Source organism: Furipterus horrens, unplaced genomic scaffold (genome assembly GCF_987537825.1).
Source record: "Furipterus horrens unplaced genomic scaffold, mFurHor1.1.pri manual_scaffold_3, whole genome shotgun sequence".
Taxonomy (NCBI): domain Eukaryota; kingdom Metazoa; phylum Chordata; class Mammalia; order Chiroptera; family Furipteridae; genus Furipterus; species Furipterus horrens.
In genome coordinates this window covers 186,306,455-186,436,811 of record NW_028327173.1, presented here as the reverse complement: position 1 = coordinate 186,436,811, position 130,357 = coordinate 186,306,455, and the positions used below count along the sequence as shown (strand labels likewise).

Genomic DNA, 130,357 nt, shown 5'->3' with positions numbered 1-130,357 from the left:
AATCCTCACAAATGCAATATGGGACATTAATTGTCATTACTAATTAACTTTAGTAGTGTTTCTCTACTATATTAATTTACTTAACTGTAAAATAATGAAAGCAAATAAGAGCCACTTTTTACAAATTTTTATTTATTGATTTTAGAGAGATGGCGAGATGAGAGACAAAGATTTATTGTTCCATTTATTTATGCATTCATTGGTGGTTTCTTGTATATGCCTTGATGGGGGATTGAACCCACAACTTTGATGTATTCAAGAGGATGTTCTAACCAACTGAGCTACCCTGCCAGGGCTCAGGAGAGACACTTCTTTAAATAATGTATTAATCATTAGCAGTGCATTTTGTACTATAGCCATTATAATAATTTACACCATCTTTTATAATAATCACAATACCTTCCATTTATATTTAAAGTCGTTTATTCAACCAGTCTTTTTCAGCAGTTATTATATGCGAGGCAGCTGTATGCTGTGTGCTTTGCAACAGAATGTGTAAATCAGAAGGAGAAATGAGATTTGCATAAACAATGTAAGGTATAGCCCTGACCAGGTTGCACAGTTGGTTAGAGTACTGTCCCACATGCCAAGATTGCAAGTTTGATCCCCAGTCAGGGCACATACAAAAATCAACCAAAACCAAAAATCAATCAATGCATGCACAAGTAAGTGGAACAACAAATTGTTGTCTCTCTCTCTCTCCCCCTTCTTCTCTAAAATCAGTAAATAAAAATTAAAACAATAACAGCTATTATAATAGCTGTCATTATTTGAGTATGTAATCACAGTGTGTAAGGAACTTTGCAAAGCATCTTACATATTTTATCTCATATAATTTTCATAATCTAGTAAGGCAGTACTATTTTTAGTGCCATTTTACATAAAATTGAGAAGGTTAAATACATTTCTCAAGGTAACAAAGCAAGTAAGCACTGTAGCTGGGAATCAAACCTCAATATGTTGGACAGCAAAGCTTGTTGCCCTCATCCTCTATATTATATTCCCTCCTCCAGTACAGGAAGACGGTTCTAAGTTCCATTAGGTAAGTACCCACAAAGGAAATTTCTGGCAGATGTAGAGGATTAACCCCCTTCATTTTAATCTGCTCCATCCTGAAATACATTTTTTAAAAAAAGAGGTAAAGAGTAAATGCAAATAATTAAAACAACAATGGGATACCATTACATACCCATCAGAAAACCTAAAATGAAAATAATAAATAAATAAACAGAAAAGACCAAGTATTGGCAAGATTGTGGAGCAAGTGATACTCTAATAAACTGCTGAAGGAAACATAAATATAACAATTACTTTGTTGAACTGTTTGGCACTATCAGCTAAAGCTGAATATATGCAAAGCCTTTGTCCCAAAAACTTCACTCCTCGGTGTATACCCAACAGAAATGGGTCCGTATATTCACTAAAAGGACATGTATAAAAAAGTTCATACCCAAACCCTGGCTGCTGTGGCTCAGTGGATTGAGCGTTAACCTGCGAACCAAGTGTCCCTGGTTTGATTCCCAGTCAGGGCACATGACTAGGTTGCCCGTCAGGTCCCCAGTTGGGGGCGCAAGTGAGAGGCAACCACACAGTGATGTTTTGCTCCTCTTTCTCCTTTCCCTCTCTCTCTCTAAAAATAAATAAATAAACAAATAAATAAATTATTATTTTTTAAAAACGTTTATACCCATACATGCTACTAGCACTAAACTGGAAACTATCCAAAAATCCCTGCTGTTAGAAGTCAATGTAACCTTGGCTGGTGTGGCTCACTGGATTGAGCACTGGCCTGTGAACTGAAACGTGGCAGTTCGATTCCTGGTCATGGCCCGTGCCTTGGTTTCAGGCTAGGTCCCCTGTTGGGAGTGTGCGATAGACAACTGATCAATGCTTTTCTCCTTCTCCTTCTCCCTTCCCCTCTCTCAAAAATAAATAAAATCTTTTTAAAAAGTTAACTATAAAAAACATAAATGGGTCATGTCACTTCTACCACACTGTGAATAAAACCAAACTCTGCACCCCTGCCTGCTGCACCTGCTTGATCTGCTGCCTGATCCCCCTCACTGTCTCCATCTCCAAGTTCCCTCTACCTCACTCATTCTAGCCTTCCTCTGTTCCTCCAACCTTCTCCACCCCTTGCCATAAAACCTAGCAATTAAGGAATAGAAGAAGAAAAAAAAAAGTCAATGTAGTCATTGCTCTCGCTGACTAGAGGAGAACATGGGGAAATTCACAAAGTGCTGATAATGTTCAATTTCTTAATATGAGTACTGGTTTACATGTGTGTCCAGATGACATATTTGTGGTCACTTCTCTGAATGCATAATACTTCAATGAAAAAAGTTTAATGAAAAGTAAAGGAATGAAAAGTTCCCAAGAAAAAAAGGAACAGGAGAGGAGATAATAGCAGACAAACACTGTCAATATAACTTTAGAAGATAAATTAGATAAGAATGGCAGAATAATGACACTTGAAGGATCCCATAATGAACTGTCTAGGTCCATAAGCAATCAATCACTCTACACTGAAAGCCCAGTCAACAAGCCCCATCGGTGCATAAAAAATTTCCAGTCAGCTTTTTAGTACTTCACTCTTTTTCTTAGTTCATTCAGGCTTTTACAACAAAATACCATAGGCTAAGTGGCTTATAAGCAACAGAAGTTTATTTCTTGTAGTTCTGGAGGCTGGGAAGTCTGATTAAGGTGCCGACAGATTTACTGTCTGGTAAGTGGCTACCTCCTACTTTATAGACATCTATCTGTCTTTTCACTGTATCCTTGCTCGGCCAAGAAGGTAGGGGGCTCTCTTTGGGCCTCTTTTATAAGGCATTAATTCCATTCATAAGGACTCACTCTCATGACCTAATCACCTCCCAAAGTTCCCACCTCCTGATACCATTATACTGGAATTAGTTTACAACACATGAATTTTGAGAGGACATATAACATTCAGTGTACAGAACTCTTAAATATGAAAAGACATCCAAGAATCACCAGTCATTGCAGGAATGTCTTCAATCCTATTAACATTGTCTAAGGAACATGTATAGAACTCTGCACCCAGCATTTAGAGAACATGCATATTTTTCATATATACAAAGATTTAAGAAAATTAATCATGGACTTCTCGTCAAGACAGAGGTATAGGTAAACATAATTTTGCCTCCTTGAGCAACTACAGAAAAAATTACAACTAGACTACAAAACAAATATCACCCAGAACCATCAAAAAATCGAGCTGTGTATGGAAGTACAACAGCCAAGGATTTGAAGAAGCCACATTCATCCAGATGGGCAGGAGGGGCAGAGACATGAGAGAGGTGAGAGGTGTGGAGAGATGGTGGAACCAGCGGTCCCACATTCACATGTTGTGGATAAAAATTAGAGGGATACCTTGGGAGCGAGGGATCCTGCCCCAAACCAGACCACCCAGCAGCCCAGGGTCCAGCACCAGGAAAATAAATCCCCAAAACTTCTAGCTGTATAAACCAGTGAGAGTCGGGACAGCAGAAGAAACTTCTGGATTATCAGGAGACCCTTACTGAAAGGCCTGCATGGACTCAGGACTGACACAGACCCACACCCTCTGGGATTCAGCACCAGGGCAACAACTGGATGGGCACAAGTGGCATATGGGGAGAAAATGAAGTGATTGGAAATTGGGCAAGTGCTGTGAGACAGCTTCGTCCTAGGCAAACCTCCAGAAACCAAACAGTGGCATTGTTCCATGCAGAGCCAGAAAGTGGTGAAATGTGTTGCCTCACCCTGGAAATCACCTAAGGCTCTGCCCCACACAATATATAGGTGCCTTTGCTACACAGGCTAAGCTACTAAGACACAGAGTCAAAGCAGTTCTACCTAATACACAGAAACAACCACAGGGAGGCTGCAACATTGAGAAGGCAAAGAAATATGGCCCAATAGAAAGAACAGAACAAAACTCCAGGAAAAGAATTAAACAAAATGCAGATAACCAACCTATCAGGTGCAGAGTTCAAAACACTGGTTGTCAGAATGCTCAAGAACTCATTGAGTACAGCAACAGCATAAAAAAGACCCAGGCAGAAATGAAGGTTACATTAAGTGAAATAAAGAAAAATCTACAGGGAACCAACAATGGAAGGAATGAAGCTGAGATTCCAATCAATAATTTGGAATACAAGGAAGAAAAAAGCATTCAATCAGAACAAAAAGAAGAAACAAAAATTCAAAAATATGAGGATTCTTATAGGAAACCTCTGGGACATCTCCAGACATACCAACATCTGAATCATAGGGATGCCAGAAGGAGAAGAGTAAGAGCAAGAAATTGAAAACTTATGTGAAAAAATAATGAAGGAAAACTTCCCTAATTTGGTGAAGAAAATAGATATACAAGTCCAGGAAGCACAGAGTCCCAAGCAAGTTGGACTCAAAGAGGACCACACCAAGACATGTCATAATTAAAATGCCAAAGGTTAAAGATAAGAGAGAATCTTAAAAGCAGCAAGAGAAGAGCAGAGTTACCTATAAAGGAATTTCCATAAGACTATCAGCTGATTTCTCAAAAGAAACTTGGCAGGCAAGAAGGGACTGGCAAGAAGTATTCAAAGTGATGAAAAGCAAGGACCTATAACCAAGATTACTCTATCCAGCAAAGCTACCATTAGGATTGAAGGGCAGATAAAGTGCTTCCCAGACAAGGTAAAGCTAAAGGAGTTCATCATTACCAAGCCATTATTATAAATAAGGGACTTATTTAAGAAAATGAAGATCAAAAATATGAACATTTAAAAGGCAACACGCCCTGGTGGCTGTGGCTCAATGGATTGAGCGTTGGCCTGCAAACCAAGTGTCGCTGGTTCAATTCCCAGTCAGGACACATGACTAGGTTGCACATCAGATCCCCAGTTGGGGGCACCAGTGAGAGGCAACCACACAGTGATGTTTCTCTCTCTCTTTCTCCTTTCCCCTCTCTCTAAAAATAAATAAATAAACAAACAAATAAGTAAAAATAAATTATTTAAAAAAATAAAAATAAAAATAAAAGGCAACAAATTTACAACTATCAACAACTGAATCTAAAAAACAAAAACAAACTGAGCAAACAACCAGAACAAGAACAGATCATTTGGAGCTCATTTGGAGGGTTATCAGTTGGGAGGGGGAACGGGGAGAATGAGGGGAAAGGTGCAGGGATTAAGAAGTATAAATTGGTAGGTACAAAATAGACAGGGGATGTTAAGAATAGCATAGGAAATGTGAAGCCAAAGAACTTATTCACACGACCCATGGGCATGAACTAAGGGAGGGGACTGCTGGACAGAATGGGGGTACCTGGTGGAGGGGGGCAAAGGGGAAAAAGTTAGGATAACTGTGATAACATAATCAATAAAATATTTTTAAAAAGAAAATTAATTTTGATTTTGGCCATTGTGCAACTTACTGCAAATTGAAAAAAATAATGCTATTTATAGATCTCATTCTATGACCATATTGTAATTAAGTTAGAAATCAATAATAAAACGATTATTTTTATAACTTCATATACTTGGTGATTTAAAAACAACTGAAAGATCAAAGAAGAAATCCCAATGGAAATTTATAATATTCGATTTGAGAGGTAATAAAAATAGTATATATGAACATTTATAGTATACAGGTAAATTAATAACCTTATATGCTCTTACACTAGAAAGTAAAACTAAAAAATTAATTATATAAGTGATTGGCCTCATATATTGGGAAAGAACAAAAGAATAAATCCAAAATAGTAGAGGGAAGAATATAAAGATCAGAGAATAAATTAAAATAGAAATAAATGCAATACAGATGGTCAGCAAAACTAAGGTTAGATCCTTGAAAAGACTAATAAAACAAAGTCCTGTGAGACTGATCCAGACAAAGGAGAAATAGGAGCAAATAAGTTATATTTGGACTATAAAGGGGGGGGGCATCACAAAATATATCAGAGATTTAAGAAACAAGAAAATATGAACAACTTTATGCCAAAAAAAAAATATTAGACAAGAGAATGTAAACATAAGCCACAGATTAGGAGGAAATATCTGCAAAATTTATATTTAATAAAGATTTCTTATCCAGAATATACAAAGAACTTTTGAAACTTAACAACCCAATTAAAAAGTGAACAAAAGCTTTAAACAGACACCTCATGAAAAAGAGAAGTATTATCCAAATAAGCACATGAAAAGATGTCCAACATTATATCTTATTAGGAAATTGCAAATTAGAACACCAATGAGATACTAATATTTTATTGAATAACTAAATCCTATTATTGAGTAGGGCAAAAACTCCATTACATTTTTTCTGTATGACATCTCTAGTAATGCTTAGTTGTCTTGAACTCCATTTGAAACAATTTTATTAGATTGTATTGTGATAACTATCATATCAGTGTGCATTTAAATAAACATCAAAATTGGTGAATTTTTGTGTAGCCATTTTAATATCAAAGATGAAAGAAAATATGAAACTTTTCAGTGTATTATGTTTTATTACTTCAAGAAAGGTAAAAACAACTGAAACGCAAAAAAAGATTTGCTCAATGTATGGAGAAGGTGCTGTGACTGATCAAATGTGTCAAAGGTGGTTTGCGAAGTTTCTTGGTACCATTGATATTCTGGCCAAATAATTCTTTGCTGTGGGGCTGTCTTATGCATTGGAAGATGTTTAGCAGCACCCCTGACCCCTACCCACTAGAGGCCAATAGTGAAAGATAGCCGAAATACTCAGAATATCCAAACCAATAAAGTTACTGGTATAAATGAAAAATGTGTCTTTTTATTTTACAGAAAAAGCCATACGGACTTTTTGGCCAACCCAACAGAATGGCTAAAATCCAAACATGGACAACAAATGTGAGGAGGATATGGAGCAACAGGAACTGTCATTCAGTGCTGGCGGGAATGTAAAGCAGCAGTCACTTCTGAATATATTTTGTCAGTTTCATACAAAGCTAAACATAGTTTTACCATACAACCCATCAATCATGCTCCTAGGTATTTACCCAAATGAGTTGAAAACTTAAGTCCATGCAAAAACCTGTACACAAATGTTCAAAGCAGCTTTAGTCATAAATTGAAAGCAACCAAGGTGTCCTTCAATATGTGAAAGGATAACCAAACTCTGCTACATTCATACAATGGAATATTACTCAGTGATAAAAGGAATGAGCTATCATGCCACGAAAAGACATGGAGGAAACTTAAATGCATATTGCTCAGTAAGAGAAACCAGTCTGACCCTGACTAGTGTGGTTCAGTTGGTTGGGCGTCATTTCACAAAGTGAAAGCTCACTGGTTTGATTCCCAGTCAGGGCACATGCCTGGGGTATGGTCCCTGGGTCTGGGCACATGTGAGAGGCAATCAATCAACATTTCTCTCTCACATTGATGTTTCTCTCCCTCTCTCCCTCCCTTCCCCTCTCTCTACAAATAAATAAATAAAATATTTAGAAAGGAAGGAAGGAAGGAAGGAAGGAAGGAAGGAAGGAAAAGAAAAGAAAGAAAGAAAAGAAAAGAAAAAAAGAGGAAAAGGAAAAAAGAGGAAAAGGAAAAGGGAAAAAAGAAACCAGTCTGAGAAGGGTACATACTGTATGGTTCCAACTGTATGACATTCTGGAAAAGGCAAAACTATGGTGACAGTAAAAAGATCAGTGTCTGCCAGGGGTTCCTGGGAGGAAGGAAGGTGTGCATAGGCTGGGGGTTTAGGGCAATGAAACTATTCTGTGTGATATTGTAGTAAGGGACACATGATGCATGTGTCAAACGCCATAGAACCTTGCAACACGAGAAAACCCTAAAACAAAATGGACTTCAGGTAGTAATAATGTATGATTGTTGGTTCATCACCTGTAACAAAGACCACACCAGGGAAACTGTGTGGGGGTGGGGTGGGAGATATATGGGAACTCCCTGTACTTTCTGTTCAAATTTTCTGTAAGCCTGAAACTGCTCTAGATACAAAGTCAATTAATTTTTTAAAAAGATTATATTGTGAACTGCTTGGTTTATCTAAAAATGCTTTATACATTTATTCATTTATTCCAAGGACAACTTAATGCCAAGCTCTGGAACATCAGGTACAGCAAATTCAAGAGGAATGGTGGCAAGAAGTGCTACGTCCTACCCATATCCATTCTCCCCTGTGCTTAGTAACAGAGGTCAGGGGGCTTTTTAAAACTGCACTTAAAAGATACATTTTTGTCTCATTTGGGAATGGGTATGGCAACGTGACTTAAGTTCTAACCAATGAGGTGTAAACAAAAGTTTTTGCATTGGACTTTTGGTAAAGTTCCCTAAAAGTGCAGACAACTGCCACAGCACCCCTCCGCTACCACCCCCAATTTTGTCGTTGCTCTTCCACTTATTTCTTGCTATGACCAGGGCCTGATGGCTGGAGCTCCAACAGCTCTCTGACACTGCAGTGGCACCTTGAAGATGGAAGCCAGGTGCTTAGGAAGATAGAATGGAGAAGTAGAAAAAGCCTGGATCCTTTATGCCTCCAGTAGTTTCCCTACTAACCCTGCACTACCTACTTCTGGAATTCTTTTACATGAGAAAATAAACTTGTGTGTGTGTGTGTGTGTGAAGCTACTGCAGCCAAGTATTTATAACCAGGAACCCAATCCTTAACTGATGGAGGAAATAAAAGATATTAATAATTAATGCATGCCACACAGTTCAACTAAACCATGTTGACCAGAGTGCCCAGCACAGAAGATACACAATAAAGGTTTTTAATATGGTACCCTTTATTGTATTTGTTTAGTGTGTTGAAGATAAAGGTCAAAACTTAGAGGAACCACTGTTTAGGCACTTTCTGAAAAAATCTATTTCCTTCCACTGAAATTCTATCCATCCTTTCTGCCTAGGGATCTCTTTTATAAACTTTGTAATATTGCTAGGTACTCTACAGATTTTAAAAATGTATGGCTAGGCATTCAAGAAGCTTGCAAGCTAGTTGAAAACACAAAAAGACTGTTAGCTAGTGAGGAAATGTATCATTTTGGGGCAGTTTAAAGATATAGGGAACTTTCTTTTTTCCTCCTAAGGACTTGGAATGAAACTACCTCTATTCATTTAGAAGAAATTCATGAAGACCCCTTAGAATGAGGGTGAAACACATACATCCACAATGGGACAAGTTCACATAACAATAGGAATTGAAAGGCTGGTGAATCAGCATTCCTTTTATTCTGCATTAAGTGGTGTGATTGGGGCTGAGCTGAATTGCTTTGTAGGGTAAAGGGGGGAAGGGAATCAGTCAGAGATGGAGGAGTCAGAAAGGCTCCAAACTTGCTGGGAGAAAAAGAAAATTATCTCAGAGAAGAGACTCTGGGGGAGAAAGAAATGTTTCAGATGTTTGGGGAGTTGAGTTTAAGTTCTTTACTGTGATGTGCGTGTAACCTAATTTATGTCTCATAGGTAAGGTTCAGCAAAGTCTATATGATTCTCTGATGCTCTTGTTCCAATAGATTGTTTGGAGGAATATGAATAGGTGTTAAGTTTTGCATCCATGTTTGCAAGAGGAAAAGACAAAGGTTATTTCTGGGCTATCTGGAGCTGGAGGGGAAAGGGTGTACTGATCTGGTCACAGAAAAAAAAAAACACAGGAAGAGACCTCCAGTTAAAGATGATGGATTGAGCCACATCTAACTCCGTTTCCTCCTGAAATACCTCTAAAAATGGGAAAAACACAAAACTTCAATGTAAAAAATATAGAAAAAGATGAAGACCACCCAAATGAGAACAAACAGAAGCTATTTTTTTCAGAGCTTTCTATAGCAGGGAGTCAGCCACCATCACTTGTGTTTGGCAAAGACTCAAAAAACTCAGGCGGAGGAGTGGGAAAGCTTAGTTTTGTAGTGGGGGGAAAGAAAAAGGAAGGCTTCAAATATGCTCTGATTGGAGGTTATTGTCATGGGGAAGTCAGAGGTGGGATAACTAGAAGCCAGACTTCTTATGTAATTAGATTGGCTTTCCATGGTTGGTCCTGTGTTGGAAGTGGGAGCAAAATATAAGGAAGCTGACTCATTGTCAAGTTCAAACCATTCTGAGCTAATTGTCTCAGTGGTTGTGGTTTGAGTTCCCTGTCTGGTTGCTGCAGAGGTTACAGGTCAGAGTTCTACTGTCACATGGTCTATCTATTTGTCTGTCTCTCAGAGAACGGGCGAGGAGACAGACTTACTAACACTTTGGAAACTGGAATGCAGATGGATAGTGGGAACTGATTTAATAAATAAAGGACAGGCCAAGAGCAAACCTGATTTGCCCCACAGAACTACCAAAAGGCTCAAGAATGGGCAGCCCTGACCTGTGTGGCTCAGCTGGTTGGGTATCGTCCCACAAAGTGAAAGGTGGCTGGTTTGATTCCCCGGTCAGGGCACATGCCTGGGTTGTAGATTCCAGCCCTGGTCAGGGTGCATGAGAGAGGCAACTGGTTGATGTTTCTCTCTCATGTCAATGTTTCTCTTCCTCTCTTGCTCCCTCCCTTCCCCTCTCTCTAAATATAAATAGATAAAATCTTTTTAAAAAAGAAAAAAGAATGGGCAGCACCAGGTACTTCAAGAAGCAGGGGTAAAGTTGGGACTAAAAGCAGAATAATTGATTAAAAGTCTATTTCATAAGTAGTTAAACCACCAGATTATCCCCATAGGTCCCAAGTAACTGTCTCACTAGGGCCTCTGCCGAAGACTTAAGATTGATTTCCTTGAGAGAGTCAAGTAAAGGGTACCTAAAAATATGAGGATTCAGTTAAAATTATTTACTTTCAAGACTCCTGCCCTGGCTGGTGTGGCTCAATGGATTGAGTGCTGGCCTGTGAACCCAAGGGTCACTGGTTCAATTCCCAGTCAGGGCAATTCCCTGGGTTGGGGGTGCGTGAGAGGCAACCACACATCAATGTTTCTCTCCCTCTCTTTCTCTTTCCCTTCCACTCTCTCTAAGATAAATAAATTTTAAAAAAATTTATCAAAGACTCCTGACTTACTCTCTCACATCAACCAATGTTAGAAGCCAAATGTTAAACTTTTTTCAGATAATTTTGTTTTGAGCACATATCAAACTTTTGTTACTATCTTGCAGCAAGGGAGGTCTATTGTAGGATATAGGAGAAAGTTCGAGATACTTCTAAATGGACCAAAAGCTTTTTGGGAAATAGAAAGCTATGTATTGTTCTAATTGATTTTTTTTTTTTAGAGAGAGAGAAACATTGGTTTGTTGTTCCACTTATTTATGCATTCATTGGTTGATTCTTGTATGTGCCCTGACTGGGGATCAAACCCACAGCTTTGGTATACTTGAGTTACCTGGCCAGGGAAAGCTATGCATTGTTTCAAACATACCCTTCCCTCCTTTCAGATTCAATGGGATTTATGCATTTATTGTCTTTGACTCAATTTACCAACCCCAACAGATCTTTTTACACGCTACACTCTAGCTCCTCTCTACTCCCCACTCCACATATACTCTACTTCTTTCGCCACTATTCCTTTAGTTACTGACCCTAGAAACCTGTGAAATGTCCTAGACTCCTGCCTCTCCCTCATCCTTTAGGATGTACCCTTAACAATAATTGTCTAACTTTGCTGGTTATAAAGAAATTGTTCCTCAGTTTTGTGAGAAACACTCACAATAAAAACCGGGACACAGGACTTGAGCAGTAAAGCAAGGCCTTTATTCACGAGTCTGCAGAGCCGGGCGCACCCTCACAGCCAGGAGAATGTGCGCCCCAAATAGACAAAGGAAACTGGTTTTATAGTCTTGTCTTCCCCACCCTGAAATTGCCACCCTAAAGTGAGAGCGATTAGCTTCCCCGCCCTAACGCAACTAGTTTCCCCTCCCCTCTCCTTCTTCCCTGTTTCTCCATGACCTGATGCTCCAGAGTTACAATCTAACGAGTTCATCTAAATGCCCCTATTGTGATTTGTGAATATGCTGATGCTGTCTACTTCCTTCTCAGAGATCCTTTAATTACATTTGCCCTTAAGACCCTTTAATTACATATGCCCTTTGTTACCAATGACTTTCTATTGGTTTGGGAGTCACTATGTCCTTGCTTCCAACAGTTTCCAATGTTTCGTGGTGCTAAGGCTGGGTCTCTGAAATTGCCATTTTTCCTTTGCCAGGATTACTCTCTGTTAGGTTCTGCAAACAGTAGGAGATCAGAAGCCAAAGAATGGAGAAGGGACTTGCTTCTTCCTGTTTGCTTCCTGTATCTATCAGTGTCACCCAGGCAACAGTTCTTCCTGCTAGCAGCAGCAGTTGGTTCTAGCTTTGGAATCCTTTATATATTCCCAGAAGGAGCCTCATCACATTTTTCAGAGATACCAGTATCAGCTAGTCAGCATCCCTGGAGGTCAGAGTGTCTCCTCTGAGCTACTGAGATGTCAGTATTAAGTCAGTGACATGTTCTCCTCTAGGTCAAAGTTCCAGCTCTCTAGGGCCCCTCCAAGTGTTTGGTCCCAATAATCCCAACCTTGACCTTTTATTATCCCATCTACTCCTTGCACTTTCTACTTCTTTGTTCCACTTTCCCTTTTCAAATCTCCAATACTTGTGATGTCTCCAATAACTCTTTACATTAGTTTTCTCAGTTAAGATAACTGCTATAGTTTTTGTTTCTTTATCGAATCCTAATATAGAAAATGGTGCCAAGAGTGGTTCTAGGAAACACTTTCAGATACAGAATTTTGGGTTGATTTGGTCATATCCTTAAACTCAAATTCAACATTGAGCAACTTGTCAACGGAAAATGGGGTGTAGTGGCATCATAATTAACACCTTTAACAAGTGCTTTGGAGCCATAGTTGACAACTTGACAGGAATGGTGACTATAATAACTGTGGTTTGGGAGTGGCTGCATTTGACTGCACTGAAGAACTTACATGAAGAAATGGAAAGTTCAAGTCATTAAACATTCAGTTCAAGTCATACCAGAGAATGAAAGTTATGGCAGCCTTAAATGAAACCCTTATTTTTTGTACTTGCAGGCTAATTTTTCTTAAAATCAACATAAAATTTAATTGTGCAGTTTTCAGAATTACAACATAAGTTGATTCGTAGCCTTGCCACAACTCTTTAGTAAAATGTAGGGCATTGATTGGGAAGGGTGTGACACTGAAACTTGGAATGGGGACATTTGGGTTCATGCAAACAAAGTTAAGATTCTAGAATATCCAAATCTCTCTAAACCTTGAGTATCAGTGGAAGGTATCAGTATTGGTAGCAGCCCTCAATCCCTTGCTTAAAAGTCCTGTTAATAACATAATCTAAAGTCTATTTTTCTCAAGTTCCACTCTAACTACTCATTGTTACCCAGAGATCAGGGTTTCTTAGCATGTTAGGCTGTAGACAATTCTTTACCGTGAGGAAATGTCCTGTGCATTGTAAGACATTAAGCAGCATTTACAACCTATGAAATACACATTTTAAATAAATAAAATACAAAGACACATAGTTTGAAAATAAATAGAGGAAGACATGTAAATAGTAAGCATAAGAAACTGGAGTGACTATATTAATATTAGAAAAGACAGATTTCAAGACACAAAGTACTACAGGAGATAAAAAGGGGTATTTTATAGTAATAACAGTGTCAATATATCAGAAGACATAACAATTATAAGTATATAGAGAGCTTCTAAATATATAAAGAAAAAATTACAGAATTAAAAGGGAAATGGACAATTCCACAATCACAGCTAAAGATTTTAACATCCCTTTCTAGGCAATTGATAATTCAACCAGGTAGAAAATCATCAAAGGCACATGAGAACTGAACAATATCAACTCCTTTGTCCTAATTGATATTTATAGGACTATGCCCAACAAATGCAAAATACATATTATTTTCAAGTGTAAATGGTATGTTCACCAGGTAGACCGCATACGTTAAGCCATAAAACAAGTATTGACAAATTTTTAAACATTGACATTTTAAAAGTATTTCTCTGACAATGGAATTAAATGATAAATAACAATAAGACTCTAAGAAAATTCAAAATCTTACACACTTCTAAATAATCCACAGTCAAAAATTCAAGAGAAATTAGAAGATATTTTTCAATGAACCATAATGAAAACAAAGCATTTTTATATTTGTGGGATATAGGTAAGGGAAGCCTTAGAGGGAAATGTATAGCTTTAAACATTTATGTGAGAAGAGAAGGAAGACCTAAAATTAGAAAAACAAGCACAATAAGCAGCTGAAAGAAATAATTGAGAGAAGAAATCAACAAAGTAGAAACTGGGCAAAAATAGCAATAATCAATGAAAACAACTTATTTCTTTGAATTGATCAATAAAATCCACAAACCTCTAATCAATCAAGAAAGAAAAAGAGAGAAGACAAAAATTATTTCAGGAGTTGAAAGTTGTTTTAACATCTGAAAACCAACCACTGTAATTCATCTATATCATGCCTGATTTACAGATAATTCTGCACCAAACAGAAAACACTTTCGAGGAGAATCCTCGAAAGACAGTAGTGAAGTATGATCTCCAAGAAATATTATACATGTGGTTGTCCATTTTATCTGGACTGAGAAATAGCCAAAAGAATAGACCTACACTGATTTTTTTTTTAACTTGATTTATTATCAGAGAGGGGGAAGGTAGGGAGAAAGAGAGGGAGGGAAACATTGACGAACAAGGCTGCACCCTGACAACCAGGCATGTGCCCTGACTAGGAATCGAACCAGTGACCTTTTGGTTGCCAGGCTGGTGTTCAGTCCACTGAGCCACACCAACCAGGGCAGATTTATGCTGATTAACGGAAGGTTGCTAACAGTTTCACTGTATGCTTAGGACTTGGGAAGAACAGAAGCATTGGAAGATAAATAGAAAGAAGGTGTGGGGAAGAAGTATGTTGATGGACCTCTCAAATGGGCAGAATGTCATATGTAAATCCCATAAGAAAGTTCACAAAAGGGCATCCACTGTAGAGGAGGCTCTCAATTAGGTGGACAAGAAGACATGTAGCATAAACCTCACTTCACCTCTTTCTCCAGACACACTGGTGTTTGCTCAATGAGCTTAAGTACAATGTGGCCATCTTGCAAAGTTGAAGACTATGAATGGACTCAACATTAACTCCCCCTCAATAAGTCTGACCTGGCTAAGTAAGCCCCCCAGTAAACCTAACATACCTACAATGAAGACTTAGATTGGACCTTCAATATGACATTCCCTGGGGGAAGTAGTCAGCCAATTGGTAGTGCGTCGATTACACTGGACCCTTTATATCATAGAGGTAACAGCAATTTGTCCTTACTAGAAGAGACATATATTGTGGATACAGATTTCTCTTCCCTGCTCATATGCTACTTCTGCCAGCACCACCATCCATGGACTTATTTCCTGCAATGTTGCTACATACAGTATTGCTTGTAATTGAGAAGCTTTTTTCACTGTAAAAGATGTGTGGCAATGGCCTCATGTCTGTGGAATTCATTGATATTTCCACACACCTCATTATCCAGAAGCAGTTGGCTTGATGGAATGCTTGAATAGCCTACTGATGCCTTGGTTTTAGTGCCAAGGCCAGTAGGGAGAGAGCATCTTGAAAGATTGGGATTGTCTTACAAAATTCAATATGCAGGGTGGGGCAAATGTAGGTTTATAGTCATTCACATGGAAATAATAATAACACAATAATTAATAAGTAATACAAGAGTAAGAATAAACTGTTTCACATACTCATAACTGTAAACCTACGTTTGCCCCAAAGCCCTGGCTGGTTTGGCTCAGTGGATTGAGCGTCGGCCTGCGAGCTAAGTGTCGCTGGTTCGATCTTCCAGTCAGGGTACATCAGAGAAGGAAAACTCTGACTCCAAAAAACCTCCGCTGCCTTGCGGCATACCTCTTCAGGGGAAAGGCTAAGGGAGTAAACCCCGACAGAAAATCCGGAGCCGGAGTCCCTAAGGCGGTTTGACATTGTAGTCAACACCGGCAACTCCTGCGGGGCACCTGAAGCCAAGCTGTATTGACTCCGTCTTTCCCTTGGACCCTTCAGCTGTGAAGAGAGGGGGGGGGGTCTGCTGCATGGGCAACAGCAGACCCTCCATATCACCCTGCCCAGGCTCTGTAGCTTCAGCTTCACTGGAGAGGACACTCCAGCGTCATCGCAAGATGTCGATTCAACACGAGAGGAGACAGATACCGTGTCACTCCCGAGTCGGACTGCACAGCCATTCTCGGTGGTGCAGATAGACTCTTAAGAAGCTACACCATCGTCTCTCGAGACGGACGGCTGCCGACGACGACGTTTGCCCCATCTTGTATTCTTCAGTATATAGCATTGTTTCTTCTACACTCAGAATGCATGAATCCATGAATCAAGGGTTGAAAATGAAAGTGCCTTTTCTCATTCTTACACCTAATAATCTAATTGCAGAATTTTTACTTCCAATTCCTGGAACTTTGAGTTCTGATGGTTTGGAACGTAGGTCCCAGAAGAAAAATACTTCTACCATGAAGCATAATATTTACATTGGCTGGGTAGCTGAGATGTCACTTAGCCATTTTGCGTTCCTCATGCCACAGAACCAACAGCCAAGAAAGGGTTACTCACCCAGGTGAGGTGATTGGTCCTAACTACCAAGGGAATTGAGTCTCTGTTATACAATAGGGACAGGTACCCAAGAGTCTCTCTGGAAACCAAGAAATTCTTTGGGAAGCCTCTGAGTACTTCCATGTCTAATAAAATATTAATAAAAAATTAGAGCACCTAGAAAAAGGCAGGACCCTAAGAGGGATTTAGATCCTTCAGGAATGGAAGTCTGGTTCATCCCACCAGGTAAAAAACCCAGACCAGAAAAAGAGATTCTAGCAGAAGGCAAAAGCAATAATAAATGGATAGTGGAAGACAACAGTTATAAGTGTCAACTATGACCTTGTGACCACTTACAGAAATGAATACAGTTGTTCACATGGAACATAATACAATAATTAATAAATAATTATTAATAATAACAACTAGGCATATTTTCTTTTAGCTTTTTATGTGTGTACATAAAAAGAATCTCTCCCCTGATTCTCATTATTTTATATAAGGATTGCTGGTATTGATTAGTTTTATGATTTTGTATTTTCATTTCAATATATTCACATAGGACCTTGACTGGATATGAGTAGTAATTAACATGGCCCATATATGGCTATTGTAACTATAACTCAATGGCAAGCATTCTCCTGCCTCAGGGCATTTGCACTTGCTGTATTTCCTCTACTTGGAATGTTCTTCCTCTAGATATCCATGAGGGCTTCTCCTTCACCTCTTTTTAATCTTTACTTAAATGTCACTTTTCTTAGTGATGTTTCTCTGACCACCCTATTTAAAACTCAACATACTTATCACCATCTAACATATATTTTACTTGTTTACCTTATTGACATTCTCTGTTCCATTCCCTTTAGAAGGTAAGCTCCTTAACGGAAGGAAATATTATCCAGCTTGTTCATTGCTATATCATCAATGCATAGAACAATGTAGACACTCAAGAAATGTTTGCTAACTATGGAACACTATATTATACAGAAGTTTAAAATAATTAAGTATTAAACAAACTGTTATTTCCCCTCAGAAATTGGGGGAGAGTGTAAATACGAATTTTAACTTATTACTTAAAGTTAAAAAAATTTTTTTTCAATGTTGGGAGATACATGAACATACTTGCCAATTAAGGGGAAATACCAGTAGCATTGGAGTGGATTAATATATCGAAGAAGGGATAATTGATGGAACGAGGTCCATGAGAAGATAACATGAGATGGTTCTAGAGCACAGTAAAATCACTGTACTTAGAGGAGTTTTGCCATAGGGTGACCTGAAATTGAGGGAGTTCTAACTGATGGCCTCCATGATTCTTGTGAAGTAGATGGGGAGGTCAAGACTAAGGACAAGGGTTTGGGGAGTGTGCCCAATCTGTGAGTGTTTAGGAAAGGTAATATGGTTATATTAACAAAATTATTTTTGTTTAATCCTCACGTCAGTCCCATAGGGTGTTATTATCTCCATTTTATAATATTATTCCATTTTACAACAGAAACAGAAGCACAGAGATTATATAATTTGGACAAGACTGCACAGGCTGATAAATGATGGAGGAAATTATATCTAGCCCAGGCCTCTCTGGCTTCAATTTACTACACCTGTTGTTCCTCAGCAGTGAAGTGGAAATGGTCCCAAAGCTGCTCCATCCTCTAATGTAAAGGCCTGCCCAGTGCAGTAGGATGGGCACATCCAGGTTGTACATGATAGATAGTCCATTGGGATGTTAAAAGAAAATGTTAGATTTCTATTTATATATTTAATCTAAAACACATTAAAGAAACTGAGCTTGCCACCACTTAATAATATTCAGATGGACACTGGCATCCTTATATAGTCTGGATGCCAGCTAGTTATGAGTCCTTCTGGTATCTTGAGGGAGATATAGGAGTTCCACAGTGTAGATGAATTGATGGTGGTGCCTGCCAATATTATTGTTTTGTGCTTAAGGGATGATGTCAATGTGTTCATTTTTGTAGAAAAGAGATTTTTATGTAGCACAATCTTTATACGACAGTGGTCTGTGATGAAACATGGATTGAGAGATGACAAAGATATTTGGCTTCACTCAGAGACTTGCTGGTGTTTCCTGTCTGAGTATTCTTTTTTTCTTGTCTGAGTATTAAAATAGTTGTCAGGGCCTATAAATAACTTGCACTGTTCTGTTACAAAAAGATGAGAGCATTCAAATTTTGCTGACTGCTTTGATGATGATAAAGTAGCTATCAGTAGTACAGTATACTACTTTATAGATAATAGAAAACACTGTTTTAAACTGTTTCTTGAAGATAAAGTTATTAGTGTAACAAGTCAGAAAACTGTTTTTTTTAAGCTATTGCAAATGAATATTTTAAAACTTGTTATTTAAGTGTTCCAATTTTGTTGGGGTTCTTTTACCCCCCAAATAGAGAAGTATGTCACTTCTAAAAATGCTCATATTTGCACACACAAAATCTCAGGAATAGTTTTCCACTGTATTTAAGTATATTTCAAATAAAAGAGATTCAGTGTATTCTAAATGTATTTGTTAAAAGTATAGCATCTTCTGATTAATTTGCAAATGCAACTGATTGATATCTTGAAAAATAAAAATTAATCAGCTGAATTTCAATAAAATTGAATGGGACTGAAAATTAGTTTCATGTTTGAATAAGCCCAGCCAACAATATAATACTATATAATTCAGCCATGCCTGCTGTGGCTCAGTTGGTTGGAGCATTGCCCTGTAACTGATAAGTTGTGAGTTCAATTCCCAGTCAGGGCACATACCTAGGTTGAGGATTCGATCCCCGGTTCCAGGCACATATAGAAGGCACAACTGATGTGTCTCTCTCTCTCCTCTCTCCTCTCCCTCTCTCTCTAAAAGCAATGAAAATAATGTCCCTGGGTGAAGATTAAAAAAAAAAAAAGTAATGAGACTATTCAATAAATATAAACTTCTGAGCTTTGCATTATAAAAACATGAATGGTGAAGGGATTTGACCAGGTGATTTCTAAAATTTCATGGGCTTTAACATTTTATGGTTTTAATTATTATTTTCCAGCAAGCTCATAGATAGCAAGATATATCACTAGCTACAACTTAAATGAGATCTGTAGTCAATAATGCTGATTATGTTTACAACATGAGTTCATGTAGTTCATTCAGGAGAGAAACACATGCTGTGGTCAGTTCATTTTCTAGGAAGCTGTCTTTGATTACCATTGAACCTATAGAGACTATTTAAATTTGACCTCTTTAACAAAGAATCTTCTTGCTTCTCCTTGGGCATATTTTACTTTGGGGAAGGATTACTGCCCAGTATTATTTTCTAAAAGGTATTGAGTACACTGAAGATGCTTAATAAACATAGTATATCCATAGGATCATCTCTGGAAAAGAAATCTTGGCTCTGTAACTACATACCTGTTACACTAAACAATAACTGTTTTTATCAGTTTCTTGTGCCATTCACCAGGGGTTATTCATATGAAAGCCTAAAATTAAAATAAATAAAAACAGCTGGCTCATAATAATTTCTGCCAAGAAAACTTCAAATATAGAAAACCCAGGTGATTAGCATAGAATAGTACAAAAATATTACTGTGTAAGTATCACATGAATAATCCTGGCCATTGAGAATTTCTATCCATTTCCACTCCATAAAGGTTATTTCAAACTAGATTTCTTCATTCATTATGAAGAATTATGCATGGCAAACTTGAACCAAATGTCTAGAAAGTAAGTTGCAATGTAATTTGAAAATTCTAGTAACAAATAAGATTCTGAATGCCATTTAACTACTAAATTCAATTACTTCACAGCCTGGGTATTCACATCAATACCTGTGAAAAATGCCCCCTTTAAAAAATGAATAAGAGTTCTGGCAGGATGGCTCAGTTGGTTGGAGTGTCGGCCCATACACCAAAATGTTGTGGGTTCGATCCTGATAAGGGAACATACCTAGGCTGTGGGTTCAATCCTGGTAGGGGCGCATACAGAAGGCAATCAATCAATGTTTCTCTCCCACATCCATGTCGCTCTCTCTCTCCCTTTCTCTATCTCTAAAATCAGTGAACATATCCTTGGGTGAGGATTTAAAAAATGAATTAGAAATCAATAACAAAAGGAAACTTGGAAAATTCAAAAATATGTGGAAATTAAACAATATACTCTTAAATAATTAACTGGACATGGAAGAATTCACAAGAGAAATTAGAAAACACTTTGAGATGAATAGGTCTGAATAGACATTCTTCAAAGAAGATATACAAATGGCCAATAAGGACATGGAAAGATGCTCAATATCAATAGCCATCAGGGACCTGCAAATCAAAACCTTAATGAAAAAAAAAAAACATAGTAAGAAACCAGTCACTCACTTGTACAGTTGTAAGAAAAAAGATGGGTAATAACAGGAATTGGCAAGGATATGGAAAAATTGGAAACCTCTTACATTGCTGATGGGAATGTAAAATGGCCAGCTACTTTGGGAAAACATTTTGGAAGTTCCTCATGAAGCTAAACAGAGTTATCACAGTTACTAGATATTTACTGTATCCATACAATGGAATACAATTTGGTCTAGAAAAAATTGAGTACTAAAAACGTGCTAAATGAAAGAAGCCATATACAAAGGCCACATGATGCATAATTCCATTCATATGAAATATCCAAAATAAAGATAGTAAGTACCTAAGTGGTTGCTAGCAGCTAAAGGGAGGGAGGAATGAGGAGTGACTGCTAACATGAATGGGGGTTTCTCTTTGGGCTGATAAAAGTGTTCTAGAATAAGATAGTGGTGATGGTTGTACCGTTTTGTGAATATACTAAGCCACTGATTTCTGTACTTTAAAAATGTGAATTTTATGGTTATGTCAGTTATATCTAATAAAATTATAAAAAATGAAAGGACATATGTCCTTTAGATCTTATTGGAAAATTTGTGTTTAGATCTTTTTCCCCCCAAATTAAGATTGACTGCTATTTGAAATGACCAATAAGTAATTTATCCTTTAAAATTTAAATGACATTGCAATTAAATTGTATGTATAAAATATGTATTTGTCTGAATTAATGTCTTATTTATGAATAGCAGTTTATTTTTAAAATATTTTATTTATTTTTAGAGAGGGAAAGGGATGGAAGAAATGAGAAAGCAAAACATCAATGTTAGAGAGAAACATCAGTCGGCTGCCTCTTGTACATGACCTGACTGGGGACCAAACCTGCAACCCAGGCATGTACCCTGATGGGGAATCAAACCAGCGACCCTTTGCCTTGAGGAATGATGCTCGACCAACTGAGCCACACTGGTCAGAGCTAGCAGTTTAAAGTTCTAAATATCCTTAAGTGAAAAATTTCTGAGCACACTGGTATACATACATAGTTCCTAATATGCTAAGATTTAGTAAATGAAAAGAGGCTTAGTATTTTCTTATTTTTAAATTTATTCTTTTGTTTGTATTTTCTTAGCTTTTTAAAAAACAATTTCAAATTTTTGAGCTTTTTCTTAGCACTTTGTTAGTTTTTAAAAGTTCTTCACTCCTTCTCCAGTGATATCAGGGCCAAACAAAAAAGAAGTCTAAAAGTAAATGAATTTCTGGGAATTCTACATCTTGTCAGTATTTAGTCCTTGGTGGAACAATTAAGTAAGGGTTAAGTAATTTCAATATCTTGATTTTTCCAGAATGAATTTATAAAAGTGTTTTGAGGCTTCCTGAGTATGAATGTTAACTTACAGAAGTTTCTGGCCTAATTAAGAAAATTAGGAATTCTTCACTCTTCTCCCTCTTCCTCCACATAGTCTATGCAGTGGAGCGATTACTTAGGATCCCAATTTCATTTGCTATTTTTAAGCTAAGTACACTGGCCTTTTCACTATAAATGCCTATATCAGAAAGGCTGCGCTCATATGGTCATTGAAGTTGTTTAAATGCTTGTGTTATACACTTATGTACAATATTATTAGTTTGCAATAAATGACCCAAGGAGTATGTTAAGTTCTTAATGAAAGGAACTAGATACCATGGGACTTGATCTTCTAAAGTTGAGTTATATTGTAGGTAGGTTTGCCAGATTTAGCAAATAAAAATGAAGGATGTCCAATTTAATTTTTCAGATAGACGAGTAATTATTTTAGTATATTTGGGATATACTTCTACTAAAATAATAATTCATTGTTTATTTGAAATTCAAATTGAATTGGGCATCCTATATTTTATCTGGCAGCCTAATTATGGGAATAAGGAGAGAGAGATTTTATGTACTCTTATGAAAAGTTGTCCAGACTAGCTGTAGGATATAAACAGACTGAGAGGTCCTACATATCTGTCTTGGCTGTTCACGGAAAGCTAGGGAAATTTCCAGCAAAATCCTAGAATTGGGCTGGCAGGTAGCCAGGTCCTGAACTATTTTCAGGCTGAGGTAAATGGGGCAGAGACTGGGGAAAATCAAGTCTCTTACCAAGTTGTGGAGAAGAGATAAATGCTGAAAAGGCGAGAAGACAGTGTGTCTTACATATTTCCACAATGAAGGCCACTTTAACCACACCATTACTACGCCCATATCCCCCACCCCACGCAAATAAGACAGGTATCAACAACATCCTATTAATTGAAAGGAGACAGAGAGCTCTATTTTTTAATGTGTAGAATGAGTGTGTCAAGCAAAGAAACAGTGAGATGGGAAACAGGCCTTGAAATTGTCTCCACTGGAATGAAGCAGCACAGATACCTCAGCCTCAGCACATCCACACCTGAAGTCATTTACATTCCTTTCCAAATTCCTCCCCACTCCCTAAGTATATTCATGTACTTAGTGGCCACTAAATGCTGCCATGTGTTGGCTCTGGACATATATATATACCCACGAGCAGAACAGATATGGTCCCTGCTCTCAGAGAGCATATAGAGGAGTGGAGGACACTATGATATAATCACAAAATAAACTATTAATTACACATTATGATATTGATATGCAAAGATGTTGGCTGTTTTAAATCTTTAATCAAGTTGGTATACTACTACTGATTTTTATAAAGCCATTATAATGAAAAATATTATGAAGCATTCTGAGAATTAAAAAAATTATTTTAAAGCACTATACATTTTCCTATTTAGGAAAATAATATTACATTTAAACCATAATTTCTGGAGTTTGGTGAACTGCTGTTAACTTCAGCAATATTTGTGATATTAACTTTTAAATTAAACATTTACTTGCATATTTGTTATTAGTATATTAATAATCTTATCATGGTCATTGTCCAAAAAGTAGAAGTAGGTGATTTTTCTTGATGGGTGGACCTCTTCCATGTTTCGCTTATCTTTTATGGTGCCGTACTAGACCGACTATCCATACGCCATCCCTAGTTCAGAGGTCGTACCTGTGATCCCTGTGCAATTCAAAGGACAAAAGTGACACCTGCCTGTTCTACTAGCTTATTACCATTTAATGACAGAGGATAGCTTCTAGGAAAAGGACAATACACTGAAAATCGGACTTTTTACTGTTATCTGGTAGAATTCCAAAGCACTTGACACCCAGTCACTTCACTGGAGTCAAGGCCAAGGCTCCTTGCCTGCTGAAGTGCAGCTACTTCCGGCCTGGAGCCAGCTGCCCGTTAACAGCTGTGCAACCTCAGAGCCGCACACTTATGAAGAGGACCCCACCGCACCCAGTGAAATAACAAGCATATTCTTATTGCCGAATAATCCTTTTTGTATCTTGCAAATGTACTTGGAATTAATGGACAAAAGCACTTCCTGCTTCTCAGAGCTTTCTCAACTCGGTTTTAGAAATTTTTTTTTTTCATTTCTCTAAGAATCCCCCGCCCCCTTTTTTCCCATATACCGCTCTATTACCTATCTACCAGGGGTACAATTTAGTCTTTTTTACTGAACGGTTGGAGGGAGAATTAGAGCACAGAATTAAGGGGGGCAGTGTTAAAAATTTATTTGGTGGGGGTAGGAACGGATGCACCCACAAAATCCCCAAGCAGCCTTACCCCGAGTCCAGTCCTAACTCCTGGGTCCCTTTCCTTGGACAAGGTTCGAGGGACCGTAGGAGGAGACGAATTGAGGGCAAACGACTGGAGCCTCCGCCCGCAGTCCTCCCTCACCTCGTTGCCCCCTCGGGCTGCATTTTCCTGACCGGAAAAAAAAAAAAAAAAAAGAACGGGGAGCCGAACTTGTCTTGGCGCTGGGCCTCCAGGAGGCGATGGACCGCCGGCCGCCGGGAGAGGAAGGCAAGCCCGCAGCCCTGCGGCCACTTGGATTGTTACGCGGCTTCAACTTAACAGAGTGCAGCGATCAGGGGGCGCCGGAGGACCTCCGCCCAGCGCCACCTGGTCCTCGCGCGAGGTGGAGCTTGCGGCGGGAAAGCCAAGCCGCCGCCCGCGTTCTTCCGGCCGGCAGCCCGCGGCGGGGGAGGGGCAGCCGCCGCCCGCGTTCTCCCGGCGCCTGCGGCCCGCGGAAGCGCAGCCACAGCTGGGGATCAGCTGCTGCAGGAGGCGGAGAAGCAGAGGGAGGAGTCTGGCGGCGGGCGTTGGGGGGAGAGGAGGGAGGGGCCCATCAGGAAGTCGCGAACGCCGCCGAGTGTCTGCACACCTCGCTCCGTCTGCCATGGCTGGTTAAAGAACCATCCGGATCGCAGCGCGGGGGGAGGGTCGGGTGGGGGGAGCGCGGCGGCCGCGCGTGAGGCCGAGGGAGGGGCGGCGGCGCGAGCGGCGGCGGCGGTTCCAGGATGAAGAGGAGAGCTGGCCTGGGGGGCAGCATGAGGTCAGTGGTGGGCTTCTTGTCCCAGCGGGGCTTGCACGGGGACCCCCTGCTCACTCAGGACTTTCAGCGGAGACGCCTGCGAGGCTGCAGAAACCTCTACAAGAAGGACCTCCTCGGCCACTTCGGCTGTGTCAATGCCATTGAATTCTCCAACAATGGAGGCCAGTGGCTGGTCTCAGGTAAATCAACCCCCTTCCCCTCCCCGCGCCTCTCGGCCCCTTTCCAGTCTCCCCCTTTCGCTCTCTCGCCACCCTCCTCCTGCCCTCCGTCCCCACCTCCTCCTTCCTTCACCCCACCCCCCTTCCGCGGTGGGAATGTTTGGTGTCAAATGAAAACCATTGCTAGGGAGGGAGGGAGGGAGGGAGGGGAAGAAGAGGATGTCTTGGTAAAAAAGACCCAAAATGGTTGACAGGTCCTTAATTCTCTTCATCCCAAGTGTAAAGTGATCTCTCCTGCTGACTGCCCCGAAAGTGTGGGCTGGGAGGGGTCGCGGTTACCGCTTGACAAAGTTGGATGGGAAACTCTTCCTCCGCGTACTTGAAAAGGCGTGGGGGCATTTTGGGGATTGGACGGGGAGAGGCCGAGGCGCCCCTGGGGCGAGGGGAGCTCAAGCCCCGTCGCGGCGTCCTGGAGTGGGGGCCTTGGGGCCGAGGGCCGGGCGGTGACAGTCTGGCCGCTGGAGTGAGCAGGGGCCGGGGAGGTGACTGGCGGCGGGTCACTGTGGGCCGCCCCCCTCGGCGCCCTTCCGGCCCGGCTCCATCTCCTTTCGTCCTGTTTTTGTGATGGTTTCGGGAGCATGGAGGGCTGTGGAAGCGAAAAGGCGCCGGCCTGGACTGGAATGCGCAACTTGGGAAGCAGGGGATGGCGACTGGTCGACCCCGGGAGACTCGTTGGCGGGAGCCCCGCGCCCGCAGCCCCCTCCCCGCGGCTGCCGTCGCAGGTGGTCTCCGCTCCTCCTCCCTCACGCCCTGTTGGGCTGGGTTGCCCCTGGCTCCGCCGCCAGGGTGGGGAAAGTGGCGAAATCGAGGCCGGGGCTCCGGCCGGGCGGTGTAGGCCTCGCTCTCCCGGGGCTCCTAGCGACAGGCAGCTGAATCGATAGCCTATTGCTCCCGGGGAGGCCCGGACTGAGCGAGCCGCGGCGACAGCTGCCCCGGGGGCGGTGCGCCTGGGGCTCGAGGGGGCGCTCGCCGCCGCTGCCGCCCTCCTCCCGGGGATCTCGGACCCAAGGCGGGCTAGTGGGGATGGGGTACGCTCGGGGCGGCTCCCCGAAACCCGGCTATACGGAGGAGGGCGAAGATGGGTGATCTGGTGTTCCCGCTAGGAACTGCCCTCCTCGTCCCTTTTCCTGCATTGAGAGGAGCAGGCGGTCCGGCGCTGGACGTGGCGCTTCGCTTCACCCAGGCTGGTCCCCGAATGATTTTCTAATTTACGTCAGTGGGCAGCTCTCCAGAAACTTCTGGGATCATGGCAAAGCATCGGTCTTTCTTCGTGATTCTCAGTCGAAGTGACACGGGTGTGCAGTCCAATTTGGGGGTAGCAGAGATACGACGTGCGTGATCATTTCAGGATGAACCTTCTGGAGTTTCTCCAGGACTGACTTGATTTTTCGCCCCAGATCGTTTTCTCTTTGACTAGGTAGATTTGGGCCCTAGGTCATCCCCGGAAGAAACCAGATATACCACCTCAAGGCATACCCCAAACAAAAGCTTTCTTACCCCTCAAGGCCAACAATTCCAAAGGCAAAATGGGAGATGGTATCTATAAACTCTCCCGTTTTTTCCCCTTTACTGCTTTTCCTGTATTATTAATACTCCTGTCCCCTTTCCAGACAACTGTATTCCAACAGAGATGCTCCCACACACAAGTAAACTCACCCCTAGTGGGTTAGGGAATTTGGGGGCCACTTTTATAGACTGAAGCAATCATTTCAATTAAATCATAAGTACAGTGAGACATTGCCCAGTTTAACACACTTTTTAAAAAATAACAGATTTATTCAGATACTGTTCACGGGCTATACAATTCACCCATTTAAAGTTAACATTTTTTTAAAAGCACTAAAAAGTTTGCTTCCCAAGTTTCTCTACTAGTTATAGTTACCCTCATTCAGGACCTACCTCTGTGTCCTAAAGGAACTCCGTTTTCTCTAGTCTTGACCAGTTCATTTCCTTTATCTTGATTTTAGTCTGTAGAAGCTGAGGTCCTTTCTTCGGGGCAGGCCCTGACAAACCCGGTTGTAGGCATTTGTTGCCTTACTTGTCTAGGTCGGATTCCCCATATCCATCAGTGCCTTCTGGATTCCAGCCTTCTTTGCCCCTATTCCTCCTCCTTCCCCTGGCACTTCCTTTAACTCAGTTCTTCCTGTTTCCTTTTTATCTCCTGCTACCCTGTTTTTAGTCCTTCCAGCTGGCTTTTCCTCCCACCCCTCCAGTTGAGCTCAGATAGACTCCACTTTTCTTATTTGTTCACAGAACATAGAATTTTGCTTAAAAGCCTTTTTAGCTACTCAAATTCCATTGACTACAACTTGGGCTAACAGAATATTCCTCCTGTTTGCTTCAGATAAGGAAGCCTCCTCAGGGAATAGTAAATACAGCTTAACTTGTTAATGCTAATTAAGTTTTGTTCTGGGGAGTCTTTCAACAATCTTTCCTTGTTGAAAACCATTTATAGTGTCATGTTTACATTTTATCTCTGGTTGTCCTTCTTTAGCAGTTATCACCTGAGGAGAAAGGCACATAGTGTTTTGAGGTTAATGTTGTCTGTCCGTAATGCTTCATAATAAGGTAGTGGGAAGCCAGGTTCTAGGATGGTAATGAAGATTACTTTTATACATTTTGTTTTTCTTTTATCTTGTCTGGTTTGGTTAGAGCCCTCAGAAAGGGGTGATTAAAAAGATTGTTCATAATTCGTTCAGTGTTCTCATATCCTAACTGTTTGGTCAGGCTCCTATTTCTTGTAAGTGACACAAACTATTTGATAGAATTAAATTAGACCTAGGGCAAAAATAATATTTGCGTGATTCCTGTGGCTTTATCAAATGCTATTTGTAAAGGCTACATCATTGCCTGTTTTTGTTCTAACAGCTAGCCCTCTTTCCTGGGCACAGTGAAGCCAGGACATGTTAAGATTAAACCAGAGAAAATCAGGAAGGAGAGGGAACTCCTACGGGCCCCCGAAGAGGACTGGGAGTCCCTACTCCCCATTCCCCATTCCCCGGTTCCCCCTTTTGTTGCTCTTCATTCCCCTTACTCCTACGGGCCCTTGAGTTCTTCTGGGAGTTGCCTCTCCCCTCCACCCCCCTACCCCCCTTTTCCCTCAATAAACAAACAAACAAAGAAAATCAGGAAGGAGGAAAGGCGATCAACTGGGAAGTGAGATTGTGACAGCAACAAGTGGCGGGATTTTTTTTTTTTTTTTTGACACTTTAAAACCTTAAAATGTTTTAACCTAAATAGTATTTTTTGGTTATTGTTGATCAGAAAAGGACATTACTGTCATATCATGTAAGGCATTGTGGTATAGCATACACGTGGTTAAAACCACGGCTGTGTCATTTAATGTGTGACCTTAGTCGAGTTGCTGAGCCTCCCTGCGCCTGTTTCCTGAGCTGTGCAATGGGAGCATGAGCACTTAGTGAAGGGCTATGGGGTGAGAGCCACATTAGGCTATGTTTAGGGTGGGAGCTAAACAGAGTGCCAAGCCTCTCAGAGGAAACACTAGTTTGTTTTCTTTCCCCTTTATACTTATAACTTGTGGTGTCATTATTAGATGACATTTGTTCTTACAGTATTGGTAATGAACCTGTGCAAATGGGGCAGACAGGAGAGTTTTGTGACCTTTCGGTGTAGAATGAGGAGGTGCAATGTGGTGTGGAAGGAGCCTGGGATTTGGTGCTGCATGATAGGAGTTGGAGGCTCTACCGGTCACAAATGGTATGAAGGTAAATCTCTTCATTCCTCATCTGTGAAATGGGGAAAACAAATTGCTATCACTACCTAACAGGGCAGAAGTATTCAGTGAAATGTTATATGTAAAGTTACTTTGTGAACTACATGGGTTCCTTTTTATAAGGAACAGTTTATGCTTGATGTTTGCAGTCTCTTAGAATATTTGTACGTTATTTTTTTTTGAAGGATGAAGAACAATGTGTGTTGAAATGCTAGTTATAAGCGATCCCAACAACATCAAGTGTGTTATGTTAGTACACATATTTAGGGGATATCCTAGGTTTACCTTTTTAAGTTTTTAGTTGCATCAGGTACTTTCCATTGACTTCATTGCCTCCTCTTATGTTTCTCCTTTTCCCTAGAATGAAGTACTTTATGTGTTTCTTAAATTGTCTTTTTTCTTTGGGAAGAAGATGAACATCTTGGGATCTGATTGAGAGACCCAGTCAGAATGCTCTGCGTGTATCTGAGTTGGATTGTAACCTTACCTTCTATTTATAACTGGGATAGCTATTTAGTTTGATTTCTATTTCACATGGGTCTCTGACTTTATTCGTCGTCGGCAGCCGTCCGTCTCGAGAGACGATGGTGTAGCTTCTTAAGAGTCTATCTGCACCGCTGAGAATGGCTGTGCAGTCCGACTCGGGAGTGACACGGTATCTGTCTCCTCCCGTGTTGAATCGACATCTTACGATGACGCTGAAGTGTCCTCTCCAGTGAAGCTGAAGCTACAGAGCCTGGGCAGGGTGATATGGAGGGTCTGCTGTTGCCCATGCAGCAGACCCCCCCTCTCTTCGCAGCTGAAGGGTTCAAGGGAAAGACGGAGTCAATACAGCTTGGCTTCAGGTGCGCCGCAGGAGTTGCCGGTGTTGACTACAACGTCAAACCGCCTTAGGGACTCCGGCTCCGGATTTTCTGTCGGGGTTTACTCCCTTAGCCTTTCCCCTGAAGAGGTATGCCGCAAGGCAGCGGAGGTTTTTTGGAGTCAGAGTTTTCCTTCTCTGATGTGCCCTGACTGGAAGATCGAACCAGCGACACTTAGCTCGCAGGCCGACGCTCAATCCACTGAGCCAAACCAGCCAGGTCTGACTTTATTGATCAATAACTATTAGAGGGATTAAGAGCATGAACCCTGGAGTCAGGCAATGGGGTCAGGGTGTGTGTGAATATCAGCTTAACTGCTTGCTAACTGGGTTACCTTTGACAAGTCCCTTAACCTCTTGTTTCCTCATCCATATAATAAGGACAGTACTACCTTACAGGCTTGTGGTGAGAACTGAATGAGATAAGATTTGTGAAGTTTTTACTTAGCACAAGGGCCTAACCCATGCTGTTTCTCTGGTTGCTGCTGCTGCTGCAACTGTTGTTATTGTTGTTTATAACATGAAGCTCACAAAAAGCTTTTATGACAGTTTTTTTCAAATGGTGTCCCACAAGAATTTTTAAAACATGCAGTACCTGACTATTTAATCAGGAGCACTGACCTCTTTTCCCTTGGATTGTTAAATAGAAAAATGACAACAGTGAACACAACAACAGCCATTGGTATGAATGAATCAAAATTATACATTAGGAAATTAAAAGACTTTATTTATTTGTGTTTGCTTGTTTATTTTTAGAGGGAAAGGAAGGGAGAAAGACTTAAATTGGTTGCCTCTTGAGTGTACCCCAACCGAACCCACAGCCTTGGCATGTGCCCTGTTCAGGAGTCGATCAGCCACCTTTTGCTTTCTGGAGCAGTGCTCAAGCAACTGAGCCACACTGATGAGGGCAAAATTACAAGTATCTTTTAATTTGTCAGATTGGCAAAATATACACTTTTTAGTGTGCTGCAGAATTTTAGTAATTAGTTTATATGTGCCATGAGATGAAAACTGCTGTTTTAGGAAATTGACACCACTAACATCTAACATTTATTGGACGTGGCAGAGTACAATGTGAAAAATTGAGAAAGCTATCAATGAAGTGAACTGTTAAAAAATACTTTCTGAATAAGCTCAATCCCAGTATAGTCATCAAATCATATTTTTAAGCATCAAATAATAGCTACGATAATAACTACATGTTTAATTTGAACCCAGTAATTATCTTTTCCTATTGCTCAGTCATTAGTTATATCACATTTTATATTAAAGAATCAGTTTTTTTGTTAATAAATTTATGTAAGAGCATATTATCTGTAGGTAAAGTGTTTGGCTTTAGCTGGTTAAAGTTTGACTTGATTAAACTTCTCATGAGTTTAATTAGAATGAATATCTTGATCCAGTGATGAGTTAGTTATGGCTCTTGGTAGGGCAGATTTCTGACTCTGAAAAGTTCTCATAGTATTTAACATTTTGACAAGTTGACTAGGGAATCAATTCTTGGATTTTCTTCTGGGCTTTTCTATTTACTGGTAATCCAATGTTCTGAAGGTTTTAAATTTTAATCTATGTTAATTTATTAGTTCAACAAATAGTTTTTGAGTGCATACATTTATAAGACAGGAGCTTATGAGAAAAACAGAGATAATGAACCCGGTATAAATCGTGCTCTCAATAAGCTTGCATTTAGGAGCATTTACTTCTCATTTGTAACAGTGCATGACCCTTTTAAATTTTTCTTCTCTGCTTTATGATACTTTAATAGATGTTTGATTTTCCTCTGGTTTATGGTACTTAGCATAGCAAAATTCTCTTGCTTATGAGCTTCAGTGAGAAAGAAAGAAGGCTCATAGAGATGGCCTTGGAGAACATTGCTATGATAAGTTATAGAGATCATGTGGTAAGGATAAAGTAACATGGATATTTATAGATACACGTTATTTTCCCCACTTGTTCTTTAGTTAGCTAAGAGGTATCTATCAAAGATTGGCAAATTTAGAATTATGCCCTGGTTTGTCACTTCTGCTTAAAAATAATCTGGTAAGGTTTAACTGATGACCACCAGTCTCATTAGACACTATTAGCATATCAAAAAGTTGTCTTTGTGTTCAGTACTGTTCAAGGATTCGCCACTGACCTGACTTACACCAATGCATTTTTGATTATTAACAGTTTCTAAAAGTGACAGCCCTCAGTCACCTCATTGAAAGGAGGGAGTCAGCCAGGTGCAAGTGTGTGCTCATTCACTGGTACAGGTACAGTTGGAATCACCCAGATCAGGGAAACTTTATTGACTCATAAAATTGAGACACAAATGGATACTGCTTTCTGAATGCCAAGTTAACAAGTGGATGCATTTATTTTCTCATGCATTGAGCACTTTCATCGCTAATAAAGTGTTTGATTTTAATCTTTTTTTTTTTTTTCTTTTTCATGGTTTCAGGAAAGAAGTTGTTGCTTTTCTTATTGTTTTAGTCTGAATTTATACACTCAAGGGTGTAATTAAAGCCTTTTAAGGTTAAAGGAAGTAAAATCCTAATTCAAATAGAGATTTAAGAAGGAATCAATTCTGTTTTCAGTTTTGGTGCCCGACATTATATTGTTTCTTATAATCTTTTAGGAGTAACCCCTAGGTTATTGTGAGAATACAAAGTTACATTTTTTTTTTTAATTACATTTCTTATTTACTTAATTCTCTGTCCTTTAAAATTTTTCATTTTAAGTTATAGAAGTTAGGTACTACTTGCCAAAGTTTGGGTATGTAAGCTAATTTTAGGTGATCTTTGAATGGATAGTTAAATTTTAATAATTAGTACATTTAGCCCTGGCCAGGTGGCTAAGTTGGTAGGACCAAAAGGTTGTGAGTTCGATCCCCGGGCAGGGTACATAGCTAGGCCGCAGGTTCCATCCCCATTAGGCGCAAGTACAGGAGGCAGCCAGTCGATGTTTCTCTCTTCCTTTCTCTCTCTCAAATTAATAAACATATCTTCAAGTGAGGATTAAAAAAAATAGTATATTTATCTTTATACCTATTAGAAAAGTTAACTAGCATATATAAAATATTTTAAAGGATTTATTGCTTAAGGTGTGGTTAAATTTAAAAAAATCAATTTAAAGAAAAATATTGATGTATATGTTATGTGGATAAAGCAGAAATCAAAAGATGATCAAGATTGAAGCTTGGGAAATATTGCATTAGGTAATCTTTTTTTATATCTTCTCCCTCATCTAATCAGAGGGAAGGAAAGATCTTCATTTTATGGAAAAGGAGTGGAGCAATAGGAAAGTGACTTGCCCAGAGCTGCTCAGTTAATCTTTGGCAGTCAGGACCCTCACTAGAGGGTCCTTGGAGCTTAGGAGAGAGAAAGACAGAGAGAGGGAAGGTGCCTGGAGGGAAGAAGAGGGGGAAGTGAAAGGCACAGTACTGCTCAAGAGAGGAAGAGCAAGAGGGAGAGCTCCTGGGGGCTGTTTCTGAGCACCCCCCTTTTATTCTTACAGGGCAGCCAGTTTTTCTGGATCTTTTTTAAAGAATTAAAAGCTGAAGGCTAGCAATTTCTCAGCACATAGACAATTCTAGTTACTCCTCTTAGATGATAAATTGTATTGTTGTGTTTTGCTGTAAAGTTAACTTGTCCCACACAAGTATCTTATGTTTATAATAAAAATAGCTAATATTTGATCATGTTATTTATCAAATATTTGAGAGCATTTTATATGTCGGGTGCATTTACATAAATGATCACATCTAATACAAGAATCTTTCCTAAGGTAGGGTAGTACTATTATTCTTATTTTACATATGAAGAAACTTAGGCTTAGAGACGTTAAGTTTGGACTCTTCTGTAGTTTGCAGTGGAGCTGGATTTGCAGCCTGGGTCTACATGTACTCCAAGCCATGCTGTTATCGGCTCTGAAATTTTTAGGATGTTATGTACATTTTAAAAGGATTTGACTTTTTTCCTACATTCTCATCTCTTAATGCTGTCACTCTGGCATTGACTAACTGCTTTTCTCCCCTTCATGTGTAAAGAGAGGATGGAGTGGTGCTGAGGGGGTGGGTCCGTGGACAGGGAGCTAGGAAGCACTGCCGTGGTCACAGCTGCTGCATTCCCCCTTCCAGCAGGTTGCTCTTGGGGCTAGAATCACTACGTCTGGATTTGGGTCTTGGCAGTCATCTAAAGTCTCCCTTTCACTTTCTGTGATCCACACTTGCCTGTGTAAACCATGTGACTAACTTCACACTGAGTCAAACTCACCTGCTTTAGTTAATTAAGAGTAAGTATAGGATTCCCAGTCAGGGCACATGACTAGGTTGCACAGCAGGTCCCCAGTTGGGGGCGTGAGTGATAGGCAACCACACAGTGATATTTTTCTCCCTCTTCTCCTTTCCTCTCTCTCTAAAAATAAAATAAACAAATAAATTATTTTTTTTAAAAAAAGAGTAAGTATACTCTGGTTGCCAAGTTGGTTTCTCTTCTGCATTAGCCCAACTAAAAGAACAAACAATATATATGTATTTACTGAGCCTGTAATTTGAGTTTAATATCTGCTGAAAGTACGCTGATTTGAGTACATTTGGCTGAATTTCAGCCAACAGAAATATGTATCTTCCCTCATAATTATACGTGGAGAGAAAATATCTGTGCCTGAGGCACAGATGAATAATGTGGTTCAGCATAAAGCGCTTTTTAGAAGAAGGTTTAAGCAACATGGGATTATTTGCCTGGAGAGCACTGACCTGAAAAGTTACTTGGTAGCACTTTTCCACAGACACAGTATCATAAAAGGAGGTATAACTCCTAGCTCAGATGATAAGCCTGTTTAATCCTTAATGAACTAGAAGCATAGTGTTCTCTCAAGTAAAATTTACTTCTGTCACTAGCGACTTCATTCTTCTTCTGTGAAAAAGAAAGTGTTTTATTTCTAAGGCTATTCACTGATTAGGTGAATAAGGAAGGTTGCTCAGTAGTTCTGCTTTTAGGTTCCACTTGTTCTTCACAACAATTTTCCTAAGTCAGGGATTGAGGGAAAGATATGACAATAGTATGTTGTCACTTTAGCTGTCTTCTCTTCCCATACCTTCATGTTCACACTTTCCTTGCCACCTTCCTCACACCTTGCCCTTTGCGGTGTTGAATACCGAGATTCTATCATGTACCTCTCAGGATACAGAGTTGATAGGCCTTGGAGATCAAGTCCATGTGCTCTGAGTGTCCTTTTCCTAAGAGGGCCATTTTTAAAATGGACATAATATTCCAGGTCTGGGGCATGTAGGAATCAACCAGAAAACGGTATTTGAAGACACCAACAGGTTTAAAATAGATCCAAATAGCAGGGATGATGGTGGTGGAAAGGCAGATTCCCATCTTCTCTTTTGCCTCTGCTGAGCCTCCTGCTGGTTGATAAGGTGAGGTAAGATTACTTCATATGGTTGATAAGGTAACTCTGTAGGTCCCCTGCCTGCATTGCTGCCTGCTGGGATCCTCTATAACTAATATGACCATATATCCTGGTTCACGTGAGACCGTCCCAGTTTCCCTGTTGTCTTGGTACAATTATTAGTGCTCCTTTAATTCTTTAAAAGGCCCTAGTTTGGATGATAAGTTATATGGCCACTTACTCATAATATCCCAGCTGTCTGGTACTCAGGAAAAACCAAAGCTCAAGTCTCTTAACCCCTCCCGTTCACCACTGAATGTCACTGGTGAAAAAGCCTCCAAGCCTCCCTTCTCCCCATGTCCCGGCTTTCAGCTGTCATTTTTTTTCTTGGGCAGAGGCTCTGCTGATCTTCTGTATTGTTCCAATTTTAGTATATGTGCTGCTGAAGCAGGCACTTTCAGCTGCCGCTTTTAAGGTACAGTACTAGATTAAGCCTGAGAGGGAGTAAGGTTAGTTATCTGTCCCCTCCTTGTCTTATTAAGAGGTGGGGGCAGGGGCTAAAACTATTAAGAAAATGTTAAGTTCAAAGGCTAAGTTACTCTTTTTTTCTGTAGACCTCCTCTTATAGTTCTAATTCTATCTACCTGTACATTCTTTTTTCTTTTTCTTTTTCTTTTTTTAAGTCTTTACTATGGGTTGTTGATTTTGAGGAAAGGCGCTTTGAGGAATGATTCTCCACTGAGTTGGGAATTTTTTTCTTGAAGTGTTTTTAACTAAAAGTGGATATGCTATTGATATTAAAACCACAAGCTTAGGTTTGTGGATTATCTGTCCAGCACTTTAGTCTGGAGTAAAATTTGGCCCCCTCCAGTGTATAGATTGGCCCCGAGAAGGGTTTTCAGGAATTGTGGTTTTTCAGTTATATGGCCAGTTGGCTTTAGAATGTCTTTCATGTTCTGGAATGTCATCAATAAAGAAGTTTAAGCCCTGACCACTGTGACTCAGTTGCTTTGGGCATCATCCTGCAAAGTGAAGGTTCGCAGGTTTGACTCCCAGTCAGGGTGCATAGGAGAGGCAACCAATCAATGTTTCTCTTTCACATTGATGTTTCTCTCCCAATCGTTCTCACTCTCTTCCACCTGCTCTAAAAATAAATAAATAAATACTCTTAAAAAAAAGGTTTAAGAAATCTAGGTTAGAGTCCTGATTTCACTATTCTCACTTATTATCTTATGTTACTGATGTTTTGTCTCTGTAAAATCATAGCATTTTATTGCTGAAAAGGACTAATAAGGAATGAAGCCTTTAATTTTACATAAAAAGACACAGAGGAGCGAAGAGGTAAAGTGATTTGCCCAGTAGGTCACTACTAGTTAAGTAGCACAATCAGGATTAAAATGTGAGTCTTCTGACCTGGTCCCTCAGTAGGGAAAGTTAAGAGGTTCTGCATGTGTAGGGCACTTAAGTAACATGTTAAACTCTTTTAAGTGGCTTAGTCTGCAGGTACATTAGATATTAGGTTTCATTGTCCTTCAACATAATTGTTTGTCTTTTTAAATTTTATTTATTGATTTGAGCGAGAGAGAGCGAAGCATCAGTTTGTTGTTCCACCTATTTATGCATCATTGGTTGCTTCTTGTATGTGCCCTGATGGCGAACCGAACCTGCAACCTTGGTGGATTGGGACAATGCTCCAACCAACTGAGCAGGCCAGCCAGGGCAAACATGGTTGTTTTGATTAAGTTGGTGGTGTCCCAACATTGTTTTACAGATGATTAAGTAGAGATTTTCCAGGGCAGAGGCAGGTCTCCAGTTTTAATTCTTAGCCTACCTGTACTTCCTTACTCTGGAATGTCTGTTTCCTTCTAAGAACATTACTCAGGATCAGGAATTTTTTGCAAATCCAGATGCCTGTCAGATTTTGTTACACAATTTCCCTCATTCTGAATTTCCATTCAAGTCTTGTATTTAAATTCCAGCTGCATCTTTTTGTTTCTTTTTTAATCCTCACAGATATGTTTTATTGATTTTAGAGAGAGAAGAAACAGGGTAGGGAGAGAAGTGGGGAGAAAGGGAGAGGGGATTGAGAGAGAGAAACAACCATGTGAGAGAGAAACATAGATTAGTTGCCGCCCGTATGCACCCCAACCGAGGATTGAACCCATAACCTTGGTATGTTCCCTGACTAGGGATTGAACCCTGAACCTTTTGGGATGACACTCCAACGAACTGAGCCACCCTGCCAGTGATCCTGTTGTATCTTGTGTTACTACTTAAGGCCAAGTGACTAACTGGAGCCTCTGAGATTGTAATGTTTCTTTTTTTATAGATGCTGTAATGATGTTGGATGGCCTAGTGCACATATCATTTTCTGCCATAGATGTCTGAGGCACGTGTTTTGCCTTACATATTAGCAAGAAAAAACTGAAATTTACATGTTTGACAACCAGCTTCAAGCAGCCTTGATTTAGTTTCAGAGTTGACATCTCTGTTTATACATGCTTGAGAGTAGGTATTGTGTGCCTTCCTAGAAGGACTAAAAAGGCATTGGGTCCTGCACTGGTTCAATCTTTTTAGAATTGGCCAAGAAAAGAAAAGAAGGCTTTATGATGTTGTTAATGTTCTTTATGCAAGGAATTTTGTCAGGTAGACAGCGTTCTTATTGAAGAAAACCTAAAAAATCAGAACCTGCCCAGAATGAATGAAAAACAAATGTGATATAATCAGGGGGGGAGCATATTGTCCAGGTTAGTTGTCTAGGCAAAAGAAGAGGGACTGGACATGGAGACAATCTGTGGTCTAGGTACCACTACCTTAATAACAACCTCTCTAAGAATCCTTACTGTTGTTGAGGCCTTGAGAATTTGTTTTGTTTTATTCTGTGGTTTTTTTTTTATGATGCTCCTCTAGGCCTGTTTAAGCAGCTTTTGTTCTTTGATATTTCACTGATTCCATACTTTACTGTTGAGAATTTCCTGTTGAATCATACAAGTCATCAGAATTTGGCACTTATAAGACAGGCTTTTACTTATTTATAAGTTTTAAAAATATTGTGTATTAATTAAAAGAAATTTGGAAAATAAAGAGATATTTAAAGGAAGTGAGAAGTATTCCACCTACTCAAGATGACCATTTTTGATACATGGGGCATACTTTAGCCTTTTTATATGAATATGTACATATTTTAAAAATAAAATTGAAATTAGGCCATCTCTGCTGTTTTGTAACTTTTATCTTACATAATAACATTTTTTCATAGGCCATTGAATATTCTTGAAAAGTAGGGTTTCTCAGCCTCAACAGTATTTGTTTTTTTGGGCTAGGTAATTCTCTGTTATGGGGGCTGTCCTCCTGTGCATTGTGTGTGTGTGTGTGTGTGTGTGTGTGTGTGTGTGTGTGTGTGTGTGTGTTTAAAATATATTACTTATTTACTTTTAGAGAGAGGAGAAGGGAGGGGGAGAACCATCAATGTGTAGTTACCTCTCACGTGCCCCCAACTGGGGACCTGGTTCGCTACCCAGGCATGTGCCCTGACTGGGAATTGAACCGGTGATCCTTTGGTTTGTAGGCTGGTGCTCAATCCTCTGAGCCACACCAGCTAGGGCTCCTGTGCATTATAGGATGTCTAGTGGTATCCCTGGCCTGTAACCAGTATATGTCAATATCATCTCCTCAGTTGTGACATCCAGAAATTTGTCTGGACATTGCCAAATGCTCCTGGGGGTCAAAATTACTGTGGTTGAGAACTGCTGTTCTAAAGCAAAACTTCTCAAACTCTTTAGTCTCAGGTCCTCTTTACATTCTTAAAACTCATTGAAGACCTCAACGAACTTCAGTTTATTTTGGACATATTAATTTTTTTTTCCTTCCAGGTGACTTTGAGAGTGTTTATTAAAGCTGGGGACAGGGACACGAAAGGGCCTGGGACAGAAGAAGCAACAGGAGAGAGACTTGACAGGACTGCTTTGGCTCTTTAGAAATGTATAGAAAGGAAGTGACCCAAGGCAGGGCTGCTGTCAGCTCACTGGGGAGTCACAGGAAAGGGGGCCTTGGGGACAGGTTTAGAGGATTAGCCTGGGAGGAGCTGGGGGTGAGCTGTCGCTCTTCTTTGCTCCTCTGGTTGCAAATCTCTTAGGATTCCTTAGAGCAAGGGTCCCCAACCTCCAGGCTGTGGGCTGGTACCAGTACTGGTCCAGACCTGTTAGGAACTGGGCCACACAGCAGGAGGGAGGTGAGCTTGAAAAACCATCCCTCACACCCCCAGTCTGTGGAAAAATTGTCTTTCACAAAACCAGTTTATGATGCCAAAAAGGTTGGGGACCACTGCCATAGTTTAAGAGATGCGTGCCTGTCAGGGGGAGGAGAGAGGAGGAAGGGAAAGGGATGGGAGAGTATGCCTTACTGGTTTTTATTGTATTAGAATTTAAAGCTGAGAAAGTTTAAAGTTTACTTAAGAATAGCAATAATAAGCTTTATATTAACAATTTAATTAGCAATAACCTCTAAAATAAAAGTTAGAAGAGTAATATTGTTACATTTTCCCAAATCTCTTTAATGTCATAATAGACATTATGAAGACATTTGCTCTTATTGTGAAATACTGGTTTAGCTGATGTGTATGGAGAAAATTTAGCCTTATGCAGAAATGTAATTAGAAAAAGGGGAAGATTATTTTAATGCCTTATCAAATAACTGTATATTCTACTTCGTTACTCTATCAAAACTCAACAAGTGGAAGTTTCTTAAAGATTTGTTGCAATGTACGATTTTGAAATATTATCAGAGAACTTTTCATAGTCCATTACGTTAAAATCCTTTAGTTTGCTTTTAAGCCTTCCTTTCAGGTTGCTGGTTTCTCTTGAAAAATTGGAACATCAGGCAACTTGGAGCCTGCATTTCTCTATGGCAATAACTGGCTGGAGCTGAGTAGTGGCTTGTCCTTTAAAAAAGGTTGTGTATTCTCCAGTATGCAATTTAAGCTGACAGTTTTGCTACTGGGCCCCTGTTGTATTTGAGAGGCAGTGTCGTATCATAGTCGGGAGCAATCACTGGAGCCAGATTACCTGGTTTCAGATCCCAGCTCACACTCTTGGTTGCTTTCTACCTTTCAGTTGTTTAGCTTTTCTGTAGTTTCATCTGGATAAGAAGGATAACAATACCTGCTTCATAGGGTTATTAAAAGGATTAGAAGAGTGCTGGCTGGTGTGGGTCAGTGGATTGAGTGCCGGCCTGCAAACCAAAGGGTCACCAGTTTGATTCCCAGTCAGGGCACATGTCTGGGTTGAGGGCCAGGCCCCCAGTTGGGGATGTGTGAGAGGCAACCACACCTTGATGTTTCTCTCCCTCTCTTTCTCCTTCCCTTCCCCTCTCTAAAAATAAATAAATAAAATCTTTCTGAAAAAAAGGATTAAAAGAGCCCTATGCATTGTTTTATCACCATCACACATCGCTCATTTAAGATAGATTTGCTGAGTTATGTAGATTTTCGAAATCTTGACATGTTTCATTATATATCTTAAGAAATCTTATTTGTTAATATCACCACCGATCTCATCAGAAAAGTTAAGTAATGGGAGATGATTGCTCTCGCTGTTGTGAATACAGGTTTTCTGAATTTTATGTTTGGCTACAAATACTACCAGATGTTTTCCTTGAAATGACAGGTTCATCTTGTTTGTTTTTGAGAAAATGTCTGCCAAGTACTCAAGTCTGAATAACCATAGTTTGTCAGTTGTTTCAAGTAAAAATGGTATTCCATGAAAACAGCAGCCAACTTAGCTCGCTATATAAACTATCACATACATGCATTCCACAAAATAACTGTTGTTCTTCACTATTCGGTGGAATTGCTCCATGTGTATACTTCACATTTCATCATACAGAATATCAAGATGTGTACTCTGGTTGAAATATGATAAAATTAGTTTTACTGCTTCATCAAGGATACCCCTACATGAAACTGTCATTTGTTTTTTTAGTGCCAGCATGTGGAAGTTAAGGATACATTAATGACTAGTAGTTTGCTGAACTGCCTTGATTTAGCCCTAAGACATCAGTAGTTTTACAAACCACCATTGCTTTTGCACCATCAGTGCAATGTCAACACAGTGAAAAAGGCAAATCACATTTTAGTGTTATTAAGAAAATAATTTCAACTTTGCAGCCCTCCTCAGGTTCATGGAACACTCCTTGAACAACTATTCTAAAGCATGATATGACAGCATTTAACCAGTTCCCTCATATATCTCCGTCGTCGGCAGCCGTCCGTCTCGAGAGACGATGGTGTAGCTTCTTAAGAGTCTATCTGCACCGCCGAGAATGGCTGTGCAGTCCGACTCGGGAGTGACACGGTATCTGTCTCCTCCCGTGTTGAATCGACATCTTGCGATGACGCTGAAGCTACAGAGCCTGGGCAGGGTAATATGGAGGGTCTGCTGTTGCCCATGCAGTAGACCCCCCCTCTCTTCGCAGCTGAAGGGTCCAAGGGAAAGACGGAGTCAATACAGCTTGGCTTCAGGTGCGCCGCAGGAGTTGCCGGTGTTGACTACAACGTCAAACCGCCTTAGGGACTCCGGCTCCGGATTTTCTGTCGGGGTTTACTCCCTTAGCCTTTCCCCTGAAGAGGTATGCCGCAAGGCAGCGGAGGTTTTTTGGAGTCAGAGTTTTCCTTCTCTGATGTACCCTGACTGGAAGATCGAACCAGCGACACTTAGCTCGCAGGCCGACGCTCAATCCACTGAGCTAAACCAGCCAGGGCTCCCTCATATATATATATATATATATATATATATATATATTTTTTTTTTTTTTTTTGGCTTTCATCACAATTATTTTTCCTTTAGAATACTATCTTAGAAATGGGATTCTGGGTCGAAAATATTATTTTTTATATATTTATAAAATACATTTGATATATATTTGCCCTCCAAGATGGTTGAACTAATTAATACTTGTACCAGTTTATTATAAGACTGCTTTATGGCTATTGCTGAGCATCATTTAATCTTTGCCAATTCAATCAGTATGTGAAAAATAGTATCATTTAAAAAATGTATTGTTTCAGTTCTCATATAACTGGCCTTGATTATTAGTGAGTCTGGATATTTTTATCTTAGTTTTGGCCATTTTGTAGTCTTTCTTAAGGCTGATTGCATCACAGCTGATTCGGTTGTAACTTTCTTTGTTAATATAGTCACATTCTCCTAATCTCTCCTGATATTAACTCCTAGTTTATTGTGTTTGCATTTGGATGTGTATCAAATCCCAGCCTCAGATACATAGAGACCTTCCCTTAAAGTAGGTAGTAAAGGTGCCTGGTAAACTTCTAAATTTCAGAAATTTTAGCCTTACCTTTCTTGACTTTTGTCATATTTAATAGGTATCACTCGATATTACTTAAACATTTTTTTAGTTGACGTCTTTTAAAACAATGCTTGAAAGGAAACTATGTTATATAATATCTATGAAATTATGGTTTAAAATTTTTGCCCTGGCTGGTGTGGCTCAGTGGATTGAGGGCCAGCCTGCGAACCAAAAGATTGCCGGTTCAATTCCCAGTCAGGGCACATGCCTGGGTTGCAGGCCAGGTCCCCAGTTGGGGGCACGTGAGAGGCAACCAGTCACTGTTTCTCTAATACATTCATGTTTCTCTCCCTCTCTTTCTCTCTCCCTTCCCCTCTCTTTAAAAATAGATAAAATATTTTTTTTAAAAAAAGGAAAGAAACCCAAAACCCTGCATCTAATTCCAGTGTGCCATTTTTTAAAAAGAAAATGTTTCTAATAGTTAATACAGTTACTAATACTTTATTATATTTTAGTGATTATTCCATGTCATTACAGACAGCTGCCTCATGCATTGGGGGTGGGGGCTGCATAATACATAGTTCATATCTGAACAGTAAACTTCTTTGCATTTTCTTATTGTGGTAAAATACACATAACACATAGTTTACCATTGTAGCCAGTTTTAAGTGTACTGCTCAATGGCATTAAGTCAGTCACACTGTTGTGCAGCCATCCCCACCACCCACCTCCAGAACCTTTTCATCTTGCAAAACTGAAACTCTACATGTACACCCGCTACATAGCTCTCCGTGTCCCTCACCCCAGGCCCTGGCAGCCAGGACTCACCTGTTATGTCCCCATGAATTTGACTACTCTAGGTACCTCATATTAGTAGAATCATACAGTATTTGTCCTTTTGTGTTTGGCTTTTTCACTGAACGATAATTTTAACCAGATTTCTGTTGATGGATATTTAAATGTTAGTTGCTCTTCAAACCATGTTGTGTTGTTGGAGCATTTGATTCAGAGTGCGCTCTCTGTTCTGTCCTGTGCTTGGCTGGCTTTCTGAGGAGGAAACAAAGCAAATTCTTTCCCTCTGTGCCTTGGCTTTTCTGGGCTATAAAATAAGAAGAATGTTAAATAATTACTTTTGTTACAGTATGGTGTAAGGGCCTGCTTAGTTTCTGCTTAATAACTCACAAACTTATTTGGAAAGAGTACTCTTAAGTGTAAAGGTTTTCTATCCTTGATTCCTCAGATTGCTCCAGTTAAGTTGCTTCTGTTTTTATTGCTGTGGTCCCTTGTTTTATTCTTACCTACACATTTTTGAGTTTTCTACCAAGGCAATTGTCTGCCAGGTGAATATGCTTTGTCACTTTGGTTCATTTTTTGTTCTGCAAGACAGGCAATCTAGAGTAGTGGTTAAGAGTGGGAGCTATGGAGTCTTAACTACTTGCTTTTGAATCTTAGCTTAACCACTTTACCTACTGTGTAACATTGGCAACTTACTTAACTCTTATGGTACTTTGCTCTATAAGCTATAAAACTCATGACAGTAGAGTATTTATGGTACTCATTTTATATTTGATGAAAATTCAGGCTCAGGGAGATTAGATTAGAAACATGAGTAAGTAGAAGAAATAAGTGGGCCTCTTATAATTTTCCACTTTTGACGGAGACTTGGGCACAATGAAATATTTCTCTAATTTGTATAAGATAAACAGTAGCAAGTCCCTGGCTGGTATGGCTCAGTGGATTGAGCATCGGCCTGCGAGCTAAGTGTCGCTGGTTCGATCTTCCAGTCAGGGTACATCAGAGAAGGAAAACTCTGACTCCAAAAAACCTCCACTGCCTTGCGGCATACCTCTTCAGGGGAAAGGCTAAGGGAGTAAACCCCGACAGAAAATCCGGAGCCGGAGTCCCTAAGGCGGTTTGACGTTGTAGTCAACACCGGCAACTCCTGCGGCGCACCTGAAGCCAAGCTGTATTGACTCCGTCTTTCCCTTGGACCCTTCAGCTGCGAAGAGAGGGGGGGTCTGCTGCATGGGCAACAGCAGACCCTCCATATCACCCTGCCCAGGCTCTGTAGCTTCAACTTCACTGGAGAGGACACTCCAGCGTCATCGCAAGATGTCGATTTAACACGGGAGGAGACAGATACCGTGTTACTCCCGAGTCGGACTGCACAGCCATTCTCGGCGGTGCAGATAGACTCTTAAGAAGCTACACCATCGTCTCTCGAGACGGACGGCTGCCGACGAAACAGTAGCAAAAGCAGTGATATAGATCCTTGACCTGTGGCCCACTGCCTAAATCTATTAATAGGGTAAAAAACTCCTTTGTGTCATTTTTCTTTAAAATAAAATGGCCCTGGCCAGGTGGTTCAGTTGGTTGCAGCATCATCCCATGCATGAAGAAGGTTGTGGGTTTGATTCCCAGTCCAAGCACATACCCTGGGTTGTGGGTTTGATCCCTGATCACAGCACATATGGGAGGCAACCAGATGATGTTTCTCTCTCACATCAGTGTTTCTTTCGCTCCCTTCCTCACTCTCTAAAATCAATGAACAGCCTTGGGGTAGCTCAGTTTGTTAGACCATGGTCCTTTATGCCAGGTTTGATCCCCTGTCAGGGCACATACAAGAATCAACCAATGAATGCATAAATAAGGTGAAAAACAAATCTCTCTCTCTCAAAATCAATGAATAAATTGCTTTTAATAAATAAATAAAGTCAATAAACATATCTTTGGGTCAGGATTTAAAAAAAATAAAACAACAAAAACCAAAACCTTTATTTTTATGACCTTAACTTTTAAGAAATAGAGAATTTAGATTACCTTACCCCAAGCAAGAGAACTCATAATTGAAATAGGCAAATCGTAAACACAGAACACTGTGGACCACATTACTTGACGTTGACCAACAATAGAAGGAAGAAGGAATTTAAGAAACAAAGGAGCAAAGGCAATTTTTTTCTGAGGGAGGAAGAATAAATATGATTTACCCAAAGTTTCTCAACAGTATATACTCAAGAGAATTGAAAGCAGGAACTACAGGTATTTGTCCATCAATGTTCTTAGAAACATTATTCACACTAGTCAAAGTGTCCATTGATGAATGAATAGATCAACAAAATGTGATGTGTGTGTGCTCCTGCGCATGCATGTTAACATAATGGAATATTATTCAGCTTTAAGAAGGAATGAAATTCTGATACATGTTAGAATATGGATGATCCTTAAAGACATTATACTAAGTGAATAAGCCAGACACAAAGGGACAAATATGATGCCACTTATATGAGACACCTAGAGTAGTCAAATTCATAGTGGCCTAAAGTAAAATGGTGATTATTGGAGGGAAGTGGAAGTTATTGTTTATTGGGTACAGAGTTTCAGTTTAGGATGATATAAAAGTTCTGGAGATGGATAGTGGTGATGGTTACACAACAGTGCAAATAGACATAACGCTACTGAATTGTACACTTAAAAATGGTTAAAATAGTAAATTTTATGTTATATATATTTTATACATTTTTTAAAAGCCCTCAAAACCCTAGCTTAAATGTGCTATCTATTATAAAAAAAAAAATTTGTAGCCATCTAGAGATGCAAATAAAAGCATAGAAATGGCCCTGGCTGGTGTGGCTCAGTGGATGGAGTGCCAACTTTTGAACCAAGCAGTTGCTGGTTCAATTCCTGGCAGGACACATGCCTGGGTTGTGGGCCAGGTCCCAGGTTGGGGGCGTGCAAGAGGCAACTTATGTTTCTCTCCCTCCCTTCCCCTCTCTCTATAAATAAATAAATAAATAAATAAATAAATTTAAAAGCACGGATATGCAAGTAAAAGTATATTCATTCAATGTCTAGCTTTGGGGGCACTTATTTAGGTGCTGGGGACTCTGCAGTGAATAAAATTAACAAGCTTCTTGCTGTCATGCAGCTTTTTAAAAAGTTGTTTTACATGAGTGTATGTTGGTATGTATACTGTTTTACATCTCATATTTCCTCTTAGCAAAGATCTTTGGACATCTTTCCAAGTTCTTAAAGATCTACCGATTTAACCCTTTGAGTGCCAGTGTCGCTGTGAGCGACGCTGAAAAATTTTCCCGAAAGTGCCAGAGTTGCTCCCAGCGACTCTTTTTTTGATGGTTATAAATGTAAATAACAATGGAATAGTTCGTATTTTATGTTTTGTTCTCTTTTCTTTGTATTTCAGGTTATATATTGATATAACTTTTTCTCATGTTGATTCAAATATTGAATTTTTACACTTGTTCAGATACTGACATTAATTCTGTTATAATTTTTACTTACACTTTAAACAGTCCTTTTAATTTCATTTATCTTTGTAATAATCATCAAAACTATGCAGTGTGCATGATAAGGAAGCTTTTGCTAATGTACATTTCCATTAATTCATGGTATAGCATTAGCATTTTGTTTATAAACTTTTTCACTGTTGGTATCTATTGATATATGTCTCTAGTGTGAATGCCGTTTGTGTTCATTTTTTTGTACCTTATGAAGTTTTCTTATTTTTTTCAAAAATTTATACAATGTTTGGCATACTTCTTGTTACCCACGTTGCTATGTGTTTTTTTAAATTATCATCATAGGTTTTATATTATGCCACATATACTTCGAAAACCATATTGAAGGAAATAATTTATTTTTTCTAAAATAATTGTTATAATAAAATAATTTTAATGCAATAAATTTTTTGCTAAATTGCGTCAAAGAACACTGCTTACAAAAGAAGAGCGTATTTACTATATGTCGTGAAATTTTCAGCAAATTATTAATAATAATGTTCTTATAGATATTTTTCACAAACATTGCATTTCTCAGCAAAATAACCTGGCATTTCTCACACGAATTTTAGCAATTACACACGGCACTCAAAGGGTTAATGGGTATGTGGTTTGTCTGCATGGTATGGATGTGCTACAATTTGTCTGTTATATTGAATAGAGGAGGGGATGCAGAGGTGTAGAGTTTTCTATGGTTTGCTGCCTGCGTTTGCTCCTGTTGTAACTTAAAATTTTTATTAAGAATATAATATAAGCTTGTTAAAGTCAAGCAGTGCTAAGTCTGTAAAGTAAAAGTAAAAACTCTCCAATCTTTCCTCTACCTCTCTTTTAATCTTACTCCTTGGAAATAATAACCACTGTCAACAATCTGTTGCATCCTTCCAGACATTTTTAATATGTCTGCAAATATAAAGAATACATAGTACATGGAACATAAATATTCTTATTCTGTAGGAGCTGACTTGCACAATGTAATATAGCTCATTCAATTCAGACTTTTGAGAGTCATCCAGAGGAAAGAGCTAGACTGAGGTTCATGAAACCCAGGTTCTGTCTAGATTCTGCTACTGTGACAGACAGGCAGTTGCTTAGTTGTCATTTGTGTGGTGTCCCATAGTTAATGACATCACATCAAGGAGAGTGCTTTGAAAATTAGTATGCTATAGATAGTTACGTTCTTTTGTTGGAAGCACTAGAAACCAACTCAGGTTCTGTTAGACAACCCTCCCCCCCAAAAAAAGACATTCATGGAAGGATTTTAGGTAGTAAGTGAAGAAATATTTAAACAGCTAGGTCTCTGAAAAGTCCGTAACAGGATAGCTGAGCATTTCAGTATCAGTTCCTTTCCTTTTCTGTATTGTTTGTTCAAGATTTAATTCCTAGGGAAAAGTGAGTGGCTTAGGGGCCATGTGTCTACTGGTGGTTAAAAGGGTTGAGTCCTGGATTTATGTGTACCATCAGAATCTCATGGAGATGGCAAGATGCAATTTTCGAAAAGATGGGATTCAAGTCTGGCAAAACCAAGTGTCAAGCCTTGAAATATCAGCTGTTTTAACCCTAGATTCTTACTCCCCTTTTAAGGAGGAGATGATCGTCGGGTTTTGCTGTGGCACATGGAACAAGCTATCCACTCCAGAGTCAAGCCCATACAGCTGAAAGGAGAGCATCATTCCAACATTTTCTGCCTGGCTTTCAACAGTGGGAACACCAAAGTATTCTCTGGAGGTGAGAAGGGAGATTTCTACATGGGGAAGTTCACTGTGGCTGGTATTTTACATAAAGGAGTGCTAAAATAACTCCTTATTCTTCCTTATTTCATTGTTCTATAGAATTTCTGGTTTTCCTTAGCTTGTCTTCTCTGCATTTCAGCAATTTATACACATGCATTAGAGTAATCCATCCATCCTGCCCCACCTTCCTCCTTTTTCCTTCTTCCTTCCCTCCCTCCCTCCATTTCTCACCCTTCCTTCCTTCCTTTCTTCCTTCCCTTTCTTTCCTCCCTCCTTCCTTTTTCCTTTTCTTTCCCTCCCTCCCTCCTTCCTTCCCTCCCTCCATACGTTCCTTCCCTCCTCTTCTTTCTCCCTCTCTCTCTTCTGCCCTCTCTTTCTTTTGCTTCATTCCTTTTTTTTTTTTTTTGGCAGAATATTTTTTACGTTGCAGTCTACTGCACAGAAACGCACACACATACTTGAAATAGTACTTAACCTTACTGTGTGTGGTACACTCTGATTTTTTTTTTATTTTATTCTGTCCTATTTCATTTTTAAAGAGTTTGAAGGGGAGAGGGGAGGGAGAGACAGAGGTGAGTAGGGGAAGGGTCTAGTCAAGGAACTAGTGTAAATGACCCATAGAGATGGACAATGGGGTGGGGATTTACTATGGGAGAAGGGGTCGGGGGGAGCAATGGGGGAAAAAGTGGGACACTGTAATAGAAAAATAGTAAATAAATAAATAGTTTAAAGGTTGTGGCTCGACTCAATCTTATGACCCATGGATGGCTCCTGTTTGAAAAACATTGTGTTAGGGCGTAACTGGAATGGCTTGTGCTCAAGCTAGCCTCTTGATGATGGCTTCCATCAACCAACCACACACATTTCTTTCTGACCAGCAAATTTCTAGTCCTGGCCGCTCTTCTGCACTGCAGATTTCCCCACTGAATATCTACTGATGTGTTCCAGAAGCAATTTAAGTGCAGTAGATCTAAAACCAAGAATACTAGTTCTTCTCCCCTGCATAAATATTTTCTCTTATTCCCTGGATTCCGTTTCTCACTTACAATCCCCATTTACCCAATTATTTACACTGTTAGGTTTAACTTGAAGAAACCGCTGAAACTGAAGTATTTTCAACTTAAAAGAATGACAATTTCACATGGTTCAGCCTAATAGAAATCTTGAAGTCATCCTCAGACATGCCTTTCTTTCATTTACACATTCTGTTAGGCACGAGCTAGCCTTGAAAGTTTCTCATTTATTCTTTAGTTTCTGTTCTCTTCCTATACCTTCTGCCCCGATTCAGGTCCTTGTCTTTGGCAGGGACAGTTGCAGTGTCCTTCCATCATTTCTGCTACAAGTCTCTAATCTTTTTAATTCATTGCTTATACACACTTTCTTTATAAAAAAAGTTGTTTTTTTAATTGAACTTATTGGAGTGACATTGGTTAATAAAATCATAGATTTCAGGTGTACAATTCTATAAAACATAATCTGTATATTGTGTGTTCCCCGCCCCAAGTCAAGTCTTTTTCCATCACCATTTATCCCGCCTATACCTTCTTCTATCCCCCCCTACCCTGCTTTCCCTTTAGTAATCACCATACTGTTGTCTATGAGTTTTTAAATAAAAACCTTAACCATGTGAATCTTTTTCACCCTATTGTATCCACAGGATAGTCTAAACCGCAAGCTACTCTCTGGCCACATCTCCCTCCCCCTGCATCTTGCCCTCAAGCCCACTAAGCCACGTGTCATCTTAGGTGCCCTTGTGCCTTTTGTTCATGCCGTTCTTCATGGGTCGTGATTAATTGTCCAGTCCCCACCAATTTCCCTAAGTCTCCCACTGGTAAAAGAGTTCTGCCATGCACTTTTACCCTACTCATGAAGCAAGTAATTGCTCCTTTATCCATGTTCCATTTTAAACATATCTCTACAGCAAGATAACCTGTCTTGTCACTGAATTATTTGTGCAGTTGGCCTGTGAGTTCCTGGGCAGAATCTTATTTTTCTCACAGCGCCTCTTCTTTGCCTGCTACCCAGAAGGCTTTGGTATGGGTTTGATTTACTTCGTATGCACCCAGAATAGAGTTTAGAGCCAGGAATTTAAGATGACCTGGGCCGCTGCTAATTTCACTTTCTATTTAAATAACTATTGGTTGTGCTGTCAGCATAGAATGGAAGTTTCTTACTTTCTATTTTTTCATATTTAGGTTATTATTTTTTGGCTATATAAACTATTTGAAGGTGGGACTATACATCACGAATGTAGTATTTTTAGATTTCTTGATGTGATAAAGAAAAATGCAAGAGACAAAAATTGTAGATAAAAACTTTCGCATTGCCCTGGCTGGTGTGGCTCAGTGGACTGAGCTATGACCTTGGAACCAAAAGGTTCACCAGTTTGATTCCCAGTTGGAGCACATGCCTGGGTTGCGGGTTGGGGGTGTGAGAGCGGCAACCATACATTGTTTCTCTCTCTCTCTCTCTCTCTCTCTCTCTCTCTCTCTCTCTCTCTCTCTCTCTCTCTCTCTCTCTTTCTCCCTCCTTTCCCCTCTCTCCTAAAATAAATAAATAAAATCTAAGAAAAAAAACTTGCATTATTCAGAGTCACGTAGTCATCAAATATAATGCTATAAGACATAAGGAGGATGTGAATAGTAGCAAACCTTTACTGGGGGCTTATAAAGTGCTCAGCCTTATTCTGAATTCTTTAAAAATGTGCTCTTATCTTCACAGTAAACCTGTGAAATAGGTACAATTATTATACCTACTTTGCAGGGAAAAAACCGAGGCATAGAAAAGTTACTGGTACTATTCCAGGTTTCACAGTTAATGGGTATTTTGGTTAAAAATAAAATAAAATAAGCTTGCTTGAATTGATTTGCCCTTGATCATTTACTTTTTCCTTAATGGCCACGACTTTCTTTTTTATAAACATACTGGATAATACATTTGGGGAACAGTTATGTTATACCTATTTGCTATTATGCTTTTAAAAGTGTTCTAAGAGAATATCCTATCCTTAAATTATTTTTATAAATCTTTTTTCTAATTAACACTTCTAATTAACATTTTTCTAATTAACGTTGACTTTGTTCACATTTAATTTTCCCTGAAAACCTTAAAATACTAGATTATAATATGGACAGGGATCACTTTATAGGAATGATCACATGTCTACTTTTTTCCCTTACAGGAAATGATGAGCAAGTTATCCTCCATGATGTTGAAAGGTAAATAGATTGTTAGTATGTGAAGGTGACTGACTCTATTTTTCATATGAAGAATAGACCAAAGTAGTTTTTGTTTTTTGAAAAATAACAGGAAACCAGCTGTCCTTTTCTGAAGAAGATTTCTATAATAGTTTTGAAATAAAATTTTTATTAAAAAGAAAAAAAGGTTCACAAAGTTGATATGAGATACAGCTTTCAGGTAAAAACCTAAAAGGAGAGTTGGCAGGGAAGGAAACATAATAATAGGTAAGATTTATGTGCCAGCCACCATTCTAGGTGCTTTGCATGCTATTAATCAGTTTAACCTTTACAGTAATTCTATGAAGCAATACTGTTATGATTTCAATTACAGACGAGGAAGCTTAAAAGCAGGTGGTGCTAGGATCTGAACTTAGGAAACCTGGCCTCAGAGCTCTTACCACCATGCTAGATTGGCATCAGCCTTTTTTGCCCAGCTGGCATCAGGCATGGCTGCTGTAGAGCTTTCACTTTTTGTAAATGAAGCAGCACCCCCAGATCTGTACACAAGCAGAGGCATTCTGTAGTAAGCGAAAACATGAAGCTCATCTGTTGAGTCACTTAAATGTGCTCATTTAGTGCAAAAGGCAAACTTAACATGAAATCTATAAAAAGTCTCTTTAATAATACTTTTATTTTTTCACTTGCAAGTTGAATGCCTACTTTTAAAGGAAATATAATACCCTTTGGGTTTAGTTAGGTTGACTTTCTCCTGGAAGTGAAAGGGAATCCTACCCTAGGAACTGGAGGGCTGGGGCTGTGTGCTGTAATTGTGTGCCTGTGTGTGCCCGTGTGCCCCTCTCTCTGCTCTCTGTCTTTCAGCAGTGAGACCTTGGATGTGTTTGCTCATGAAGATGCAGTATATGGCTTGTCAGTGAGCCCAGTGAATGACAACATTTTTGCCAGCTCCTCAGATGATGGCCGGGTTCTCATCTGGGACATTCGGGAGTCTCCCCATGGAGGTAGGGTCATTGTGCAAAAAAGCTGTTGGATTGTGTTGATGTAAATGAAAAGGAAACTCTCACGTAGGGGCATAGATGTGTGTTTCTGGAGGTCTCACCCTACCTCTAAATAGTCAGAAGTGAGGCCCCTTGCCAGTCCTTTCTAGCCACTTGTGAATGTCCTCAAACCCTTGTATCTGAAAGAGACACTGCAATATCTTGGTGCTTAGTGGCCCCAACCCTGGCTGGTTTGGCTCAGTGGATTGAGCGTCGGCCTGCGAGCTAAGTGTCGCTGGTTCGATCTTCCAGTCAGGGCACATCAGAGAAGGAAAACTCTGATTTCAAAAACCTCCGCTGCCTTGTGGCATACCTCTTCAGGGGAAAGGCTAAGGGAGTAAACCCCGACAGAAAATCCGGAGCCGGAGTCCCTAAGGCGGTTTGACATTGTAGTCAACACCGGCAACTCCTGCAGCGCACCTGAAGCCAAGCTGTATTGACTCCGTCTTTCCCTTGGACCCTTCAGCTGCGAAGAGAGGGGGGGTCTGCTGCATGGGCAACAGCAGACCCTCCATATCACCCTGCCCAGGCTCTGCAGCTTCAGCTTCACTGGAGAGGACACTCCAGCGTCATCGCAAGATGTCGATTCAACACGGGAGGAGACAGATACCGTGTCACTCCCGAGTCGGACTGCACAGCCATTCTCGGCTGTGCAGATAGACTCTTAAGAAGCTACACCATCGTCTCTCGAGACGGACGGCTGCCGACGACGAGTGGCCCCAAGTACAGAAGATGCGATGCCTCATTGTAGAGCTTAGCAAGCAAGGGCCAGCTGTGTGTGGTTCTGACCTGCACACATTCTTGGTTATTTACAGACAAGCAGTGTTATGCACTTTTTTAAATCCTAATTTCAGGCTTGTTACTTTGCTGAAAGAATGATAGAACCTAACCTTAATTTTGTATAAGGAAATTAAAATGATGGCAAATGCACTGTGTTTACAGGGAAATTATATGGGTAAATTCCTCCTCCAAGTGTGTTCTTTGAGTCTCTGAAGTTTAAAATGAAGAATTGTTTTGTCACATTTCTCTGAAGTTCTTCAGGAAATGCATTTTTTTCAGATCATTTCCTGCAGAGAGATTCCTCTCTGTAACTCCCTATCTTCAAAGGCTCTTTCCTCCAATATTACCCTCAATGCCAATCCTGTCCCCACCCTTGGTGAAGCTTTGTCACGATTATACCTGTGTACATAGAGTTATTTTCCTGCTTGCCTTGTCTGGCAGGATCTGGGTGTTTTTATTATTCTATATTCTGATCATTTAGCATGCTGGGGCTGTGCCCATTATTGAGGTTCAGGTTACAAGAGAAGCTTGTGCTTGGGGTCAGGCAGGTAAGGTAGCTGCAAGCAGCAGCTGTGGTGGGGTCACCAGGTGCTTGGTAGGTGAAATTCTCCTTTGTCTGAACCAGTGCTGGGTGGGATGACTGATTCCCACCCCTTCCATCACCCTGCACAGGGAGGGACCTATGAAGTGTCACATGGAAATTGGAGGCTGGGGAATGCTTTCTATAGCTTCTAAACAACTTCCACAGAAGTATGTCCTCCGGGTAGCAACTAATTCATTCCTCTCTTGAAGCTAGCTAATATAGTCAAAGGGCTGCCACATTTGTAGGTGAAGTTGATTAAGAGCTGGCTGGATGCAAGTTCAAGTGTTAGACATCTTTTTGTTGTTGTTAAAGTATTCCAGTACTGGGAATGAAATAGTAAAATTCTAGATGGAGACCATTTACTTCTCAATTTAGGGAGCAATATGACCAGAAGGGAAAACGATTATTTTTATTTGTCTTCATTTTTCTCACTGTTTTGCTTTGTCTGCATTAACTTTTTGCATAGTTTTAAAACTTTTAATTAATTTCTAAAACTCATCAATTAAGATTAAGGTATAATAATCCTATCAGTAATTGGTTGTGGATTTTTATTTACTGTAAAATAGCTTACTTCCTATTTATAGTGACCATTTCTGTTTATCACAAGATCTGAATAGGTGCTATATATATTCCTGGATATTATAGCTTAAAGTTTGTTTGTATATATTTAAGTCACATTTTTTCTATGTGTGGAAAGTGTGTGCTAGAACTTGTGGGAACCTTGTGAGTAAAGGTGGCCACGTTGGGGTTCCAGCCCATTGGCATAGTTATTAACAAGTGTGCTCTTACTCGGATTGACGTTCCTGCTTGTCTGCCTGCCCCTGGCCCAAAGGTGCCCAAAATGGACTGAGAGTAGTTTCTTTCTTCACAGAGCCCTTCTGCCTGGCAAACTATCCATCAGCCTTTCACAGTGTCATGTTCAACCCTGTGGAGCCCAGATTATTGGCCACAGCCAATTCAAAGGAAGGAGTGGGACTCTGGGATATTCGGAAACCTCAGAGGTAAGCTTCTTTATTCATAAGGTGTTAAAACTTCCCCACTTCAACTTTCAGGTAATGTGATCAGCCAGCAAGAGTTGAGAGAAACTCCTTGGCAATTGATTTCAATTGGATATTTTCTAACATGCACTAATGTCTCTGAAGCCAGGGAAGCCATGTTCCCAAGGGACAGGCAGTGTGAGAAATCACACTCCATGCTGAGGAGTCTGGACTCCAGACAAGGTCAATTCTCAGCAAATATGTGAAGTAATAGTGAGAGCTTCCCTCCAGTACTACCTTCTGTCTTCAGCCCCAGGTTTCCCCAGATGCCTGAGAGCGTCTGCTTTTTTATCTCTATAACTGGTATGTTTTCTAAATGTTTGTACATCAGTATGGTTCTTCTCCTTCCTGGTCTCTAGTCACGGTCTCCAAAGGTAAGCACAGTGAACAGTTTCTTGTGCATCTTTACAGAACATAACTTATTACATGTAATAGCATGTTTGTATGTCCTTTAAAAAAAATTAGACTGAAGGAATCATGCATAATATTCACTGTTCTCAACTTTTTTTTTTTTTTTTAAATTAGGTATTGGAGTTTTATTCATATTGGCACTTAAAAACCCAATCCTTTTTTTTAAAAAAAATGATTTTTATTTATTTTTAGAGAAAGGGAAAGGGAGGGAGGAAGAAGAGAGACATTGTTAAGTTGGCTGTCCCTTGTACCTGCCCTGACTGGGGACCAAACTTGCAACCCAGGCATGTGCCCTGACTGGGAATCCAACCAGTGCCTTTCGCTTTGCAGCACAATGCCCAATCAACTGAGCCACACCAGTAAGGGTCAGACTTAGCACGTTTTTTTAATGGCTACATGATATTTCATTTATATGATATACCCAACAGTCAGGACTACTTGTTATAGACAATGCTACATTGCCCATCTGTCTTCAGCTACCTTTGCAGAAATATCTGTAGGGAGTTGCTGCGTCAAAAGGTGTATGTTTTTACATGGTTTATAAAAATTGTCAAATTGTTCCACCACTACCAAACGCTACTGATTTATAAGCCCGCCAACTATACATGAGATCACATTGGTCCAGACTCACCAGCACTTAAACTGTTGCTAGTCTTATGGGAGGAAAATATTATCTTGTTTAGATGGCTTCTTCAGTTATGAGTGAGAGTATATGGTTTCTTGGGTACCTGTAGTTTTCAAAGCCCATACTGGGGAAAAGTCATCTAACAAGGCTAATTGGCAATCTTGACTGATTCCTTTCTTATGAAAGGAGTAGCATGGTGTCATGGAGACTAGGATGTTTTTACTTGTTTCTTTCAACTCTTCTGGGATTCTCTGTGGTTTTTATGGGTATGAAGCAGAAGAGGGGCATGAAATATTCTTGGGGTCCTGCTCTTCATCCACTGGTGTTTGAGATTAAATTACACATCTTCTCTATTTGAATTCTCTCAGTGCAAGTTGGTATTGGGGAGAAAGAAAGGGCCCTTTGTCTTTTCCGTGCAGGATTCATTATGCCGAGTTTGCAGTACATGATTTGTCTCTTAAACACAACTGCCTAGAAACTCCAACTCAGATTTTGGGGCAATTCTGAATCCCCTGGGAGGACAAGCTTGAACCGGATAGGTCTGTTAAGGATACTGAAAGTCTAGGAAAAGATTTTAGGGAATTTGTGAACCCCTTATAATTGCAGGTAAAATTGTGGGTGCTTGTATATCTGAATGAGTACACATGGCATTCCCCCGCCCCCGCCCCCCCCCCCAAGGATGGGGAAAGAGCATTTAGTAGGTTCTCATGGAGACCCTTGACCCCCAAGGGGAGAAGTTGCTTGGTGTTCTAAAGATTGTAGATTTAGAGCTTATTGTGGTTTCTTAGCAGGCTAATAAGTGGCTTCTAGCTTGTAAGAGGTTGGGCAGGTGAATGAATTCTGGGCCTACTCAAGAGGCGTACTGGCTTCCTAGAAATAAATATAATCACCAAATATCAATAAGGGGACTTAACCTATGGATTATTCCATACTGGAATGGTTTCTCTGACCTACCCCAAGCCTAAGCTGTACTTCCCCTGCTTTAGCTTGGTAACCCACAGAAGTGTGAGCAGGGTGGTTTTTCTCACTGCTGTCGTGACATAAGCTGATGGCTGCCTGGTAGAATAAAATGTCAGCTCTAGAAGGGACTTTAGTTATCATCTGATCTGACTTCCTCATTGTACCAATCTAGCCCAGCAAGGTAAGGGGAGGCTGAAGAACTTGATAGTTTAAGAGTGTAGGATCTGAAGCCATACATTCCGGGTGTGATGTTGAGCAAGTTACTTTATGTTTCAGTGTTTTGTAATAACAAATAATCGCTAACTTTTGTTATGCATTACTTGCCAGGGATAATGACAATTATATAAATAATTTTTTATTTAATCCTTATCATAGTCTTATGAAGTAGGTTCTGTTATTCCTATTTTAATGATAAGGAAATCAAGTCAAAGGTAAAATAGAGAGTGTGTTGTGCATGGTGTGTGTGTGTATGTTTGTGTGTGTGTGAGAGAGAGAGTGAGATATCCCTCCCTTTTTAAATCATTTAGGATCCCTGTACATTCTAGTTTTTTTCATCTGTGCCTCCTTGCAACAGAGCTTTGTAATAATTCCTCTCAGGTTTTTCCAATATAGACCTGTCCAACTCTGAAGTTGGTCCAACTCCAAGTCTTTAGACTTTCTGCCTATAAAAGTTAAACTTCTTTTCACTACCTCCTGGTCCAGTCCCTTGTCTGTATACTAGCTTTTCAAGTTTCTTGATATTCTAACCCTGAAAACCTGCATGTGCTATTTATCTTGCTGCAAAGCTTTAGAACAGAGATTGTAAACCTGTTGCCCATAGGCCAGAGTCAACCCACAGAGATATTTTGTTTGGCCTACATGATGTAATAGTGTTGGAAAGTTACACAGAAAAATCACAGTTTCTAATATCTCTTGAAAAAGTGAAAAAACCTGTTATCATTGGACCTTTATTTTCATGTGGCAACTGTCAGCTGAAACTGAGTCATGAATTCCTCTTTAAATGTTTAGGATGTGTTATGGGTCCCACCACTTCTTAATGTCTTTTTTTAAAAATCCTCACATGAGGACACTTTTTTCATTGCTTTTTTGGTGGGGGGGGTGTTGGAGAGAGAGAGAGAAACATCGATGTGAGATGAGAGAGTGAAATATCTGTCAGTTGCCTCCTGTGTTCACTCAGAACGGGGATTGAACTCGCAACCTAGGTTTGTATGTGCCCGAACTGGGAATTGAACCTACAACGTTTTTGTTATGGAACAACCCTCCAACCAACTGAGCCACACCAGCCAGGGCCACTCCTTGATGTCTTAATCCAAGTATGCTTTCCTCATTTACATTACTTGCCTTGCAGAGGTCTACTTTAGCAATTTTCGTGGTAACAGGTGGGCCATAGATGGGGAACTTTGAGTGTAAGTGACTGGATAAGAGAGAAAACTTGACATATGCAAGTATATATTGCATGTTTGGACAAGGTTTCACTTATTTCATTTGGATTATTTCTGCTGATGTCTTTTTACAAAACCGTCCTCTCCTTTGTCACTGCCAACACCCAAGTTATATCTTGCTTGGACTGTTGCAGTGGCCTCTGAACAGTTTTGAGAACTGAGATCCTTTAATGGCTAAAGTATTAAGGAAAAGTGAAGTTTCCCCCACTGTTACTGTTCTTGTCTCATACTTTTTATTGTGTGTTTTAGCTGTCTGCTCACCACGTCTCTCCTCATATCTTCAGTTTCTGCCAGCTTTTTTCAGGGACTGCTAGTTCTCTGACAGGTAACAGTGTCTTGTTTTGACAAGAATAGTAAAGAGAGTGGTTCTGCCCTACTCAGTAATAAAACTAGGGCAATCCAGGAATTCCTGTAACGACTTAACTCATACAATGATTCTTTTACATGTTGTGTAAATGACATGTGAAAATGGGCAGTGAGCACAAATTCCTGCTCTCAAAGAAATCGCTCTTAGGACCTTGTCTGGCTTTGAAGGCCACTAGGTTAAATGTCTGTCCGGTGGGGCTTGTGCCAATCTTACTTCTGTAGAGACCAAATTAAGTGTAATTCCTTGCCTTCTGAAACAAGCCAGGCAATCTGTGCCACGTTGCATTTGAGAGTTGCTCATACTATTATGTGGAAAATAGAGCCCAGGGTGTAACCTGAAAGGCTGGAAAAGGCTCTCGTGCTCTGATGTTTGTTGAAACTTGAAAGAATGAGGCTTTCCAGACCTGGCCTTATTCCTCTCAGAATGCAAGGCCATCAGGGTACAGAAAGATTTCTTAAATTACTTAAACAGCATCTCAAAAGCGCTATATAAAAAAAATTTTGACAAATTAGATTTCATTCAAATTAAGAGCTTCTGTTCATCAGAGACACAATTAAGTGAAAAGATGAGCGCTAAAGAACAAGCCATAGTCTGGGGAAAAATATTCATGATACATGTATTGAGCAAGAATTCATATCCAGAATATATAAAGAAATACTAATTGGTAAGTAAAAGACACAAAACTCAATTTTTTTAATGGGTAGAAATGTTGACTAGGTGCCTCACAAAAGAAGATACCCACATAGCCAATAAGCACTTGAAAGATACTCAAAGTTTCATTACTCATACGGGAAGTACAAATTAGAACCACAATGAAGTATCATATACACCCTGAATGGTTAAAATTAGAGACTGATAGTACCAATTGTTGACAAGGGTGTGGAGCAACTGAAACTCTCATGCATTTTAGGTGAGTGTAAATTTGTATAACCACTTGGGAAAATTACTTGTCAATATTGACTAAAGCTACACATGCATCCATGACCCAGCAATCTCACTCTTAGGTACAGCTAAGAGAGATGGGTACATGTTTCCACCAAAGAAATGTACAAGAATATTCACAGTGGCTCTATTCATAATAGCCCAGAGCTGGAAGCAACACAAATGTCCATCAAAGAAATGGGTAAGTAAACTGCAGAAAAGCCACATAATAAACTATTACACAGACATGAAAAAGACTGAACCAGAGAAACACATGTTAACATGGATGATTCTTATAGCCATAATGTTGAATGAAAGAAGCCAGATACAAAAGAGCATGTGATCCCATTCGTATGCTGTTAAGGACACCCAGGTTATAGAACTCAAAATGGTGGCTGGCTCTGGGTATTAGGAAGACATACAGGAAATTCCTGTGGTTCTATACCTGTGGTAGTTTCATGAGTGTATACTTATGTAAAAATTTATTGAGCTATATATATGCTTAGAATTAATGCACTTTACTATATGTTATGCTACATCTTAAAGTACATTTTTAAAAAGCATCCAACGTCACTATTCCCTTCAACTGGGTATTCACCTTCTTCCCTCCAATTCCAATGGTAGCAATATCACTTTAGGGAGCGACTTGAACAGAGGGGAGAGTCAGGAGCACTAGCAATTTAGATGGTATTATAGAAAACTGCAAGAGAAAAGCTAGGAGTCGTTGGAGTTGAGGTGTCATAATGATTCGTTCTAATCAGGGGTTATGTCTTCTGGTCAGCCACTCCTTTCTTTCTTTTTCTGCTCACCCATTTTTACCGTCTGTGTGTACATATACGGTACTCAGGCAAGTGTTTCATACACGGAAACCTTTTTTTAAAAGAAGTTGTTTTTCTCTCTCAAATGCTTTTTCTTTTTTTAAGTGTATTTGATTGATTATGCTGTTACAGTAGCCCCAATTTCTTTTCCCTTTGCTCCCCTCTGCCGAGTAACCCCCTTCCCTCCAGCAATCCCACCCACTTAGTTCATGTCCATGGGTCGTGCATACAAGTTCTTTGACTTCACCCTTTCCTATACGTATTCTTAACTTCCCTCTGTCTATATTGTACCAACCTGTCCCCCACCACTCCCCCTTCCCCCTCCCGCCTGATAACCCTCCAAATGATCCCCATACCTATGATTCTGTTCCTATTGTGGTTTGCTTAGTTGGATTTTGGTTTTATTTTTTAGATTCATTTGTTGATAGTTGTGAGTTTGTTGTCATTTTAGTGTTCATAGTTTTGATCTTCTTTTTCTTAAATAAGTCCCTTTCACATTTTATATAATACAGTGATACCTCAGCTCACGAAGATAATTAGTTCTGGAATCACATTCGTTAGCTGAAATCTTCGTTAGCCAAAACGTGATTTTCCATAGGTTTCTATAGAAAATCATTTAATTCATTCTGGATGCTACCCACTATTTAAAGATAAATTTTATAAAATAGTAAAAAGCACACTATAAAAGGGCAAAAACTCACCAAAGGTTGAGATGAACAGCCACCCAAATGGATGAAGGGGAATGGAAAGTAGAATGAAAACCTGATGATCTTTACACTGTCACAGTGCATCGCCTTCAAATCCGAAGCAGCTTATGTCATCAACCGTCTCACTGCTCACTGTCTCAAACGTCAACAGCCCAGTTGGGTTGGTGGGTCTCCCCTATGGGACATGGTCAGCTCATTTCTTTGTCACACACATACAGACAGAAAAGATAAGCTCCTGGAATGGCCCGACTGTTCATATTTGCTGCTTTATGTTAGCGCGTGCACCCACTAAAACATTCATTAGCCCAAGTCCGAAAACAGCAAAAAAACATCGTTAGCCGAAAAATTTGTTACCAGGGTCACTCATTAGCTGAGGTATCACTGTAATGACTTGGTGATGATGAACTCCTTTAGGTTTACCTTGCCTGGGAAGCACTTCATCTGCCTTTCCATTCCAAATCATAGCTTTGCTGGATAGAGTAGTCTTGGTGGTAGGTCCTTCTTTCATGACGTTTTTTTTTAAATGTTACCATCACTTTTATAATCATCCTGGCTGAAGTCCCTTGTGCCCCTTCATCCCTCTGCCATAACCAGCCTTGCTCTGTTAGTGCCTGGCCACTACTTTCAGCTCCTAATGCCCCTGCACCATTTCAGTCCCACCCATACCACACTGGCTTCTTATCTTCCCTCCTGCTTCTGGCATATAGCACATATCCTTAAACATCACTTTGCCATTGCCTTCCCCAGGACCTTTGGTGGCATCTCATTATCTTTGTTAATGGCCATAGCGTGGGATGTTCCAAGAAAGTGTTGTTTTGGAGTGATTGTATTATGACCTACTCCAATGGATAAAATAGGAAAACTCCTTAAGCAAGCAGTCTGCCCCTTCTCTGGTGCCTGTGTCCCGTCCCTTTTATTCCTCCTCCACATACAAACACACATAAGGAGAATTTCTTTTTTTTTTCTTGTTTTCTTTTTTTGCCTGTTCATGTCCTAGTTACCCCTCAAAGTCCAAGATTAAATGGTAGCCCGTCAGGGAAAACATCCTTACTAGACCTCCCTGTTACATGCTCTTAAAGCTTCCTTTACTTTACACACTGTGTCCTCGGCACCTAGCACAATTTTGGCACAGAGTTTGTGTTCAATGAAGCTTTTCCTTACTTCTAGAGGAAGGGATTGCTCTACTTAGAGCCTCTGTTAGAGTACTTATAGTCTGTGGCATTCATGTTGCATGTCTCAGTGACTGCTTTTGCCATCATTGGTTATCTTTGATATGACTATGTCTTCTATCCAGCTAGACTTAGTGTTATGTCCTTGATTTCCTTCCCAGTGCCCAGGAATTGCTTCTTAGAAAGGAGGCACTTGTCCTGATCTATACTATTACTTGTCATGTTTTTCTGTGGATTTTTAAAAATTTATTTTTAGAGAGAGGAAGAGAGAAACATCGATTTGTTGTTCCACTTATTTGTGCATTCATTGGTTGATTCTTGTATGTGCCCTGACCTGGGATCGAACCTACAACCTTGGTGTATTGCGACTATTTTATAATCAGCTGAGCTACCTGACCAGGACTTTCTGTGGATTTTTAAGGACAGGGCCATGTTTTATTAATCTTCGATCTCTAGTGCCTAGCATAGTAGTTAGAATGTTATGAACTCTCACATAAAAATTGAATGAATGCGCAGTGTTTTACTCGTCCCAAAATAGTTTATATTTTCAAAACTATCTTTCAGTAATGTTTTCTGAACCTATAATTTCCTTATTGTAATGGCATGGATCAAAATGTCTCTAAGGAATAAACCCCTAGAGGAGGTTGTAAGGGTTCTTGGTAGACTTTGAAAGCTTATCAGTTAGATAGGTGGGGAAACCAGGGATTCTGGCAAATTACTTTCTAGCTTTTAGGCCACAAGGTGGAGCTCTAAAATCAGCTTTGTCCGCTGGAATTAATTCAGCAGGATTTCTGGTATCAGAATCACCTGGGTAGCCCTGGCCTGTGTGGCTCAGTTGGTTGGAGTGTCATCTGCTAAACTGGAAGTTCGCAGGTTCTTTACCTGTCTGGGGCATATGTCTAGGTTGTGGGTTTGGTACAAGAGGCAACTGATGGATGTTGCTCCCTCACATCAATGTTTCTTTTCTCTTCTTCCCATCTCTCTCCAAAATTAATGGGCACATCCTTGGGTGAGGATAAAAATAAAATATAGATATATATTTTTTAATTCTAGAATTAAAAAAGAGAGAGAGAGAGAATCACCTGGGAAACTTGTTAAAGTGCTCCTTCCTGAAGCACAGACCCAGAGATGGAATTGTTGATATGGGTTGGGGGGACCTGTGAATCTGCCATTTTAAAACATCTAGGTGATTTAGCAACTTTGGTTATCATGCAGGATGGAAGCTGTGGTTATTCAGAGGTCCTTGTTGAAATTGCTACTATGTTCTTTCGGACCCAGGGTCTTTCTTTGTCTTTAGCCTGTAGTTTACCTATTCCTTCTTATCAAGCACAAATGTGCCTTTTATAGCAAGAAACTTAGCTTTGGACCAGAACATCTGGGTAATGTTTGGTAAGTGGATAGGTATTCCAGAACCATGTACTTATCCTTCCTTTAAAACTCCCCAAGCCTTGTTATTCAGGAGAAGGTGATATCAAATCCCTAAATCAAAAGGCCTTACTTACTTACTTATTTTATTTATTTATTTTTTGAAGGGGGAAGTGGGGAGGAGGGGAGAGGGGAGAGGCAACTCCCGGACCAACTCAGGGGCCTGTAGGAGTGCAGGCAATGGGGATTCCCAGTCCTCCTCGTGGGCCCGTTGGAGTCCCCTGGACTTTCTTACTTTAAAAGCATATCTTCTTTCATTTTAAAAAATTTTATAGGACAAAAATTTTACATATGTATTAGAAGTAGAGTAGGGAAATGAACTCTACCATAGACCCAGCTTCAATAATTAATCCATAAACAATCTAATTTCATTTATTTCTCATCTGTGACCTTCCCAATTATTTTAAATCAATTTCCATGTAATATATTAGTTCCTCTGTAAATATTTTAATATATATCTCTGAAAGTAATTCTTTTTTTAATTGAAGTAAAATTAATGTAACATAAAATTAACCATTTTAAAGTAGGAGTATGTTCACAATGTTGTGAAACTACTGCCTCTAGTTTCTAAACATTTTCATCATCCCAAAATAAAACCTGTATTCATTAAGCCATTACTTCCCAGGATACTTCTCCCCACTCTCTAGCTCCTGGCTGTCATTGATCTGTTTCTGTGGATTTAGTTACCTGTTCTGGATTTTTCATATATCATGTGAACTTTTACCTGGCTTCTTTTACTTAGCATAATGTTCTGAAGATTTATGTGCATTGCAGCATATATCAGTACATCATTCCTTTTTTGGCTGAATCATTGTTTATTATATGGCTGTGCCACATTTTGTTGATGAACATTTTAGTTTAGCTTTTTTAAAATACAAGTAGTGCTGGTAAAGATATGGAGAAATTGAATCACTCAAACTCTGCTGGTGGGAATGTTATAAATAATACAGCCTCTCTGGAAAATAGTTTGGTAGTACCTTTATAAATTAAAAATGAACTTAACTACCCTGGCCAGGTGACTCAAATTGGTTGGACCATCATCCCATACACCAAAAAGTTGTGGGTTCAGTCCCCAGTTGGGGCACACACCTATGTTGCAGATTTGATCCCCAGTCAGGGCTCATAAGGGAGGCAACCAGTCAGTGTTTCTCTCCCTGCCCCTTTCCTCTCTCTCAAATCTATTTTTAGAAAATATTCTCGGGTGAGAAAATTTTTTTTAAGTGAATTTACTATATGACCCAGCAGTTGCACTCTTAGGCATTTATGCAAGAGAGATGAAACTTTATTTTCACATAAAAACTTGTACATGAATGTTTATAGTAGCTTTATATTCAAAATAGCTAAGAGCTGGAAACTACCCACATGTCTTTCAATGGGTGAGCAGTTTAAATAAACAGTGGTACATTTCTACCATTGAATACTACTTAGCAATAAAAATCCTTTAGCTATTGATACATACAACAATTTGGATGAACCTTAGGGAATTATGCTTTGTGAATAAGCCAATCTCAAGAGGATACATACTTCATGGTCCATTTATATAACATTCATGGAATAACAATCATAAAGGTGGAGAACAGATTAGTGGTTGCCAGGTGTTAGGGATAGGAGTAGAGAGGGTAGATGTGGCTATAAGAGGGTAGCATGAGGGAGTCTTGGTGTGATGGTAAATAAGTATCTTAATTATGATGATGATTACATGCACATGATACAATTGCATAGAGCCCCCCCACACACACAAATGAGTGCATTATAAGTGGTTTTGATAGTGAACTATAGTTATGCAAGTGGTAATATTGGGAGAGACCCTGGCTGGTTTGGCTCAGTGGATTGAGCGTCGGCCTGCGAGCTAAGTGTCGCTGGTTCGATCTTCCAGTCAGGGCACATCAGAGAAGGAAAACTCTGACTCCAAAAAACCTCCGCTGCCTTGCGGCATACCTCTTCAGGGGAAAGGCTAAGGGAGTAAACCCCGACAGAAAATCCGGAGCCGGAGTCCCTAAGGCGGTTTGACGTTGTAGTCAACACCGGCAACTCCTGCGGCGCACCTGAAGCCAAGCTGTATTGACTCCGTCTTTCCCTTGAACCCTTCAGCTGCGAAGAGAGGGGGGGTCTGCTGCATGGGCAACAGCAGACCCTCCATATCACCCTGCCCAGGCTCTGTAGCTTCAGCTTCACTGGAGAGGACACTCCAGCGTCATCGCAAGATGTCGATTCAACACGGGAGGAGACAGATACCGTGTCACTCCCGAGTCGGACTGCACAGCCATTCTCAGCGGTGCAGATAGACTCTTAAGAAGCTACACCATCGTCTCTTGAGACGGACGGCTGCCGACGAATATTGGGAGAGGCTAGGTAAAGGTGCAAAGGGCCTTCTTGTACATTTCTTTGCAATTTCCTCTGAATCTACAATTATTTCAAAATAAAAAGTTAAAAAGTACAAGTAATGCATAATTATGTTCTCTTTTTAAAAGTGTTAATGAGGCTAAAGTCCCTCTGACTGCCTCTTCCAGGTCTTGTGCCCTGCCCCTTCCCCTGCGGGTAATGAGTGTTCAGATTTATCTTGTTTCTTTTGCCAGGTAAGACTTTTAGTCAACTCTCTTGACTCTCTCTGTTAAGAGCCAGCTTAGATTTTTCTTCTAGGAAGACATGACCACTCCCACTCCTGTCTCCCAGGTGGAAGGTAGATACTCTTCCTATGTCTCTCACAGCACATGTTCCCCTATTAAAAACACTGTTCATGTTGGAGAAAGAAACTTGACGATTCCCTTGTCCCTCATTACTCATGAGGGTTTCTTCATCTTATTTCATCCTTGAATCCATGTGTCTAGCACTACCTAGAGTGGTTAGCAGGTAGTCAGTAAGTGTTTACCCATTAAATGCCTGCATGGATAAATGAGTTACTGAACTACAGGGACGTGTGTGAAGTGAATGACTTAGCTGAATCCTTCTGGCCCTGATGCATTGTCATCTGATGCTCTTCTCTTTGCTGGGTGGAATAATCCATCTCCGTGGTCTGTTCTGTCGAACTTTCTTAAACCCAGAAGCAGAAAAAGCTTGTTGGTCCTGTTTCTGCTGCTTATCCATCGTGTAGTCAGGGCCAAGCCATGTAACTGTGTAGGACCCTGGTTTCTTGCATTGTGAGATGAGAATAATGTTACCCCCACTCTCTACTTCAGGGTATCTACAGAGTTACAATTCCTTCAGTGAAGTCATAGTTTGAGTCTTTTATTTTGCAATCACAGTTTTGACTACTTAATATTTTATCTATTGTTAGTCACATATTTTAGATAGGGACTTTTCGTAAATTCTCAATACTCTTGGCTTCTTTTACCCATGAATTTACCCATGTATGGATGATTTTCCAAGAACATTGCTAATGTTTCTGGATTCTGCATAAAATACTTTGTGTTTGGAATTTTTCTTTGTTTTAATCATACAACTTTGCCGTTTATCTGTGGGTGCTTTGGAAGGAGATGGTGAATCAAACTGAGTGTCAGGCCTTCTGCTGTTTCTCTGATTTTATGCTGGTCTGCTGTTTGTCTCTCAAGATTAGGTTTTGTGGGCAGACAGATGTCAAGAGCCATATGAACCTTGGTGGAGCCTTATTTTTGGTTTGTTATTTTGTTAAATATTCTAAGTCAGGGTTTTTCAAACTGCTGGTCATGATCCATTAAATCACAAATTCAACAGCTATTTATTGAATTCCTGTTATGTGTTTAGCACTATTTAAGCATTTGGGATACAAAAGGAAAAAATAAAAATGCTTATAGTCTAGTGGGAAAGGACAAAGAAGAAATAAAATACATGCAGGTATGTGATATGTAAGATGGCAATTCATACAGTAGAGAAAAATAAAGCAGGCAAGGGAGACTGGGAGTATTGGGGAAGTTGTATTTTTGCCTAGGGTATCAGGAATTAAGAGGTAAGTGGATGATTCACGCTCATGTCTGGGGAGGAACATCTGGGCTGCAGGAATCTGCAAGTGCAAAGGCCCTGAAGCAGAAGCATACCTGATGTGTTCTTGGAGCAGTAGGGAGGCATCATGTCATTGAAGCAGAGCAGGGTGGGCTCTGGGAGGTAGAGTCAGAGACATGAGGGATGAGAAGAGGAAGGGATTGTCTAAGGTCTTACTGGCATGTAAGGAATTTAGTTTTTACTCTGGTTGAAATGGAGGAGCCACTGTAGGATTTTCCGCAAAGTAATGATGTGATCTGACTATGGCTCAGCATCCCCCTGGCTGTTTTGTTCAAGATAAACTGAAGCATGAGACCAAGAGTGTAAGCAAGGAGACAAGGTAGGAAGCTCTTTCAGTAATCCAGTGGGTTATGAAATCAGTTTAGATGTCACAAGTATTTATTATATAACAAATATAGAATAGAAAATCAATGCATCACATACAGTAGGTGGTAAGTATTGTATAATGAATTTGTGCTAAATAAGTGTAGGTGTATTGAGATGAAGTATAAAATGTACTTAAATGATTACTATAGAGAAGTTTCAAAGCCATTATTCTGAGACATTTATTTACTGCCAACTAGAAGTGACTTTGGTTTTTGGACACATTCTCAGCAGCTCCTGTATGAAACAGGCTGTCTTCCTGTAATCATGTCTTATCAGTCAGCAGTGTGGCCTTCTCTCGGTTTTCCTTTGTGTTCCCCTTCTCTCTTGTTTTTGTAAAAGAGTTCTTAATAGAAGGTACCAATTGGCGATTTTTTTTTCAGATCATCTTCTGCTTTGGATTTTTTCCAGAATTTGCCTCTTTCTTCTTTAACATTTCTTTAGCTTTGTGACCTTGTACCCTAATAGTGAGCACACTCACCCCAGTTTCTTCCCCTTTCATCAGGGGCTGTTTACCTGCATATATATACCCACCCGCTTCTTCTGCAGTGTTAACTGTTGCTGTAGTAACTAGCATCTCCCTCTTTCCTCTTGCTCTTTTCTTCCTCCTGCCAAGCACCATTCGTTATACTCTTCCTCCCCAGTTTTATACCCTGTGAGGTCAAGACTGATGCTATGTAACATCTTTCAGAAGGTAGAACCAGGAATTGTTTTAAGATGAAGATTTAAATGGTTGCTTATGAAACTTATATTTTCTGCAGCTTGGAGTGAAGGGGTGTTTTGCTAACTGAAATGCTAAATGTTGAGTTCCTATTTCTACAGAAAATTCATAAGCATTCTAAAACAAATCCGTTATGGCACTGCCTCTTCATTCATTTTGAGATCTTGGTTAGTTCTGCATGGCTTTTGGTATCTTTGGGACAAAGGCAAAAACTTGAACTCTAGGTCTTTTAACTCTGGCATGTCCCTGTTCTGGAAGGTGATGGGCCTGTCGGCCATGTTTGCTTCGTGAAGAGACTGGATATGCTGTTTGATTAAAAACTTGGACTCTAGGTCTTTTAACTCTGGCATGTCCCTGTTCTGGAAGGTGATGGGCCTGTCGGCCATGTTTGCTTTGTGAAGGGACTGGATATGCTGTTTGATTATATAAAGATCTCTTTCTCAGAAATTTAGTCAAGGCCTCAGCAGACCTCAGTCAAACTTAAATTTCTGGGTGTTCAAAAAGGGAAGGAAATTGTATCATGTACACTGAACCTATGTCTATATTTCAAGCCAGAGGGATTGGCAGTGAGTCATGTTCTGGGGAAGTAAGTGTTCAGTCCCAGATCACAATATGTCTTTTTCACAGCAGTTCTCCAACAGTTCTGGTTTCCTCTAGAGAAGGGTCTAAATTTAAGATATGTATTAGAAAAAAAAAAAGAAAGCCCAGTTTCTTCTTGTATAAAAGAAAGGGATAGGGAATATTGGAACCCTGAACGCACTTGAATGGAACTGATACGGGCTGAGACTCCCTAAACTCGTTCCCTTTTTACCTAATTCTAATGTCATCTAGGATTTCTCCTCCTATGGGTTGTGTTCTAGGAAATACAAAATTATCACCTTGTCCTAAAGTAGAAGCTGGAGAGGAGATTTTCCCGCTCCTGTTGACCTTGATTTTGCCTCTCTAGTTGTTATGATACTAGCTCTGGTGTCTGTGATTTGGAATAGAGTGCCATGTCTCCAAGCATTTCACAGGTCTTAAGAAACTTCCATATAGGAATGAGGAGAATATCCATGCCAGTGGGCTTTGTAAAATCTTATTAGTACCATCAGATGACTGACTTAATGATGGACTTTGAAAATCTAGGTTTGTGGAGCCCGATCTAGGACCCTTAATGGATGCTCTGTTTTGTTCTGCTGGATAGGATACGCCCAGTCACTTCCCTTGGGAACAGCATCAGCTTGTTTCTCTTCTGTTTCAAGGCCTTGGCCTTGGCCAGTGCTTTTAAAAAATGATCTTTTTACCTAATTGAGTATTGGGGGAGTGGAAGGGGGCAAAAAACCAGGAAACTACACCAGTGAAAAATACCTTCCTGATGGTCAGGGTTTTCTTGCTTTTCACCCTGGGACTTCTGCATGCAGACCCTTGGATCATTTCCTATCCCATTTAATGCATTTTATGAAAAGCCTTGGTTGAAGATAGGTTGGGAATAGATTATTGCTTTGATTTTTTTTATAGTTTTATTTTGATTTGAACTCATTTTAACTTGTTAGTCCTTTCAATATACTGCTTATCTTTTTGGGTGTACAATGATGGCCATTTCTCTGAAGGAGTAGAGATAGCGGCATCTCTGTTATCAAGATCAGAGCCCCGAAAGCAAGTCAGGATCGAGGCATTCTTGTTATATACAAGTATCCTCAGTTCTCTTAAGAGGAAATGAGAAATAGCTTCTCCTCAGGGAATGTGTGGAGCACAGGAAAACACTATTTCAGGCATTGTTGGTGGACTGGAACTCTAATCTTAAAAGAAATTAGAGATCTCTCTGTTAATAGACATGGGGCTGTAAAAAGTGTCATGTAGTGTGGTTGGCTTTTCATTGAGTCTGTAATCTTCTTTCTCTCCACTTGGCCTTCTCCCCAACTCCCTCTCTTCCTCTTCCACAGAATTCCAAAATGGAATCATGCTTCTCAAGATATGGTTTGAATGTCACATTCATCAGAATTAATTTGGGTTGCTTGTTAAATTCAGATTCTTGGGCCCACTTCCCATATTAAATTAGAACAGTGATTTTCAACTGGTGTGCTGCAAGAATTTTTAAAACATGCAATACCTGACTATTTAGTCAGGGCCACTGATCTCTTTTCCCTTAGATTGTCAAATTTAAAAAATGGCAACAGCCAATATAACAATAGCCCTCCATTGTGAATGCCCTGTCTTAAACGATAAATATATAGGTTATATAATAAAGCTGTATACTGTTGGTCATGTAACATAATAAGGTAGTGTCTGATTGGTTAATTCTTGCTACCAGAAATCCTTATATACAAATATAGGCACCTGATTTTTAAAAACTCACTTAGGTCCAGGGACAGCCAACTGACCTGGAGTCTGCAAGATCCTTCCCCATGTGGGAAGACCACCCTCCCCTCCACACCCCCACTCTCATTAGGGATTTCTAGACCCAAGGGTAAGTAAGACGATGACCATGCCCAGCTTGAAGCAGCTAGAGGAACACAAGACCTTCGTGCATTGTCCTTTATAAAATTATAAAAGTCTTAAGTCTGGGGGGGTGGGGGTTGTTATTTTTTATTGTTATAAAAAATTAATTATTTTTAAAAAAGAATAATATAGGAAAGGTTGAAGCCAGAGAACACTTGTATGCACGACCCTTGGGCATGGACTGGGGGGGGTGGGATTACTGTGGGGGGTGGGGGGAGTGCTGGGCAGAGGGGAGCAAAGGGGGAAAAATTGGAACTATTGTAACAATATAATCAATAAAATATACTTTCAAAAAAGTCACTTTGGAGCATAAATGGTAGGTAATTACACCTTTTTTTTGTAAATCAAAGTTATACCTTTTTTTTTTTGTCAGATTGGTAGAAAAATACATTTTTTGGTGTGCCACAGAATTTTAGTAATTAGTTTATGTGTGCCATGAGATGAAAAAAGGTTGGAAATTTCCCTGGCCAGTGTGGCTCAGTTGATTGGAGCATTGTCTTATAAACCAGAGGTCACAGGTTCGTTTTCAGTCAAGTTACATGCGTAGGTTGTGGGTCTGGTCCTCTGTCAGGGCGCATAGGAGAGGCAACCAATCAGTGTTTTTCTCTGGCATCAATGTTTCTCTTCCTCCTTTCCCATCTCTCTAAAATCAATAAGCATGTCCTCAGGTGAGGATTTAAAAGAAAACAAAGTTGAAAATTGCTGATTTAGAATATCTGGGGCAAAACACCAATCAGAAAGAATGCACCTGTATGTTCATAGCAGCATTATTTACAACAGCTAAGATCTGGAAATAGCCCAAGTGCCCATCAGTAGATAAATGAGTGAAAAAGCTGCGGTATATTTACACAATGGAATACTACACAGCTGTAAAAAAGAAGAACCTCTTACCCTTTGAGACAGCATGGATGGACCTGGAGAATATTATGCTAAGCGAAATAAGCCAATCAGAGAAAGACAAATACCATGTGATCTCACTCATATGTGGAATCTAATGAACAAAATAAAGCCAGAGATATGGATACATGGAACAGATCTCAGAGGGGAGGGGTGAAGGGGACTGGGAGAGATTAGCCAAGGAACATACATGCATATATGCATAGCCCATGGACACAGACAACAATGTGGTAAAGGCCTGGGACAGGGACTGTGTGCAGAGTGACAAAGTGGGGTGGGATGGAGGATGTCTGTAATAGTGTCAATAAAATTTTTAAAGTAAAGTAAATAAAAACTAAGAGAAGGTTTGCTAAAAGGATAATATATTAGTTACATCTTTTTTTTAAAGGGAAAATAAAGAAAAAAAAAAGAGAAAAGAAAAGAATCTTTGTGGGTGGATTCTGAGAATCTACATTTTTTAAAAAGTCCCAGTTGATCTCTCATGCACATTACCTGTAAACTACGATCTTTGACGTTATATTGTGACTGAGGGCCAACTGCTTCTAAGCCTTTTCTTTCTGATAAACTAGATCATGCTTACCATTCTCACCAGGAGGAGCTAGCTGTAGAACCCCTGCCTAGAAATTACCGTTAACATAGCTCTCTTTCTGGATTTCTCATGTCATTGCATCCTCTGGAAGGAATTGAATTTTGTACCCCAACATGAAGTATTCCGTTTCAGTAGCTGCTGCTCTTTAGACAGCACCCCTAAACATTCCAGGAGCAAGATTTCTATGTACTTACCCTCTCTGTGTGAGAAATAGGAGTTCTCAGCCCATAAACATAGGCAAGAAAAAAAGTTAGTGACGCTCCTGGAGACCCCTGTAGTGTGACCAGATTGCAAACATAGGTCAAGGAGCTTGTTTGGGGATGGGATGGGATGGGATGGGCCTAGATTCCTGTCCTGGGCAGACTCCTACAGACCTGACTAGAATCTTCAGAGGAAGTTCCTGTTAATGGGGTGTATGTCAGAGGCCCCCGCCTTCCCATTGGGGATGGCTGAGCTGACGCAGACCCCTGCTGCTCTGGGTGGTGGGGCTGGCTGAATTTCTTTTTGTTGAGTCTTGTTTCCACCCCCACTCCTCTTCAGTCCTACAGATGATGGTTTATTTGCACACTCCATGCTGTTCTTGGATTGAAAGCCTTTCATTGTTTTTGAGCTCAGTGTTTAGATAACACCGCATGCCATGCCTGTAGCAGCTAGGGCACCCTGTAAAGGAAATGCCTGGGCTCTAACAGCCCCATCATTCATTCTTTGTATGTGAGCGACTGTGGCCTGTATTTAGGATCATTATAAGAACATTTATCTGCAGGGATTATTCTGTCTTCCCTGCCATTCCAGTCATACGAATTAAAGTCTGTTTGCCCAAGACTTGTGTCCACACATAGCTGTAGTGTCAGAGCATTCCTCCATCTGGTGAGAAGACTTTGGGGGACACCAAACTGACTGGCTAGTGGTGGCGCAGACCGTTTTTATGACCAGCCCAGGTGGGCAGCTGCCTTTGCACTGTGATTTCAGAGGCTCCTTTCCCTCAATATTCCCTATCACTCTCTTACCAAAAGGAAAGGAAAAAAAAGTGTTATTTTTCTTTTCATATTAAATCTCTTCTGATAGTATTTTTTAGACTCTTCGTTGGATATATTTTCAAGCCCCAAATAACTGCTTTTGAAATGACTGACAAATAATGTCCTCAGTTCTTACTGTAAAGTCCCAAAAGCAGAATTCAGTTATACATGTGGTAAAGGAAGCAAGTCATCTTGTTTTTCCAATTGTTGTAACTACTTGCTCTGCATTTAATTGAAATTTTTTCTTTATTACATATTCCTGAGTCATGCCATGGAATATAAAAATTTTCTGTGAACAGATGAAAACTGAAAAATAAAGACAAGTAATAAAGTGGTTATTACTGAAAAAAAATTCAGATTTAACTATAAAGTATATTCTTTCTAATTGTTCTTAGGTCTCCAATACAAATGGTAAATATGTCCCTTAAATACCATCTATGATTAGCCAATTAGCGTTGATATGGCTCACCTTTCAGGGTCTTGACAGAGTAGCTATTTGATTTTGTAGTTGCCACGGGTAAATAAAATAATGAATCATTTTAATATATCTCTTCTTTCAAGATGCTTGTTATCCTTGTCCTGAAGATTTACTAGTAATTCACTGTTTGGAGATTGAAGAGGGCAACTGGCAGGTTAAATGACTTGCTTTAAATGTAATCAAGGAGGCACTCCTGTCTTCATGATTACTTTCAAACCCACTGCATAGGAATTCCTTTCTGCCGAGATTCATTTGTACAAGCTTGGACAGGAACCTGGGCACAGGTTGGGAAGAAATAAGTGCAGTGTGTGTTGCAGACTGTTGTCCAGCCTGTTTCATGCCTGATCCCCATGCTTCTGCCTTCCAGTTCTCTCCTGCGCTATGGTGGCAACCTGTCACTTCAGAGTGCCATGAGTGTGCGGTTCAATAGCAACGGGACACAGCTCCTGGCCCTGAGGCGTCGCCTGCCGCCTGTGCTCTATGACATCCACTCCCGGCTACCTGTGTTCCAGTTTGACAATCAGGGTTACTTCAACTCTTGTACCATGAAAAGCTGCTGTTTTGCAGGAGACCGTGACCAGGTAAGTGCCTTCTGCCTCCTGCATCCGCCACTCTTGTCTTCCTCTCAGATTGCTGTCTCTGTACTGGTCTTCATTTCTCTTCAGCATCATGTCAGATAGAAACAATTGAGGGCAAACAGTAAGCATCTGGGGATGTACTGGCTTCACAGTGAGTTTCTACATCAGAGCTGCCATTGAGTAATACGAGGCACACACCATAAACCATAGCTGGCCCCAGTATGGTTCTGAGCAACCTGACTGCCAAGTCTGAACAGATTTTAAGATTCTAAGAATGTGTTATTTCAAAAGACAAGAGGAAGTCCATGGAAAATTAGCCTGCCAAAAAGAGAGACTTTTTAAAAATATCAATAAAATGTAATGATGAATGAAACACCCCAAGTATTAATACCATCCAAGAGACATATATCCTGAATGGTCCCTTGGGATGGCATCTTTTTTTTTTTTGGATGAGATGGCCTGAGCGGCTTTGTTTGAGAGGAGGCCAGATGCTGACTTTTTCTTTTTATTGCCAGCATCACAACTGGGAAGGAGGACCCAAGCTGTGAGTTTCCAGCCATTTCACAGTCTCACTGGGACTCGAGATACTGATACTGACTTAAGAGCTGGCAGTTTAAAAACATACTTGCATTCTTGACTGACTGTCTTGGCCATAGAAATTCTGAAGTGGGTGTCAGTGAGTGGACCAGTTGGACTGGTCTGAGTAATCAAGCTGAATAAAGACATATAAAGAAGGATTGATCAAATAAACAAATAGATTTTTGTTCTTCTCAAACACAACAAATCTTACTGCAGCTTCACATTTAAATTGGAAAAAGAGAAACCTTATTCTTCTGCTAGTGTTTAGTGTTCTCTTCGGGCCCATCAACTTGTCAAATTTTGACATTTAATTCTCACATGCTGTACTTATCTCTTTAAAGTTATTTGTGGACGTGGGGCATAAAAGAAACAGTTCTTTGAGAACCTGTGAAGTCCCTGCTTTTTGAAGGCAGTAGCTAAGGCTTTTCTTCTTAGATTGAAGTTGCTAAAGACTCCCCAACATCATAGCTTAGATTAGTATGTGTAGTAGGAGCACAATAAATGCTCATTGAATGTGAAATAAATTGGGAATACCTTTTAAGTTGTCCAGGTTAGGGATTTCTCCTTTTGTAAATAGAGAATATATATCCAAATTCAGAATTTATATTCACGTTGAAGTCCTGGGCCTTTTTAGTTGCAATCCACTCTTGAAACCACTAGGTGGCCTCAGTTATATAAACATTGTCTCCTTGGAGAGGCCACAATGCTAATTAATGATTTTTTTATAGGCAATTTGTTTCTTGGGTGGGAAGAAGCAGTTTCTAGAGATGATCAGACTCATGATAGAACAGATCATTGTAATTGTCTGCTCTGCAGAGTGATTGATTTAGTTTCATTTAGCTGTGGCAATAATAAGAGAGAAGCACCTCCTCTCTTCCTGTCTTCTTTCTTTCCTTTCCTCCTTGCTTTTATTGATTATCCATCTTCTATCAACCTCATGTATGTATGAGATCCTATTTAATAGAACAACAAAGAGCAGGCACTAAATGTGACAGGTTATATATAGGTTTTTTACCTGAAACACAGGGGCTGAGAGAAAGGTGAAAGAGATACAAGAGAATAGATGCTGTGTTTTCTTTCAATTCCTATATTAGTAGTGAGAATCTGTCTGCATGGAGTCCTTAAAAGACCCAGAATAAAGGCTTTTACCAATAGGTAGAACACCTAGACCATGGTTTCTTAACCTCAGCACTATCAATGTTTTTGGTCAGATAATTCTTTATTGTGTGGAATTGTCCTGTGCATCATAGGATAGTTAGTAGCATCCCTGCCCTGGCCTCTTCCTAATAGATGCAGTAATATCTCTTCCAGACATTGCCACATGTCCCCTGGTTACACTGGGACAGTTATTGCTGTTTGCAAAGCCACACAAGGTATTTTGTGATGGTACTGGTTATGTACATTGACAAGATGTTGTTTTTTGCCTTTCAGGTTTTATACAATGATAAAATTGAATGGCTTTTAATTTGTCCCTATTCAGTTTTGACTAATTTGTTATTTGTGACTTTTGTCCTATGGGAAGAGTTTATGGGTAGTATATCCTCTCTGACAAACTAGATAGTTTTTTGGTTAGGGTAAGTGGTTTTCTATGGATAAAGGAGATGCAAAGTCATTGAATCTAACTTTGGATTCGTTTTAGAGTTGAAGTCTTTAAAGTCTTTTTATATTTTCCATATAAATTATCAAAATTATATAACCTAGGGAATAAGAAATACAGAGATTTGTGTTTGCCTGTGTTGTTCACCCCATGGGGACTAAAAAGTGAAGCTAATTCATCATTGTCTTGTCTCCAATGCATGGCACACAGTGAGGGTACAATAAATATTTGTTGAAGTGAATCTTGAGTACATTAGTCAATGTGTGGGTTTTAGCTTCCTGGGCCTACGGCTTCTCTCACTATAAATCAGAATTGATAAATACCACTTTCCCGCTCAACTTCTAGGGACTTAGGGAGGATGAATTAAATAATGAATTTTCAGTGAAATTGATCTACTGAGCTTATACTTTCTAAGTGTGGCACGAGAGGCCAAACTTCATGTCTTATTCCTTGAACGTGTTTCAAAGGTGATTTATAGGCTCTGACTTTCCACACTTGACTAAAGTAGCTGCTGCCACGGTTATAGTATTTGACCTGCAGGACTGACATGTACAGCTTTTCACTAGTCTAGACAGGATCTTTTTCGCTGCTTTCAAATTCCAAAGCCTACCCTTTCCTTATAGTGGTCTTTATAGTTGATCTTGTTCTTGTACACTTTGAGAATGCCTACAGCCTGAGGCCTTGTGCTCTGGAAGTCTTCATTTAGTCATAGGCTGGGTAACTATCCTAGAAAGAAATCTGAAAATTTCCATAATAGGAATGAACATGGTCAAGAAAGGCACTAAGTGACCTATCTATCTGAGACAGTCTTCTGGCTGAGAGTTCACACAGATGGACCTCCAGACATTGTACCAGAGAGCATATACTTCATTTTAGACTGTCCTGGGTTCACTAAGTAGTTCATTAGCCTTAAAATGAAATTAACATTTCAAGGAATCAGACTCAGGGAATAAATTGTGAAATAAGCTGAGCCTACTCTTGTCTCCCCCATTCTAATTATAGAATTATTAGAGATCATTTTGTATAAACCTTCCTTTTACAGATGAGAAAACTGAGGCTCAGGAAGGTTAGATACACAAGTAAAGACACGTACAAGTTTGTAGCTGAGCCAGGACTAGAACCCAGATTTTTGAGCTTTTTTGGTAGAGACTTATTTTCACTATACAACTACGACTTGATGCTACCTGTTGCAGGGCAAGCAACAAATAAAAGAGTGAATTGGGCTAGAAGGATAATAGGGAACGGTGGGGACTGTAGCCAACTTGAGAGCCCACCCCATCTAAATCTAAATGACTCCTGTCTGAAGCTTTGATTCAGCTTTAGCCCATTGTTGCCATGAGGGCCTCTGGGTTTTTTTCACGGGAAGCTAGAAGTGAAGATTTGTATGTGAAGTTTCCTGATTTTTAAGTATTGCAACAAATTCATACTTTTTCATATAGATAAAAACATCTATACCTTACCTGTTTTGCTCAAGAGCCACCAATTTGAAACTTCTGTGCTTCAGCAGGATGTTTTTCTCTCATGTTTAGTTTGATGCTCTGTTACTAATTCATAGGTGAGTGGAGACAAGGTCTTTGTTTCTGTCTCTTACTAAACCTTTCCTAACTGCATGCCCCCCCCCACACACACTCTTTTAAAATAAGAAAGCAGATATTTACTGAGCATCCACTGTGTGCCAGCTCGTGTGGTAGACATTCACATGACTTCCAGACAGTACCCTGTTTGAGATTTTATTCCATGCCCTAATAAGTTTAATAACTTCTATCATGAAATAAGGTGGCATAAGGGACATGAGATTGGCAGGATGTAAACAGAAACAATTAGCAGGCCCCCGAAGCCTTGAACTTTTCTCTTTTTTAGCCAGTCCACCTTCTAGTCTTGGAGTACAGGTATCCCCTGTATAATACGGTACTTCTATAACACTTTTGCTCTAACATGATTAAAGGATTGGGGAAACCCCCAATATAACACGGTACTTCTATAACACAGTACTGCTCTAACGCGGTTAGAGAATCTGGGAAAACTCCCATGTAACACAAAATTAGGGAAATCCCCGTACAATACTGAACATGATAAAAGCTTTTATTTATTTATTTATTTATTTATTTATTTTCTCTGTGAGGTTGCCTCTCACTTGCGCCCCCAGCTGGGGTCCTGACGTGCAACCTAGTAATGTGCCCTAGCTGGGAATCGAACCAGCGACACTGGGCTCGCAGATAAAAGCTTTTAAAAGCAAAAGATAACTCATTTAAAATTTTTCATTTAAGCGCATACATCATATCAGTTTACTCTAAAAAGTGTAAAGAAAGGCCTAGACTTAGCAGAACAGTTAGTCATATTTCTTAAATGAAGATCCATGCACTGAAAGGAGCACAAAGTTTGAGAGAGAACTTCAAAAGTGCTTAGCACCATACAACAAAATTTATAAAGATCTCTCCGCTAAAAGCAAGCAATTTAAAATAACAGTTTTTTTTCAAAAAGTAAAACATAAAAATCAAGATAATGCTGAAGAAAGTTTAAGAGATGAGGATATCTTGTCAAAAAGAAAACACATTTGGTTAATAGAGCTTAGTAGTGATAATAAATAAAACATTACTTAATTCATGTTAATATGTAATACTTTTGATGAAAACTTCTTTAATAAAGTATTTCTCTTAATTATAAAAATATAATAGTATCTTTTAATTTTTGGAACCTAACCCCCCCCCCTTTTTACTAGTTCTTCATTTCTCATAACATGGCATTTGTTAGGAAACTAACAACCGTGTTATATAGAAGTTACCTGTATATAGTGAGAAATATTGCAGTAAAAGAGCATTCCTTTCTCTCAAGCCTGCATGAACCCAAAGGTTTTCCTTTCCTGTCATTCTTGGAAATTTTATTTTATTTTAGTTTAGTTTTATTAATTTTTTGTCTTTCATTTTCTCCCTGAAGCCTAACTGGATACATTCCTTCTCCCAAGCTTCACCCTCCCCTCTGCATTACTCAGTGAGCCAGTCTCTTAACAGGGTTAAGAAAGAAGGCCAATTTTCCACCTGCTAGCTCTTCTGGCCCACATTTGTAAGACAGCGCTCGGCTTTTGTTGCCTTTCTTTCACAATTCTTTAAATGGATCTTGCCCTAGATTATGAGAGTCCGGCAGAGCAGCTCAGGCTTCTGGGTAGTAAGTCTTTCAGGCTAACAGGTATGTGTTGCCTGGAAATGGACAGTGTAGTAATTAGAAAATCTCCTCTTGTTTTAGTTTCATCTAATGCCTGTCTTTAGATTCATTGAATGCCTCTCCCTACATCTTGCTGAAAGAGGAATGAAACAGTATAATAAAATTTTCTTGAAAGGGTTTTGAGCACTGGTATTTGAGCACTTGGATTGCTTTACCACGGGTCTTTTAAACTTAATGTCAAGAGCTCCGAAATCTTGATAATTAAATCATTCTAATTCCCTGGAGAAAAGAGCTGACTTATACCCTGTGAATCCCGCCCCCAGCCCCGGCAAATGGCCTTGACTATGTGGCCTGGCCTCAGACATTACATCACCATTCAACCTTTCTGTGTTGACATTATATGGGTATAGCAGAGGTTCAGGAATTCGCTAGTAAGTGTGCTCCAGGCCAGAGAAGTTGTAACTTTACTTTTTTTATAACTCTATGCAATCCTTATTAATCTGACTTGGGGGCCTGGCAACCCATGTGTACTTCATCTGATATAAAGACACACCTTTTTTTTTTTAATCTTTACCCAAGGATATACTTATTGATTTTAGAGAGAGAGCGCGTCGGGGAGAGAGAGAGAGAGAGAGAGAGAGAAAATCCATGTGAGAGAACCAGAGAGAAACATCAATTGGTTGCTGCCCTCACACACCCCTACTGGGGAATGAACCCACAACCTAGGTATGCACCCCGCTGGTAATCAAACCTACAACCTTTTGGTGTACAGGATGACACTCCATGCAGGGCAAAGGCACATTTTTAATAGGGAGAAATTCAGCTTTTGATTTCCATGCTATGACTTGTTTTATGACTTTAGGCTAATTTTTTCTTCTTATGTTTCTTTTATGTTACACATTTTTAGCCCTTCAGCTTCTAAATCACTTTCTTTTATATTAATGCTTCTAGTGACCTTTGGATTTAGTTGGACAGGTTTTTTCGCCATGTGATGATACTGAGGCCTAGAGTAGTTTGAAATGGCAGATCCAGTCAGTAGCAGAAACAGGACTAGACTCAGTTTCTTGCCTGCGATTATACCCTCTTCTTCATAGGCATGCTACCACCTGTACTGCACTAATTAAGTGGTGATAGCCTCTTCATAGGCTGGTGAGGAAGAGCTGAATACAGGCCTGTGGCAGAGGAATTCCTTGTTGTATGTATTATTTAAGTGAATATTCCAGGAGACTGTTTTATAAAGAACCTAACTTCTTTATGAAATCAGCCATTTATAATGCTTTGAGTCCCAAGACTCTTTGAAAGTCTGAAAGCTATGAACATTCATTTCATAAAAATGTACATATACACATAGTTTTGCATATAATATTAAGGAGTTTATGGAATTTCTGAAACATAGGGGTTTCAGGTATTAGCAATCCTGAATTAAGATTTTACCCATGGGCACTGGCTGATGTGGCTCAGTGGACTGAGCGCCAGCCTGCGAACCAAAGGGTCACTGGTTCAATTCCCAGTCAGGGCACATGCCTGGGTTGTGGGCCAGGTCCCCAATGGGGGGCACACAAGAGGCAACCACACATTGAAATTTCTCTCTCTTTCTCCCTCCCTTCCCCTCTCTAAAAATAAATAAATAAAATCTTTTTTTAAAAAAAGATTTTACCCATGGATTTTATCATCTTTTAGTCCATTTGCTGATACAGTTTTAGAACTTAGAAAGCTTAAAACATTTTGGAGTGTATGCAGGCCTGCTTGACATGGTCTGGTTTATAATCATTGGGCTGGAAAGGAACACTAGGCACCTGATTTCTTCTTGGGAACAAACGGAATTGATAAGATCTGGTGATACAACATGACAGTTCTTTAATCTATGGCTCCTGGCAAGGAGCCTGGGCTTTACTAAGACTCCCTGGTAGATGTTAATGAAGAACAACAGAACCTTTCTTGCTCTACCTTCCCTGTTCTCCTTAGAGATTTTATTTTCAGTAGCTTTGCCCTTTTTTCAGGTGTCTTCAAGGAAAGTAAGTAATATTTCTTCCTCTGAAGGATAGACACCTTTGCTTACATGAAAAGTTATAAATACTCATGTGAAGACTGGAAGGAATAATACCATCTCCCCACTACCCAGTCCCCACATACAAAAGCCGAGGCCCACGAGAAGACATTGATTGCTGAAGGCCTTTTGGTTGGCAGCCCCTTCATCTTGCCAAGGTTTCCAAGAGTTTTGCCAAATAAAGATGCTTTAAGTAATGCAGTTTACCTTGTTATATGCAGCTGTTGAAGATTTAGAGCATTTAAAAAATTCTTTTCCTTACTGTTTATTTGACTACTATTGGCAGTCTTTAATAGAATTTATCCTACTCAGAACTCGTAAAGACTAGTTATTTTAATAAATCAAAGAATTTCAGGAGCCTAACGGAACTGAAATGACAAATAGTGCAAAGAAGCAAGAATTATGTAATTTCACATGCAAAAAATTGTGTGAATCTTATGAGTAAACATATTTGTGAGCTTTTATTTGGGAGCCAGTGGAATTCTCTTTTTTCCTAGCACAAATAAAATCTATGGTTTTGGCATTGCCAAAAAATTTCCCTGGTTGCTTTGGATAGTATTTGTGGCAGTCAGTGGGGTATACAGTATTCCCTCATTTATCGCAGATACTACGTTCTAGACCACCTCCCCCGTGATAGGTGAAAATCTGTGAAGTAGGAACCTTACATTTATTTTAGTGTTTATATATATTTTAAGGCTTTATAAACTTCCCACACACTTATAAACCATTCCCAGTCCCTTATTAACCTTTCCCACTCCCTTATTAACCTTTTCCACACTTTTATAAACACTACTTATGTTCTTAAACATATTCTACACTCTTAAACCTACGTAACTTTAACAACATACATATACAGTACCGCAAAATCCCGCGATATAGCAAAAAATCTGCAATAAATAATTAAATATTATATTTTTAAAAATCCCGCGATACAGTGAGGCCACCATAAGTGAACTGCGATATAGAGATGGACTACTGTAAGTGATACGATTAAAGGCAAACCTTTTTCTGGAAATAGTCTCTAGAGAGCACATCACAAAATTGTTCAATCACCTTTTTTTCCCTCTGACAAAAGGTCAGGAAGAAATAAGAGCTGTGCTTGATTTAAATGTTAAATTGCAGTCTCTGTTATTATTGGTTTAGGCTAGAGAGCCCTCTGGTTTTTCTATTATAGTCAATACCATTAATTAGATAGGCATGCCATTTACTGGAGAAGAATTAATCAATTATTATGGAAGAAGCCTTTGAGAGAACTAGTTGGTCAGTACTCAGTGAATGGTAACTAACTGATTGATACAATTCCTTTTCCGTCAACAGATATGTTGGAGACTGTTAAATGGTGTGTACGTGCGCACGCACACACACGCACTCACACTCTTGCACATACACATATACATACACTGAGAGAGAGAGATCGAAGAGCCTGTTATGACATATTCTTGGTTATTTTTTGGAGGATACAAGTAGATGACCTGTCCCTCCTGCCTTGTAGAACTTTTTCTTCTTTTTAATGTGGATTTTGGGTGGGGATGGGGAGAATTATATATATATATTTCTAAGCCCAATGAAGCCTTAGGATAAAACTGATAGGCAGTTAACTCTATTCCAAATTTGTACCTTTTTTAGTTTGTTTTAATCATTAAGGTTTAAATATAGGTGTTAGGGGGAGAGAAATAGTTGCTTTGTTTGAAGATGGCTAATAATTATTTTTTTCCTTTAAGCTTCTATTTAGTAAACAGTTTTGCTATGGCAGGCTACATTTAGATCCTTCTTTGAACCTTCAAGTTGTTAAAATTTTCTTGTGACTTGAGTGACTACAAAAGTGGTCAAAATAGTATTTAGAGGCATGGACTTCTCTGGGAATTCATCTAAAAAAGATCTTTCTTAAAAGCATGTGTAATTCGAGACTGCTGAGAGCTGAAGAAAGGGGCAGGAATTCTTGGAGGGGGTGCTGGGCATTACAGCAGTCTACCAGAGAGTAGGGAATATTACATGAGTAACTTCTATAATGGTTAATGGATTGACAGAGGACATGTGGACAAATGAGTATGCCAGAGTGCTAATGTGGTAATCTTTTGTTTTTATTTTGCTGGTGGTGGTGGTCATGGTAGTGGTTCCTTCTTGAAATTTATTGAGAGGAGCAGTTGTTGCTCTGCCTCTATGCTTGAACAAGTTAATATCGCCATGCTGACAGTGGGTTAGATTAAAGGATTAGACAAAATGCACTGGCCTAGGGTTCACTCTACTTAAAATAATTGGGATGGGTCAGAGTGTGGCCAATCTTTAACCTTTATTGCCAGGTGGGAAGGATTATGGATGATGTACATCCCCACACAACAACTTATGCTCATTTTTGCATTGGTATCACTCATCTTACCCACAAAGCCAAATTAAAATTGAGTGTGTCTTTCACTCTCTGATATGAAGTAGTCTATTGATCTCGCTGCCACCACCCTACAACCCAGAGAATTTTGGGAAATGGGGCTTTCATTGCCTAGATAATGGACTGTATAAAACATTTTTTCTCATTTTTTGGAGGTTGGTAGTATTTGTCTCAGTAAGGATACAAGGTAAAAGACTCATAAGGTGCCTGCCCTGGCTGATGTGGCTCAGTGGATTGAGCGCTGGCCTGGGAACCAAAGGGTTGCCAGTTTGATTCCTAGTGAGGGCACGTGCCTGTGTTGTGGGCCAGTTGGGGGCACGTGGGAGGCAACAATACATTGATATTTCTCCCCCTCTTCCTCCCTCGCCCTCTCCAAAAATAAATAAATGAAATACTTTAAACACACACACACATGCACACATGTACACAAATATACGCCCCCTGACCAGTGAGGCTCAGTTGGTTGAGCATCTTTCTGCAAAGCAAAAGGTTGCCAGTTCGATTCCCAGTCAGGGCACATGCCTGGGTTGTGGGTTTGGTCCCCAGTTGCCTTGATCGATGTTTCTATCTCTTTCTCCCTCCCTTCCCCTTTCTCTAAAAATAAATACATAAAATCTTTTTGAAAAGACTCATATAAAGTAAGTTTTTAATTTGTCATTTACCCTTTACTGATATGAATGAGATCAAAGAAAAGACTTAAGAAACAGTAATATATTCTTGATATTCATATTTCCACTAGGCCACAAACTTCACTAGGCTACAATCTTATCATTTTACTTAGTCTTTGCTTTTCTAAAACTGAACAATAATCCTCATGTTTTTTCATGGTGGTGTTTTAATTTTGAATGTTGGTTGTAAAGTCCTACACCACAAAAAGGAATAAAAATGTTAAACTAGAGCCCCGGCTGCTGTGGCTCAGTGGATTGAGTGCTGGCCTGTGAACCAAAGAGTCATCGGTTCGATTCTCGGTCAGGACACATGCCTTGGTTGCAGGCTTGGCCCACCGTTGAGGACATGTGAGAGGCAACCAGTCAGTGTTTCTCTTGCACAATGATGTTTCTCTCCCTCTCTGTCTCCCTCCCTTCCCTTCTCTCTGAAGGTGAGTAAATAAAATCTTTAAAAAAAAAAAAGTTAATCTAGGAATTTTTGGTAACCATTATTCCCATTATGTTCTTATAGCTTACCTTTTTATAACAAGCTTTTGGCTACCAAACCTTTCTGTTATTTAGGCCAGAGGCTCTTTACTCCAGGTCACTTCAGAGTCAACACTGGATTGCCTCAGTAAGAATGTACAGGTACTGTCTAAAGTTAAATATCAAGAAAAAAGGAAATGAGAGAAACCTACACCTCCAGTTCCACTGCTTGAGGTTAAGTTCACTCCTCTGATTTAATTCAGATAATTACTGTGCTTTATGAATTTGGATATACTTATGTAGTTTGAATTTCCTTTGATAGTGATTGGTGTTGGCACTCTTTGGTTTTTGTTTTCTTGCTTCCAATGGGAAATATTTAAATATTTGTAAGATGGCTGATCAAGACTTGCAATGCCAGTAGCACTAACCATTAGCAGGACCATAGTTGGAGGCTCCAACTCAAGTTTGGGAGATGAACCCTTCCAACACAGCTTTTGAAGGGAGTAATCTTTTCAACTGCTCTGATGATGTTAAATGTATCTCTGCATTCAGCCCACTTGAAATAATCTTTATTTCCACAGAGCTTTAAAAAGAAGGGAGGGAGAACAGCAGAGCTCTTTTTACTACCTTACATTTTAAAATAGCCCAGAACTCTTTTCTTTCTCCTGGAATATTCTTCTGCCAGATATCCACAAACTTGCTCCTTCATTTCCTTCAGGGCTCTGCTCAAAATGCCATTTTATCAGAGACCTTCTGTGACCACCCTATATAAAACGGAAACTGCCCTGGCTGGTATGGCTCAGTGGATAGAGTTCCAGCCTGTGAAGCAAAAGGTTGTTGGTTCATTTCCTGGTCAGAACACATGCATGGGTTGTGGGCCAGGTCCCCAGTTGGGGGCATGTGAGAGGCAACCAATTAATGTTCCTCTCTCCCTCTTTCTTCCTTTAAAAACAAATAAATAAAATCTTTTTAAGAAAAAACTAAAACATAAACTAGCCACCCCCACACTCCCTGTATGTCCTAACCTGCTTTTTAATTTTTCTCCATACCACTTAACACGACTGGACACATACCCAGTCTTTTTATTAATTTTTTTCCTCTGCTCACTTCACTCACAGTATGTATGTATATAATTCTTTTCCTCTTTCCACCCAATAAAATGTAAGCTTCATGAGGGTAGGGACAGGGTCTTTTTTAAATCAATTCTGTATATCTTTTCCTGGAACAGTGCCCCACATGTAACTGACATTTGATAAATATTTATTTAATGAATAAAGGAACAGATTCATTTATTTCAGTCTCCCACAGTCAGCAGTATCCTGGGAAGCCAACTTTGAATGCTGTAAGGGGCCCAGCAGACAACCTGGAAATGTCATAAATGAATTCCTCAGGGCAGTCTTGTGATTCAGTGTGTATGAACACTTAAGTGGTCTGACTAGATGACAGTGGGTCAAGACCCTCTCCTTGGAAATCGTTCCGAACTGTTCCCTTGTGGTAGTTCCAAGAGGAAGAGAGGGTGAGGAGTTGCCCTTATCCCTAAGAGGAAGCCTGGACATTGTATGCATTTTCTACATATTTTAGGAGACGTCATATTAACTCCAAGAGGCCTTAGCTCTGTGGGAGTTTTCTTCCTTCTAAGGCAGTCTTCTGAGTCAGCGTTCCATCTGGCAGTCAGTCCCCTTTTACCTTTCTTCGTGGCTGCCTGGTGAACAGCTGAATAGGAAAGCGCTGACCCTTCACAACGAAATAGTAAAACCTCTGATAAGCCCACCCTTGGCTCACTCTTTTAATATTTATTTGTTTGTTTAGTTTGGGGGAACAGGGTAGGAGGAATTCTATATGAAGTTTTATAGCCTCTTTTAATCATAGTGCATAAAATGTTGCTGTTGAATAATAAATATATATCATATATGCATACATATAAATTATTAGTGAACAGTTCTTTTGTGTTCTGTTTTCACCCCTCTTTCCTGCACCCTGCCCATGTGTCTTAATTTGGGTTCAAGTTTCAGGTGCAAGTATTTTATTTAGAAATGCAGGAAATAATAGAGAAATGGACAAGTGAGATAGGGAAAAGGAAGAGTGATTTAGTGAGCCAACTACAATTCTGGGCAATTGGAGTTTGATCTTGAGGGGCTAGGGTATACAAGGTGCACTTCAAAGTTATTCCACCTCAGACAAGGTGGCTGGGCTATTGATTGGCTATTTAGTCATGGTTGAGCCTGCTCCCAAGGAATGTTCATTCTGTAGGGCAGCCTCCTAGGCCATGGAGAAACATTGGGACAAAGAATCCTGGATACTGGCCTTGAAGATCCCCAGGAAGCACACAGAGCAGTAAGGCCTGAGGGCTATGAGCACATCAAAGAGTGAGCTACATACACCATACCTTCTGTTCTGTTAAAACAGGCGTCTGCCTGAGCGCCATCGCTTTCTCTTACTGGCTCCTTTTCCCTCTTTCCACCACACCTGTACCTGAGGCTGGCTCAGTACTCTTATCTGTCTTGTCTTGCTGCTTTTGTGAATTAGCAAGTACCTTATCTCTCATAAAGGCACCTACTGATTTCTGCTTTGTGGCATGCTAGTTGTGTACCTACATGCACATTTTCTACTTGATCTAAGCTCCTTGGGAACCCAGGTATTACATTATATGTCACTGTAAGCCCCAAAGTGCCTGGTGCATAAGTACTTCATTAGAATGAATCTTTCCCCCCAACTGGTAGGTGGTTTTGCCAAACTGGCTGTCAGAGGAAAGCCCCAACTTCCTAACTTCAACCAGTGTAGTGTCGTAAACTGCAGGGAGTTGCTGAATGGACCCTCAAGTCAGGGCCACGAGGATTCTTCTTTTCTTATTTTTAAGTGTTCAGTTTCATATTATTAATTACATTCACACTGTTGTATAACCATTGCCACCGTCCATCTCCAGAAGTTTTTCATCTTGTGACACTGAAACTCTGTACCATTAAACATGAACTCCCCTCCTTAGCCTACCCTCAACCCTTGGCAACCATGATTCTACTTTCAGCCTCTATGAATTTGACTACTCTAGGAACTTCATAAGGGCACTCATATGGTATTTGCCTTTTTGTGATATCTATTTCTCTTAGTATAATGTTCAAGATTAATCCATGTTGTAGTGTGTGGCAGAATTTCCTCCCTATTCCTCCCTTTTAAGGCTGAATAATATTCCATTGTATGTATAGACCATGTTTTCTTTATACATTTCATCTGTTGACAGACAGTTGGGTTGCTTTCACCTTTTGATTATTGTGAATAATGCTAATTTGAACAGAGATGTAAAGCTCTCTTAGAGAATTCTTTGAGGAACTATTGTTTTTATAATTTATGTTTTAAATATTCATTGATTTGAGGAGGGGAGGAATGAAGAAATAAAGAGACATTGATTTGTTGTTCCACCCACTTATGCATCATTGGTTCAGTCTTGTGTGTGCCTTGACTGGGGATCGAACCTGCAGCCTTGGCGTATCGGGAAGGTGCTCCAACCAGCAGGGCTATGCAATTTTTTTTTTTCCTTAATGAGTATGAGGTGGTATTTCATTGTGGTTTTGATACGCGTTTCTTTAAAGATTAGTGATGTTGGGGATCTTTTCATCTTATCGGGCATTTATATATGGCGATTATATATTCTTACTTGGAAAAATGTCCTCAAATCCTTTGCTCATTTTTTAAATTACGTGGAGGTTTTTTGTTGTTGCTGCTGTTAAGGAAACTTTAATTGAAGTATAACAGGGTTAGTAGTCTTTGAGTTTCCTTGCCTTGAACATATTTATGTCGTGACTTCTCAAGTAACTATGGGCTGGCAGCTTAGGGACTTTCAGCTCCAATCTGGCTTCTACCATTCCTTCACATAGTAATCTTAGAATCTTAGAATGAAAGGAGCCTCTTAGTCTGTTCTGGCTATTACAGCAAAATGCCACAGACTGGGTGGTTTATAAACAATAGTAATTTCTCCCTCACAGTTCTGGAGGCTGGAAGCCCAAGATCAGGGTGCCAGCCTGGCTGGGTTCTGGTTAAGGCTCTCTCCTCGGTTTCAGACTGCTGACTTCTCCATATTCCCTCACATGGTAGGAGGGGGCTGGGGAGCCCCATTGGGTTTTCTTTGTAAGAGAGCTAATTCCATTCATGAGGGCTCTACCTTCATGACCTAATAACCTCGCAGAGGTCTCACCTGATGCCATTACATTGTGCATTGGGATTTCAACAGGTAAATTTCAAGGGGGATATATTCAGACCACAGGAGAAAGTGACCATGTGAGGAAACTGAACCCAGTTTTTCTCCCCCCTATGCTCTGAGCACTATGAACAAGATTTTCGTCATCTTTAAACATGCTGCCCCCCCCCTTTTTTTTTTTTGCCTCCTCTTCTCATGTATTTTGCAGACTGGTAAATTGCAAAGTATTTAGTAAAGTAGTTACATTAGGCATGAGCAGGTATATATATGTTGGACTTACACTTTTTGAAATTGTTCAGTGTCATTCTTAAGAAATTTTTTTTAGAAACCTATGGGCCTTTCTATTTCTAGGGAAATAAGCAGATGGGGCCAAAAGGCAGTTTAGTAATGCTGACCTCAACTTAAAGTATAACACTTTTGCTAATCTTGGAAATAAATAAGCTCTCAGAATTACTGGTTACAGCTAGTGTTTTTTAGTCCTCATTAGAATATATCTGGCTTAGTTTTTTATCTTTTTGAGATTAAGCAGTTTGAAGCTGCCACATAAAAGAGGATTGCTTGTGTCCCTAGCACTAACTTGTCGCTGGGTTGGCAGTGACTTCCTGTTCAAAGGTGTCAGCTGACAGCAGGGAAGTTCAGGGTGCTTGGCCTTGCATAAAAGATCTCTAGGAAGCTCCTAATTTTTTTTTTTCTGCATTTAAACATTTTTGTTTTGCAAAATTGCAGACAAATATACATAGCATAAAACTTACCATTGTAACCATGTTTAAGTGTACAGTTCTGTGGCATTAAGTGCATTTACATTATTGTGTAACCATCACCACTACCCAGCTCCAGAATTTTTTCATCTTCCCAAACTGAAAGTCCATGCCCACTGAAAGTAGCTCCCTATTCCTCCCTCACCCCCCCAGTCCTTGGCAACTAGCATTCTTTCTGAATTTGACTACTCTAGGTACCTCACATAAGTTGAATCATACACTATTTGCTTTCATATGTAGCTTCTTTCATTTAGCATAATGTCTTCAAGATTCACCCATGTTGTAGTATATGTCAGAATTTCTTTTTTAATGTTGAATAATGTTACATTGCATGTATATACCACATTTTGTTCATTCATTGATGGACATTTGGGTTGTTTCCACTTTTTGGCTGTTGTGAGCATTCTTCTATCAATATTGGTGTACAGATATCTCAAGTTGCTGCTTTCAGTTCTTTGAGATATACCTACCTAAGCCTGCTGGGTCATATGGCAGTTATATGTTCAACTTTTTGAGAAACTGCCATACTATGTTCCACAGTGGGTGCACCATTATGTATTTCCACAGGCAGTGCACAAGGGTTTCAATTTCTCTACATCCTCACCAAAATTTGTATTCTGTTGTTTGTTTTTTTGTAATAGCAGTTCTAATCAGTGTGAAGTGGTATCTTATTGTGGTATTGATGTTTATTTCCTTAATGATTAGTGATGTTGAGCATCTTTTCATGTGCTTATTGGGCATTTGTATATTTTATTCGGAGAAATGTCTGGTCAAGTTCCTTGCCCATTTTGAATCAGGTTGTTCTGTTACTAGGTTTTAGCTAAGGAGTATTTTGATTTGCAAATACTTTTGAGAGAGGGTATTTGCTCTGTGGTGTCTTATGACTATGTCTCCATTTGTCTTGTTTATTTTAACAAACTCTCTATATAGGTAAATAGATATAAATATATTATGAATAAGTTGATATATAAATAATAAATTTTTTGTCCCAACAGTATATCCTTTCAGGCTCTGATGACTTCAACCTGTACATGTGGAGAATTCCTGCAGATCCAGAAGCAGGTGAGTATATCCCTAGTATGAACCTACTGCTGATGTTGGTTGGCTCTGCTGACCTTCGGAAGGCATGCTGTGCTCTGAAAGGACAGATCTGTAGCAATAGAGGAAGATATTTCTCTTTCAACATAATGAGAAGTTTATCAGAAAAGTGACCAAAGGAAATTTAAAACTAAAAATTAGAAGACAGGTTTAACTATAACCTTCATTCGTAACTATATCTAACCTAATGATGCTCAGTTTCTTTTTTTCTTTCTATAAACTTTTTTTTAGACTTCATAGACCCCCTTTATGTCCATTTTTCTCTCTCCTGTTTCACACCTGGAATTTTTTATGTTTCATATGCTTTTCCTTTATTATCTACCTGCATGTTCCTGCTTATTACTCTACAAAGAGTTGTTAGGCCCTAGTGATGTTAACTAAAGTGAAATTTTCTTTGTTGACTGGCAGATGTATTCCCTTGGGTTTGGCTGACCCCAGACATCAAAGAAATTAGGAGTAAATATTTCTGCATTTGTTCTACAAGTATTCTGAAAAAAAACCTGCAACTTTCCATAAGTTTGGATCTAGGCCAGCTGAAGTTTCAAATAGCGTGCATCATTCTTTGTTCTTTTTTTTCTTTATTTTAATATGTTTTTTAGATTTTTACTGATTTGAGAGAGAGACATTGATTTGTTGTTCCATTTATTTATGCATTCATTGGTTTATTCTTGTATGTGCCCTGACTGGGGATCAAACTCCTAACCTTGGCTTATTGGAATGACACTCTAACCAACTGAGCTACCTGGCCAGGACAGATCGTTCTTCATTTTTGATAATAGTGACCTCACATGCTTAGTTACATGTTACCCTGGTGGCTTTCTACTGGTATAAAAATGTGTATTTTTTTATTCTCAGGACAGTTCTGGGTTATACATAGCAGCAAACTGGAAAATGGGCATTGGGAAAATTATAGAGGACCGTACCAACTGTCTATTTTACAGAATGTGTCTAGTGCTCAGTTTGGGGAAGTTGTTGGCTTGTCTGTTGCTGAATTAACAATATTGTTACCTGCGTTTGCCTTTCAAAAATTGTTGAGGACCACCTTTGGTGTTACTATCCTATTGCTGTTGTCTAGTTACCAAACACGTTGCAAAAGGCTTTTTCCCCTTCTGGAATTTGGAAAGCATGAGTGAAATCAGCTTACCTTTGAAGCACAACCAGATGGGACAAACAGCATCATCTATGTGAACCAAAAGTGTTCTAGCTCTAGAGGTAGTTCTGCACTGAGTCTCCTGCCCCCATAAATTCTAGGTTGATTAGCTGAGAAATAATCTTTGGGTTTAATTGTATCTTTTCTAGATCTTGAAAAGCTCTTAATTATTTAGTTAACATGTCTTTAAAATAGAAAGTGGATAATCCCCTTTTCCCAGGACTGTTCTCTGAAATCATTTTCATATTTGTATAAACAGGGAAGAGGGAAGGAATTAGCAGTAGTATTGATGATATTTTTCTCTTCTTTGTCAGATGATTATTTAATCTCTGAATTGGCAAGGACCTGATATCTGATTTAGGATTCCAGTACTAAAACTGGGATATGGGTAACTGGACTTCCCAAGGGTTATTTAGGCATAGTTGGTTTAAAGGAATCCATTTCTAGATTCTTAAATTCCATAAAATCAACATTCCTCAGAAGGGACCGCTTGTCCTTTTCTACCTCCCCTTTCCCTTTGTCCTTCCCTCACTTTACAGGAAAACAACAACAAACAGAAAACCAAAACTTTTCTACAAATTTCTGACCTTTTGAACCTTAGCATGGTGCATTGCCCTGAGGTGTAAAAACCTCCAAGGTGCCAAAAAATCTGGAGCATTCTTTAATCACAGAGCTATAATCTGACCCTTTTTATTTTCTCCCTTGTTTTCTTATGAGTTTGTAATAAATTCTTCTGTTTATATGTATAATAATAGGTTTTTATAAAACTTTATTAAAAGTTTATTTGTTTTTGATCAAGTGTGTTCCAGTAATAATTGTAATATTAAGTCAAATCCAAGATAAAAATTTTAACACTTAGAACCTTTTATATAAAAAAAAGAACCTTATAGTCACAGTAAATTTTAAAGAAAAATTTGAATTTGTATTTATGTTTTTGTTGGTGAAACTATGATAGAGTTTTAATAAAAATTTATTAGTTTAAAATTTTAAGGGGGAAAATGGAAATATTATTTCAAGGAAAAAGAATGATGTAAAATTTTTATTTAAAAAAAAAGGTAGACTTCAGTTTCCATAAAGGATGTAGAAGGTAGCTTCCACTGCAATAACTATGAAGTCAAATTACAAAAGCCATACTTAAGATGTCAGAGAGCTAGAAGTGTACTTGAAGAATTAAAGTTCTGAAGAGGGAAGAAGAGCCCTTCCTAGCTGAGCACAAGGTGCTGGCCATTTTCTTTCCCAGGGACATTTATGCGCAGGCGACAGGTGAGGCTGCCATGAACAGACTCTGCTAGGGTCAAAGGAAATCAGTTTTTGATGGCCACATTTGCTCAGTGCTGGGGCTGCACTGGGATCTAGGCTGGGCTGGAAAGGTAGAATGAAATTCCCACAGTGGTTTTGGGTTGGCCCAAAAGTCTGTTTATTTTTTCTATAAAATAAAAGACAAATTTTTCATTTTCACCAGTAATCTTATTAATTTGGATACGTTGAGTATGTCAGCTATCTCCTGCGTGGTATAACTTTTGAGAATTCTCAAAAGTCTTGATTTGATCACTATCAATTTCAGCTAGTCTACCCGACCATGAAACATTGTCCAGTGAGGAATCACCAGCATGAAACTTCGCAAACCACTTTTGACATGTTTGATCAGTCACAGCACCTTCTCCATATACTGCACAAACCTTTTTTTGCATTTCAGTTGCATTTTTACCTTATCTTGAACTAATGGAGGAAAATATGCCAAAAAATGTTGCGTATTTTCTTCCATCTTCAATATTAAAATGGCTACACAAAAATTCACCAATTTTGATAAGTTTCTTTTTAAATGCATGCTGATATGACACTGTCACAATACAATCTATATCAAAATTGTTTTGAATGACGTTAAAGACAACTAAGCGTTACTAGAGCCATCTTACAGAAAAGAACAAATGAACTTTTTGGCCAACCCAATACAATGTTTAAGAAACAGTCTCCTTAGTTAGAGGGGCCTGCCCCACAGGTCATTTGCCTGCACAGGAAAGGAGGATAAAGACCAAAACTTAAAGCCTCCAAAAGACAGAACATTCTGAGCACAGGAGAGCAGAGACTTGCCAGACTTTCCTTCAAAAGCCCAAGAGGGCTGCACTCAAGAATGGCGCTGGACCAGAAAGGTGATATATCCTGCAGCCTCCTGGTACTTAGGACACAGGCTCCAATTAGAAGAAGAGAGCTGCCATAAGCACTATATAGGTCCTACCTTTGAAACCAGAAGTAGACTTATTACAACTAAAGGAGCAACCCAGCCCTGACCTAGTTTCTACTGACTGGATTGAAGATGATCAGCTATTTACCTTATTTCCTCAAGAGTGGAATGGTGGGTGCATCCTATATGGAGGAAGCCAACTTTAGTCTCTGTAATTAGTCTGCTAGGACTGCAATAATAAAATCCCACAAACTGGGTGACTTAAACAAACAAATTATTTTCTCACAATTCTGGAGGCTAGATGTCCAAGATCAAGTTGCTGGCAAGTTTGATTTCTCCTGAGGCCTCTCCTTGACTTGCAGATGACTGCTTCTAACTGCGTTCTCACATCACCTTTTCTCTATGCATACAAATCCCTGATGTCCCTTCCTCTTCTTATGAGGTCACCAGTATTACTGGATTAGAATCCTACTTTTATGACTTCATTTAACCTTAATTACGTCCTTAAATGCTTATTTCAGATACAGTCACATCGGGTGTTAGGGCTTTAATATATGAATTTGGAGGAGACAGAACTCATCCTTACTGTTCTTTATACTCAATATACAACATACAATAAAAAATTATGAGGCATAAAAATGTGGCCAGTAATCAAGAGAGAAAAAATCAATAGAAACCAACCCACAATTTTATGCAGATATTTAAATTGACGGACTTTAAATATTATGAATATGATCAAGAAAAGAGAAGAAAAGATGGGCAAAATGGATGAGAAAATGGTCAAGATGGATGAAAAGATGGAGAATTTCAAAAGAATTAGGATCTATTTAGGAAAAATCTTGTAGACATTACAAAACTGAAATGTCTAAAGCTAAGAATGTATTGGATGGGTTTAACGTATAGAGGAGAAGTTTGGTGAATAGACAAGAAGTCAATAAAAGATAACCAAACTGTAAGACATTGAGGAAATAGAATGGAGACTTATGGCCAAGATGGAGGCATAAGAAGAGATGCTTCACCTCCTTCCACAACCATAAGAAGGATTACATCTACTTCAAAGCAAAAAACAACCAGAACTACCAGAAAATTGAACTTCATGGAGGTCTAAAAAACAAAGATATAAAGAAGCATACTCATCCAGACAGGCAGGAGTGGCGGAGAGGACACGATGTGGCGGCAGTGGCAAGGCAATGGCTGTGGCTAGCCATCAAAAAGTACAAACAGTATAAAAGTCAGGAGGGACATCTAGGGAGCAATCCCAGCCCCAGACCAGACCACATAGCCCATGGTTCCAGTGCCAGGGAAAATAAAACCTCATTCCTTCTGACTGTGAAAACCACTGGGGGTTGGGGTGGCAGAAGAATGTGCTGGTCTTTCAGCAGAGTGTGTTTGTTTAGAGGCCCCCAAGGTCCTAGAATGTCTGCAAGCCCACGCACTCTGGGAACCACAACCAGGGCAACAGCTAGAGGGGTGCTAGTCCCATACAGGAAGTGGGAAAGGTGCCTGGAAAAGGGGCAAGTGCTGAGCAAACAGCATTGTTCCCTCTTTGAACCCTCCCCTACATGCAGCGCCACAATTATGACTACCTAAGGCTCCACCCCCTTACAATGTAATGGGTGCGACAGCTCCACTTAAGACACAGAGGCAAACACAGGAGCCTGTCACGTTGAGAATACAGAGAGGTGTGGTCCAAAAGAGGGAGCACATCAAGACTCCAGTGGGAGAACTAAGTGACGAGGAGTTAGGCAACCTAGCAGACGCAGAGTTCAAAACACCAGTGATAAAGATGCTCACAGTCTTGACAGACATGATTGAGTATGGCAAATGCATAGGGGAAGAAATGAAGGTTATACTAAGTAAAATGAAGAAAAACCCACATGAAATCAATGGTGAAAGGAAAGAAGCCAGGGTTCAAACCAATAACTTGGAACATTAGAAAGAAATAAACAGTCAACCAGTACAGAATGAAGAAACAATAATTGAAATAAAGGAGAAGAGGCTTAAGAACCTCTAGGACAACTTTAAATGTGCCAACATCCGAATCATAGGGGTGCCAGAAGGAGAAGAGGAAGAGCAAGAAATTGAAAGCTTATGTGAAAAAATAATGAAGGAAAACTTCCCAAATTTTGTGAAGGAAATAGACATACAAGACCAGGAAGCACAGTGAGTCCCAAACAAGCTAGACCCAAAGAGGACCACACCAAGATACATCATAATTAAAATGCCAAAGGTTAAAGATAAAAGAGAATCTTAAAAGCAGCAAGAGAAAAGAAGAGAGCTACCTACAAAGGAGTTTCCATAAGACTATCAGCTGATTTCCTAAAAAAAACTGCAGGCAAGAAGGGACTGGCAAGAAGTATTCAAAGTGATGAAAAGCAAGGACCTACGACCTAGATTGCTGTGTCCAGCAAAGCTATCATTTAGAATGGGAGAGCAGACAAAGTGCTTCCCAGACAAGGTAAAGCTAAAGGAATTCATCATCACCAAGGCCTTATTATATGAAATGTTAAAAGGACTTATTTAAGAAAAATAAGAAAATCAAAACTATAAACATGACAGCAAGCTCATAACTATCAACAAATGAATCTTAAAAAAAAAAGCTAACAACTAGAACAGGAACAGAATCATAGAGATGGAGATCATATGGAGGGTTGTCAGTGGGGAGGGGGAAGGAGGAGAATGGGGGAAAAGGTACAGGGATCAAGAAGCATAACTGGCAGGTACAAAACAAACATGGGGACATTAAGAATAGTATGGGAAATGGAGAAGCCAAAGAACTTATATGCATGACCCATGGACATGAACTAAGTTGGGGGAGGATTTTTGGAGGGAAAAGAGGTCCTGGGCAGAGCGGGACAAAGGGGAAAAAATTGGGATAACTGTAATACCATAATCAATAAAATATACTTTAAAAAAAGAGAGAAAAGAGAATGGGAAGAGCAGAACAGAGCATATAAGAGACAAGTGCAACACAAATGATCTAACATGAAATTAAAGTTCTAGAGGGGTAAGAGAGAAAATGAGCAGAAGCAATATATGAAGATATAGAAGATAAAAGAATTTTCCAAAACAAATGAAATATACCAATTCTTAGATTTAAGAAACTCAGTAAACTACAAGTAGGATAAATACAACACACTTCGGTACATCAGAAGTCAAACTATTGAAAGCAAAAGATAATGAGAAGGCCAAAAGCAACCTGAGGAAATGAACAAATTACATATAAATAAGCAACAATAAGATTGATGGCCAAATTATGGAAGCCAGTATATAATAGTTGACCCAGAATTCTATATTCAGGGGAAATATCCTTCAGAAATGTAGGTACAACAAAGACATTTTTAAAAGGAAGTTACAGAATTTAATATAATCATTTAGCAGCCCTCAATGAATTAATACATCTAAATATTGAACACCTATAGCGGCCAACATTACAAAAGGAAAGGCAATTAGACATTACATGCCTCCTGATGAAAAAACGGCACTACCCATAGTCTTGCAAAATAAACCAACCTGAAAGTACTGAAGTCAAGGAGCATATCAGTCTGGTTTTGTGAGGATACAATCCACAAAATCCAAACTGTCAGAAACTGTCTGACTCATGTTCTTCATCAAATACATTCTAATGGTAAAAGAAGGATGGACAGGAAGAAACTTACTGTTTAAGAAACCTAAGAGCAGTATTAAAACAAAAACCAGGCAAAACTGAAGTATTTAGGAATGCACACCTGTATTTAAAAAATTGTTTTAAAATTCAGAGAAGTGATTAACATAGTAGTCAGGATAATGGTTACTTTATGGGGACAGACAGGGTTGTAATTGCAATGAGGCACATAGAGAGCCTCTGAATGGCCAGGAAAATTCCATTTCTTAACCTGGATGTTAGTTATAAGGGCGTTTACCTTATAAAACTTCATTAAGTTATACTTTTTATGCCAGTTTCCAATTTAAAAAAAAAATTATTCAAATAAATAATAAGAAAAGTTAGTAAATAACCATGGTCAAAGAATAAATCCCAGTAGAAATAAAATTTTCTTAACTGAATAAAAATGAAAACATGACAGATGTTCAAGTACTACATGGGTATTAGGCCCAGATCAGGAATCTACAAAATTTTCTGTTCTCATACCCACCCCCACAATTATTTTTTGTTGTAATTTACATATTAAAAGTCTGTATTAGCCCTGGCTGGTGTGTCTCGGTGGATTGAGTGCTGGCCTGTGAACCAAAGGGCCACTGGTTTGATTCCTGATCAGGGCACAGGCCTGGGTTGCGGGTCAGGTCCCCAGCTGGGGGCGCATGAGAGGCAGCCACACATTGATATTTCTCTTCCTTCCCCTCTCTAAAAAATAAGTAAATAAAATCTTTAGGGAATAAAAAGTTCATATTAAAGTACACTTTAAGAAACAATCCTCTGCTAAGAATGGGTGCTTGTTGCCCCGAGGTAACTCCAGTGATCGGAAAAATTTCCAGAACCCTTACTCTGTACCCCTTACTTACTTGTAGTCTTTTTTTGAGTGGTGGCTTACTGAGAAGGGCCTTAACTATCATTGTTCCTCCTCATAACCTTTTACTCATTTGAAGGTAGCTCTCGTGTTCCCTTCTCTATCTCCTCCAGAGATAGCACCCCCAAGTTTATTTAACAGTACTTCAAAAAAATGTCAGTTTCCTAGATGTGCTGGTTTTGCTCCTCTAGATTTGTCCTACCTCTGTTTAAGGGTTAACTGAGTAAATTCAATAGATGTAGACTGACTAGACCAGAGAAAATCTGGGTCCTTGATGATTAAGTATGGATAGTATGGAAGTGTGCTTACATGGTGTTTCAGAAAGTACACTCAGGATCACATAAGCTGTTTTTGAAGGTCACAGAAGCCATGACCACTCATATTTAGACTTGGCTAGAAACACCATGGTTTCCACTCGAGCTATGGTTGGTCCTGGATCCCCGTCATCTACTTGGTGTTTGGCTTTCATTGTATACAAGGATAGGACCTTATGATTATCTCTCTTGTTAGATTCACTAACTAGTAGTTGAAAGGTTTGTTTTCACTGTATTATCCTTTAACATTACATCATCAGTCTTATCACAGCAAGGCTGTCTCTTTGGTCATCATCTTGTTCTGCATGTAACCAAAGTACCTTTTTGGATTATTGGGTATTCAGCCTCCCTGCCACTGTTCTGACAACTTACCCACATTTTTTGTTGTTGTTGTTCAGTTTTTTTTCTATCCTTGTTCTTTTTTCTTCTTTTTCTTTTCCGTTTCTTTTATTATTTTTATAGCTAAGTATCATATTTTGTTATCAAAGCAATACAGGTACATAAATTTTAAATCAACTAATATACAAAGCTTTTTTTTAAATGCAACACTTTCTTAACATACACATAATATTTCTGAATTTTCAATTTTGGCCATTGTCATTTGGGTTTCTACTATTGAAATAAGCCAGTTTCCCTGAATAGGAATCTTTGATCTCTATCAGGAGTGTATTTACCTGTCAGTTGAACTGTGATACCAAGAGCCAGCTAGGGGTATACAACTATGGATTTCACATCTGTACACAGATTTTTGTTTAATCCCACCCCCAGCTGTGCCTGTTGTTCCCAGTCCAAAATCTCTTTCAGGTGGCAGCCCCTAGACCTCTGCTTGTGTATGGAGAAGGGGTCGTTTCTTGGCCTTGTGTGTTGGGGGAGGGGTGTGATGGTGAAACTGCTCTTTATACAGCTTTCACTAATCCTGTTTACAGCCTTACCCTTTATCCTGGCTTCAGGGATACTTAGCACGTCTCATTTTTATGTGTAATCTCTGTTTTTAAATGTTGGCAATTCATAGTTCAAAAAATATTCATCAAGGTTCAGCAAGCCAAACATAACATGAGGGCTGATGTGACTCTTGGATTCTACCTCTGAATGCTCAGATGACGAAAAGTCTGTCAGGAAATTTCTAATCTAATCTACTGTCTCTTTAGCTGAAAGAAATATGGAAAGAGACTGAGCTCGCTCTCTAGGCATGCCCGTTGAATGTAAGATACTAAGACAGTCTACTACAGGGAAACTGGTTTGCTGTTATATGGTTTAATGGCATAATCAGGTGACAGGCAATCCACACTTATTGAATGCCTGCTGTGTGCTTCATGGTTTTAGCCAAATGCTGAGAGAACTAGATGGAGAGAAGTCCTGAGAGTGAGCCAAAAGCAAGGACATATTTTTCTTCTTCACCCTTCTGTTCAGAAAGACTGACAATCACCGGGGAAATTTCTTTTTTCCTACACAACCACCAGAGAGATGAAATTTATTTATTATAAAAACAGTACTGACTTTTGGCTAAGTAATTCTCATTGGGCTTCCTAATGGGCTGAGGAAATCATTTTGAGAAATCAAATCTAAAACCCATTGTAAAACTTGCTACCTGGCAGGATTAGGCCTGCTGTTTTAGTTGATGTCAAATAATAAGTTATTTCTAAAAAATCTTTAAAAATTAGAGGAAAGAATAGAATTGGGAATTTTGCTGTGGCAAAGAAAAAGCCCATCAGAATATGTTTTATAGTTCTGAAGTAGGTAGAAAAGAGCATCTGTTTTTATGTGATAATTCTGAAAATCAAATAAATAGATCACCAGTTATGTAGAGATTCAGTGTGGTGGCGTATTGGAAGAAGCATTAGGCTTAAAATCATACTGGTTTCGAGTCCAGTGTTGCTACTAATTAGCTGAATCAGTGACTCATTCTAGGCAGATTATATAACAGCAAGTGTCTGAGCCTCAGTTTCTTCTGTAAAATTGCCTCTGCCCCCACTACCTCAATCTTGAGATGATTTATCAGTCCTAGAAACTTTCTGAAAATTGTGTGCTTTCAAATGTAAGACATTGTTATTGCTATGTGTAATAAGACCGGTGCCCGTAGATCCATAATTTCCAAAGCATTTTCTCCCTAGTAACTTAGGATGGAAGTAATGGATTTCACAATATGTGATGAAGGTGGGTGTCTCTGGAAAATATTCATATTGCCTTCTCCTTCCCATTCCGCTAATTCTTGTTGGAAAGGGCTTTAGGGTTTTCACAGATAAGAGTTGCTTCCCCTGAGACGTGCCTCTACACAAAGACTTTACTATTTATGGAAAGAAGCACAATATAATTAAATTGGTAGGCCTGGGTTTAAATTCCTGATCCATTCGTCTTCTAGTTGGAGGCTTTGGAAAAATTATTTAATCTTGCCAAACTTATATTCCTTCATCTGTAAAATAAGAATATTAACAATAACAATAGCAATGTCTCCCTTCTTAGGGATATTGTGAGGGTACTCAGTAGCCACTCAGTGATTGTTATTCCTCATTAAGAACACTTTCTCCCTTTTAACTTTTCTTCTGAAAAGCTCCTTAGAGACAAGACGTTGTCTTTCTCTGGTGCCTTCTGAATGGTTGGTTATGTTGTTTTTGCATAAAAGTTGCTCTTGACTCGGTAGTTTAAGAGGGGGGAAGTTAATGACAAATGTTTCCCTGAATGGAGAGCAAAACATGCAGTTTCACTGCCAAGTCACTGCAGCCACCCCCACTGCCAGTATTCAGGAAACAGCTGTGAATGCATTTTTCAGGGGCCTGCATATGTGTGCATGCTCTGTCTCTCTTGCTTTTCCTACAGGCATGTTGACTCTCCGTAACTTAGGCCTGGGCACCTGCTTTTTCCCCATGTAATTAGAAGAACAACTGTTTTTAACTGGTACAAGTACTTGGTTGCAAATGCATGTGAAGTACATATGATGAAAAAAGAACTTAGCATAATTGGCTTTTTGTGCAATTAAGCATTGCTGTTTGTGGGGCTCTTTGAGCTTTACTGACAGCACTGGCCATCCCAGCTGGCTTTTCTTAACTCTTAAGTGGTCTTTGATCCCCAGGAGACAGCCACTACTATTTCTGTCTTGCCAGCACCCTGGTTGTACTCCTCTTTATGGTTTGAAAGTTAGAGATCTTGGGATTGTTCACTTGGGCCTTTTGAAATTGCTTTAAGGTATTTAGATGACTCTTTTAGATATAGCAAGGAAAAGAAGTAGTCCCTTGACTTTTTTTTAAAGATTTTATTTATTTTTTAGAGAGAAGAGAAGGGAGGGAGAAAGAGAGGGAGAGAAACATCGATTGGTTGCCTCTTGTATGCAACCTAGGTATTTGCCCTGACCGGGAATAGAACCTGCAACCTTTCACTTGGCGAGACGATGCTCAACCAACTAAGCCACACTGGTCAGGGCTAATCCCTTGATTCTTTCTTCCTTCCTTCCTTCCTTCCTTCCTTCCTTCCTCCCTCCCTCCCTCCCTCCCTCCCTCCCTTCCTTCCTTCCTTCCTTCCTTCCTTCCTTTCTTTCTTTCTTTCCATAGAGACGGGAAGGGAGGAAGAAAGAGAGGCAGAGAAAATCAATGTGCAAAGGAATTGGTTGCCTCTTGCCCGCCCCCAACCAGGGATCTGGCACACAATCCAGGCATGTGCCCTGACTGGGAATCCAACCAATGACCTCTGGGGTCACAGGCCAGCACTCAGTCCACTGAGCCACACCAACCAGGGTTCCTTTGACTCTTAAAGCAGTAAATTCTTAATTCTACCAGTGGAGTCAGGAATGAAATAGTTTAATTGCCTCACAAAGTACTTACCAAACCTCATTTTGGTAGATAATAGCTTTAGCCTTCTCCTTCAAACCTTGTTCCAGGGAAAATGATGAGGGCATCTACTTCAATTTGTTTATTTACTGAGAGGAACCTAATGAACAAAAACAAACTAACAGGCACAACAGAACCACAGGCATGGAAACATGGAACAATCTGGCAGCAACCAGAGGGGAGAGGGAGGGGGATAATGATGGAAGGAAGGGGAAGGAACTAGTTAGAGAACTTGTATGAATGACCATGGACAACAGTGTGGGGCTGACTGTTGGATCAGGGGTTAGACTGGGTAGAGGAGGACAAAGGGGGAAAATTGGGACAACTATAATAGAACAACAATAAATTTTTTTTTTTAAAGACATGCAAAGCCCTATGGACAATTGAAAGATAAACACTTTCTTGCTATTAAAGAACTTCCAATCTAAGAGGGATGAGAAAAGTGTATGTATGGTACTCTAAATTTTAAAATGGGTTCCAAGACCCATAAAAAGGATGGTTAAGAAGGGCTTAAAGAGATTGTGGGTATCAGTAAAGTTTTCATGGAGTTAGCACTTCAGAGGACTGTGAAGGATGGGTAGGATTTTAGCCCCTTTATTTCTCTGCTGCCACTATATTAAAATTGCTAGGAAGGGAGGGAGAGTTGTGAGTAGAGGAGTGGCATGATCTGACTTATTTTAACAGCATCACTCCATCTACTGAGTTGAGGGTAGATGGCGGGAATGGGGCTGCCAAGGACAGGAATGAGGAAAACTAGCAGGAGTGTCACATAATACAGTTGTGTGGTGATGGTAGCTTGAACCAAGGTAACGTGGGTTGGAGTCTAGGTGTACTTTGAAGGTAATACCATCAGGGTTTCCTGATAGATTAGATGGGGGCAGTTCAGGGAACAGTGTCCTGTTCTGTAGCCATTGAGGACCACTTAGTAGCATGTTTGATAAGATGCTATTAGACTAAAGCATCAAGAAATCTTGACCAGGTTGTTTTTAGCTTCTGAGTTGAAAACAGTCATTTCTGGAGGATTTTGCTGAAGCAAATTAAATTGACAAAGACAGAAGTAACAAGTTGGCGTGAAATGAGAGTGGTGTCCTGACCCTTGAGAGGCCTGAGGGGACAAACCTGATGTGAAAGAGGAGCATAGGTAAAGAAGGGAAGAAAAATGAGGACCTGTACCCTTAGCCCATTGTCTTCTCTGGGGGACATTTGACCTTGGCATTTTAGAAAGGTCTTTTCATGGTTCCAGGCAAGGGGTTTCCTCTGAGTCCCTTGTGTTTCGTGGCATCCCCCTAAGGTAGTGAGTGAGTCAGTCACTGATGCTAGAATCCTACCAGATGGCCCCAAAGTTTTCTGAGGTTTTGTAGTAGAGTATATAAAGTAATTTATAGCTTTCCCCACCTCCCTAGCATCCCTAACCAAAGGAAAGGGAAACCTCCATAGTAGTGCTAACATGTTTGACTGAGCCAGCCAAACAAATGGCCCAGAGTGGAGACCATTGGTTTGTAGAGAACTGTATAAATTAATGACAGCTCAAGGAGGAATAAGGTCCTTTATCCTGGTTGTGTGCTCTTTTTTTCATTGGTATCATTATTAGTGATTAGGTCATGGCTTCATTCAATAAACCGTAAGGTGAGGTGGATTCTTGCCAGGCCCCTGACCTACAGTCTTAGAGATGATCCTCAAGCGAGTATGAAGGCTATATAGTTTTTGGAAGAAATAACTCCTGCCTAACTTCTTCCAACTTGATCCTTCTATTGATGGGCAGGGTCTGGCTAAGTAATGGAAGACAGTAGACCTCAAGTTCTTACTGATGCTGGCATTTTGACTTTAGTCCTTTCAGAATAAGGAAATCTACCTATCTGAATTACTCATATCTCTCCTGGACTAATAAAAATTTATTCTCTAAAAGTCATAGTATCTAAACTGTATAGTATAGATACTATGTGTATAGGCTATGTGTACATAGCCTTTGTACCTTCAACAAATGGATGCAATAATTCTTCCTGTACCCGTTTATACTGTCTGTCTCTTGGCTCTGTTGGCTTCCTCCTCTTTTCAGATTTCCTAGTTACCAGTTTGGGTGGGAAAAAGGAGAAAAGACCTTATATTAAAATTGCTACCAATGGTGCCCTGAAGGGCAGGCTGAAAGTCACCCTAAAGTTTCCTTGTGTAAGTTGCAGCAAAGCAGACTTAAAGATCATATGTGTCATTTGCTGCTCTTGTTGTGTTTATGCAAACGATCAGGATAAATTAAAACTGGACTTAACGCAGTCCCTTTAATGACAAGGAGGGTAATCTTAAGAACAAAAATTGTGATTCAAGGAAAATCACAATGCTCAGTGGTAGACTATAAACTAGTGCAACTAACTGTCTTTAAAGTTTATTTTCATTTAGAGTTAGTTTTCATTAAAAAAGAAAAGAAAAGAAATTGCTACCAAGAAGAGAAACCAGATAAGGTCACAGTGCATGAAAGAGCAATAGAAACCGTTTTTCCATGGTGTGGAATTTTCAAGCATTGATACCCTTCAATTATTCTTCAGATCTGAAAGTTACTGTAATTGTATTCCAAGTAACCTTTGACAGAAAGATTGGTTTGGTTGATGAACTTTAGTTCTGTTGTATCTGATTCTTTTAAGACATGAGACCCTCTATCTGACTTCCTTTGGTGGTACTTATTCTAGAATTGCCCTCTCCTGACACACTATCCATTCAAGTGCTTACTGAGCATCTGCCTTAGTTTGGGCACTGTGACCCCAGGTTCTAGGTATGCAAGAGTTCAGTTCTACTTTCCTGGTCTGTTCAGTGTTGTTAATGTGATGAGCTTGCACTAAGGATGCATTTGAATGGAGTCTCCCCCTTTTCCTCATTTGAATTTAGGACTTAAAAGAAAACCAACCTATATGATAAAGATTTAGAAATCAGTTATGCCAGAAGACTTAGAAACCAGTTATGAGCTTCTGACTCCATTCCTATTAAAATCCTTTCATTTCTTAAAGGCTACCAATGTGGTAGAAAGGATATTAGACATTATAGCAAAAACAGACTCTGGTTCAAGTCCTGGCTGTGCCATTTATTAGCTATATGACTTGGAAGAAGTCACTTAAGTTCCTTTTCTTGGAGGTGGTAGGATTAAGCAAGAGATTGGTACTAAGTTTAACCCAAAGTTTCATTTTTTAAAGATTTTGTTTGTTTATTTTTAAAGAGCAGAGAAGGGAGGAAGAAAGAGAGGGAGAGAAACATCAATGTGTGATTGGTTGCCTCTAGTGTACCCCAAACTGGGGACCTGGCCTGCAGTCCAGGCATGTGCCCTGAGAGTCGAACTGGCGACCCTTTGGTTCTCAGGCCAGTGCTCAATCCACTGAGCCACACCAGCCACGGCAGGAATACCATTTGTTGAATCAACCTCATATAAAACAGAAATAGGCCCAAAGGAACTCCATGAGGGTAGTGATATCCCTGTATTGAAACAACTGTTTTACATTCCCATGGATCCCTTTTATTTTGAGTGGGCTCAGGTTACCTTTCCCTCCTCCCACTCTAGTCCAAGAAAAGCACTCAGGCTGCCCAGGAGAGTCATTGTGGCATCCTACCTTGGAGCTTCCTTCACTTTTCCCGATTCTGTTTTTCTTCATTAAAAACACACCAGTTCTATTGTCTTAGTCACTCTTTTATCCTTTATAGTTTATTAGCAAACTTGATGTTGGACTGAGATATGAATAACTACATGTATTGTCCATCTTGGATAATTCAAATATTAGTGATTTCAAATATGGAGGGGGGATTAGGCAAAGGACCTTTGTCACCCACAGGTAGAGTAAGCACCCAGTATGAGCTGCACTGGCAATGCCAAGGAACAGGTCAGTACACTCTGAAACCTCACCTTTTTTTTTTTTTTTTTTTAGATATTTACATGACAATAGGGAGGGCTTTCTTAAATGAGCAAAAGAGGAGTTGTGTTGGGATGCCAAAAGCTGAAGACAGCTTCCCCAGAGTCAGATTATTTCCGGAGAAGGGATGTTTGTTCTGATCATATTCCTTCCAAACAGATGACACAAGTTTGGAATGAATATTTGAGCAAGGTGGAGCTGGGAGTGCGATGGTGTGGCTAGTAGTGCCACGTGCCTGGTAGGGACTAAGAAGGTATTTATTGCTTAAAGAATTGTGACTGCTGGCAGACCACAGCCCTGCAGCTTTTAACCTATGCTCGGTTGTGTGAGGACTTGGCCCCTGGGGCTGCAGTGCACAGAGGCGCCAGGTGCAGCCACTGTTCAGGAACCAAGGAGGTGGATGGAGGAAGAAGAGGCCAGTCAGCCGGCTGGGACTCAGGCCTCCAACTGCGTCCAGAGTGGTGCAGCCCAGAGAGGCCCAGACCAGAGACCAGCAAGAGGGAGACGCCCTGGAGATACAGGGGCCACTGCGAGGCTCCTGGGACCAGAGGTCCCAGGCGACAGCAGCCCCTGCGCAGGTGCCCATGGCCAAGCCTTCACTTCCCCAGTGTGGGTGCGATTCGACCATGAGGGGACCCGAGGGCCGAGGGCCCGGCCGGAGAGCTGCTCTGCTTGGCCTCGAGCCCTGGCTGGCAGCGGCAGAGTGGCGCTGATTCATTTAATGAGGCCAGACAGTTCTTGGTCTCCACAACATGGTTTTTGTGTTTAAAAAATAATAGTAATAGCAATAGTAAGTGAGTGCTCATCTGTTTGTATCTGAATGCATCATAATTGCCAATTTGCCAGGGTCACAGGTTGGCCTACATGTAATGAGCTGTTGTTGATGGTTGCTCAGAAGCAGCCTTGATCAGATCTTGCATGCATGTGTTTTGTGTGACTGTGATGCCCTTACCAGTGAAGCTGAACCTTTGAGATTATCCCAAGTTCATAAACGATGACATCTTCATCTGTGTTGCAAGTTTCAGGACTCTAGTACTTTTCTCAGTCATTGAGGAAGAAAGCCTACAAGATTGGTCTTTAAAATACAGCTTTCTATCAGTGCCCTCTTGATTTTAATCTGCACATGGTGTCTTTAAGGCCTACACTTTTAGAATTAGATTAGAATACTTGGGGTTGTCCAGGCTAGTGTGGCTTAATGGATTGAGCTCTGGCCTGTGAACCAAAAGGTCACTGGTTCAGTTCCTGATCAGGGTACACGCCTGGGTTGTGGGCCAGGTCCCCAGACGGGGATGTGTGAGAGGCAACCCATCAATTTCTCTCTTCCTTTCTTTCTCCCTCCCTTCCCCTCTCTATGAAAATAAATTTAAAAAAAATTTTTTTTAATCAATACTTGGGCTCTACTTATTATGAAAGTGACCCAAATCTCCTCTCTTTATCCTTAGTTCTTCCCTACCACCAGGGTTTTTTAGAAAAGAATAAAAAGATTCTCCATTGTTTCCCCCGCGGTTTTTATATACTTGCCGTTTTGTTTGCTCTCTGCATCATAGAAGTTGAGGGCAAATGGAGTAGAGATGTTTTTGTGCATTTAAGTAATTATATGCTCTGGTTCTGCTTGTCCCTGGCTCAGCTGCCTAACTGTTCCCAAGCAGTTCAGTCTCATGTTTGCTCATGATTGGCCTTTTCTAAGGTAACACTTGGATTCTATCTTGGTATCAGAAACTTGGGAAATGTTTTAAGTGGCTGTAGCTTCATTGACAATGGAATTACAGTGGGTGGGCGTGGGCAATGGTTAAAGGCTAAATAAAGGCTTTTGGTAAGAGCACATATGCTGAGAGATATTTTATCTCCCCTCTTTCCATAGCAGCATTATCTGTAAGATTAAGCTTTCTGCTGGTGGAATAGTTAATAAAAAAATCTTGGCTCCAGTTCAGAGCTGTTTGCCTGCCATTATTGGAACCTGTATACCTTCATTTATTTAATTATTTGATTTTTGTTTTCTTCTCTCTTCCCAGGTGGCATTGGTAGGGTGGTCAACGGAGCCTTCATGGTGCTGAAAGGGCATCGGTCTATTGTTAACCAGGTTCGATTTAACCCCCACACCTACATGATCTGCTCTTCTGGTGTAGAAAAGATAATCAAGGTGAGACACCTTCCCCTTCTTTCCTTTTAGAGAAATTATTACAGTTCCCAGTTGGAAGAAATGAAAACAGTGCATATAGGATTTTATGTCTAACCATATTAATGAGCTTATCAAAATTCTCAATTATTGTGACATATATTACAAAATATTGACAAATAGATGTTAAAAAAAGTGATTTAAAATCCTCCTATCTTGACCATTTTTTTAATAAGAAAAAATGTATTGCCATTTATTCAGATATATTGGCTAGTATTAACTTGTAAGATATTCACTCACAGATTTTTATGAAGAACTGGGTTTTGAAAAAGCATCAGTTTCAGAAGAGGTGAATTTACCAAATGTGCAGTGTGTCTCTCTTTTGGACACAGGACAAATGTAGGCAAATACTTTATGCAACTTGAACAAACAGAAGTGGCTTCCTTTCCTGTCCTTGCAGCCCTGGAGATAGCTGGGCCAAGGGAGCACCCTCTTGCCGCTTCTTTACTTACGGTCACATCACTCCAGGGCCAGTGTGTTCAGATAGCTTTCTGCTCTGTGTCTCTGGACCACTCTTAAAACAGTCTCTAGGCTTTGAAACTAGATACCTGTATGCTGCTGCATTTCCAATGGCCTTTGATCTTGAGTCGGATGAATTCTGCTTTCTAAACCTCATCTGGAGGTTAAGGAGCCACCATCCCCTCAGTTACTAAGTGTACCCTTTGCATTAATTGCTGTCCTGATATGACACAGATAACTAAGTTACTGCCAGAATCATAGCTAAATTGTTTCAGGACATATCAAAAATAACTACATGCGGTTGCCATTAAGGCTAAACACTTGCATCAGTTGCACATCAACTGAATGAACTTAACCCTGTCAAGGAAAGTTTTTAGACCCCGCAACTGAGAGACGACAGAAGGGTGGTTCACAGCTCATCACTCACATTTCAGTTGTTAGTAACCCTTTTCTACATCTGAAAATGAGGGTTTGGGGCAGATGATGAATTATTTGAAGATCCTGTGATAACTTAACTTTTAAGTTAGGATAGATTGTATTTCCCCTCAAAAGTTAAAACTTCTCTTTTTTGCTTCTAAAATGGCCTTGAAAACCTGAGGGGGGTTTCAGAGGGAAAGTAAAAATTGCTTTGTGTTGATATGGTAGTTTTCGTTTTCTTTTGCTCTTTAAAAATAAAAATAAAAATAACCCAGAGTTAAACCAAGTTGTAACTGAGGCAAAGGAAGCTATCCGAAATACAGTGTAGGTGTATGGGTCAATATGCTTGTTTGTCCTTATTCCAGCTTCCTGGGTTTAGAGTTTGTTGGTCCCGTGACTTTCATGATTGCATGCATTTTCTCATAGGGTTAAAACAGGATTTCTAGATCATTTTTACTGACTTCTTCTTTTTACAGATGATATTTATGTTATAAATTAACTGTCTGGGGTTAATTACACAGCCCATTAGTGGTAAAGCTAGGATAGAGGCATTACTTCCCAGGATATTGCCACACTCACCATGCTAATGGGAAGGCAGGCAGCAAGCAGGCAGCCTGGTGTTCCTGCAGGATTTGACCATATCAGTAGTCCTTTATTTGGGCAGTCAATGAATTGGCCTTGTCCCTTGCATTGCTTTCCCTTCTCTTTTGGTCTATGACTAATGGGTTGGCATGGTAACATGTCCTCTCCAGGTCTGTTGATGTCATACTCTTTCTCAGAGAGCTCTGCTTGGGCTTCTCCTTTAGAAGAAAGATTCCAGTTTGATTCTGTACTCTGGGATGCTTCTGTGCTGAGTCTCCCCAATTACTGTTTAGTCAACTGGAGTCTTTACCCTAAAGGTCATAGGTTGAAAACTAGCCAGCTCCTCAGAGGAGAAAGAGAAGAAAATGTTTTCTCTGTGAGGTTATCCAAACAGCTGAACTGTGGAGCTCACTGCTGCCAGGTTCCAGTAGGGTCTGAATCCTGTCCCACTAGGAGGTGCGTTAAGCCGTTTGAAACCTTAAGTCAATACAGCTGGTACCCTCAAGCAGCTCTTTGAATCTGTCTCCCATCTGTCAAGTGAGGATGCTCAATATTACTTGACACCCAGGAGAGCCTGTGAATTACCTCTGCCTTTCAATTTCTGACTATTTTAATAAATGTCACTTTCCTACTTGCTATTTCTGAGAGGATCAATGGCTCAGAGAACATCAACCCACCACGTTCTAGTCTAGCCTGACACCTGCTTTCCTCTCTCTATCTCTCTCCACTTCCTCTCACCTTCTCCTGTCTTGTCCTTTACTGCTGCCTTTCTAGCCCAGAGGAGAAGGGTCCCTGCTGTCAGGGCCAGCCTTTTCTCACCTGTAACAGGTTTTCTATCCTCCTGAATGCCCACACTTAGCAAAAGAGGGCGTTCATTTAGTAGTTAAACATATGTGGGAACAAGATAGGGCAAAGTTTTTCTCAAAGACCAATATTCACCCCATATGTGTGATATAACTATTGCATGTTATTTGTGCTAGGACCTATGGGGACCACAAAGGTAAAGAAAGGTAATGCAGGTCCTCCTGGGAATTGATGACCTGGTAGGAGAGACAAGAAATAAAAGTGATGGAAAATGCAATAGGTTATACAAGAGACATTTAAAAAGTGCTGTGGGAAGAAAGATTTTTTTCCCCCATTTGGGGTAATCTCGGTATATGTAATATTTGAACTATATTTTGCAGAATAAAGACTGCAAAAGGTAGGAAATGAGTAATATTGGAAGAACATTCCAAATAGAAGGAATGGATATTTCATTATTTAATTGAATCAACAAATATTTATTGATAACCTACTGTGTTCCAAGCATTGTGCTTATGAATAAATGCTGAGGGGCAGCATAATGTGGGACCAAAATGATCATGTTCGGCCAAAGTGAAGAGCACAAGAAGGGAGAGCTAAGATAGAAGGCTGGGAAGGTAGGCCAGAGGTGGACCCAGACCGTCTTGGAAGCCAGATTACAGAATGTAGAGAACCTTTGAGTAGCATTTTAAGTCCTTATCTGTGTAGCTTTTCTTGGTAAGTGGACATATTTCTAAGTTTAGTATTGGGTTGGACAAAATGTCCATTTAGTTCTTTCCATAAAATAAATGACACATTTTTTATTTTTACCAATAACTATTGATTTGGATATTTTGAGTATGTCGGCTCTCTCCCACATGGTAGTGTAATGTTGATTGTTCTCAGTTAATGTCTCAATTTGATCACTGTCAACTTCAACTGGTCTACCCAACCGTGGAGCATCGTCCAGCAGGAAATCTCCAGCACGAAACTTCGCAAACCACTTCTGACATGTTCCATCAGTAACAGCACCTTCTCCATACACTGCACAAATTTTTGTGTGTGTGTGCAATTCAGTTGCATTTTTACCTTTTTTCAAATAATAAAGCATAATATGCTGAAAATGTCACTTATTTACTTCCATCTTCAATATTAAAATGGCTGCACAAAAATTCACCAATTTTGATAAGTTTTGGGTTTTTTTTTAACACACACTGATATGACAGCTGTCACAATACAGTCTAACAGAATTGTTTCAAATGAAGTTAAAGATAACTAAGTGCTACTAGAGCCATCTTATGGAAAATATCAAATGAACTTTTTGGCCAACCCAATATAATAACAGTCCAAAGAGAGAAGAAGGGCCTAAAGTTGCTACTGCAAGCATGTCATGGTCACCTGTATAGATCAGATTCCTTGTTACTTAATTGCTTTCAATTCAAATGATGTTTGAATAAGAATTGAACTATATCCTTTTCCTTAGCATCCTCTTGAACTAAACTTTTCACCAGGCTTGGAGAGAGAACTGCGTATCCCTCTTTTCTCATGAACCTTGCTGGATGAGTAGGCATGTGTAGCTATTGATACATTTAACATGTCATAGGAAGTTGTATTTTCATTGCTTCACTTCTGAGTTGTTGAGAATTTCACTGTAAAGAAATAAACTATTTTCCCTGGCTGGTGTGGCCCAATGGATTGAGCACCAGCCTGTAATTGAAAGGTCACCTGTTCGATTCCGGTCAGGGCATGGGGCATGTGCCTAGGTTGTGAGTCAGGTCCACAATTGGAAGTGTACAAGAGGCGACTGATTGATGTACCTCTTGCACATACATCGATGTTTCTCTCCCTCTCTTTTTTCTTCCCTTCTCTTCTCTCTAAAAAATAAATAAATAAAATCTTGCATTAAAAAAGAAATAAGCAATTTCACTAATGCTTGAAGCTGATATTTTATGGATGAGGGAGAACCGAGATAATAGAGACCATTGGTACTTCTGGTGTTCAAGTCTCTTTGAGGATAGGTCTAAAACTTTCTGGTTGAGGTATTCAGCTGCTAAGTGAAAGAGAAAGCTCCACATTTATTGGTGCTTTGGTATAGACTGTGGAAATGATTTCCATTTCTACAGATGAGAAAAGAGGCTTTCAAGGGTGAAGTCATTTGTCCGGGGCCATGTGAAGTGGTAGGGCTGAAGTTTCTCTCTGTTCTACCTGCTCCCACACTTTGTGCTGCAAGCCTCTTGAGGCTGGAGGACTGGCTGTCTATATGGGGGATTTGTTTTGCTCTGAATCTTAGGATTGGATAACACTGCTTAGATGAGGGAGCTGAGCTTCACCCAAGGTCATCAGCTAACTAAGCTGAGTGGGAACTCACATGCAAGTCTCCTGCCTCCTGATCCAGCATTTTGTTCCATTACTCCAAGCTTCAGGAATGAAAGTCTACCTCAGCTAATGTATTCCAGAGTCAGAATAAAAGCTGGCTTTCAGTGCTATGGTTTTCATTCCTGAAGTAAAGACATAGGGCCCTGGGTAGTTGATTAGAATCTAGAAACTGGCTTGTTGGGTAGCTGGACCAGAATCTTGCCACTAATATTTTGTACTTCAATTAACAAATTCTGAGTTTCTGTGAAGTACATGCAGATTTAGCTTCATGTTAGACCACATGGTTAGTAACATTTTATCATTTTTGAACTGGTTAACTAAGAGATTTGACCCAGAATATAGACTAAGACCATAAAACAGCCTAAGGGCTTTGCCTTTAGGACCCCTCATTTTCCTTTCTGAGTCACCAAACTTCTATTCCCTTGGGCATCTGTTCTCAGAGATAGTCATTTATTGCTTGAGCCTGTTGCTGAAGGCCATGTTTGAATGTTTCTCAAACAGCCCTGGGTGGTGTAGATCAGTGGATTGAATGCCAGCCGTTGAAGCGAGAGGTTGCGGGGTTGAGTCCCAGTCAGGGCACATGCCTGGGTTGTGGGCCAGGTCCCCAGGCAGGTGATAGGTGTTTCTCTCACACATCCATGTTTCCCTCTCTTTCTCCGTCCCTTCCCCTCTCTCTAGAAAATAAGTACAATTTAAAAAAAAAAAAAGTTTCTCAAACATTAAAACTCACAAAGAATTTGAAAATCTCTTTAGACAAATCCATTATTTTCTGCTACGTATTTTCTACTAACTGTATTCCATTGCTTAAAAGTTGGCCTCCCCACTTACTCATTCCTTGAATGCTTGTTAAAAATACAGAACCCTGATACCACCCGTGACTTATTTAATCAGAATCTCTGAGGGTGGGTGGGGCTCAGGAGTCAACGTTGTAATTATTCTTCAGGTGATTCTTGTGCACTCCGAAGTTTAGGAGCCACTGCATTAAACTCTCCTGGGTGAGATTATGAAGCTGGAGAGGGAAGAACACCTGAGGAGTTGTGGGCAGGGAACAAAGTTAAAGGAAGAATGAATTTGGGTTAGGAATTGGTAGAGCACTAACCTAGGTTTCTTCAGCCCCTCCAAAGAGGCACTACCAATCAGGAGTTGAAGTAAAGCATGGAGGGAACAGTCTTCAGTAAATTCATGGAAGTGAATTTATCCTTGGATAGCTTTGGGGAAATGAAGTCACTGTCTTAATAGAGGAGTGGGAATGAGGAGCCACTGTTTTCTGGGTTGGGTTCCATCTAAAGATAGACACCAACCTGTCAGCCAAGAAAATTGCCTGGAATTTCATCTGAGTTGCCATGGCTACCAGCTGATTATAACCAAGCTTCTTTGTGCTGCTGTGGACCAGTCTAGCAGTCAGGTTAAGCTAATCATTCTCATTTGCAGTGAGCGATTAATTACCTCAAACTTAGTTTTTGCATAATTTATTCAACTTGTAAAGTTGGGCCTTGGCATTCAGGCAGACCTGAGTCTGAATCCTAGTTCAGCCACATTTTGGCTGTGAGCCCACATGTCTGACCCTGGAGTGGAGGGATATTAAGGGATGGAGCTTTGGTCTTAGGGAAAGGTGTCCTACCTCTTCCTGTCGTAATAGAAGAGTTGGAGAGCAAGCCAGCAGCTCCCTGGTTAAGAGAACCCAGTTTCCTGGGTAACTGATGCCTGCATGTCCAAGAGGGAACTGCAGTGTAGGCAGTTGGCTATTCTCATCAAGCTCCAGTAAGCAATTCCCATTAGTTAAAAATAGAAATGTTGCAGTTGGAGAGAAGTGGAGTTAATGGCTGAAATATTAAGTGTCGCAGAGGACTTACTGCTGGGTCTGTTTTTACTTCGGCAAAGTGGTGCCTCTTTGTGCAGAGCTTCGGTCTTCTGAGAGTTTTGAACACATTGATCAATCTTTAAATCCTCCTCTGTCCCCTGAAGGGGGTTATTGTAATTTTCATACTACTAATAGAGGAAGTTAAAAAGGCAGGTGGATGGTGGAGAGATGGTATATAATTATCCTGGGCCTAGAGACAGGACTTAGGTCTCCTAGCTGATACTACGGCCTAGACCATGTTTTTTCCAATCAGCCCTCATTGGTTTTGTTTTCACCTTCTGTGCAGATCTGGAGCCCATACAAGCAGCCAGGATGTACTGGAGACCTGGACGGTCGGATTGAGGATGATTCCCGCTGCCTCTACACACACGAAGAGTATATCAGCCTTGTGCTCAACAGTGGGAGTGGCCTGTCACATGACTACGCCAACCAGTCCGTACAGGAAGACCCCCGGATGATGGCCTTCTTTGACTCCCTGGTGCGCCGTGAGATTGAGGGCTGGAGCTCTGACTCGGACAGCGACCTGAGTGAGAGCACTATCCTCCAGCTGCACGCAGGGGTCAGCGAGCGCTCGGGTTACACCGACTCCGAGTCCTCGGCCTCGCTGCCTCGCTCCCCTCCACCCACCGTGGACGAGTCTGCCGACAGCGCCTTCCACCTCGGGCCCCTTCGTGTCACCACCGCAAACGCAGTGGCAGCGACTCCACCCCCACCCACGTGCGAGGATGCTGCTTCTCGCCAGCAGCGCCTCTCAGCTCTGCGGCGCTACCAGGACAAACGCCTCCTGGCGCTTTCCAACGAGTCTGATTCTGAAGAAAATGCCTGTGAGGTTGAATTGGACACGGATCTCTTCCCCCGTCCACGGTCTCCCAGCCCTGAAGATGAGTCCAGCAGCTCTAGCAGCTCCAGCAGCTCTGAGGACGAGGAGGAACTGAATGAACGCAGATCATCCACCCGCCAGCGGAACGCCATGCGGCGCCGACAAAAGTCGCCCAGAGATGAGAAGCCCAGCGCCCCGCCCAAGCCCTCCAACACCTACATTGGCGAGGACAACTATGATTACCCCCAAATCAAAGTGGATGATCTCTCTTCCTCCCCCACCTCCTCCCCTGAGCGGAGCACTTCTGCCCTGGAGATTCAGCCAGGCCGGGCATCACCAACTTCGGACATAGAGTCAGTTGAGCGGAAGATTTATAAAGCTTACAAGTGGCTCCGCTACTCCTATATCTCCTACTCAAATAAAGATGGAGAGAGCTCCCTGGTATCTGGGGAAGCAGATGAAGGGAGAGCAGGAACCAGCCACAAGGACAACCCAGCCCCTTCCTCCAGTAAGGAAGCCTGTCTAAACACCGCCTTGGCTCAGAGGAACCAGGACCTGCCCCCTGAAGGCCACAGCAAGGATGCTTTAAAAGAAGGGACTTCTGCTAGAAATCCCAGTGCTGCCCCAGGCCATGAGCATAGTGGCCACTCTTGGGCAGAGGCATCAGAGGACACCTCTCAGGACACTAACAATGGTGGCTCTATAGAACACTCTTTTGAAACCAAGAAGCTCAATGGAAAGGCCCTGAGCAAGGCCCTGAGCAGCCGGGCTGAGGAGCCTCCCTCTCCTCCTGTCCCCAAGGCATCTGGCTCCACTTTCAACAGCGAGACTGGCAACTGTCCCAGGACCCAGTCTGATGACAGTGAAGAGAGGAGCATCGAAACCATCTGTGCTAATCACAACAATGGACGCTTACACCCCCGGCCCCCTCACCCCCACAACAATGGACAGAACTTTGGGGAGCTGGAAGCAGTGGCCTACTCTTCCCCAGGACATTCAGACACTGACCATAACTTGTCCCTGACAGGGACACTCCTACACAAAGATTGTTGTGGGTCTGAAATGGCCTGTGAGGCCCCCAATGCTGGAACAAGAGAGGACCCCACTGACCCCCCAGGCATAGACAGCAGCAGGGCTGTTCATGGCCATAGTGGCCTCAAAAGGCACCGAGTCGAATTGGAAGATACAGATACAGAGAATTCTTCCTCAGAGAAGAAATTAAAAACATGATAAACACAAAGGAAAAATAAAAAGCTACAAAAAGGCGCTTGACAAAAAAATGTTTAATCCTGTTTAGTGAACACAGAAGAAAGGAAAAAAAAAAGTATTAAAGGCACATAAAACCAGGGCCTGAATTTTGTGTCTGATGCTGCTCCCTTCTATTCTACAATGGGTCTGATGTTTAGGTGGCCATCAGCTTGTGCTGTGTTAAGAAAGGGGAAAATTCCAAGTGACTCCTTTCTAGTAAAATGTAAGCATAGGGTACCTGTGCAGATTCTGTTCAAGTAAACCCTTATTGAGACATTTGACTTGTTCTTGTGTGTGTGTGTTTGTGTGTGTGTGTGCGTGTGCGCACTGGCATACGTGAGCTCATTGTTTCAGACTTTTCCTTCAGTTCTCCATCAGAAAGGATCTATGGATATGTGTTTTTTGCCATCTCACCTTGTTTACATGCCATAGGTGTTCTGGTCCTAACGATGAGTACCTGCTACATCAGGTTGTGCTGCCAGTGTGTAGTGGATTTATACTGAAAGGCTGGAGAGGAGACTGGAAACAGGCCTTCAGCCCATTGGCTGTGCCGGAAGGGAAAGCATGGTTCCTTTCTTAAAGAAAGCTTCCATGTTTCCTCTCAGTAGCACTTCTACATTGAGCATTTACCATAGACATACTAAAAGTGGAGCATTTTTAATGCTAATGAGAGGTTAGCACTTCAGATCAGATTCAAGAGAACATAGATCCCTGATAAATTTCACTGATTGCAAATTGAGTCATGCTGCAACACATCCTGTATGGAGGCCATAAAATATAACTAGTCATGGGTAACACTTTAACCAGTTAGATACTTAGTTTTAAGAGGCTCTCAGAAGGCCTACAGGTGCTTCTTTGGCCCAATGTGATGGCATCTAAACATATTAAAAGAAGGGGAAGAGACAGCTCTTAAGAGCTTTGTGCTCAAACTACTAAAGTGGGTGTTATATGTGCTTTGAGAGGTATTGTAAAGAACAGAGTATGGTACTATATTAATTTAATTCAACCCAAAATGATCGGTGAGAATTCATGGGCCTGGCATCTTCCCTCGGGCTTGCAATTGACAGAGGCTGTGGTGTTCTGACCAGATCTTGCAGAGCAGTGGGCATCTTGAAGTAACAGATTCTTATTGAGTAGGTCTGTCAGGAGGCAGAGTATGTGGAAAGAGCCACTGGTTTAAGACTCCTGGCTCCTAGAAGAGACTTTGTGTCATTGGGTAGATAAAGATCGAGAGGGGGAAGAGACCATATTTGCAGCATTGCAGTGGTAGTTACAGTCACTTGGTTCTCAATGGAGGGTTGTGCAAGACAGGAAGAACTAGGAATGACCACATATCTTGTTGTCATAGATGTCATGAAAAGGCAGAATACTGGAAAGAACTGAGGAAGAGAGAGAACACTAACTTTCTAGGGCACAAAGGTGCTAGATGATTAGGAGCCCAGCTGGCACTGGTGTGGGGAGGACCCACTGTGTGACTGGTGTGGCTTCACTGATCCTTTCAGAGGAGGACCTGTCCTACTAGAACTGGGACCAAGGGGAGGCAGCCTGTGGAGAATGAAAACTTGGATGGATTTAGGCACTGGGAGAAGAGAGGTTACTTATAAAAGAAGGTTGTTGATCTAAGCCAAAAGGAGATATCATCTTGCTCAGCTTTGTGAAAGGCAAGATGTGCCTGGTATGTGTGATGTGACTTGGGTGTGAAAACACTGTCTTAGGAGGAGATGAAGGAGTATGAGTAGCAGTGGGGATGCTTAAATTTAACAACTGTAATCTCACTGGGGAGGTGGGAAAGTGATTCTGTAACCATTAGAATTATTTGGATTTGTAATCAAAATGGTTTTATGATTTGTCTTTGACTATTCACAGATTATTGTAAATTCTGGTTTTATAAGCCCGAGTCGTTTTACATTTGCTTTTCCAAAATTTATTAAATTGGAATTTTTTAATTCTTTATATACAAAAAAAAAAAAAAAAATAGTCATTCAGTGTGTGTTTCTCTTCCCCTTCCTAGTCAGCCTACCCAATCTTTTTGTTTTATTTAATCAGTAGGTAGCCTTTCCTGACTTCTCTAAGGATAATCCACATATATTCCTGGAGAATAAAGAAATAGTTAAAGTTTTCTTGTGAATTAGCCACTTGGTAGTTACTGCTCCCAAATGCAGAACTTGGTCTTTTCATGTTAAAAGCCTTAATCTCATTTGGATACTCAAAAGAGAAGTCAAAGTTCATTCTGGTTCAACTTTAGTATCCAAGAAAGATCGTTTTTTAGTAAGGATGCCTTTCATTCTTGGAAGAGATTCCTCCGGGCACCCTAGGTTCAGCTTGCCAGGAGATATGCCCCACAGGAGCAGGCTGAGAAATACTTGTCTCCACTCTCATTTCCAGAAATCTCCTGTCTGTGATTGTGGTCCTGGAAACCTGGCAGGAACCACTTCCAGGGTCCCTTTACCTATCCCGTTATAGAATCTAGGTTCCAACTTTGGAGGCATATTTAATCCCCAGATTGTTCTATGATAAGTATTTTTAGTAGCAGGATGATGGCACTGATTAGATTAAAGAGCTACTCAAAAGTGCCTCTTAGGTTTTTTTCTGCATCCTGTACATAAAATTTTAAGTGGCTGGTCCAGACCTATAAAACCGTTTCTCTTTATTTTCCACCTGGTTTTGTAAGTGATTCCTGTGTCTCTAGGACAGCAAGTAAATGAGTTAAATGAATAGTTGGCTTAGGGCAAATGAAGGTTGCTACTGTGCTTGATTTACTAAGCAGGGAGTCCCTTGTTTGTCAAGGTGCCTTCCTCTGCTGAAGCCTTACCTCCTCACAAGCCCACCCAGCAATGCTAACTCTTCTCCTGTGTATATGCAAATAAACCTATTATTCACTTTTCATGGCCTCCTCTTCTCTTCCAGGGAAGACTTGGTTGCTTAGACACCTCTCCTCCTTCATTTCTCTCCTGTTTTAATTCTTGCCTAGTAGGAAACTTGATTCTAAGCTACACCGAAGGCCAAAAGAAAAACTGGTACTCTGCATCCATGCCAGTGGTCACTGTCACTTTTGGTATTGGGGCAAAGGTCACGTCTGGACAACAAAATGTAGGGAGAGGTATTTACTTGTTCTCCTTTACCAGGCTGAGATGGTCTCTGTAACTGACCCTTTTATTAGTTGGAACTGAGGGAATGAGGCAGTGAAGCAATAGGACAAACAGCCCCCAAAGAAATTATGTTTTCTGATGCTTCCAAATAATCAGATTGCTTTTCCTGCCCTGTCTCAGGCATGCACTGAAAACTTTCTCTTAAAAAAAGAAAAATTAAACCAAAACCTTATATATTCTGCCTGGAAAGCTGCCTCCTTTAGTTTACTGAGAAATTCTTACTAACCAAGACTTGTGAGGAAAACAGACATCCCAAAGAAAGACTGTCCTTTCCTTATGACCTGAGCAAAACATTGTGCCAGGTGTGACACACTAAGGTAAAGTAAGGCTCAGTGAGTCCAGACTTGCCCACGGTAGCAGGACAAGGTGTGTGGTCCTTTCAGGAGGGATATTGCTCGTTTGCCCTTGAGTATTCATCCTCGAGTGGGATAACACGAATTCAGGTGACTTGGAAACAATTTTGAATTTTCTTAGACAACAGTGCTTTCTACTTGCAACAGAAGAAAAGTGTGTAAGAAAAGAAAATCTGAGCCATCTGCACCCTGACTGCATTTTACTGTTAATACAAAGGTGGTAAAATGCCTCTGAAATGGAGGTTTCGAAACAAAGATAAACTTCACTGGGGCCAGCACTAACGTGGCCAGAAACAGGCAGGAGGAGTTGCACCATTTTCTTCACTCAACAGGTTTTACTCGAGTTGCACATAAGGTTCTGCAGTGCTTATCTGTAAGACGGTCACGCTGTAAGGAAATGAGATGTCTAGCATTTCAAATTACTGAAGTTGGGAAAGGACTTTTTCTGAAGCCCAAAGCCCAGAGCCATGAACTAATGGAATTTTTTAGCTGAAGTGCGGAATGCTAGCTTACAAGTCTCTCACTATGTGACTTTGTTAGTAATCACACCAACGCCAGAGAAAGTCAATAAACCACTAAGAAATCTGGGTGCTGACCCAGGATCCTTAGGCATGAGAGACGTTCTTGTGGTCTAGGGACACTGGGAGGGAAGAAATTTGGAGGGAAGAGGATTAGGAAGACCTCAATGGAAGAAATTAAATGCTAGGTGGGTTCAACAGCTTTCCAGACCCACAGAACTAGCATTGAACATGGCATGACCTGGCATCTGAAACACCTGGTCATCAAGACTCCAAAATCCCCAGGTAAAATCCCTAACTTAGGATAATGGACATCTATAAAAATGCAGATTGGTTCAGGAGAAATTCTCTTGAGTGCATAAATTCCATTAAGTAATGATCATATAATCACATGAACACCAGCACACTTAAATATACCGTATACCTAAAACAGGTGAGTGTGTGGTTGTTGGTGATTGGCATAGGTTTTCATAGGGAAACAAACATCTCCCAACTTGACTTCCCAGCCGGGTTGGTGATGCTGTTTGGGGCCTATCCATACCACCATTTTTACTTTCATAACTCAGAGTCAGTGTTTTCTTTTATTATTATTTATTTATATTTGTTGAATTTAGAGAGAGATTGATTTGTTGGTGCCACTTACCTATGCATTCATTGGTTGATTCCTGTATGTGCCCTGATGGGGAATCTAACCGGCAACCCTGGCATATCGGGATGATGCTCTAACCAACTGAGCTACCCAGCCAGGGCCTAGAGTCAATGTTTTCTTACAGTTCTAGTCTCTCCAATATGCCACCTTAAATTTTAAGGCTAACTTCTTTTTTCTTCCTCCTAAAAGAGGCCTGGGAGTGGGCTAGAAATGGCATTGCACTAGCAAAAGTAGTCTATACTGGTTCTTCAATGGAGTCCTGGACAAATAACTCAGATTCTTAGAAACAAATACAAAGGTCCCTCTCAACTCTAAAACCTGATTTTTTCCCATTTCATGGGCTGTCTAGATGAGTTCTCAGGATACCGCCATAGTGCCCACCAGAACCAGTCAGTGAGCCAAGATCTTTGGCAAGTGTATAACTGCTTAGAGCCTCAAGTTCATCTGTAGTGTGGGGAAAGAATGCTTCTCTTGGCATATCGTTAAGGGATTAAATAGAAAGCACTAGTGTTTGCTTCATTAGCACATCCTCTCTTTTCTGGTCTCACTGCTTGTCGATAGCAACGTGCACACCTCATAAAAGACTTTTTTTTGGATGGGGTCTGCCGAGGAAAATAGAAAGTGAATTCTTCAGAGGAAGAATTTACTGTTTATTAGCAAATGTTAATCTAAAAACCACAGAAAAAAAGTAATTATCCCCATAATAGTGGACTTGCCTAAAGCTGAGTCTGGAGCCTTGGAACTGCCTCCAACTTGGGGAGCCAAATATCTAAAGGCTGAGAGCTTGGAGCTTTTGAAAAAGAAAAAGAAAAAACAAAACAGGCCTGGCTGACAGAGGCCTCACAGATCCTTGCTTAGGCAGCAAGTCTGTAGTGGGTGGGGGAGGAGTGGCAGAGTAAACTGTAGTTTTAATATGGTGGTGCTGGAGATGACCCAGACCTCAGGAGCCGGTACAGCAAACCTCTCTGGCCTTCCGAGCTGAAATTCCCCCATCTGGAGTTGGGCCAGCCCTGGAGAATCAGAGTGGCAAGCCATGGAAATGCTCTGTGTTTGTGCTGAAGGAAAGTTTTGACCAGTTTTCCATGCAGTATTGTTTTGTGTGTGTGTATTAAATATCTTGCAACATCTGGCTTGGCCAAGGGGAAAAAGAGTCAGAGTTCAGTCCTGTCCCACTGAACCCTTGGGACAGACCTGCGATAGAAATATAAGAGCACATTCGTGGCACTTGGTGAGGGCAAGCAGAGAAATATGAGAGAGGAAGGTTTTGAATTGCTGATGGAAAAGAGGCAATGGAATTATACTCGGGAAAACAAGCTTTTCAAAACACATCTGCCAGAAGAGAAGTCAGAGCAAGGGTGGGGGAGACTGAGAGGTCATAGGTGAGTTCAGGCTTAATTTAGCATTTTGGCCTTATCCTGAGGGGTGGGGGTGGGGGGACGGTTAGCTACGTCATCCAGTCCAGGTCCCTCATTTTAGAGATTGAGAGCCCAAGGCTAGATAGTGGCTTGGTCTGGCTTCTAAGACTAGTGCTCTCCTCACGGCTTGCTGTTCCTAGATGTGGTTCTTTAATTGTGGGGTAGGGGGTGCTTACCTCGATCTCTCGACCCTCACCCCACATGACTAGCGGATTTCTGCTTACAATATGCCATGGTAGCAAGGGACTGAAAATGGTCTGTAAGGAGGAAGGAAAGCTTTATGCAAAGGAAAAACAGGGCTGAGCTTGGACCACCCTCAGAAAATCAACCCAAGGGACCTACGCACAGACCTGTGACTTGTCCCTGTGCCTTTCAGCAACTCTGACCACTTCTGGTTTGCTGAATGCTGGCTGTCCTGATGCACCCGGAGTTGTCAATAAATCCTTCAGATGACTTTCAGAGAGGAACAGTCAACACAGGGAAACTGGAAGAAAAGATAAAAGGGACCAGAGGTTGGGAGCTGAGGTCACTAGGTTTTAGGAACGCAGACTCAACAATGGAAGACCTTTCAAGTTGTAAGCACCCGAGGACAAGAAGAGGAAGGAACAAATTTTAAGTGGAATCTGCCCAATTGCAGGCCCAAGAAAACTGGTTCAAATCGCTGTGCTCTTGGTTTTGGAGTCCTGGAAAGATCTTTATCCTAAACTAGCTGTGAGAAACAGTTTACAGCTCAGATCCCTTTATCATTATCTCAGTTTTTAACTTCCCTGTCCAAAGGAAACTCCCAGCACTTTGTTCCTCAAGCAGCTGCCTGGGTTGGAATTCATGGGCATGAACTGCCAAATTTAGCATTACTGCGGAAGGCTGGACAGTGCCAATGTGACAGCCTTGGGCCCAGCCCGGGTAGGTAGAACAGCTGGTGGAGACTGTCTCATTCCAGGTCTGGCTGACTGTACAGGCAAGAATTGGCACAAAGGCAAATTTGTCCTGCTGCTCAGGCCAAAATCCAAATCCTACACTTCCCCCAGCTTGTCCTTCTGTGGCAAGACCCATGAGGCTGTCCCAAGCTTGGCTCCTGCTGAATCAGGGTGCTCTATTACTTGTGAGGCCAGTTGAGTCTGGTCAGCAGCTACATCTGGCCCACTGACTTCCCCTCTCCTCTCCTGATTTGGGGTGCAGTTGGCAACTCACTTCCTCCTGAGTTCGGCAGGTATACTTGAGGTATCCCTGTGGGGTGAGGTTCAGACCCCCTGCCTGCTAAACATCTGCACTGTTTTTTACCTTTTCATCCCTCAGGTTAACCTGTGAAATGAAGAATCCAGGGAAAAATGAGTTCTTGGGTTCCACTCATAAGGGAGGGAAGAGGAGGGTCGGCAGGGCTGGTCCTGGACTTGATACACTGGACAACAGGGGCGACGGAGATCTAGGAGGAGGATTGGAGTCTGAAAAGGCAGAAGACCAATGGCGAGCCTGCCTCTGGGATCTCCTCTGGAAGGAAGTCAGACTTCTGAGATAGACTGTAATTATTGGAACAGCAGGGCTGGGAGGCCAAGCTACTTCTTCATTCAACAGGATCAGCTATTGTGTCCAAAGAAATGTAGACTTGATGTTTAATTGGGATTGGCTCTTTGGATGTTGATGCAGTCATAGATCAAGGACTCTGCTCCTTCAGCCCCTGGTGCCTTGAAAGCCAGAGACAAGGTTTTAACAACTAGGAAGTAGATCTCTGGCCAGTGACAGTATATGGCCTCTCCATTTCCTAGATGGTATTTAAGCTCCAGGGTTCCTGCCATCAAAATCTAGAATAATGGAAAGCCTCTCTAAGATGATCTCTAGCCACCCGAGGGCAAGACCACTTCTTTGCTTCTGCAGCCTGTGGCGTGCCTAGTGGTCTGTTTGAATGGCACTTCCCCAGAGTGTGGTAGCCGTGACCTGGTCAGGTGCACATCATGGTCCCGCAAGCTCCATCAGGTGGAGCTCTCAGTCCCTGCTCCCCATGCCAAGTGCACTAGGGCTTGTCCCCAGAGCTTTGCACATTTCCCTTCCCAGTCTTCCTACCTTCCCCTCCCTGACCAAACACTAGCCCATGAACCGTCAGGCTTGGGAGCCCCGGTTGTTGCGGTCAGGAGGAGAGGGAAAATATCCATGACACCTGCTGAGCCCACAGCCACAGGGACTTTATCCTTCTCGGTCCTCAGTGTGACTTCAAAGCCCAGGAGAGGTTCAGCTGCCCAGTTTTCCAGGCTACTTCTGCTGTTCAATCCTCCTCCCCTGAGGACACACTATGGGCCTTGCTCTGTGAGTGGCAGCTAAATCAAGAGGATGAACCAGAAGCAGCCTCGCATAACCTGATGCTCCTTGGCCCCTTCCTGCCCACTTCTGGGCATTTCTGTTTTGCTACTGTTACTTCCCCTCCATCTCAACAGAGAAGGAACTAACAAATGTATTCCAGCTGAGCCCTGTGTGCCTTCCTGGTGCCAAGAAGCCTCCTTCCCTTGTGCTCTTGAGTCAGAACCCAGTCGCCCCAGAGTAGCAGAAGTAGTGTTGCAGGAAATTACTGGTAGCAAGAAACTCAAGCAGCACTCAGGGAGGGGGAGGAACAAACTTATTCACGCATGCAGGCCCAGAGTAGTAGTCTCCAAAGGTCTGAGCCCCGAGCTGCCATCTCACAGGCTTTTATGGCATTTTGCCAGCAAGTGTGGGAATCAATGCTCATTGGCTGATTGTTCGCAGGCAAACTGTTCATTGGTGAATTGTTTGCGGGCAAACTGTTCAAAAAGTTTTTCTGGTGCAAATACAAGCAGTTACAGAAACCGAATATGGCGATTATGCCTTTTTCTGATGCAAATATACAAGCAGTTACAGAGACAGAACATGCCGATTATTTTCCTTATCAGTAGTGAGTCAGGGAGAGAGGAGGCTCTTGGTGGGCTGTGAAGTGGAGGTCCAGGGTAGCGTTGGGTGGTAGAAAGAAGGTGGCCTGAGGAGCCAGAGAGACTTAGGTAAATCTCTGCTTTGTGACACAGGACAGGCTTCAGAACCTGAATTGCTTCATACACAAAGTTGAGGTGAGACTTACCTTGCAATATTGTGTGGATTAGTAAATATATATATAAAACACCAGCTCAATGTCCAGCAGGCTGTAGGCACTGGATAAAGAGAGCTGCTATTATTGTCATCATAATCATGTCTTCTTTCAGGGTCAGTGACCTGCTGACCGATGACCCCGGGTCCATGATGCTGGTATTATGCAAAAGTTTGAGGACAAATGGCAGTAGAGAGGTCCTGATGACTTCTCCAAAGATGTTATCTCCTCCTCCTAGTCTGTTCCCTGTCAGCATCTATGAGAATGTGGCACTTGAAATGAAGCTCTGTTGTGAAATGCTTCGTTCTCTTTTTGTCCTACATACTTCCAAGTAAAGCCAGCCACAGAAGCCATGCCTCAGAGCTAGAGTTTGAAAACTGGAAGCTGGTAAAGGGAAAGAAGGGGCAATGGGTAGAGGGAACACTGGGCACTCACAGCCACTGGGTCTCCTTCCAGCTGCCCTTCCTGTGACTTACTGGGACTGAGCGGACAGAGCTTTGGTCTATCCAGCAGAAGTGTGGCCTTCACTTTAAGAAAAGCCAATTATGAGAAATTCACTTGGAGAAACCAAAATGAGGACAAAGGGATTCACATAATATATAAATGAATTCTGCAAAAGACTAATGATGGTGTCCATCTGTTGTGTAAAAAGAGACATCCTTGGGTATAAGGATGCAGGGTAACCTTGGAATGAGTTCTTTAAAATGAAACCAATCCAAAAGTAAATAAACAAAATATTTTAAAAAATTTAAAAAAAGCCCTGGCTGTTGTGGTTCAGTGGATTGAGTGCCAGCCTGTGAACCAAAACGTCACAGGTTCAATTCCCAGTAAGGCACATGCCTGGTTGCAGGCCAGGTCCCCAGTTGGAGGTGTGCAAGAGAGCAATGTATGTCTCACACATCAGTGTTTCTCTCCCTGTTTCCCTCTCTTCCCCTCTCTATAAATAAATAAAGTAAATATCTTCAAAATAAATAAATAAAACAAAACCACTCTTCAGTAGACCTGAAGTGATGTGACCATCCTGAGCTTTGCTGAGATGGTCGGTTGGCCCAAAATGCAGGAACTTGCCCCAGGGAAGACATTTCTTGGCTTCCACTATCCATAAGGATTTCAGCCTCTCTCTAGGAAGTCACCACAAATCAGAGGTAAAAAGTCCCAGTTGATCGTTTGAATCCTCCTTTCCCTTCCTGTTCCTTAGTGCTCCTGAGTGCTGAGGAGGCTTCTAGAAGCCAGTTCCCTCCCAGCACCCCTTCTTCAACCACAAAACAAAAATAATCATTACAAGGTCACAGATCTTTGCACAACGGAAAGTTTTGGGAACAGTAGTTTTCCTTCAAAATTTTAATCCATGAAGGTTTAAGAACAACCTCACTTTGTGAGACCAGAATGTTTAAAAGGAGTCATTGTTCTAGAAACTCAGCCAAGTGATGTGAGATATGAAGCAAAGAGATGCGTCTATCTTTTTCCTTCCCTGGACATGGTGCATCTCAGTACTGGTGTCCTGAGGCTTTGCAGATCTGCATGGTGAGTGTGTGTTTTGGCTATTTCTGGGTGAGAAAAATGAGTGAAAACAATTCCATCTCCTCCCTGCGTTCCCAGTCTTGCTGTCTGCCATCAGGAGACTGTCCACAATCAACGCCACTCAAAGTAAGTATGTGCGTGTTCTGTGTCCCAGCAATCCACTCCTGGGGTTATGAAAATATTCTAAACTTGGATTGTAGTGATGGTTGTACAACTCAAAATAGACTAAAAACCATTGTTGTACACTGTAAATGGGTGAGTTTTATAGTATACAGATTATATCTCAATAAATACATTAAAAAAAACAAGGGGGAGTGTGTACTCATGTGGTTGCCCTCTGGTCCTTCTGCTTTGTGCTTCTGGTTTCATGTGGGAACTGGGTAAGGTTCACCCACCTTAACCCTGCCCTTGGGCCATTGCCCTTGAATGGTGCCCAGTTGCTTCTGGCCCTTCCTGCTTGAAAACCCAGCACTGGCCAAAGGTTCCAGGGCAGAACTAATGGGCTACACGCAGACCACTTCCTCCATTGCCTGAAGAGGCTCACTGCCACAGAGGTTTTTCTCGTAATGGAAGTTGGAAAGGACACCCAGGGCCTTGGGTGTTCTGTTAACTAACCATAAGTTTTCTCATCAGTCAACGGTGTGACCGTAAGAAGACATGTCTTTCCTTCCTGGCTTGGCCAGTATTAGCTGTGTGACTTTAAAATTTTGCTTAACCTCTCTGAGCTTCAGTTTCTCTTTCT

The 130,357-nt window shown here is 40.5% G+C and overlaps 1 protein-coding gene and 1 non-coding gene across 3 annotated transcripts; one reads left to right on the top strand and one right to left on the bottom strand.

Moving 5' to 3' along the window:
- Positions 1-25,228: 25,228 nt before the first annotated feature.
- Positions 25,229-119,206, top strand: DCAF5 (DDB1 and CUL4 associated factor 5). 2 transcript variants are annotated; one of them, XM_090271037.1, is made up of 9 exons: positions 25,229-25,496; positions 48,688-48,831; positions 52,018-52,054; positions 52,895-53,034; positions 55,305-55,434; positions 75,200-75,413; positions 92,251-92,317; positions 110,219-110,346; positions 117,144-119,206. In XM_090271037.1, the coding sequence occupies exons 1-9, from the start codon at positions 25,283-25,285 to the stop codon at positions 118,905-118,907; spliced, it is 2,838 nt and encodes a 945-aa protein (XP_090127163.1). In that variant the 5' UTR covers positions 25,229-25,282; the 3' UTR covers positions 118,908-119,206. The 2 variants fall into 2 exon arrangements, with proteins under 2 accessions (XP_090127163.1, XP_090127164.1); XM_090271038.1 differs by having other exon boundaries at positions 25,260-25,317.
- On the bottom strand, positions 35,860-35,964 carry LOC150016965 (U6 spliceosomal RNA). The gene has a single exon (XR_016510231.1). It is a non-coding gene; the product is annotated as a U6 spliceosomal RNA (small nuclear RNA).
- Positions 119,207-130,357: the final 11,151 nt, after the last annotated feature.

What these genes read in the sequence shown, in the direction of transcription:
- DCAF5 (XM_090271037.1), top strand. Translation starts at nt 25,283, where the DNA reads ATGAAGAGGAGAGCTGGCCTGGGGGGCAGCATGAGGTCAGTGGTGGGC. An exon ending in TCGGGAGTCTCCCCATGGAG is followed by an intron (nt 53,035 to 55,304) that starts GTAGGGTCATTG and finishes CTTTCTTCACAG; the next exon opens with AGCCCTTCTGCCTGGCAAAC. An exon ending in GTGTAGAAAAGATAATCAAG is followed by an intron (nt 110,347 to 117,143) that starts GTGAGACACCTT and finishes CCTTCTGTGCAG; the next exon opens with ATCTGGAGCCCATACAAGCA.